At 46.2% G+C, this 144179-nt stretch overlaps 5 protein-coding genes and 8 non-coding genes across 14 annotated transcripts in view; 8 read left to right on the top strand and 5 right to left on the bottom strand.

The window, feature by feature from the left end:
* Nucleotides 1-2834, top strand: part of LOC119163339 (high-affinity choline transporter 1-like) — a 7685-nt gene extending 4851 nt beyond the window's left edge. Inside the window, exons 3-4 of the mRNA XM_075887771.1 lie at nt 1-166; nt 1924-2834. The exon at nt 1-166 is cut by the window's left edge and continues 33 nt beyond it. Of these exons, the coding sequence (XP_075743886.1) occupies nt 1-166; nt 1924-2624 (867 nt within the window). The 3' untranslated portion in view covers nt 2625-2834. The remainder of the gene's footprint in view (nt 167-1923) is intronic.
* Nucleotides 2835-41383: 38549 nt separating this feature from the next.
* On the bottom strand, nt 41384-67835 carry LOC142803644 (uncharacterized). Its single transcript, XM_075889108.1, has 5 exons — nt 67676-67835; nt 61046-61212; nt 57951-58158; nt 45617-45836; nt 41384-42671 (listed from the first exon to the last, which is right to left on the bottom strand). Exons 1-5 carry the CDS (start codon nt 67729-67731, stop codon nt 42576-42578), a joined length of 747 nt encoding a protein of 248 aa, XP_075745223.1. The 5' UTR covers nt 67732-67835; the 3' UTR covers nt 41384-42575.
* A 4913-nt stretch (nt 67836-72748) lies between these two features.
* Nucleotides 72749-72820, top strand: TRNAE-UUC (transfer RNA glutamic acid (anticodon UUC)). The gene has a single exon. It is a non-coding gene; the product is annotated as a tRNA-Glu (tRNA).
* Nucleotides 72821-72827: 7 nt separating this feature from the next.
* On the top strand, nt 72828-72899 carry TRNAQ-UUG (transfer RNA glutamine (anticodon UUG)). The gene has a single exon. It is a non-coding gene; the product is annotated as a tRNA-Gln (tRNA).
* A 1347-nt stretch (nt 72900-74246) lies between these two features.
* On the bottom strand, nt 74247-74318 carry TRNAQ-UUG (transfer RNA glutamine (anticodon UUG)). Its single transcript has one exon. It is a non-coding gene; the product is annotated as a tRNA-Gln (tRNA).
* A 7-nt stretch (nt 74319-74325) lies between these two features.
* On the bottom strand, nt 74326-74397 carry TRNAE-UUC (transfer RNA glutamic acid (anticodon UUC)). Its single transcript has one exon. It is a non-coding gene; the product is annotated as a tRNA-Glu (tRNA).
* Nucleotides 74398-77823: 3426 nt separating this feature from the next.
* On the top strand, nt 77824-77895 carry TRNAE-UUC (transfer RNA glutamic acid (anticodon UUC)). The gene has a single exon. It is a non-coding gene; the product is annotated as a tRNA-Glu (tRNA).
* A 7-nt stretch (nt 77896-77902) lies between these two features.
* Nucleotides 77903-77974, top strand: TRNAQ-UUG (transfer RNA glutamine (anticodon UUG)). Its single transcript has one exon. It is a non-coding gene; the product is annotated as a tRNA-Gln (tRNA).
* Nucleotides 77975-78570: 596 nt separating this feature from the next.
* TRNAQ-UUG (transfer RNA glutamine (anticodon UUG)) lies at nt 78571-78642 on the bottom strand. The gene has a single exon. It is a non-coding gene; the product is annotated as a tRNA-Gln (tRNA).
* Nucleotides 78643-78649: 7 nt separating this feature from the next.
* On the bottom strand, nt 78650-78721 carry TRNAE-UUC (transfer RNA glutamic acid (anticodon UUC)). Its single transcript has one exon. It is a non-coding gene; the product is annotated as a tRNA-Glu (tRNA).
* A 1921-nt stretch (nt 78722-80642) lies between these two features.
* On the top strand, nt 80643-105140 carry LOC142802766 (high-affinity choline transporter 1-like). The gene is made up of 8 exons (XM_075887797.1): nt 80643-80751; nt 82636-82865; nt 85155-85304; nt 86659-86788; nt 97758-97969; nt 98818-99016; nt 101538-101821; nt 104793-105140. Exons 1-8 carry the CDS (start codon nt 80643-80645, stop codon nt 105138-105140), a joined length of 1662 nt encoding a protein of 553 aa, XP_075743912.1.
* A 7239-nt stretch (nt 105141-112379) lies between these two features.
* On the top strand, nt 112380-119380 carry LOC142802765 (high-affinity choline transporter 1-like). Its single transcript, XM_075887795.1, has 3 exons — nt 112380-112602; nt 116602-116709; nt 119211-119380. The coding sequence occupies exons 1-3, from the start codon at nt 112380-112382 to the stop codon at nt 119378-119380; spliced, it is 501 nt and encodes a 166-aa protein (XP_075743910.1).
* Nucleotides 119381-120186: 806 nt separating this feature from the next.
* LOC119160099 (high-affinity choline transporter 1-like) lies at nt 120187-142496 on the top strand. Of its 2 annotated transcripts, none has more exons than XM_075889106.1 (6): nt 120187-120323; nt 128230-128379; nt 135463-135592; nt 138407-138624; nt 140053-140251; nt 141569-142496. In XM_075889106.1, the coding sequence occupies exons 1-6, from the start codon at nt 120195-120197 to the stop codon at nt 142267-142269; spliced, it is 1527 nt and encodes a 508-aa protein (XP_075745221.1). In that variant the 5' UTR covers nt 120187-120194; the 3' UTR covers nt 142270-142496. The 2 variants fall into 2 exon arrangements, with proteins under 2 accessions (XP_075745221.1, XP_075745222.1); XM_075889107.1 differs by lacking the exon at nt 120187-120323 and adding an exon at nt 126788-127009.
* Nucleotides 142497-144179: the final 1683 nt, after the last annotated feature.

Raw genomic sequence — 144179 nt, 5'->3', positions numbered from 1 at the left:
ATCATGGTATTCGCCATCGGGTCTTGGGCCACCTATTTGGCGCTGTCCGTGGAGTCCGTGTTTGAGCTGTGGCTTCTCTGCTCGGACTTAATCTACGTGCTGCTCTTTCCGCAGCTCATATGCGTCCTCTACTTCGAAAAGAGCAACACGTACGGCTCATTGCTGGGTGAGTCAAGGTTCATATGACAAAAACCATCATCGTTGACAAAAGGTATCAGTAGCGAAGTATCGAATTTGGTAGCACTAAGCCTTCACGATGCGTTTTTCCCACCTCTCCAAAGTGGGCGAATGTCGACTATAATGCAATCGGAATAAAAAATCCGGCTGCGTCCCTCTCATTCTGAGAATAGACTAGTGACCTGTACGATTTTTTTTTGCTTCGAGTCAAGTGTCCCTAGTTGGACCGAGTTCTTTGTTTTGTGTAGTTGTGGGGGCATCGTTGGCAGGCCTGCATCGGCGACCGCATGCTGAAATCCTCGACTATTTGAGGGCATCATACAGCGCTCCCAATAATCACCCCCTCCAGTCATCCCTTTAGTTTCGACCATCGTCATCTTCGTTTATTTCATTTTGCTTATTTATTTATACCCCTGTCACACGTGCCACCTTAAGTGCACTTCGAGCGAGTACTGTCAGCCGCGAATGTTATTTGCGTGCTGTCACACGAGCAAGTTTAATTTCACTCGCTGCAAATTGTACTTGCCGGCAAGTGCGTTCCCCAACCTCACTTCACTGCATGCGACGGCTGCGATGAAGTGTGCAGCCTCGGTACCAGTGTCTTGTACAAAAAGACGCTGTTGCCGAAAGTGGCGCTCGTACTGTATCTGAACCATTGTTTTTGTTATGATGGATGCTGTTATGTATAAAAAGAGTCATAAAATACGACAATAACCTCGCTACTTCACCGTCGGGCTGTTTACGGCCACGTCCGCAATAGGGGAATGCGGCAGCACATGCACAGCAATGGCTGCGTCCGTCGCGTTGTTCACCTTAAGATGTAAAATTTAAGCACACTTTGTCCCTGAGACCATTTGAATGACTGCTATGTTGCCTTTTAGGGGCGAAGCTCCTTAGGGCGTGGGCTGTGCGTCCCCTGTATGTAGCCACCTCTAGTTTAGTTCTTGCAGTGTTCACTAGATGGCGGTACCGTCCCCTGTATGTAGCCACCTCTAGTTTAGTTCTTGTAGTGTTTACTAGATGGTGGTACTTGTAGCTGATGATGAAAAGATGCAAGATGTTATAAACTAGAAAGCGGTACTTGTAGTTGATGAAAGACGCGAGATCTTATAAAATAGGAATGATATCACATATGGCGCGTGTCATTGGTTGAAGGCAATCGTTCGATTTAGTGCGGCGACGTACGCTAGGGGGAGCGATGTAATAAAATCGAGTGGGCAAAATGTACAGAGGATTCATGGTTTACCAGGTTTACCTCCGGAGCTTCGCCCACTCATCATCATTCACTTCGTGGATATGGCGGCACTTTTTTGTTACTCTTTCATCATCGTCATTGCTGAGAGTGTAAGGCGGAGAGGCCACGGCGGCGCAACTGTTGCTATGTGCCAGTGTGTCATCACGTGATTGCCGAGAGAGTGAGAGGCCACAACTGGCACTGTTCCAGAACACGGACGAACGGACACGATCTTTCGAAGACGAAGCTTAAGAGTTTCGCAATTTTTTCTAGAAGCGCAGTATTCCGGATTACAGCTCCGAAGAATATTATACAGTGTTGAGCCGCAAACATTGCCGGAGGAGAAAAAAAAACCGTGTGCCTTCAGTAACCCGAACTTGTCGCAATTAATGATGTTCCCGGATGCCAAATGTTGCCCGCTACGGCATGCTTTCATGGCAATCAAGTTCCTTTTTTTTGTTTCTTTTACAAGAGCGTAATATTAATTCGCTCTCCATAAACATTTGATGCAGCGTTCTCCGTTGGCGTGGTTTTCCGCTGGATGTGCGGCGAGCCGATCATGAACGTGCCGGTGACGCTCAGGCTGCCGCTGTACGACGAAGAGCACGGCCAGGTGTTTCCCTTTCGGCTCACCTGCATGCTGATCGGCCTCATCACGCAACTTCTGGGCTCGTACTGCGCGTTCCTGGCTTTCCGCAGCGGCTGGATACCACAGCGGCTCGACGTCTTCCACTGCTTCGCCGCGGCCAAGTCCAAGCCGACCGACCAGAGCTGCACGCACGTGCCGCCGCACCACGAGTTGAGCGGCAGGAACGACACGAGCCCGAACGAGACCGCTCCCCGAGGCCACAAGACCAGCGCCGTCAACGCTTCGTCCAAGCCGAGGAAGACCAGCTCCAGCGACGCTTCGTCGAATGCCACGAGAACCAGCGCCGAGGCTAAGAAGTCCCGGAAGACCATCGGCGAGGGCGGTTCTTCGAAGCTCAGCCGGAAAGAAAGCACGCAATCTCAGAAAGACACCGAGACGGAAGACGCGACGCGACGAGCGCCCGAACCGACGACCGCCAAGTCGGACCTTCCGGCCAACACCAAGAAATCGGAGAGCAAACTGGAAGCGAGACGTTCGAGCGATTCGTCTAAGGCGTCTTTAAAGAAACAGAATCGTTCCATAAGCCGGGTCCAGATCGACTGGGGCGCCGAACGTCGTCTCTAAGAGCGACGGCGAACAGCCCAAAGAAAAGTGAACGTCATAAAGAAAAACTATAGGGCTGACGAGCCGAGAGTTAATGAGACTTGCTCTGACAAGTCTTTTTTCATAGATAGACACGCAATTCGTTTTTATCCTTCAAGGTGCTTCTGCAACATCCTGCAGCTCAATTGTGCGGACACCCTTCCTTCAGGGTGTAAATAAAAGACCCATAGATGGCGCCCTGTCTACACCCTTAATGTGTCATCTCTGCGAATAGCCCACTTACGCTGTTTTGAGGGTGAAAACAGGGGGCGTAGGCATGGGGTGGCACACAGAACACGTGCCTCCCCCCCCCCCCCCCCCATTTCCTTTTTGCTATGGAATATAGAGAAAGGCAATTTTAAGGGGGTCAGTATCCATATTGTCTATTATACTTATTCTACCTGTACGTACTCACATTTAGCAATGCACATTTCCATCAAATGAAGAATTTCAATTTAGATGTACTACATCGATCAGAATTGCTGCTTTGTTTACTACGAGTAAAAAAAAATATTACATAAGTACACCTTGTAGTGGTGCTGAGAATGCGAGAGCAAATAAATGCGCACCCTCATTTTTGTGCTTTTGGTTGAAATTGCAGTCAAAGGCGAAGACTAAGGACAAGGCTCAAAACATGTTTTATTGGCTTTTCAAGCAAATATGTGTGAACGTTGAGCTTACGGTCAAGAAAACGTCAACATCGGCAACTACAGTCAATGCAGTATTTGTTCATATCGTTACGACATCAAAGCAGTGGTCAACGCAAATATTGAGATAACACAAGCAGGTTGGTCTCTTTAATAGAAAGCGTAATCGAGTTCCTTGTCATTTCTATTGTCCTACATAGCATATGCATAATTGTAATGTCTTTCTTGGTTTCTTGCCGCAAACACGTGGCAATATTTAACCCTTTCAAACCTGAATTTTTTATTTTTGTCAGAGACACATTACGCATTTTCGTTGTATAGTTAGGCTCTCAGAAGACCACAACGAAATTCAGTCGGTGAAAGTATTCATGGATTTACAGACATGACATCAAATTAGTTTAACATGACCCTGTTGTCATGAAAAGACAATAATGGCTAATTTATTCTTGCTACACTTTAAAGAACACAAAATTTGAACGAACGTAGTAGTTGGCAATGTGGAGGCTCTTAAGACAACTTCAGGACTCGATCCTGAGAAGGCCGCCTTGTTGCCTTGCTTGCCCGCATCATTCCCGATGACCTCAGTCGAGGTGCTGCTGCTTTACGGCTCCGAGCTCCGCAAAAATCAAACGGTGATGTCGATCGCAGTGTGAAGAAATGCTTCTTCAAGAATGAACAGACTTGGTGTTTTGTTCTCGAGGTACAAGGTGAAATTCGGTGCACCAGGGCCGAAAGGGTTTGAATGCTGCATGACTTCCATGGTTTATTTGAGACAATGAACGTAATTCACAAAGCCTCGGGGGAGCAACAGTCGATGTACAAGCAGCCGACAATAGCTACACTGCGTAAAGATGCACGCTGTCCCGCTTCGACAAAACATGCAGATTTATGCCAGACAGGTCGTAGCACTTTTGATGGAAATAAATTTTGTAAGATTCAATGGTGCGAAGACCTTACCTTTTGCATAGTTTAGGTATCGTGGTCGTGTTTGTAGCTCACGAGCAGTTTTGTAGCTCAGGCCGACCTCTTTGCCTTTCGGTAAACAAATTTCTCTATCTGTGTATAAAAAAAACTACACATTACGAGCAGGACGGTGCTTCAAAGTGGATGCTTGTGCACGCCGAAGTGCAATGGTTCAGGTTCCGAGCTTGGTGCGCTTACACCACGAAGCAATAAACTTTAATGAGAATGTCAAGAAGCGGCCTTTGTGTTCCTAGGCGAGGGTATAAACGCCCACACCTTTCTGATTTATGTTCGTTGTGCGCTCTTGTATGTTCGCGATGGGGTTCTCAGAAGAAGATGACACGAATGAAACATGCTCGAGGTTAACACCTTGCAAACACAAAACAAGCACTTCAAATAAACACATACGAAGTTTTTTTCTAGCACATATCCGTTGAATGGATGGCCCAATAACTCAAGATCAACCCACAGTTCAAAGTCAAATAAGAGTTTCAACCATGTCCAATTCGGATGTCAACTGAAAGTAGCGATCACTCTGGGGTCTGGGCGTCATGCTGCAACGATGAATGGCAAACTGTGGGTTCTTCACGAAAAGAGTCATCACAATTTGCCGCTTAAAACGCCAACTGGTGTGCGGACGCAATCGTTGTGTGAGAAAATAGAAAATCTTATTTGCAGGAAGGAAAGTTTTGGAGCAATTTCTGTGGGTGAGGAAACAGCCACACGGCAATAAAATTGAGCCAGAGCCAAATATATGCTTCGAACGTTCCCACGCAATTATATTTTTACAAGAAATTGGTGCAGTGGTGACCTCGAGATCGACTATTCAGAGATCAAACCTCGGGACAAAGCCAGATGAGCATATAGCAATGAGACACGATGAATTCTGTGAAAATATGAGTTCAATGAATTCGAAGCCCGGGTTCTAACCTCTGGACGAAGCCAAACAGGCTTCTACCGATTCGACATGATGAATCCCGAACAAATAAGTGTAATGAATGAAAGGCCCGGGTTCTGACCTCGTAACAAAAACAAATAGGCTTCTACCAATTCGATACGGTAAATTTCTTACAAATGAGCGCAATGAAAGAGTCCTGGGTTCCAACCTCGAGACAAAGCCAAACGAGCTTCTACCGATTTGATACGATTAATTCAGTACAAATAGGTGCGATAAATGAAAAGCCCGCGTTCTAACCTGGAGACGAAGCCAAACAGGCTTTTACCAATTAGACACTATTAGTCCCATACATGTTAGTGCGAGAAACTAAGTCCTGATTTGAACTTCGGGACAAACTCAAATAGGTTTCCACCAGTTCGACACGATGAATCCCGTACAAATGAGTGCATTGAATTAAAGGCCCGGGTTCTGACCACGAAGTCAACCACCGTCAACCAATTCAACAAGATGAATTCCATGCAAATAAGTGCAATGAATGAAGGCCCCAGGTTATGCCAAACGAGCTTCTATTGATGAGGCAGTACGAATTCTGTGCAAATCGGCTCATGGATTGGAATTTCTCACGTTAGAATTTCGTACACAGGCCAGATAGGTTTCAGCTCATATTAACTGAATTTTCAACAAATCTGTTCAATGAATGAAAGCACCTAGATTCCAGCCTTAAAAAACAGGTTCTTCAACAGTTCCCAAAACTTATGTCCATGGACCAGAGCAAACAGTTATTTTAGCGTCCTACTCCGAAATAATGATAAAATAAAGACAGGGAGGTCAACCAAGGCGTAGTCCTGTATAGGCTACTTTCACCTGACGAGAGACTTCAGATTTCAAGAGTATTGGCGAGCTCATCTGCACCTGATAAACTGACGTACGAAAATGAGCAAGTGCTCGGCATGATCAGCATCCTATAGTCAGTGCTATTCGTTTGGTGCTGAGCGAGATGCAGACGACGATAGCTCGGAGCGTGTTTCATCTTCTGGACACCATCATTCCCCTCCTGGCAAAGCTTACAGAAGTCTATTGCTTGAGAACACCAGAAGAACCACCACGGATTCACCGTCGACATGATTTTGTAAGTACGGGACTGCGCATACAAGTCGCGTAAATCAACGAATGTGCTGCTGTGATTTCAGCCGCCGGACTGACCTCACCGTCTGTGATGTCAGGTGTAGCATTGACGGCTACAGTGATTTTTTTCTCCACCGACATAAACGATTTTGTAGTTCCCCAAGGTTCTCCGCAATTTACCCCAGAACCACAAACGGGTTATGGTCGTTGGCAGGCGTACTACGTATGAAAACCATAGTGTGGAATGAACTGCAGTAAAAAGTAAGTTCTATTGGTTCAGAATCCAAATATAAGTCCAGAAATTACCTGCAAACTTGGGCGTTGTGAGCGAATGAAAGTGCGCGCGAACAGGCAAGCAGTCCCATATGTTAACTCTACAAAACAGACAATGTAAAAAGGTCCCTATCTTTACCCCCTAAACATTTATCGGTAATATTTTTTGTACTCCTCGGTTTCTCATTTCAACAGCTAGATGCGCCATCCGTTGAGGTAAACAATTTGTTCAATATAGGGCAACTTGCTTCGTTAGACTATTTACACTCTTCCTTACTTAAGTTTGAAAAAAAAATAGCGAACAACATTCGGTAGATGGGCGAGGGAAGGTGACTGAAGTCTTTATGGAGAACACCCCCACGCAGCGAAGACGATGCACGACACCAAACAAAGCACAGGAAACATACGAATACTCGACAAGCCCAGAGTCATCGGCAGAGCTACTATACGCCGGACGTCATCGCTCTTAGGGCGATGCCAAAGAGTGGGCTGCATAGATCTCCTGCAACGGGTCACAGGCGAGAACACACGTTGAGACCCTGAAACGACACGCGAGATGCCTGTTAGTATAATTCTAGCTATGTGCACGCAGGTGAGCTTTACCATTTCAGTGTACACTGTCAATTTTTATGAAAGAACACACGTAGTCTTTGCGCTCCGCGTCGGCTGCTTTCCGTACGTTCTAGCGGGAACTACAACAACCACATCCTCTCTTCACATCATCTATAGTTGCTGTACGGTTCATGTACAGGCGTGAGCGCAAGTGTGCAGACCACGAGATCGCTTGGCCAAAGGCATCGACGGCCATCTAGTGACGAGACACCAGCTGCGGTGCGCATCCCGTTGTATCAGTTGGCCCCTCATATCGCTCTCTCCAACGTGCCACTCGTAGCCAAAACGACAACTGGGTTTCGCTGTCTTTGCTCCATCAAGTTTGTGCCATTTTTTTCTCTTTTTTTTTACGTAGTGGTTGCGATGACTCCGGTTTCAGCGTCCGGCTCGCATCGTTATTTATATCGGTTTGTTATCTGATGCATTTAAACTGATTGAAGGCGATTACGTAAGACACCAGCCCATACGTGAGCTATATACCGTGAGCTTGTAGTTCACTAATGGCAAGCTTGTCTATCGAGTTTTGTGTTGACATATGTAGGGAGCACTCACGTCTCCGGTGGAATATATATATATATATATATATATATATATATATATATATATATATATATATATATATATATATATATATATATATATATATATATATATATATACTCGGTGTGTCGAGTGTAGTTGCGACACCCCGAGAAACGTTCAAGATATTCTAATGACCGCTACCGGGCGTTTAGAATAAATATCTATAAAAGTAGATTATCTGCGCCATTGAATTATGCGTCAGTTGCTACGTGTGGATTTCAAATCATGACCGAGGGTGAAACGACGCGCCTTGAGTGTCAAGGGTGGAGCTAAGATAACTAAAAATTTCCTCACCTATAGCTTTTGGAGATGTAGGTGCAGTGCGCCGTCTGCCAAGATCGCGCCGTCAGCGAAGCAATTAGAAGGGACCAAAAGGTTCGGCCATTCGACGACTGATGCCCCAGGTAATCTCGGGAACTGATAGCTTCGGAAAAAGTCCGCAGGAGCTAGTTCCATGTGCTTATCACGGGTAGGAATGAAATTCAGAGGCACGAAAGCTGCAATAACGAATGGCAGAAATTTTAGGCATATATGCCTAAAATTTCTATTACATATATATATGTAAACACCGTCGCTTTGAGAGTCGTATGAATTTGGCAATTGCCAACAGAGTTTCAGAGATAGCAGCAATGTGCCGTCTGCCAGAATTTCTCCGTCAGCGAAGAAGTTCAAAGGCACCAAAAGGTTCGCCCATATGACGACTGATGCCCCAGGTGATCTCAGGAACGAATAGCTTTGGAAGAAGTCCACAGAAGCCAACCCCATGTCCTTATCTCGGGAGGCAATGAAAGCCAGAGGCACGAAAGCTGCAATGACAAACGACGGATAGACAAGCACATGTAGTCACAACCGCTATACGAATTCTGCGTACATGATATTTAGCAAGAAATGGGCAAAGAGCTTATCGAAGCCTTTCCTGCTGACAGACTTACCATCGATTGATTGAATACGCTGCCGACAGGGCAATACGGAGTAATACCCAATCCATTTTCTCGTGGTCTGAGGCTGGACAGTCTTCGATGCACAGCTCGTTCGGAAATTGGACATCTGCAGGCCTTGGTGTATCTGAATGGATCCGAAAGCCTTTTGTTCAGAAACGAAAATGAAAAGAAAAACTTCGCAACTCACCCTCTCTGGAGAAGTGTACTGCGATCCTTACATGGATGCATGGACTATCAACGAGACTTGAAGAGGCCTGCAGGGAAGTAGATCTCGAAAGAACACAGTAAGCATGACACCGTGAAGGAAAGATATCAAGAACACCGCAACCAGTAATAGCAATAATGACCGCAATGAAATCACGCTGTACATGGATAAGAAGTTTTCTTGTACGATTACATCAAACGCTAACTGTAGGCAATTCCGAATGCCGTTTGTTTCCGCGAAACCATATTTCGCTCGAGCGCACTATCACACGCGGGCTACTCGACACAATATGGTGGTCGCTTCACAAAGTCATTCGGAACGTGTTCAATATCCGTGATGAAATCTCAAGAGGACACCTGTCATACACCAAAGCTACGTGCTGCTCACCCCCGACCGCGTCCTCTTCGATTCTGTCACAGACAAGACCCGGTGAGGCTGCAACAGCCAGCCACCAAAACTGGGGGCCCTGATTAGACACAACTGCAACCCCGATCGCCAGCCAGGTGTACCACTGTCATCCCACTTGCAATCCACCACGACACATTAACGTAATGGTGCTCGGATGATTGCCGTAGTCTGACGTCGACTTATGGCAGCCCGCAGCGACAAGCCATCTGAAACATCGAAGAAGCACTGTTTAGAAATGCGAAAGTCGGGGAAAGTGGTGTACTCACCGTGACAAGGTTCGCGCGCCTGCGCGGACCGTGTTCCGAAAAGTCAACCAAAGCGGACGCCGCGTCAAACGAAGCGAGACGCGCACCACGGCAAATGGGCAAACAAACTAGTCACACACGCTCATCAAGTGCAAAAGAAAAGATTGACCACCACTTACATTGGCTGCAGACGGAAGCGCTGATCTGCAACCCGAAGTTCTGCCGCATTGAAAAAGCTATCGAGCTAACGAGGTCATTCCGAATGCCGTTTGCTTCCTCAAAACCACATTTCGCATAACAGAAGATCACGCGTCACTGTAACTGGTACGGCGAGCGAATTGTACCTTATTACGAAATAGTGGTCGAGGTCGCAACGCCATTCGAAGCGGGCAAATGTCCCTGACGAAATTCAAAGAGGACGGCTATCAAACTACCTTATAGTGTCACCCGTCTAACGGCGAGCAGAAGCTATATGCGCCACGACATCAGCGACACCTGTCCTCTCAAATTCCGTCACGGCGAACACCTGTTACGTCGCCGCAGCCTGCCCAGAAATGTTTCGGGCTTAATTTTACGATGCAGCTAACCTCATGTAACTTTTTGCGCCCGCAACGAAGACGCCTGCAGCGTACCGATTCGACATAAGCTGCGTGCCACCCTCGCAAGCTCGGAGACTCCCTATCTTACTTGTTGGCCGATGACCAAGCACTCCGTGAAGGGTGGCCCCACTGGTCCTCGGATAGACGTCCGCCATGAATTGACAGTTCTTTGTACAGGCGATGCCGACCGTTGGTAAACACGCACAACGAAAAATGAGTCCACGGCCGGCATGACTTGCGTCTTCTAACTTCGCTTACTAACGTTAGACCTACGGCAACTTCGTGGACGAGACCATGGTACGGCGTACTCTCCGAGCGTCGCATATATTTCAGAAGCTTGTGTGGAGGGCGAGAATTGTCGTGCAGGAGTAATTTGAAGGTCGAGATAAACTTTACACATGGTAGAGCAGCGAGCAGTCTTTGGTAGCAACCGGAGCACATCTGCAGCATTGTCCGAAGGCTTGCCAGGCATGAAGTTTTTCCAAACATTGCTCACCCTTTCAATGTCTCGGAGGTTAAAACCAGTTCTTGTATATTCCGTATCGAAGACGCAAAGTAACACAGACAGCACATCGTCAAGTACAGCCACTGTCAGTGCGTGAATGACGACAGCGACGCGACTCAGAGATCAGCAGTGCAGCCACAGCTATACCACCATCGTCGAAAGATTAAAGCAAAATAGCGGTCTAAACCTCGGAAGGACGCTCCCCAATCACAATCCCATGATGCTTGCTCCATGCGTCGATATGCCTGGAAAATGTTCGTTATTCGCGCATTGGTCAATCTTGTATTTACGTCACAGTCGCATGCTGCCACGGCGCCGTTGTTATCACAGCGATCAGCGCGACTGGCGATGCAGAAAAGAAAATATCAAGAAAATAAGTCACGTCCGCATGCTGCGGCCGAGCATGGAATGTTCTAGAAGCTTTTTTTCTCGTTATTCAACAGCAACTGTGCTACACTGTCGCCTATGTTTTATAGATATAAAAAGCAGAAATTCACGAAAGTGCTACATTCGCACGTTATTTTAAAAGTGCAATCTGGACTCGTCATTTATTTACAGTACTTGCGCGCAGAAAGTCTCTATCTGGTTTTCGGGAAAACGAACAGATTGTCGAACGTGTCGCTGGAATATCACCTTCAGGTTGGCGAAGGCTCACTAATCACGAGCGTTGCCACACGTTGCGAGTTGATGGAATCATGAGCTATTTTACGCGCCACAATTCACTTACGAGGCACGCAGAGTGTGGCAGCGCTAGAATGAATTTCGTGGGCGTAAACTGAAGTACAGTCAACCAAACATTTAAAGCGTGCGCGAGGGCCAGTTTTTTTTAAGGGCGAATCTCTTGAAGCCACAGGTCTGTCTCTTCTAGCTCGTACGTGACCGCCTAGTTCGAAGACTCACTCAGCAGGTGTGGACAGACAGACGGACGGACAAAAAGACGATTCACGGTTTACCGATAAAACCCTCCAAAGCTTCGCCCCACTCATCATTATTCACTCCGTGGATATGCTGTGACTGTCTTTAGTGTGTGTGTACATACTTTATACCTTCACCATACGAAATGATTAAGTTTCTAAATATAAGTTTGGTCAAGCGCATGCCCGCAAAACAATTTTCTGCGGCTTCGTTCCGTCATATGGCGCTGACACAAAGGAATGTCGCTGCTGCACACGCTAGCTTAGCTTTGGCCGGCTGTGATCTATAGCGTAACCGAAGAGCGCTGTAGTAACCAAGACGAGACGAAGGCAGGAATACGTGTACAAGGTGTTGACTAATAACCAAGCTTCGTTGTGCTTTTCACGTGAATAGTTACAAGAGTGAAAAACCCGCCATGGTGGTCCAGTGGTTAAAGTTGTCAGCTGCTGACCCTCAGTGACGTTGTGAAATCCAATCACAGCCACGGCAGCTGCACTTTCAATTGAAGCAAAAATGCTTTAGGCTCGTTTAAGTGCACGTTAAATAACGCCAGGTACTAAAAATTTCCGAGCCTTCCACTACAGCATCTTCTTTAGTAATCATATAGTGCTTTCGGGACGTTAAACTCCAACTATTATTAATATTAGTTATACCATTAAAATAATGAGGTACGGCTTGTAGCATATAGAATATGCACTCTGGATATACGTCATTAATGATGATGATGATGACGGTGGTGGTGGCGGCGGTAGTGGTGGTGGCCTTTAGATCATTGGCACCTACCCACTCTAGGGGATCGGCCATGAGTCAAGCGGATCATATATACTGGATTAATGATTATTATTTAGTAAGAGCCAAAATAATTTTGAGATAACTTGTTTATTGTAACGTTAATTATAAAAAATTGTAATTTTAAATTGCACTATTCTGTGTAATCTCCCAAAGACTGAAGATCTTTTGAATAGGAAGGCTGAATAAAAAAATTCTTAGTAGTTCATAAACCTACCAAACCTATTCGAGTCGCATATAAGCTTTTCGACAGCTTTGAAAATATTCCTGTCCGAGTGTCCCAGCGCAGATGTCCTAAACTATAACAGAACGGCCGACGTAACCGATAGGACCACATTGCCGCAATATAATTTCGATACTACGTTTACTGTGTAAAGAAAAACGTCGGCGGCTGCACGAGAAGTGTTCGATAGTTTCGAGTTCGTTGCAATAGGAGCGAAAAAAATGAAGTAATGGTAATCATCGTCATAATTAGCAGAGACGTCACGCGTCTCGCTATACCATCATCACGAACGCGTGATCTCGCGGCCGTTTTCGGCGGTCGCTTCGCTGCCAGCCTGGTGGTGGTGGTAGAAACATTTATTGCCACTGTGTAGCGTGGGGGCCGAGCCCCCTCATGGCACGTGGGTGCACCCTCGCAGTGAGGAGGCACCCTTACAAAGCAAAGGAAAGCCCTTGAAGTGCGATCCTCTTCATGGCGCACGAGATGATCCGGCGCTGATCGAACGCAGAAGTGCTGGTCATGATGGTCTCCCAGTATGACACTGCCACAGCCGGAGGTGTGGGATGTGGGAAGGTGGGACATGTGAGGAGGATGTGGAGGAAGTCTCCTGGTTTGTCGCAAAGTTTGCATGAAGAGGGGAAATGGTCTGGGTAACGGGCGTTTAGTAATACGGGATATGGAGCAGTTCGAGTTTGTAGGCGTCGCCAATGTGTGGCCTGCGCTATGTTTAGGGATGGGGCTGGGGGTGCGTATATTCTTCGTTGTTCCCGGTAATACGATAGAATATCACGAAAAGAGAGCAAGCGCTCCTCGACCTGTGGAGGGGGCTCCATTTCTCCTGCCCGGAATGTGAGACCTCGGGCTAGAGAATGAGCCTCCTCGTTGCCAAGGAGGCCGGCATGTGCTGGCGTCCAGATCAGGGTTGTGGAGCACTGAGGCTGCCAGAAGCGTAGCAAGCGAGCAGCGCTACATGATATCAGGCCATTGGCGTAGTTAAGAATAGCTGATTTCGAGTCGCTAATGATAGTGGTGGCAGGTGTGGAGATGAGAGCAAGCGCGATGGCTGCCTCTTCTGCCTCTGTGGAGGAATTTGTGACAATTGAGCAAGAAGTTAGGAGATTTGCCTGATTGTCAGCCACCGCAAGGGCCATGCGGGATCCTGACGCATATTCCGCTGCGTCAACGTAGACTACATTCTGGTCCTCGCCATATTGTTCGGGCGAGCCAGCCTGGCTCGCCCGAACATTTCGCCCTGTTCCACTCCTGCAGAATCGACATGGGAACAAGAAGCAGCAGAGAGCCCCGTCGCATGTCCATCTCTGGTGAGCCCAGTCGCAAAGCTGAATGAGTCGCGAGACGGAATGCGTTGTTGTGTACAAAGATCGAATCCGCCATCTTGCCCGCTCAAACTGAAATCAGAGGGCTGCCACGGCATTCCCTTTAGGCTGAAACCACCGCCATTAAGATATTCATCATAATGGAGAATTTGATGGTGCCCAGCACCACGAAACAAACCGCGTTGAGAGAGACAGTTTGAATAAAACTATTTTTTTGCATATTAGTAAATATCACACAATAATAAAGTAACTAACCGCGCGAAAATGCGCAAAAATAAAGTGCAACTGTGGAGGGGGAGTTCAGTTCACGTTGAACTTTCGTCACCAATCGCCATGACGTTGTAGGTCTTAACTACGTCTTTAAGCGCCTACGTTGTTCTTCATAGGTAAATATAGAGTAGGATGCATGTCCTTATCAGGGGGCCTCAGATTTCAACAACAGCCTCTTAAAAAAAAGCGTTTTTTTTTTTCGGCATTCCCCGTTCTCGCAGCACAATCAGTGACGTCAGCAGTTTGTTCACATGACGTCCAGATGAAACAAGGTCTTGACGCGTCAATATGGGAGAGATATATATTGTGAATTGTTTCGTACTCTGCTTTACCACGCAGTCGCGTACACGTTCCGCCCTGTGTTGCATGACTATCATGAACGATAAACTGATTTCACTTCGTATTCTGCGTTTGAGACTGCGCATGGGGCGATAGCAGCGGTCAGCCGAAAAGCGCGAAATCAAAAGTGGCTCAAAGCTAATAGTGCTGACATTACACGCGCTTGAAACGAGTGGCGAGAAAGAGACAGCGCTTGCAAAAGTGTAGTGGAGGTGAGAAAGAAACCGCTGTCTTGCCTTTGAACGCAGGATGGTTAAGCGGCCCTTAAACACACTTACTTTCAAGAGACTTTGTTGGTCTGATGTCACCCAAGTGCGAACAATGCACAATAAAATCAACGACGTCTCGCGCAGATATTTCGGCGCGAAATTGAAAAGTGCGTTTTTGAAATTTGATAATTTTTTTGTCCTATTGAAACCACGGGCGAAAATTAAAGTCGGAACTCGACTAGCTGCGCAAGATGAAAGAGAACTAAAAGAGAGACAGGATAGAGCACAGTTGCGCTCTTTCCCGTCTCTCTTCTCGTTTTCCTTCATCTTGCGCAGCAAGTCAAGCTTTCAAGTATGAACCGACTAGTCTGCAAAGAAGTATTGCTTCGTGAAATTAACGACGTTAGCTTTCAGAGTAACATTTTCCAGTCTAAACCAGTTCAGTGTTTCACTTTCGTGTGCCTTAATGAAATCTTTTTCTGATCTTTCCAGAGATCTGGCGCGTCAATTTCTATCGTATATGTGCGACCCGATTTAGAAGATTTACTTGCTGTAAATTTGGTTTCATCCCTCCTGCTGACGCTTGTTTATCGTCATGCTAAAGGATTGGGGGCCCTTAAGCTTCACCTTTAATAGTTGAACGCGATAGCGAAATCTAGCCCCTTGTGCGTCTTCCGCTAAGTGCATACTTATTATTATGTTTTGTTAAACACACACGCGCACACACGCGCACGCGCACACACACACACGAGCGCGCACATACACAATAGATCGTACCAGCACGTGTGCGCGAATGGTACATATAGGTTTTCGATCTAAAGCAATGCTCTCATGGCCTCCAAGATACACGCCGCGCGCTAGCCATCTCGGAGGCCATAGATAGTCTCACAATGCCTGCCAGATAGCAGCACATTATCTAGCGTTTGCTGTTTGCTTGATCAATGCCTCTGGAAAGGCATGACATGTTTTCCGCTAGATGGACGTAGTTGTCCATTTTTAGAGGCGTTTGAAAGTACTTGTGGTTTTTTAGCGGCGATGGCTGCACTATCCCGGCCTTTTTCGACGTAGTTTGAGGCTTGCCAAATGCGCCTACAAATCGCTGAATGGGCTCGTTTTCATCATGACACCTGTCGAGCAAAACGCGTCAAAAGGTCCCTGAAACACTTTTCCAAGTAACCATGTAATGAATTTATTAAAAGAGCTTGTTGCCTCACGAATTCAACGCCGCAAAAATTTTAAGAATCTGTCCAGTGCGAGTGGAGTTACAAAGTTTTGTCGCATGCTGCAATTGCACCATCTCTTCTCTCGTCCCAACAAAAACGCTGGAAGCTAAGCCAACACCACCTTCTAGGTGGTGTTGGCTAAGCAGGGGGGTGTGGCAGGGGCAAAGAAACTACCGTGCCTCGTGACCTTGAGCACTTTTTTGCTTCGAATACGCGGCTTTCTCAGTGTGATCGGGTGTGCACGCTTGGACAAGTAGCGGCCTCCCGCGGCGATCTCTGTAACTTGCTTTTTTCGCTCACAACCAACGGGGTCGACGGCTGGATTTCTACGACACGAGCTCTCTTACGCTATCACGTTAAAAGCACTAATTAACACATTTTATTGGTCCTTCCTAGGCACTTTTCTTAAGCGTCAAGGGTGATTTCAACTATAATACCTCTTTACTGCGACACGGTGAGCAGGTGCGTAGCCAGAATTTTTTTTCGGGGGGGGGGGGGGGACGTGTTCGGTGTGCCACCCCCTGGCTACGCCCCTGAAAATGAGCCTTTTGTCAATGCAACTAGGATTGTTCCGATGATGATAATTGGAGGCGCAGCCACAGTGTCAGATAAAAATAGACTGTTGAGCATGTTTACGCCCACCAAAGTAGCACTCAAAATGCAATGACCGCGGCGAACATCCGATCTTTCAGCAAAAAAACGTCGCACCTTCAATTACTTTTATGCAGGCGAAGTGCTATAGAGGCAGAGACCCGTGTTCTTGGACTCAGATGGACGGTGAAGAACTCCAAGAGGTCGAAATTTCAGATCTCTCCACTAAAGCGCGCCTTATAATCATGTCGTGATCTTATTGCTGGCGGAAGTTACAGGTACATGCTATTAGGTTCAGGCATGGGCATCGACAGTATTTCGGCTTGAATTATGCAAACTCGTTATGCACTGCGGCTGTAGGAGGAGGAGCGCTAGTGTAGCCTTAGAAGACCAGCACCCCTTTTGCGCCTCTTGCCAACGCCCATGAGAGCAGGAGCCATAGACTCGTCCCCTTCCCGGGTACAATTGTCAGTGGCTCCAACGAATCATCTTTAGCGTAAGAACCTCCCCTACCTGAAAACGGGGCGTTTGCCTAATAAATTGTCGTCATGTGCCACCATTGTATCTGTAGATCTGGCAAAGCGATGGAGCTCGGGCAAGGCAGAAAAGAAGCAGCGCAAAACATTGGGCCTGCTCAACTACCTGATGCCGTTCTACCTCTGTCCTGTGCTCTACCCTGGCACTAAGGTTCGTAACAAAGTGCGTGGTATTCGAAGCTGCTATGTAAGTGGGATGACCGAAAGCGATAACTATATATTCCACCCAAACCTCAATACAACGAACCCGGATGTAACGAAATATCGGTTAAACTGAAGTAAAGAAGAATAATATTGCAATAGTGTAAGGAATATACCTTGATAAATAAATTTCTTACATAACGAACTTATTTTCGTGTAAGATGCAACTTTGTTGTAATGAGGTTTTAGTGTACTGCATGCACTTTGCGGAGTGTATACTAGTTTAAAGCGGGTCATTCTTACAGCGAAGCTGTCTTTACAGACCTGTCCGCTGCAATTCGCTAAAATAGGTCGCCTGACCAGTGCAATGTGAGAGGAGACTAGGTGCAACTGAAAGGGTGTGAATAAATATTATGAGTAACACAAAACAAGTTTCCTTGCCGAGGCGGACTTTAGAAGTCAGGCCTACACAGAAACTTGGACCATCTCTCGCTAGAAGGAACCATAGATGCGAAGCAGCGGGCGCTAACGCTTACACTGGCGGCGACATTGAAGCTGGTGCTCGTGAAACGAAAGTCAAGTAAAGACACCTTTGACTGCATTCCGAAAGCACGATCCAGTGTTTACATATCCGGGGTGGCCAGAGAACGGTTGTGCAGCGCGAGCAGTCGGTTTTTTACAAGCAGATGCTGCCTGCGTTGGCCTTGCGAGGCGAGAGGGAGGGAGGGGAGTGACAGTTTTGCGGGTGTCTTCCTGGGCCAGCACGAGACGCCAGCACGCGCAGTGGGAGTGCACGGAGGGACAGCGTTACACAGGCTAGTCAAAGATCTGCTTCACATCTAAAACGCCTGGGCTGTGGAGGAAGGAGTGCGGTATGTGAATGGCGAAAGGTGGAGCCTCGAGAAATGGAAAAGGGAGTGACGTCTCGTGATCGACAGCGGAGAGGGGATGTGACTAAAGGGGCTATGAGAGCTGTGACCGACCATGATATAAAGGACTGACCACACGTACCCGCTGCAGCGCGTCAGCGCAGGGCTTTCTGACGTGGCGCCACGTCAAAGTTCCACGCGCTGACGCTCAGCAACGCGTACGTGTGATCAGGCCTTAACACTACAGAGCTGTTTCGTGTCTGTAAACAGTGGTAGGTGCCGTCGACATACTGAGGCGCTTGTAGCGACGTCGCGGCGTGTAAGCTAAACCACGGCCACTGGATGAAAAACCTTTTTCATGCAGTGGCCGTGGCTAAGCTCAGCCCAAAGCTTGCCACCGCCCTCCATGATCACGAGACGACTTGTGCAACAGCTGCAAAGCTGCCTCCTAGCACAGCGCGTCGGGGAGAAGCGGAAAACTTCCCGACGCGTGTTTACGCGACGATCTTCTCCCCCTCCCCTCTCCCCCTGGTGGAGTCTGAAAGAAAACAGGCTTCGCAGATGAAGCAAAAGTCAAAGTGAGTGGTGACAGGCTGCTCACAGCGATAAGCGTTTTGTCCCTGGTTTTCCGGTAGTGAAGGTGGGAATAGTTCTTAGAATGCAACATAAGGAATCCATTATTGTCAAAAGCCTGCGTCCGACTGAGGTCCGACTGAGTAAAAATATGACGCGGACTTGGTGCCCCTTTAGTTGATTAAAAGGGTAGGAAGGTGCGTCGACCCTCTGCCTCCTCCCTCTCTTCTCGCACGCCAATGGTGCTGTATGATGGAATTGTGTGAATATTTTAACAACGCAGGAAAGCAAGTGCTTCTATTGTGTCTTGCTGATGATGTCCTGGTGGCAACTGCACGCCATGCCCAAGCCAGTCCTGGCCTTTCTGCCAGCCATCGCGTTGCCCCTTTTCGGCATCATGGGTCACGAACAAGTGGCCGCCAACTATTTGTCGGTGGGTCAATTGAGAGCTTGTGTGCTTCACTTGTTAAACGTCTGCTAATGAAAACGTTGCAAAAATTGCATTGCTTCGGCGTGTAGCAATTTGAGGTAACCCAAGTACAAATGCTATCGCACGTCTTACTTGCTTAGAAAGAAGAACACAAACACGTGTTTCTGTAGAAGTAGCAGGAGCACATGCCGGAAACGTCATCAGATTAAAAAAATAACAAGGGCCAAAGTTTGCGGCTTATATTTCTTCCCTCAACATTCCGAGTTCCTCTCTGCGTGCAGGGACGCGGCGTTACGTCGGCAGTGCCATTATCGGCCAATACACGTCTCGCGTCGTTCCGCATGCAACGTATGCGTAAACATAGGCGGACTGTGCGTACTGCAACGTGCTCGAGCCTCTATCACGATTGTATGCCCACGACGGCCTACAGATGGCAGCAATTTTGCATAAGGCCTAATGTCGTGGAGTGAGAAACCATGGGTTCGACTCCCGTTGACGAAAGTTTTTTGTCTTGTGACCCTGCGTATTTTTTGACGTCATTTCCGTGGTGGAAATGCGTGCCTGAAGTCTTGGTGGACCGTGGCAGAAAACACCTTCGTGAACATGTTAAAGTGTCGTAAAAGAGAAATTGTCATAAGCACCGAAGCAACGCGACCAATGTGCCCCGCCGCGGTGGTCTAGTGGCTAAGGCACTCGGCTGCTGGCCCGCAGGTCGCGGGTTCGATTTTCGGCTGCGGCGGCTGCATTTCCGATGGAGGCGGAAATGTTGTAGGCCCGTGTACTCAGATTTGGGTGCACGTTAAAGAACCCCAGGTGGTCAAAATTTCCGGAGCCCTCCACTACGGCGTTTCTCATAATCAAATGGTGGTTTTGGGACGTTAAACCCCACAAATCAATCAATCAAATCAACGCGACCAATGACAAGTCACAGTTACGAAAGCAAATCCCATGGATTTAGAGCCCGCATGGTTAAATCCACAAACTGCTTTGTTCGGAACCGGCACTTCTCATGTGATGTTCGCTTTCGATCGGCCTATGTCCACCTTTTAGCACCGGCTGAAATTTATTTAATCGCAGGAATTATAGTGACAAAACGCTTAGTGAACACTGGTTCTGGTGTGAAAGTTTGGATGTGTCGTTCAGAAGATTCAATGGATCAGAAATACCGTGGCACCGCGAATATCGAAGGTCATGCTCGTTCTCACACGCTTTGCTTCTCGCAGATGGACGTTCTGACGGCCCTGCTCCTGCTCTGGCTGGTGGTAGTGAGCGACGAGATGCCGACCGTCGGCCGGCTCAGCTACGCGCTCGTGAGTCGCTTCGGCAGCCGCGCAGGACCGGTGCTCGTGCTGCTGACGGCCCTGACGTTCGGGGCGTCGCTGGTGCTGCCGCAGAGCCTGGTGGCCGTGTTCGTCATGTGCCTCGTGGAACGGCTCTGCAACTTCGTGCGCGAGGAAGGCCTACAGGACGCACAGCGCTGCTTGGACCGCGCCGTCGCCGACGACACCGTGGGACACCCGTGCGATGCACGTGCATGTTTGGTTACCCTGTAGCGAAAAGCATGTAGCATGTTTGGTTACCCTGTAGCATGTTTGGTTACCCTGTAGCATGTTTGGTTACCCTGTTACCCTGTTTGGTTACCCTTAGATACCGTCACGTCGTCGCGAAATTTGTCGTCACATAATCAGCAATAACACGAGCCTTGTGACTCCATCACAACGTCACATAACGTACTGTCACATGACGTAGTTACTTGACATCGTCTATTTGTCAAAGGCGTAATAAAGGTAAGGTAAGTAGGTGCACAAATGTCGTTCACTTGTGTTTTCGTGAGTTTCGTGTGTTTTTTTTTTTTGCATTGATCGTGCCTAGTTTGTTTCGACTAGCCCAATTTGCTACTTTACTTCGATTCGCATGCCAGTGAAAGGCGAAGCGAAAAAAAGAAAGGTTGACAACGGCACGCCGGAAGGCATCTGAGGTCTACCTGAAGTACCTGTTAATCGCACTAAGAAAAGCGCAGCGTCTATCTATCTATCTATCTATCTATCTATCTATCTATCTATCTATCTATCTATCTATCTATCTATCTATCTATCTATCTATCTATCTATCTATCTATCTATCTATCTATCTATCTATCTATCTATCTATCTATCTATCTATCTATCTATCTATCTATCTATCTATCTATCTATCTATCTATCTATCTATCTATCTATCTATCTGTCTGTCTGTCTGTCTGTCTGTCTGTCTGTCTGTCTGTCTGTCTGTCTGTCTGTCTGTCTGTCTGTCTGTCTGTCTGTCTATCTATCTATCTATCTATCTATCTATCTATCTATCTATCTATCTATCTATCTATCTATCTATCTATCTATCTATCTATCTATCTATCTATTCATCTATCTATCTATCTGGCTTGTTTATAAATTCTCTGGCCTGTTGAAAACTTCAGACACTGCACGTTGCTTTCATGCCCATTCCTTTAATCGCTTTACATATTAATGGAGATGTTTCTTTATCTTTTTGCTTGTATTTCCTTATTTATTGACGTATTTTTTCTGCCTTCTTATCGTGTATTTTGATCATGCAACATCACATATAATAGCACAATACTGAAAGGACAGTGGAAGACTCCAACAAGTGGTTGGAAGACACACAGTGATATAGTGAAGCCAGGGGAGTGTATAGCGGACGCTACTCCTTTAACTGGGTCGTGGTAATCATGATATAAACGTAAATAAACTAAAGCGTATAAAAAGACAACTTGCCTCCTGCAGGACCAAACCTGCCGATTCCACATAATGCACCCGATGCTCTGCTGATTGAGTTACGGCGGCAGTCCTCATCGCGTCCACTTTGTCGGGTATTTCTGTGCATGCCAACCTGGGAAAGTTAGTTAGTCGGCGCCGCTCGCAGTCGTCAGTTAACCTGCTTACTGATTATTGTAATTATTGTCGAACAAAGTGTTACTCAGCCTATATATGGAGTCTGGTGTAATCAGTGCAAGCACAACGAGGTGGCGATTTTACTGATTTTACAATCGGTGAAATAAATGTGCTGCTGGCCTCGCTGGTCAGTCAGCACTCGTACCGAGCCTTGTGGTCACGTGATATTTCGGCCAACATTACAAAGAACTGTCCCCTTAATTCTTTTCTGTCGTTCCCGTGATCGCCTAGTGATATACTTGACCAGCGCAGGTGGACACCCTGATGCTGTACGAGGAGTTGGCCGTCGCCCTATGGAAACGTCACAAGGCGGGCCTCGACGACCATGACTCAGTCGAGTGCTGGAACATAGACAGACGCGGCAACGGAACACCCGAGCCGAAGGTATACTTACGAAGCATCCGTGGACTCATGAGATAAAGCACGTAGACCGATTTCCGCCCATACATCTCGGAAGCCACGGTTATGCACATATGCGGCACCGCAATAGTATACTTCGGGATATCGCATTATTGCTGACGCTCGAATATGTCCACAGGCACGCAGCGTGACAAATCAATTGAACGCGAAGTGTTCACGAAATCGAACATTTTTCGTACGATTCGTTTGAAGCCCGAAGCTCCGAATAAGGTCCACAGGAATTTCTTGCGATAAAATGTTTTCCGATTTACAATGAAATATTGTCGCGCTATGGGGATTCGAACCCGGAACCGACGCCTTCGCGACGTGGCTTTAGCGACTACAAATCATGGTCTGCTCAAACGGCAGAACGATCGTCTCTAGAAAAGACACGAAATTCTGAACCATATGGAGAAACGTTTCGCGCGCTGGGAAGAGATAAAAAAAAACTGTTGATACACGGGGGGCCTCTGGAGCCAACTTTCGGCAAGAGGTATTGTCCTCATCGAGGCTGTAACTTGGAATAGAAGACAAGACCGCTTGTCAAAACATTGCCTCCTGCGACACCCCGTTTCAAAAAGTTTTCAGGTCTTCAAGCTTCCATCTTCCCCTAAATCAACGCCTTAACTTGGATAGCCAGCTTTCTTTCTAATATGCGAACGTTCTAAACACATTCTGAAATTCAACCACGGGAGCAATATATACTTTAAAATGAACGACTCTAGCTGTGTTACTATAGCATGCACTATTGTAAATATAACCGTGTCGTTATGATAAAGGTGCAGAGAACTGGGGGGCTGAAGCAGCGCAAGATCTCCATCCTCAAGTCTTCCAAGTCAGCAGCCACCCAAGAAGGTGCTGAAGCATGCACGCCCAGGTATGATACACTGCATTCCTTTGCATGTAGCGTAACCTCTTCGTTGAATATAGAGCGCATCCTGACTTCTTAAATATATTTCACTGTACATACAGACAGCCCCCAGCAGCATGTTTCTGGTGCACTACATGTCACTTCGCACAATCTATCGAACAATATAAGCTGTATTGTGTGTATTTTTCACGCTATCATAACGATATTTTGGAAACTGTACAGAAAAATGTACCACCTGCTGCACCACCTAGCTTTTTTTTAAATGATATGTGTGACTTCCGTACAAAAAAAAAAAACAGTCACTCGGGATTTCAGCTTGTGTACTTGAATACAAGGTCGCAGGCAGTGTTTTATTTAACGAAGAAGGGGGTGCGGCCAACTTTTGTCCGTGCGTGCATTCGATCGAGTGACAGACGACAAGAGCTTGAAACTATGGCTGGGGGCCCACGCCCGTGAACTAATATTTAAGGGGCCACCCAACTGACTCACACAAGCTTCCTGTATAAATAGTCTAGAACCCTCCTACCACTACTGCCCCGCCGCGGTGGTCTATAGTGGCTAAGGTACACGGCTGCTGACCCGCAGATCACGGGATCGAATCCCGGCTGCGGCGGCTGCATTTCCGATGGAGGCGGAAATGTTGTAGGCCCGTGTACTCAGATTTGGGTGCACGTTAAAGAACCCCAGGTGGTCTAAATTTACGGAGCCCTCCACTACGGCGTCTCTCATAATCATATAGTGGTTTTGGGACGTTAAACCCCACATATCATCATCATCACCTCCTACCACTCCTCTTTTTGATCAAAAGAAGTTTTCAAAACGAACATGTTATTCTCTCCCGGTGTTCCCCGTCGTGTCGCGCCATGCCCAAAGAATCTCCGGATATCCCATGTTGTTCACTTACTCAAGTCTTACTGTAGCGGAGTAGCATTCATCGCGGGATTTAGAGCCACACCACGACCTGCACATTTTTAAATAACCCGTTATCGTTATTTTTCGGTCTTCGTGAAGCGGGACCCGGTTCGCCGATGTGCCGCCGATCAAGGTATCTGCGCCTGCGGACGAGGCGAAGCCTTTGGAAGGCAAGCTCATCCGAGCCAAGCGCAGGCGGCAGTCGTTCGCCGATAAGGCGCGCGTGTTCGAGTACAATGACGACCGTCGCGTGACGCAAGACATGCCACCGCGAGTGGCCTCGCTGCAGGAGGAGCCCAACTCGAGCCGCACGTCTAATGCCAGGTACGTCGGCGTCAGCCCCATATATACACTTTCGGAGTGCTATTAATCCGGGCTGACGTTCTGATCATTGGCTAACTCCCCCAATGCTGTGCAATCCAGCCATTGGTGAATTGTTATTGGCCCCAAGGGCAGATACTGTCTTTCTTACTGGTTCAAAATGCCACCATTACGAAATATTCCAGCATGGTGAAATCCTGCAGTGTCCAGAACAGTACATCTGGAGACTGTTTAATTCCGCAACACTGTCAAGTTTCGTAAGGGGGGGGGGGGGCATCTTAAGCCAATGAGGAAGGCCGTAGCAGACCTCTGGGTCAATGACACTTGACCAGTAATTGCGGCATTTGACAATGTCCAGAATGCCATCGCTGTACCGCCATTTCGGGCCAAGTTGGAATTAAGGCTGAGTACATCAAGGAGGATAGGGTACCTCAGACTGGCTGACTGACGCATCGATAGATGGACGTATCTTCTGCCGAAGGTGGCCTTTAACATCCTTGGTGTTAGTTCTGAGTGCGTAATAATAATAATAATAATAATAATAATAATAATAATAATAATAATAATAATAATAATAATAATAATAATAATAATAATAATAATAATAATAATAATAATAATCCGAGGCTCACAGTAGTGGAGGGCTCCGGAACTTTAAACCATCACGGACAATGACTTGCATGACGCAGTGGGCCATTTCGCCTTTTGCCTTCGTCGAAATGGAACCAACGCGGTGGGGATAAACCCGCGACTTTTCGGGCTATCAGCCGAGCCCTGTGACCACTGCTACGATTTGGCGCTGTGTCCGTGGACAGTTGATCGACGTTACAAGGAAATGCTGTTTTCAGTGACTATCTGCAAAGGGACAAACTGTAAAGGCAGAAAAGAAAAAAATACTTAGGGACGTTTCAATCCGTGAACGAGGAAAATCCGCAAGCAAACTTGAGCCCTTGTGCTTTGGCAAAATAACGTCTCTCGACGTTAATTAGGATGGCTTTGACATACTTCACGGTGGTTATCTCAGAAACTTGCGTGTAAAAGGAGTTGACCCGATGGACTGCGCCTTATTATATACAGATACCTAACATCGTGTTTGCTCATGCAACAAGGTGCCATGGTAATTAATGTAATTAGTACGCGATCATTGTGGTGGTAAAGACGTGCTCATAAACCAGTAACCAGTTACCGCTTTTTTTTTCAGCCCAAGGTTCACGCCATCGCAACATTCGGCGGGCTCCCATCGCGCCTCGTTCGCGAAAACTCCGTCCCTGACCACGGCCGAAGCCTCCGGTGGAGCCGCACCGGGATCCAAGTGCTTCGGCTGCAGGCCCACGGTGTCGCTGGCTAGCACACCGAACATCAGCGGTGTCGCCTTTGCCAAAACCACCTCAACGCCCGAATCGGTGACGCAGGTGCGCAAGAAAGCATCTCGCGTGGCGTAAATATTGTCCCTCGTCTCAGAAAGAAACCTTCACAGTTGGAACGCTCTATTTCCGAGGAATTTTCGTGCTGTTCTTCCATGCACAGCCCATGTCAGAGGCGTGCGTGCGCGTGGGGGTGGGGGCAGAGGGGGGGGGGACGCATATCCAGCCCCATACATCGACATGATAGGGAGGAGGATGCTGCGGCAAACCTTCACCCCACCCCTCTCGCTGAAGAACCTTGCGCACGCTTATAGCCCATGTGCTACACACGGTTTTATGTCACAATGTGTGGATGCATGGATAGATGGATGGATGCTATAAGTGCCCCCTTTTTAACAGGACAATGGCCTGTGCGCCACCAAGCTGGATTTTTTAATGGACCAAATGCATCGTCTGCTTCCTTTAAATCGTTCTTTTCATAGAAAAAAAAGAAAGCTTAAATTCACAGCTTATGTTTCTACCACTCATACCAGGATAACTGTAGTTTTCCCACCATCTGTTCTTGTCCTTTGTGTACCCTATTTTCTCGCCACCAATCCTCCGTCTCTCATATGTGTCTGCCGCGAACCTGTTTAGCTTTGTATTTCTGTCCCTAAAACTCCTCTCATCAACATCCCTCCATTTATTGGGTTTCCACAGATATAATTTGTCAAGTTACAGCTCTATAAAAAAAGAATCGCGAGTCCAATTAAGCAATAGTAATACCTAATTAAGCAGTCGTAGACCAGGACCAATTTTTGCCGAACCAAGAAGCTGCCTTCCTGAGAAATCCGCGTGTATTTCCTTGCGTTCCTTCATGATATTCAAACGTGTGAATAAAAAAAGTTCATGATTATGATACTACATAACGTGAATTCTGAGCGCATCTTTGTCTTGGATTAAGGCCTAATGCATTGTTATTTATATCGTTATATTGTTGTTTTCATGGAATATCAAAACGTAAGTTCACATTTATCCGTATGTATTTCCTTTGCATATACCTTCATGCTGTACATGCAAGATATGTATACATGCAAGGTAAAGCGAGGTACCTGCTACACAACTGTAAAGTATTACGTAGCATTATACTTCTTTCTGCGGATGTGTGCGGTAAAACCGTATGCCAGCCACACATCTGTAAGGTATGTGCACCTTGTTGATGCGAGTGGCCGATGATGAAGAATTATGCCTGAGCACTTTGAAGGGCATGCTACGATTTAAACCATGTGTGCGCAATCGTTGCAAAATTAACATTGTGTACATTGTGCGATGACTGGTTGTTAATATAGTCTTCTGTCACTGTATATGAACGCGGTTTCTTGCCATGGCAATACGCTTCTATAGAGTTTTTTTTTTTTTTTTGCGAATGGGTTTCGAGCACCTGTGTTACTGTGTGGTCGAATACTCGAGTGACACGCGGATGTCCCGTGTTCAAACCCCATTCAATCCCGTTTTTAGGGGCGAAGCTCCTTAAGGCGTGGGCTGTGCGTCCCCTGTATGTAGCCACCTCTCGTTTAGTTCTTGAAGTGTCCACTAGATGGCGGTACCGTCTCCCGTATGTCGCCTCCTCTCGTTGAGTCCTTGCAGTGTTCACTAGATAGCGGCACCGTCTCCTGCATGTAGCCACCTCTCGTTTAGTTCTTTCAGTGCTCACTAGATGGCGGGACCTGTAGCTGATGATGAAAAGATGCAAGATGTTATAAACTAGACGGTGGTACTTGTAGTTGATGATGAAAGATGCGAGATGTTATAAAATAGGAATGATGTCTCATATGGCACGTGTCATTGGTGGAAGGCAATCGTTCGATTTAGTGCGGCGACGTACGCTAGGGGGAGCACTGTAATAAAATCGAGTAGGCAAAATGTACGGAAGATTCATGGTTTACCAGGTTTTCCTCCAGAGCTTCGCCCACTCATCATCATTCACTTCGTGGATATGGCGGCACTTTTTTTCTTATTCTATATTTTTGGGTTTATCGGTTGCGACGGCGACGGCGACGCCAGTCAGCACAAGAAAAAGAACCTAACAGCAGCCCTCTCAAATTGTTCCCGGATCATTGACGTTCTCTTGCCGATTATTGCGCTGCCTTCTTCGTGCAGGGATTCCGGCCGGCCACGCCGACGCAGCGACGCGTGTCAATGGCGGCCGCAGTGGGACCGCACCGCGAAGAGTCAGCATTTCCGGGTGCCGGCGGCCGTTTGCAAGCGCGCCGCATCTCCATCCGCTACCCGCACCAGGCGTTGCTCGCGGGTCACAGGAGCTTCATGAGGTTCCGCTCGGACGACCGATCCACCGCCTCCAACGCGAGTGAGCGCGCGTTCCATTCGCTGACCCAATTATAAGGAAAGCTGCAATATACATCTTTGCAGACTATAGTTGGCTCATGCTGAAAACTCGACTTGCTGCGCAAGCAGAAGGGAAGAAGGAAGGAAGACTGCCGAGCTGGTAGTCTGCTTCTTGTTTTCTTTCATCTTTGTACCTCTGCTTGCGCAGCAAGTCCAGTTTCCAAGGAAGGCTATTTGCTGCCTAACAGCAGAGCTGTTAAGCTCGAGTTTCACCGCGTGTCGTGGACAGAAAGTTATCGCCACCGTAGAGTGGCACGTGCTCCATGACCGCACAAGCGTCTTACAGAGATGGTAAAAAAGAAAAGCTGAAACGTGGTGGAATTTCCACAATTTCTGTGGCACAATGTGCTATAAACTTTAGGTACCGCATGGCTGTTACGGTCGTGGTTTGCCGTGTGTCGTAGATAGAAAAGTGTCGTCATCATGAACCGGCCCGCGTTCAATAACCACCTGATGACTGATCACCACCTGTTCAGAGCCTTTACAGGCAGTCAACAAGAGAAGCTGAAACGTGCCCATCTCCTGTGCTGTGGTATAGAGTGCAACCTGCGCTAACGTTTTTATCATCGTCGTCAGCCCGACTAAGCCCACTGCAGGACAAGGCCTCTTCCACGTTCCGCCACTCAACTCGGACCTGTGCTTGGTGCTGCCACTTTATACCCGACAACTTCCGAATCTCCCGTGTCCACCTAACTTTCTGCCCACCTAATTTATTTATAGACACTGTTCAAAAAGTTGTGCGACATTTTTTCAGGCGAAGCTTTTACGAGTTATATTGATCTCGATGGCAGTATACGGATTTGCGGGTGCACACACAATAGGCCCTCGAAAGTGCGCCGGTCACGTGCGTACTTAGATGTGCGTTTTCCTAATAAGTGATGCTCTCTGGATCATGGGCTTGCCTGCAGTGTGGTCGAAGTGACGCGCCATTTGACGTTGCCACAATTCATTGTTGCCTGAAGCAATCGAAGTGTTGCGCTGCTTACCACGTGAACGTCCAGTTTCCGGCTTGCGGGACGAAAACGGTGAAGATCCCTCCTGTTTTCTTGCTCTATGCGCAATAAGAAAGAAATGAATAAAAAGAAAGAAAGAAAGATGCATTCTCGCTATGTCAGGAACATAGTCTCCAAATAAATGTGTACCAGCCAGTAGTTGGTATTGCAACCTTAACGGTCACCTATTACCAGCTATAGATCAAAAGCATTATGCACTGATAAAGCATAAATTCTCATTTGTAGTAGACCCAACATCCCATAAACTTTTTTTACTGTTCGGTGTATTGTGCCGAGTCAGTACCACGTGTGCCTGATTCGCAGAGCATTTCCGGTATTCACTTTTTTTTTGAGCACTCCAAATGTTTGAGAAAGTTGGTAGTTATCATTTATTTTTTGTTTTCTCTATTTCAGTGTCGTCACTTAACGGCCCAGATAAAGAAGAGGAGGAGGATCCCGATGAGCAACGGTAATTCAGACGTTTAAACGGCTTCCTACTCAAAGGCCACTACAACTCCAGGTGCTTTTACAATTGATATAGTCACATACGACATTACAAACGCAATCCATCGCTAATCAACATCTGCCCCGCCACGGTGGTCTAGTGGCTAAGGTGCTCGGCTGCTGACCCACAGGTCGCGGGATCGAATCCCGGCTGTGGCGGCTGCATTTCCGATGGAGGCGGAAATGTTGTAGGCCCGTGTACTCAGATTTGGGTGCACGTTAAAGAACCCCAGGTGGTCAAAATTTCCGGAGCCCTCCACTACAGCGTCTCTCATAATCATATGGTGGTTTTGGGACGTTAAACCCCACAAATCAATCAATCAATCTAATCAACATCTAAAAAAAGCTTCGTGTAGCTTACTGAAAAGTTCGAAACCTCGTATACCAGCTTCGAATACCTGCTGACCACGTATATATCAAACTTCACCTCTCGATGCTAAGTGGACACGATGATTCCGTTTTGGCTGCAGGCTCCGGCGCAACCAAGAGGTGCTGGCAGCCCTGTGCGTCTGCGGAAGCATGACAAGCGTGGCCGCAAGCATCGCCAGCTATTGGTTCACGCCAGCCGCCGAAGCTATCGCTGCCAACTTGGACAGGTAAAAACAAAAACAAAAAATACTGCGCTCTTTGGATCGCGCATATACTACAATACATCGTATGTGAACTACTGCCTAAGTAAAACATCGTTGATGCATTCCCAAATAATACTATTTTCCGCTACCAACGCACTCAAACTGGAACCTAACACAGTTGAATGACCTAATACAGTTGATTTTCTTTATTTTTTTATTACGTTCCCAGAAAAAAATTCGAATATACCATACAAACTATACTATCGTGAACGTCTTCCGGTTGCTAGATTTCACGCGCTAAAGAAGACGTGAAGCCCACTCGATTGAGAGCAGTGGCCGCCTGTCACGGCAGCTTTCCCGCAGTAGTCACCCACCCGTGTCACGAGGAGATCCTAGCATACTCTCTTCCACCACTGAAAGATCACCGCGCTGGCAGTTACACACACAACATTCACCACTGGCTACAGTTAGATAGCAATATTTTGACAACGCGCGTTTAGTATAGTGCGGTTGGAAGCATACTGTACACTCATTGACAATAATTGAAACGTACCAGCGTTTCTTTCACTTTAAGTGAATATGACTGTACGGTGCATAGCCTAAAGAAATGAAAACAACCGACATACATTGGTTATGGGGCCAGTCAGTCTCTCCCCTCTCTCAGTCACCCTCTCTCTCGCGCGCCCGCCTTCTCTCTCAGTCTCCCGTCGAGAGCGGGTCGTGAGGGGGAGTAAAGTTAAAATCCGTTGGCATTCGCCAGTGAGTTGACGTAAACTCCCCCGTGTGATCAAATTGCGATTCCCAGGAACCATTACACCATAAAGGCACCATAGTGTGATTAATAAATATAATAGTGCGAATTAATAAATACCCCTCATAGCATCACCCCGTGTATTCGCACTTAACCATGTTCACCCTCGGGGAAATGCTTGGGAGTTTTTTTTTTTTCCTTCATATATCTCAGCCTTGAATCATTGCACTAGCTCAGGTTGCACGTAAACGTATACGTTTATGTCACCGAGTGACAAAGCAGCTCTATTCCTCGCAGCTCCTCGCTGTCGTTCTGGAGTTGGACTCTGATCACGCTACCGGTGTCAGTGGCAGCGTCGGCTTTGTCGTCCGTTTGCGTCTACTACGGCACCCTGCACGCCCAGTGAGTCGAGTCGAGGGACGCGCGAAACTGCCTAGGTTGTCGAACAACAGCAGGAACTACCAAGGGAAGCATGCCACTGCGTTGCCCCACGCGCAGAAAGTGACATGTTTCCCACATTTCTGCCCTAGGGAGGTGCGGGGGGGGGGGGGGGGAGGTTTGAATCCCTTTTTTTGGCTACGCTAGTGATCTAGTGATCCGGCGCAGGGATTTCACCCCCCCCCCCCCCCCTCCTGATGTACACGCGCAAATACGAACGGAAGTACGAGCATACATAAAGCATGTCTAACGCCCCAAACCCGAAAAAAATAATTCCGGCTACAGTACTGGTTGCTATCTTAAAGGCTTCATACGATCCATTGCTCTTTTGTAGGTTGCAAGAAAGTTATAAACTTCTATTGAGACCAGCTGCATCCTTTCTGTCTGTCTTTCAGTGAGAACCAGCTCAGCGAAGATGCGGAAGACCTGATCCGCTGCTACGCCAAGCTGAAACTTTGCAGACTGGAAAGATGCGCGTACGTACAACCCTTGCATTTGTTTCATAGAAAATATACAGCCCGAAATCTTTATGGATATCAGCGAGTACTCTTCAATTTGTCAATTGACAGCGCATCCAAGTATCATCGATGACTTTTTTTTTTACGTACGCAGATTCTTCGAGCGTCTAATTATGATGTTTTGGATTGGCTACTCTGGAATCACGGTCTGGTTTCGAATCATACACAGGCAGTAAGTTGAACGTTTTGCAATGTTCTGCTTGTACTGCAAGTTTGCTTCTTTGCAACGTAATAAAGCTTGTTGTAAAGCACGCTTTACAAAAAACGCGGGGCAACTTTGGGATGACGATAGTTATAGCGCGAGAACAAAACGACGACACAGAGACAAGAAGGACACGAAAGGATTGGGAAAATAACGGTTATGATTAGAACACAGCTGGCGCGGAGTGATAGCGTTAGGGTGCTTTTATTGTATTACGAAAGATTAGGTTCAGTTGCTTGCTTAACAAGCTCTTCGGCAGAAGCAGAATGGCCACCTTTAACATGGCTGGTGTATGGTGTATTGACAGTGTATTCACTCTGGTAGACCATCAAACGCTCTTATGACGGGTTACTGCGTATCCTCTGGAAAATTCGTTGTGTAGGTCACTTCGATACCAAATTTGGCGCGAATTAATACTGTCAATATAGCCTGGCTATAAAGAAACCCTTCACTATACATCAGATCATTTTGTTGTAAGGGACCTCGAGTATTGTGGATGCGTTCGACTATACCCGTGTTCGTGCGAACCCGAAGGGTCGATAATCATTGCGGTTTTTGTAGGATTTCAACTACTGAGGCTAGGCAGGAGGAGGGTTAGTTGGTTTTTGTTATAGATACGTAACCAGATGCAGGCGAACGATCAGTGTTAATCATTCCCATATATTGGGCGGCCTGGTGTTCTATAAGTAACGTAACATGACATTGGTGAACAGGACACGAACGAGTACACACACACCACCAAGAACCTCGCGTTATATCGTCTCTCTGCCGTTCAGTGTCAGTGACTTACGACTTACGGCACCGTCTCGCAGAGACCTAAACGCGAGCATTTTGGGCGTCATCGTGCTGCTGGCATCGACGGCGCTCAGTTGGCGGCCCGGCGCTCGTCCGAGCAGGGTGAGCCCGAGGGAGTTCCAGACCAACGTCGACGTGGACGGCGACGACACGCCCGACTTTCGGGGCTCCGGTTCCGACCGCGGCCTCTGCTCGCTCACCAGTCGCCTGCCGTGGGGCGTTATAGTCATCTACGGAGCAGCGTCAGTCATCACGCTAGTCGCACAGGTCCGATTCATCAGAAAAAATCGCTATATTTTGTTGAAAAAAATTCCGCCATATCCACGAAGTGAATGATGATGAGTGGGCGAAGCTCCGGAGGTAAACCTGGTAAACCATGAATCCTCTGTACATTTTGCCCACTCGATTTTATTACATCGCTCCCCCTAGCGTACGTCGCCGCGCTAAATCGAACGATTGCCTTCAACCAATGACACGCGCCATATGTGACATCATTCCTATTTTATAAGATCTCGCGTATTTCATCAACTACAAGTACCGCTTTCTAGTTTATAACATCTTGAATCTTTTTATCATCAGCTACAAGTACCACCATCTAGTAAACACTACAAGAACTAAACGAGAGGTGGCTACATACAGGAGACGGTACCGCCATCTAGTGAACACTGCAAGAACTAAACTAGAGGTGGCTACATACAGGCTACAGGGGACGCACAGCCCACGCCCTAAGGAGCTTCGCCCCTAAAAAAAAAAAAAAGCGAGCTTCACCCTCGGCCATCGTTGTCAATCACGCGTAAAGTTTGGATAAATGTTTCGTCCAATAACACCTACTTATTTTTGCTTCGTCAAGCAGCTCATGAGCGTTCCCGATCCGAGTAAACCCCACAACAAGGGAGACGACGGACGGGGAGAAAATGAGCATACCCCACCACTTTCTAGCCCGCCGTGCGCGAAACGTCTCGCGAGACTCGGACGCGGCGCCACCGCCGAGATACGGCTCCGGGTACTCTGAATGAGGGAGGCTAACGTCAACCCCTCTTGCGTAGCACCGTAGGATCTCGGAGGAGGGGAGAGACATGATTAGACATGTGGGCGGAAGAAATAAGCGAAAAACCCGCGCAATGGCGACGGGAAGCCTTAGTCCCGCGTAGTAACAAGTATAATTACATCAAAGACTACTCACTCTTTGTAGAGACGCATTGCCAAAGTTGCGCGCTCAAGATACTGCACAATTAACTTGTGACACAGCTGCGATTTGGGGCTTGTCTGAATATAACAGCCTAAAATGAAGTCTGCGTTAACTTGACCTGCGAAGATCAACCAGATTTTTACTGCATTACATCTCTGTTTTATTTTCGCAGCATATACGTCACAAAAATTGTGATAGCAACAAGTTGTAAGGCAATACGAAAGCTACTAGCTCTCTTGGATCCGATCTCGCGTAACTTTACAAAACGTTGCTATAAGGGAATACGGCCGTCTCCACAATATAAGCGTTTTTCGTGCAGACTGTCTTCTCAACGCAGAACACGTAGAAAGGTTTACGAGCCGTCTGCTGATATCTGACGAGGCTCGGGTCCATGCCCTTATGCTCAAAATTCGTAGTTGTTGCTCGAGCGACGCAGCCCCTCCATGGCGTCTTTCCACGCCTTTGAGCCCGACAAAAGACGGGCGGGGCCTCTTATCCCTGCTTGAGAACCAATCAACGGCAGGCCTAGCATTCGGACGATGTTATCGCATGCGCCCTCTGTGCGACGGAGATTGCCGGCTCTTTTTTTTTTTTTTTCTGCTTGAGCCACGTTCGTCAGCGCTCGAGCGCTTTCACGAGCGGGAAGAACATACGAATCGCGAGGCGATGTTATCAATTTGGACATTATATAGAACATGACGGCGACGGCAAAGCCCGTCAAGTGTCCGTATCATTGCTATCGCAATAAGAGAAATGAACAAACTCTATTAATCCATTATTGTGACTACACAGACGGCGGGCGTGGCCAAGGTGGCGTTCGACACCAGCTTCTGGAGCCAGCAGTCAGACCTGGTCAAGCAGGTGGTGCTTACCATAGCGTCGTCACTCATGGCCGAGTTCATGAACGCGACCACGCTTTGCGACACCATCCTACCCATGGTTGTCAGCCTGGTGAGTGCCCTGAACAGCCGTCAACTCCTATAGCATCTGTTCTCGACAGTAATGTAGGCTGCCTTAGACACTACATACTTGACGCTCATTTGTTGAAGGCACCGCTTTGAGTGGCCCAGTTAACACTGTAGGGACGGTTTTGATATGCGAGTGTGATATGCGAGTTCAATGTGACAAGCTTCAAATATGCACGTGCTCACATATAAAGCTGATTTCACACTCAAAAGTGGACAGCGCAAGTCCTTTGGCCACATGGGGACAAGTTACAGGATTATGTATACATAGCCCCATCCATGATTCGTCGGTTGCGCTAGTCCCGTCATTGTTCAGAATAACGGGGTTGGGTATCTAGTCCTGTTATTTTAAAAAAGCACCGACTTTTCAACTGCTAGTTTATTGGTAGGCTTGTGCAATGCAGAAATGATGTTCAAGATAAATATTTACAGATGCATGCATCCTCAATTCAAGAAATTCAATTAACTGTGGGAAACAGTCAGTGATCAGTCACTGAATAAATTTTTGCCATATGTATTAAGTGCGAATGCACTTCATAAGCGACCCTGAATCCGCCGTCCGCGGTGCTCCTCCTCCTCTCTCCTAGCAACGGCGCGAGGAGCGGAGAGGAGCGTTTGTAGCAACGGCGCAGCGACGTCACACACCACGTGATTGCGCGCGCTCCGCCCTCCGCTCCGTGGCTGCGCGCGCCCGCTCAGCCACGACTTGCTCGAGATCGGCAAGTCGTCATAGGTATGGATCCATTGCAGGCATCAACCTCGACTGCGATACCTCCAACAATGAGTACAACGCAATCGAATGCGAGCACCGCACGCGTCGTTGAAGATGTCGCGCCGGTTGAAGACTTGGCAGCGCGGCGAAGGGACCGTGATGCCGAGCGCAAGCGGGCGATGCGGGCCGCGGACATAAACATCATTATAGTGCGAACTTACTCTCACATATACGCGTAAACTCACCAAGATTTCCCGAGAGGGTCTAATGGTTCCTGGGAATCGCAATGTGATCACGCGGGGGAGTTTACGCTAACTCACTGGCGAATGCCAACAGATTTTAACTTTACTCCCCCTCATGGTATCACCCCGTGCATTCGCACTGAACCATGTTCAGCCTCGGGGAAATGCTTGCGAGTTTTATTTTATGTAAGCTTTCACGTTAATTTTTCTAAATTGCAGCTCTCAATTGTTATATGCATAGGCGTGCGTAAATTGAGAGGGGGGCTGGGGGCGGCAGCGTCTCTTAGTAACCTAAGGGGGAGGGGGGCAGAAAGTCTGCCCTTACACTCACATAAAAGGGAGAGGGGGCACTGCAAAGAACTTTCATACCCCCTTCCCCTCCTTTGAAGGGGAAGCCTGTTCACTGTTATGGTCATATGGGAGTCAGCACATGCATTTCATCATTCAGCCTGTTTCTTCTCGCATTGTTCACGCTCAATGTGAAAAACCAAGCAAAAATCCTTCAACCAAGAGATGAAAAATCCTTCAACACAGGGGCGTCAAGGACACTCCCTGATAAACAGACTTGTGCTATATACTAGGTGTTTGGCTGAGCTACCTCATACTAAAGTTTCATAAGTGAACTCGCGCTGAAAACGCATAAGGATGACAGGCGATATACTACATGCAATCGTTCGCAGTCGACGGACACTCAGCATGACGCCCTGTACTTCGGCTTGCCAGTGGCAGTGGGTGCCTCAATGAACACGATCATGCCGGTCTCGCTGCCACTGGTCATGCTCCACGACATGGCTCCGGTCACGCGGAAGCAGCTGGTAAGCCAATCCACACGTTTGGCAAGTTGCATTTAATCTCAAAACCAATTTTTTAAAATGTGGTTGTGAGTTGGCTCCGAATACTATTTTTTATGCTACGTTTCGAACATTGAGAGTCACGCAAACAAAATACAGTAAAAGTTTATTAATCCGAACTGAAGTCTTCGAGGTGGCACAGCCCTCTGTTTCTATGGAAAAAAACTTCCGATAATGTGAATGCGTCTGTATCCACAACGGTTATTTCGAACGGGGAGCCCGTGAGTTTCATCGCTGCTTGCAGAAGCAGCCCTCTGTTTCTATGGAAAAAAACATCCGATAATATGAATGCGTCTGTATCCACAACGGTTATTTCGAACAGGGAGCCCGTGAGTTTCATCGCTGCTTGCAGAAGTCAGCCTTGAGAGATCACAATATCTTGCAAAACCAAACCAAACCAAATTTGCTAGAGATGCAAAACAACAAAACGGCAGCATTTCAGCACATGAGAATTCGAACGCTGTGCTGGAGCTCCTTCGGCAAGCTACAATTGATGCTCATGAGGTCGTGACAGAACCGCAAGCAAATAAGAATTATATCGATTACGTACTTCTCAATTTGATTGTATTGCCTTTGACACTTAAATAAACGTGTTTCAGAGCATAAATAGTGCCACGTGCATTTATTGTAATACACTTCAACATTAAAGTTCCTCTGCTCACATGAGTGCATGTCGCTGCTCTTTTCTGGCGTATCAACATAGGCGTGGGGCGGGAGGGGGCAGTGGGGCACAAAATCAGCTCTACACATTAACATACTTATAGAGAGGGGCGGCACTATGACTAGGGGGTTCTGCAGTGAACCTTCACCCCCCCCCCCCTTGAAGGGGGACTCTGCACGAGCCTAAGCGTATCACTGATTGATCGATCAATTTGTGTTTGCTTTTAGAGGTCCATGAGTGTAATTTATGAAATGACCTGCCACAAAGTCACGATAATGAGTCACGAGGTGGTTAAATTTGGTACTGCCTGTGCAGTGTGACACAGTGTCCATTCATTCTAGTGCCTACCTGCCAATTCAAACTCCGCTTCATTCGGTAAATTTTATAATCCCCCTTGGAGTTCGAACTAATGAGCATTTACTGTATTGCTTTCTTACAACCAGTATTGCGCTGGTTCTAGCAATTTCGGCTTTGTTATGAACAGAGTACTTGCATATAATTCGTATTTTGCTATAGCCAATAATTCGCTATGTTAGTGTTCATTACAACGAGGTTCAACTGTATTTGCACCAACGTGAGACAATGTCATTGCAGATCCTGACCGGAGCCTTTGTGAAGACTGTGGTGGTGGCCAGCATTCTCGTCTCAATGAACACCACAGGCGAATACGTTTTAAACAGCAGCAGGCAGATGAACAACACCGAGAGTCTATAGACTCTCACATTGCGCTAAACCAATAGAGAAAAACCGCGCATGAGCTGCAACATATTATTGTGGCAACAAAGTGCGGACAGACTTTGCGGAATAAAGCACGTTATAGACAGCTATATTATATGCTAAAAGATGAACCAATGTGCTTGTGGCTGGGGATGTACAGATATACTGTGGGAAAGCAGTTTCACTCAAGCTATCAGTATAGAATCGAGGTTTTGTCAGCAAAAAGCTACGTTTCATTTTCATATTGCGATTCATTCGTAATAACACGCTGGCTTAAAAAAAAAAAATTTTGATGCATAATTTTTGCTGCACATCATTGCTGCGGTTTTAAATGTAATGTCAAACTATAGTGCTAGTGCATTTGCACCACATTGTCTACATTATCAGGATTGATAATTAAAAACTTTGTTGATATATCAAAAGAAGGTTGAACGCAGCCCCTGTAGTAATGTGAAAAACGGTCTATCATTCGTGTCCTGTCGTTAAAATTTTTCCAAATAAAAAAAAGTTTGCGATATCTGACTTATATGTCACTGGGTACTTACTGTAATGGCTTGCTATTGTGTTCGATGCTATTTCTATTGTGTTTAATGCACATGGGTTACCAAATATTGCAAGGTTGAGAGGTCCAAATGTTGGACGAAAGAATTCACTGCTATATTGTTTCAAGTTCATTTTATTTGTTCAAGGTTTATTACACACATCAATGCCCAAAGTTTTATGCAGCTTGTGCGCACTGTTAGGGACTTTATACAATGACTTTTCTGCCACATACCCAGCTTTAATTTCTCACAACAACAATCGTTGCAGCTGCTGGCCAGTACAATGTCCAATGTTTAAAAACATGGAAGAGAGCACAAAAAAGAAACAGCAGGAAAGAGCGCCTTGATAAAATACACAAGGAAAAATATTAGTGGGAGTGCCCAATCGCAATGACTCTGGGTTAGTCTTATGCTAGTACTACATTTACTGCATCAGTAGAAAGTTACGATGCATGCCTAGTCGTATACACTCCAATGATATTGTCAATGCAACACCAAGTACCTGTTCAGGCAGTAAGGCCTTTTATGTGGTTAAGAAAAAGCTGTAATAGTACATAAACCTTTCACAAACCAAGACACACGCTGCGCGCTTTCCCAGAATACAATGAAAGTGAAGCCTTTCAACTAGCAAGTGAAATCTGACAAATTTATGGGCAGCCCCCTAATTTTTTTTCCTTTTCAATCATGCTTTCCCTAGACATTATACTGTACAGGCTCGATGGTTTCTGGTAGAAAATCAATGAGCACACAAAAGACTACCTTTTTCTGCCCACATTGATTGTTCACACATAACACAGCAATTAAAGCCATGCCAACAGTCTCCATGATTAAACTTCTCATATAGCTCAACTGTTTACAAGTCTACAGGCATCTCTGTCACATGCAGTGGCTGCAGAAAGAAAACTTAGACAAATATACAAAACAGTCAAACTGCATTCAGAGCAACATAGTTTCCAAATAATGTAGTTTTCAAATAAATGTCAAGAAAGTGTGTAAAGACATTTTATTGGAGAAAAAAATATGAATGCGAGAATTTTTAAAACATTTAGATCCTACTAATTGCTTGCTTTAGGTTTGCTATAATTATACATGCTATATCATGTTTTAAAGTAGATACTTGCACCCTTCAAATGTTAAGATATATCTGGGCAAGACTTCAGTCTGATCTGGCTATCAGAATCACCAAAAACATGAAGTTTAAACTCAAAAAGTTGCTCAAAAATGGATCTTGAGGAAAATGCATTTTAAACATACAAATCAAAGGTCATCTATACTGTCAATATACATTTGTTTTTATGATTTATTCCATCATAAGAGCTTAGTGATCATTGTTATTTTAAGCTTGTGGCTTTAGTGCACTCTTCATGCAAAATGTAGTGGCAAGCAGCCAGGTTACAACTTCCAGGGGACTTTCTTTACACAATGAGCTCTTTTTAGTTTTTATTAGCTACCTTGTACTCTAAAAGCGACCTTAACCTACTCACGTTTATTGTTCTCAGTTTTCTTTTTTGTCATGACAGTAGAGAAACAAAATGTGTGAAAACAAATAAAAACAAAAACATGCAATTTCAAAAATAAACTTAATTTTTTTTTTTCGACTCTCATCTCTCCTGAAAAGCACTCTGAAGGGGCCTCCACTGGACCCTGCCCTGAATGAGCGCATATCACAAGTGCACTCTGTGTTTCATACGTATGCTGCAAACATAGGAACACCAGCAGCTTTATTGCTATCACAAAGCTTTACTTATAGAGCACTGAGCTGGCAACAGAAGTAACTTTCAGCAAACATAGCAATAGCCCCTGCAGCCCAATGTCCACGTAGTGCCCCAGTATTGCCTCGCAACGGTGGTAAAAAATTTTCACGTTGAAACTGCGGGTGAACATACCTTTACTGAAATATGTATACACATTGCTCTGTGGACATTAGGTCATGTAAAGGGAAGCAAATTGTCGCAACAATGATTTCTTCACATTAAGGTGCGTTACAGCTAGGTCTAACTGCACCTTTAACACTAAAAGCAATACATCTTTTTTTTTAATGAACAAGATTAGCCAGCAACAAAGGGTTAACAACTTCCCAAAATCACAGCATGGTGCACTTGCACAAGTTGATTTTTAACACGATAAAAAACAAAGACGCAGTAAAAGAGCTTGAACAAAGTGCTTGATTGGGCTGGTTGGTGCTGCATGGTAGACGAAGAAAGTGCTTAACAGTGCAAACTACAGGAGGGGATAGAAGAGACGAGAACAGCGCTCTGTTCTCGTCTCTTCTATCCCCTCCTGTCATTTGCGCTGCTAAGCACTTTCTTCGTAAAAGAGTTAATCTTGCATAAATATAGTTCAATGTCGCACATGCACTGTACAACTAGTTTTTTTGGAAGGAAGAGTGAAAAACTGCTGTGTTGAGCACCTCGTGTGTTTACATGGAAGAGCTAGGTGTCAACACTGAGTCGCACATCTCGTAGACCCTGGAGTCTGTGTCCAAAACCTGAGCAAAAGACTCAATCTATAGCCCCTTCACTGAGGCTAAATATTCATTAAAATACATCACATTGGCGTTTCACTTATCTGTAGCTGCCTCGATGCCAGGCCTCAATGCCTGAACGAGCATCTTAAAGCATAACATATTGTAATATTGTGCGTATCGGCTTATTGATGAGCTCGAAACATAAAGCGCACTGTAAACCGGCAGTGCATTAATATGACACATTTGCATTGCATCACAGCCCAGGATGTTATGCTGAGTTCAACACTCCACTGGTGCTTTTTTTAGGGCTGCACCATTTTGCCTCCTCAACTGTTTGTATCTGCATATTCATTCTTCTACCTTGTGTTATCTGCAATTGTTAGATAGCACTTCGAAAATATTGCATCTTTCACATCTGTTTGAAAAAGCTGGAAGGGAAAAGGAACACATCAAGTAACCAGAGAAAAATGACAAGTCAACGTCTATCAGTCACATCTTTCATGCACTTTGCTCTCTCGCTGTCCCTAAAACTTTTTTTTCCTCTCGTGAACACTGTTTTAAAGATATTTGGAGGCCTGAGAGCAGGCGCGTAGCCAGAAATTTTTTTCGTGGGTGGGGGTGGGGGCGGCACGACCTTGATTTTGGGAGGGGCACGACCTTGATTTTGGGAGGGGCACGACCTTGATTTTGGGAGGGGCACTTCCAGAAAATGGCCATTTTTCTCTCTCTATGCTATGGGAAAAAAATTTCGGGGAGGGGGGCACATGCCCAGTGTGCCACCCCCTGGCTACACCCCTGCCTGAGAGCTCTGCACAAGAAGTTTCTTGGCATGCGTGCGGCAGTGTCTTCGCAATGGTTGCTTCCATTCTGACTCGACGCAACAAGCGGGGCTCCACAGCGAGCCCAATAAAGGCTCGACGCTGTATTTCATTACCTTTATCTACAATGCACATGAAACGATTAAAAAGAAAAGACAAAAAATGCGGAGCATTGCTAGCATTCCAGGAAACGGAAAACTGAATGCATGCAGTAGACTGCTTTTTTTGGCTGACGGCCGGGACAAGGAGGAACATGTCGGTAACGTTCAGCAACAATACGGCTTGTGCAAGCGAAACAACGAAACTAGCAACGTTTGAGCCACATCGGCAAGAGGAGGGGCGTGTGAAACACTCATATGACGTCCCTCTTGGATGTGATGAAGTGCAGGGAGCTCGAGACGACCTCAGAAGTGCCGTCGGTGTCCTCCTGCTTGCTGGCGAGGTCTTTCTGTGAACGTTGAAACAGGCAAACCACGTGTAATGTGAATTCGATTTAACCTCATTCACTGTGCTTCTCAATGCAGTACGAATTAGACTGGGCTACAGAATGATTGAAGCACTTTCTTATGTGCGTCTGGCAAGGACAAATCAAGATGCACAGAACTTGTGCAAGACAATAGTACAAGCTATGAGACTTACCTACACCATTCCGACTGTTAGTGCAGTTAGACCTGCTTATAAGAGACGTGAACTGAAGATCACTTCTTGACCTTATGAGGTTTGTCTTATAAGCAGGGTACCTTGTTCTGATTTTCCGACCGACCACTATTTTTATGCAGGCACACTGCTGACTTTTATATCCGTTTGTCTCTTACATCGATGTCTCTTATAAAGGGCTTCTGCTCCCTCTGACGACCTCCCAGAACAAGCCACTAACTGGAAAACATATTCTTCCCTTTGCTTATTATTTTTTTTTTCTATGACTTCCACTACAATACTCAGCTTTGCCAGTAAGCTGATAATTAGGCTGGAAACACATTTCTCGGACAGGAAAGAGATTTACCAGGAAATGAGGATCCCATGCATTCAGAGGTGGTCAAAGAAGAACTGTCAAAGGCTCCAGCGAATGTTTTGACAATGGGACTTGTTTTTGTCAAGGCAACAGTGGTGTCACTCTCATTGCCCTCAGAAACAAATGAAACCCAAACAAAAACAACGCTTAAAGGGGGGACACGGGTCTTAAAATGTCTCTGTATAGTGTCCCCAATTAAGCCATGGACATCCTATTGTTGTCCGAACTACATAAAGAGTTCAATATATTCTATTTCTTTTTAAACCATAAGAAGCTATGGAAGGCATAGTAGTATTTGTTTACTTCAAATGAAATTTATGAATAACAAAGAAAGGATAAATAAACATGTGGAAACAAAAGACAAAATGCTGCTACTTATAGGTGAGCTTGAATCCCTATTTCAGGAGCGATGCCCTACTAGTACTTCCCTACAATGGCAGGCATCATTGCATGCACTTTTTCTGGTACAGACGGCATCACGTTCTTGGATCCTGCATATGCTTCCAGTGCCATTAATTCACAAAAGCACACTGCCATTAATTCACAAAAGCACACTGCCAGTGGTGGAAGCTACATTTTGCTTTTTGGAGCAGACTTTGGAGTAGGAAAAATGGTGCTTGGGAGCAGGCTTAAGAGTCTTCGGAGCAGAAAAAAAAATGCTATAGTTTAGGGTTGCTATTGGCGTTTTCAGAGCGCATGCATGTTCCCAACGACTCCTGCAATTCCCCTGAAATTTAGCTTGAGCAGGTGACATAATTGAGCTAACAGTTAAGTATAGCACAATCAATATTTTAAAAGGCTCCTTATCTGTTGCAGCATACCTGTGTTAAATGCCCTTGAGCTGTGTGAACTATGGAAATCGCAAAAAGGTAAAAAAAAGAGAGACTGGATAGAACAATTCAATCGCTTGAGCTCGGACCCTGTGCTTGTTTTTTACAATTTTATTGAAAGCATTATTTCTCTATAAATAAAAATAAAACTCATAATAAAAATATGAATTGGCCACCATGGCCTGGTATGTGTGCCCCCTTGCAATTTTTCAGGATTTATGCCACTGAGTTGCATACTATGATGATAGTGTCTATACAGCTTGGTTTTGGTTTCACTTAGGCTTACGGGATGGTCCCATGGTCTAACTTCATTCTTTTTAGTTTGCAAACACTGTTTTGGAGCAGGTTTGGAGCAGTTACTAGCAAATATTGCACTTTGTACAGCATGGAGCAGCATTTCTCTTTTGGAGCAGTTTGGAACAATTGGAGCAGCTCTTCCATCACTGCAGTGCATATATTGACAAAAGCACGACATTTGGAGATTGGCTTCCATTGTCCCGACAAAGCCATCACTGGGGAGTTGCTATGTGGACAACATCTATTTGCGTATACATTACTAACACAAGAAGTATATTATCCAGGCCAACTGTACCAGTGCTCAAAATGCACACATAGAAGGGGCTAAATCTGTAAAAGGGGCCCTGTGATACCTTTGCAAGTGACCATCAAATGGCTTCATTGAAAGAGTTTACTGACTCTCAAATTGACCGCCACAAGAATGTTTAGAGCCCATCAAGTACGAGCTGAACTGGAGATAGGCCGCACGCTTGTTTTGCCTTCTATCTTCCGTTGTCCCGACAAATGCGCTGGAAGCTAAGCCGGAGGGATGGCATAGGGGAAAGAAGATATGTCACACGCGAGTCATAACCTTTAGCACTTTTGCTTTTTTTTTTATTCTTCAAGCGCGTTGCTTACATTTAATGGGATCATGAGCATGTGCGCGCGCGGACAAGTGGTGGGTTTTCGCAGTGACCACAATAACTATGCAGACGATGATGCTCTAACCAGCCAATCATCGTGGCTTCAAATATATGATGCAATCATTCGGGTACATGGCATCATTGTCAAAATAAGGGGCAACGATTTCTAGCCGACTTTGAAAAACAATTGTAAATTCGAGACCACACGCTGTGCAAGAATGTTTGGCTCGACTACTAATTGGTAGCGTTCGCTGTCCCTACTCATAAGGTGTTGCAGCACCCTTTTAAGCTTACATATCTTCACTTGTTCTTTTGAATTAAACAGAGATTTCAGGGTTTTAAATGCAATACCTGGATTTGATAGCACCATAGGTGAATAATCCAGATTAATTTCTATCACATGGTGTTCTCTACCGTGCTCCTACATTTGAGTATAAAAGGCTTTTTCGCATTCACCCCCCCCCCCCCCCCATTTAAATGTGGCTGTCACAGCGAAAAGTCGCACCCACGTCGCTGGGCATAAAAGCGAAACATCCGAGTCCCCAAGCTCTTCCAGAGGTCTTATCTGATGCAACTATAGATCTTTCTTCATCACTACAAAGGCCTCCTACAAAGGCTTTGGCAAGCTCACCTGGATGCCGCCAAAGAGGATCAGCTCCCCACGTCCCAGCACCAGAGAGTACAGAATCACTTCTTCGACCGCGGAAGAAGAGCTGGTTGCAGCTGCCTGCGGCAGCAGTGGCAACCATGATGCCTTGCCTGCCTGGGCCACCTGACTGACATCTAGTACGTAGAGCCGCATGGGGCACACGGGCAAGGACGGCCGCCTCCGCACGGGTGCAGACGATGCCCTGTGCAAATGCAACCTAGTCCTGTTGAATTTGCAAAGGGGTGTACCCTAACGGAAACGCTGCTATTCTTACTGAGCTACAAAAGCTAAGTGCCGGCCAGGCCCAGCTGATTGCCGAAGTTCAGAGTTTGAAATCTCAACTAAGCACAACGGATAAAAGAATAACAGACTTAAACAAACGAATGGGCGATCTCGAAACACATTACCAAACTCTTCTTCCCCTCAGAAATGATATCGAAAAAACACAGACTAACGTAATCAACATGACTAAAAAAATTCAAGAGCTAGAAACTTCCCTGGATGACGCTGAAAACAGGTCGCGCCGGAATAACCTTCTATTCTACGGCATCCCTGACCCCACTAGGAATGAAACGTGGGCTGAATCTGAAAAAATGATAATCGATATCTGCAACAATAACCTTGGACTAACAGTGCAGCCTAACGACATAGAACGCGCACATCGTCTCGGTATTCATTCACTAAACCGAAATCGTCCCATAATTGTGAAATTTTTATCATACAAAACCAGAGATGCACTTTTATCAAACGGCAGGAAACTGAAGAACACTAACTACAGCATCGGGGAGGACTTTTCCCGCCCCGTTCAATATGCGCGCAAGCAATTACTTGCATTTGCAAAAGCACGTTCGGACAAGTTCTCCTTGCGGTTCAAAACGCTGCACGTCGGGTCGAAGCGCTATATATTTGACGCATCATCACACATGGTTAAGGAAATTGCATAGCGGTTACCCCGCCAACAAAGAGCAATAAAACGCCAAACGGCTTCCCCATGTCATGTTCTCTCGTTTTCCGTAATATTCACTAACATACGTAGCCTTCTTCCAAAACGTGAACTCATATCCAACATTATCTCGTCATCAAAAAGCAACATACTCGTATTAACAGAAACGTGGCTTACCAGCGATATAACGGATCCGGAAATATTAACTGACTTACAGGACTTCCACGTGTACCGAAATGACCGAAATGGCTCACGGGGGGGCGGAGTACTTATCGCAGTTCATCGGGGCATATCTTGCTCCGTTGTTAACGTCGATTCCGATACCGAATCCCTGTGGCTAATTTGTCGTACTAACACCGTAACTGTCCTACTTGGCGTCTGCTACAGGCCCCCGCAAACGGATCCAAATTTTCCATGTCATCTGAACAATTCCATTCAAAAACTTACTTCCGCTTACCCAAAGGCTCGCATTCTTCTGTTCGGTGATTTTAACTACCCTAATATTGACTGGCAAAACATAGTTACTTCTACATTATCATGTCACGCAGAGGCGAAAAACTTCCTCGATGTATGTCTCAACTTTAACCTTACACAATTAGTCGCCCAACCAACCCGTGTCACACGAGGATCAGCAAATATTCTCGACCTGATATTAACCAATAGCCCCGAGAACCTATTATCTATTACTTACCTTCCTGAGATCAGCGACCACAAGGTCATACATGCTTTATTTTCATTTACCTCGACCAAAAAACAGACGACTAATAAAACAATTGTTCTTTATGATAAGGGTAACTATAGTGCAATATCTGAAGATCTCAGTAACTCTTTTAATCAGTATGAATCTACATTTCACACGCGCTCAGTTCATGACAACTGGTTGATCTTTAAGGACAAAGTAAATCACCTCTCTGATATGTTTATCCCGAAGATTACTTTTCAAACTAACCGCAATAAACCATGGTTTTCTCGGCATTTAAAAAAACTTGAAAACAAAAAGAAACGACTTTTTCGTACCGCCAAACGCAACGGCAAGCCTACTGCATGGCAAAAATACATCGAAGCTGAAAAATCATATTTGCTATCTGTTCGGAAAGCCAAATACTCGTTTTACCATATAGACTTACCTAATCTCTTAATCAGGAACCCCAAGCAATTCTGGCAAGTTCTAAACCCCACACATCCTTCCGATATTAAACTAACGAATGATTCACACGAGACAGTGACTGACCATGATTGCGCAGAAATATTCAACGAAGCATTTGCATCTGTCTTCACTACTGAACTTGACATGCCCTCACAGTCGCCATCATTTAGCGTAGAAACTTTCATGCCTGCTGTCACCTTCTTCGAAGAAGGCATTTCATCTATAATCCACAAATTAAAACTTTCTTCATCAGCTGGTATGGATTCCATCAACTCGAAACTCCTCAAGAATGTGAAATCGACTTGCGCAGCATACTTATGTCTTATCTTCTCACAGTCACTCACCTCAGGAATCATGCCGGATGATTGGAAAACGGGCAAGGTCGTTCCAGTCTACAAATCAGGTAACAGAAACTCACCCTTGAACTACCGCCCCATTTCATTAACCAGCGTGCCTTGTAAGATCATGGAACACGTCATCTACTCACAAATCTTCAATTTTTTGGACTCCAACGAATTTTTTCATCCTTCACAGCACGGATTTCGAAAGGGCCTTTCTTGCGAAACCCAATTAGCACAATTCGTTCATGACCTACAGACTAATCTCGACTGTAATATCCAAACCGACTCAATATTCCTTGATTTTGCAAAAGCTTTCGACAAGGTTCCTCACCAGCGTCTGTTACTGAAACTTTCAAAACTAAACTTGCATCCTAACATTTTCAGGTGGCTTGAGGAGTTTCTAACTAACCGCTCGCAATCTGTCTATCTTAACGGCCACCTGTCTAAACCACTCCCAGTCACCTCAGGCGTCCCACAAGGGTCTGTTCTCGGTCCTCTCCTATTCCTAATATATATTAATGACTTACCATTGCATGTTTCCTGTAACATTCGCATGTTCGCTGACGATTGCGTAATCTATCATACTATTACTAATTGTCATGACCATCACATCCTTCAGAGCAACCTTAACAATATAATAAACTGGTGTAATATTTGGCTAATGACTCTCAACCCCACTAAATGCAAACTCTTGTCCTTCTCTCGTCGTCACAATCCCTCTCGCTTTCAGTATTCTATTTCTAAATCATGTATCGAATTAGTAGAATCGTATAAATATCTAGGAGTCACCCTTTGTTCTAATTTATCATGGCGCGCCCATATTACAAACATCATTTCAGCATCGAACAAAACACTGGGTTTTCTTAAACGCCACCTTCGCCTTTCCCCACCACATGTTAGATTACTCGCGTATAAATCGCTTATAAGACCAAAATTAGAATACGCATCTGCCATCTGGAGCCCCCATCAAGCATACCTAATCACTGCCTTGGAAGGTGTTCAAAATCGGGCCACCCGTTTCATCCATTCCTCATATTCATATGACATCAGCATTTCACCATTGAAACATGAATCTGGCCTATCACTCCTTTCTTATCGTCGCCGCATTGCTAGCCTAACCCTTTATCATAAGTTTTTTTATTCTTCACTCAATCAAGCTCCTTATATAACAGCCGCCTCACGCATTTCCCACCGCACCAGTCATTCACTTCAAGTTGCCCGCCCGCCATCACGCACCACTACGTTTGCTGCTTCGTTTTTCCTCAGAGCAGCTTCAGACTGGAACGGCCTGCCCTACGACATTGTCACAATTGCCTCATCATCTACCTTCCTGGAACGCCTCACCGATCATCTGCCATGTTAATTCAATTTTAACTGTTTGTTTGCAATGTTAATTGAATCTCCGCTGTTTTGAATTGTAATCCCACCCCTTATGTAACACCCCCTGAATGGGGGCCTTTAAGGAAATAAAACTGAACTGAACTGAATACCCTGCTTTAGAAGCATATATTTCTTTATTTTTAACAGGTTATTGTAAAACATTAACAGCTTATGAATGCACATGTGCTGATATTCAATATGCATTTTTTTTTTGTGATAAAGCATGCAGTTTTAAAATACCAATAATTTCATGAGCCTCAATAAAAGAGAGACTTTCCAGAACTATAAGAGTTACAAAGCAAGTCAGCATATTACGGTAATCAGGCTTGAAAACTGGATGCAGTAAAACAAGAACGGATACTCAAAACCAATTTGAACAAAAGTAACAGTATGTTGAGCTCTGATGAGTTAAATTCCAGCTTGACATCAGACTTACTTCCATAATGTACAACATACAACTTTTGTTCAAATGCACTCATGACGTCCATTCTTGTTTCACTGCATACGGTTATCATTCCAAGTTATTGTGACAAGTTGATTTGCTTTTAAACTCTCACAGCTGAGAAAGAGTCTTGCTCCAAACAATACAAAATGCACTTGATATCTTCAAACTGCATGTTGTATTAAAAAAACGATCACATACTTTGAATCAAAACATAAAAGTACACAAGTTAAGAAAGTTTCATGCAAATCTGCACAAAAACAAAAGATGCATGTTGTATTAAAAAAACGATCACATACTTTGAATCAAAACATAAAAGTACACAAGTTAAGAAAGTTTCATGCGAATCTGCACAAAAACAAAAGACCGTGTTCTTAAAGCAGGGTACCCTTTTAAAATGATCACAGAGGTACAAAAGGAAGACGGCCAGTCAGTTAGTGCCATTAAGAAGGCCCATCTGTCGGATTTAGAAGGGAAAAAGCATGCAGAAATATGGGTAATCACTGAAACAGAGTCATTAAAAGCATTTACAACAGGAAAGGGAAGAACAAGTGATGCAGAGAAAATGAGGTAAAAAAAATAGAGCATATTTAAAGAAATAAAAGTTAAAATGCTGGAGAAAGCGGGAGTGAGACATCTGTCGGTGTCACATCTGTCTGCATGGCAATTAATGTTAAGTACATGGTTCACAAACTTGCACAACATTAGTCTGCAACAGAGTAAAAGTTTTATACAATGATCAAAGAGAAAATAAAAAGGTTAAGATCTGTATAGCAGTTGGAAGTTCGAGAATCACTAACCTAGTTGCTGCTCAATGAAGCTAATTGGCAGCAAGAAGACTAAGAACTTCAATGTTACTCTTTTGCCTACACTTTGGTTAACAGTATTTTTGTTGTAAACGAGGACACTACTTACTTTATTTACACGTGTAATGATTGCCCTTTCTTTTATCAGAAAACTGACTGAGATTTGGTGTGTGTGTGATCCTTATGCAGAAAACATTTTCATACGAGTCAATTTGTACGCTGAAATACTTAGGGTAACTGCCATGAGCATAATTAAAGAATCACGCTTAAGAATGCCTCCCTTAGTTTTGAAGGCACATGCTCTCTTTAATTTGCCCCAGTTTTTGCAGCACTATTCTCATTACAGCAATCTTTTCCAACTTGAAATGCGCAGATATGCCTTCGTTTGTACTGATCAGAACAGTGACACTGCCTTCAGTTGACGTACGAAGAGTATGATCAGACGCTCATGAGTGACAGCATGGCCATTGTCATCTGTCAGCCTAACGGCCGACATGTTGTAGAAGTACAAAGAGCATCTCGTCACTTTCATGATTAGCTTTGGCAACATATTGCAGGAGCTAATCACGGAGGCCGTAAGTGCCTGGATATGCGAGGCAGTCAAAAGGAATGCCAGCTGTCAAGTACTCACGGGGCATGTAGCTTTCAACATGAAAAATTTACCGCCATCTGGTCTAAGGTATCTTAACCTAGACCCTGTTGTTTTGGAGTTGATGGCGGACATTTTGGCAGTGGCGGTCGTGGCAGCAGGAAGTCGAGTCCACTGAGCAACGTTCTTCCTTTGCGCAGGTGCTGACTGGTGCATATCGTGACAGTTGTCTGGTTCGGCTCTTCGGGCTATCGGGATATTTCTCTGGATTTCTCGACCCGTCAACTTGGAATATCTGGTCAAGCAACGTCACTACCCTGTCGCTACAGCCACAAAGAACGAACTTTCTGCGCAAGCACGGACTGCGAGGACACCTACCGGAGACACTACTTAGGCTCAACACTGTGCTCGTGTAGCCACATTTTGGCAGTGGCGGTCGTGGCAGCAGGAAGTCGAGTCCACTGAGCAACGTTCTTCCTTTGCGCAGGTGCTGACTGGTGCATATCGTGACAGTTGTCTGGTTCGGCTCTTCGGGCTATCGGGATATTTCTCTGGATTTCTCGACCCGTCTACTTGGAATATCTGGTCAAGCAATGTCACTACCCTGTCGCTACAGCCACAAAGAACGAACTTTCTGCGCAAGCACGGACTGCGAGGACACCTACCAGAGACACTACTTAGGCTCAACACTGTGCTCGTGTAGCCACATTTTGGCAGTGGCGGTCGTGGCAGCAGGAAGTCTAGTCCACTGAGCAACGTTCTTCCTTTGCGCAGGTTGGTTGTTCATTAATTGCACCGCTGATTTTTGCTTCTACTCTTGTTGTCGCGACTGCTGCTGCCAGTGGTTATTGTGCTGTAGTCACTGTTACGTTTATATGATGCCGTCAAATGCTGAGCTGTCACGCGAAGTGCAACAGCTTCGAGCCGAAATTGAACAGCTTCGTGAAAGTGTCTCTGCCATCAGCACTTTTTATGAAGAAATGAAAAAGAAGCATGAGCTTACCTCAGCCGAAAACAAGTCTCTTCAAAAATCAAATGATGAACTGGCTGCTAAACTGGCTGACATGGAACAGCGTTCGCGACTTAACAACGTTGAGATAAAGGGTGTGCCATTAAAAAAGGGGGAGGATTGCGCCACCATTCTTCAGAAAATGGGTGATGTAATTGACTGTCCCATAAAAAAGGATGATATCGACGCTGTGCATCGCGTGCCAGCAAAAAAGGACACGAACATAATCGCGAGGTTTTGTTCTCGGGTCAAGAAGGATGAATTTTTGCGTAAAGCACGCAGGGCACGTCTAACAACCGAGTCACTCGGTTTTGCTCAGTCACAAGGTGCCAATGTGTACGTTAATGACCACCTCACACCCAACAACAAAAGACTGTTTGCACAAGCGCTCTCACTAAAGAGAGAAAAGCAATGGAAGTTTCTGTGGGTGGACAATGGTCGCATCAAGGTGCAAAAAACTGAGGACAGCCGAGTTCACGTCATCGCCAGCGTGCAGGACCTCTCAGTAATGAGAGAATAGCCACTGTTAATGACCAAAGCGACTGTTACTTAAAGAGAAAGATGGCAGACAAAGATTACGTGACACTCGAAAAATTAGGCGCATTACTTTTCACGAAAAAAAAATGGCTTGTCCTTCCTTCATCTCAACGCACAATCTGCGCGAAATAAAGAAGACCAAATAACCGCCCTTATTTCAACTATACGCTCTGAACCTCATGTTCTTATGATGACGGAAACATGGTACAGGGATGAATCTGAGGTTCTAAGATCACCCGGCTATGAAACCTTCTTTTTGAATCGCCCAACAAAAATAGGAGGTGGTGTTTTGATGATGGCTAAAAACTCAGTAAAATGTAGGCTGGTTCACGAGTTTTCGCATGTCACTAATGATTATGAAATATTGACTGTACAAAGTGACGGTTTTGTTTATGGTGTTTTATACCGCCCTCCTAGTGGTAACAAGTCGAACTTCTTAGTATTCTTAGATACATACTTGCGTTGGGTTGGAGACACTGGTAGTACACTAGTTCTTGCAGGTGATCTCAATATCGATGTTGCAAAGCCGTCAGAAAGTCAGTTAGAACTTTGTCAAGTTATTGAATCCAATGGGTTTTCTAATGTTATCACCATCCCAACCCGCATTGACAAAAACACTGCGACATTAATAGATATGTTCATTACTAACATAGAAGCTTCGAAATGCTTGTCCGGCGTACTAAGCGCACCCATCAGTGACCACCTTCCTATATTTATGCTGATAAACGAAACCGTAAACTGTGCGCCAGCCCAACTCAGAGAACCGATAGTTATTCAAGATATTAATGAATATACACTGGCTGCATTTCGCAAGGAGATATCGTTAACCGATTGGTCGGGCGTGTATTGCGAGCAAGAACCTGAAGCCGCCTATGATATTTTCCATGACAAACTGATAAGGGTGTACAAGAAATGCTTTCCGTACAAACAGCTCAAGCATACGCGCAAAGCCAAAAAACCGTGGCTGACTAAAAGTTGTCTTAATGAAATAAAACGTAAAAATAAATTGTTCGAAAACTTCCTGAAAAACAAGAACGAAGAAACGCTTAAACGTTTCAAAGCCCAGCGAAATAAAGTAAACAGCCTGTTGCGTTACAAAAAGAGAACGTACTTAAACAGCATCTTCAACAAAGATGTAATGAATAAACAAGACTTGGCTTGGTCTAGACTAAACGAATTTCTTGGCCGTAACGGTGATGACTTCAGGCCTACTGAGCTTGTGATAGACGGTGACGTTATTTGTAAGGATGATTTAGCAAACTTATTCAATGACTATTTTGTATCGCTAGCGAAGGAACAGTACAATTCAGCTTGTACCACATATTTGTCTGACAGTATATCTGAGAGCACGTTTTTGGCGCCAACAACAGCTGGTGAACTTTCACATGCTTTTTCGTCTGTGAAAAACAGCACGTGTTGTGGCGCATATGACATACAGATTAAGCCCATCAAACACGTATTAGATATCATTGCTGAATTATTAGAGCATATCTTTAATCTTGCTTTTTCCACCGGAATTTTCCCACAAAAGTTACAAGTTGCAAAAGTGGTTGTGCTGTACAAAGGAGGAGATAAAAATGCACTAAACAATTACCGACCGATATCTATACTTCCAGTAATTTCAAAAGGTCTGGAAAAACTAATTCAAAAGCGTATGGTTTCTTTCCTAGATAAGCACCACATCATCACTCCTTCGCAGTTTGGTTTTATCAAAGGCTGTACGACTGAACATGCTCTTTTAGAACAGAAAGAATTTATACTAAATGCTTTTGAACGCGAACTACACACTTTAGGCATCTTCGTAGACTATTCAAAGGCGTTCGACACAATAAATCACATTACGCTGCTAAAGAAATGTGCACACTATGGATTTCGAGGTGTTTTCTTACAACTCATTGAATCATACCTAATGTACCGGCAGCAGGAAGTAGTCGTCGGCAATTGTACCTCCAATTTACTAAAAATTTCAGCGGGTGTACCACAAGGTAGCATATTAGGGCCTCTGCTTTTTTGTATATACATAAATGATATTGTAAAAATTGACACGTCTGTAAAATGTATTATATATGCTGATGATACAACCTTGCTTCTTACTGCTGAAAATTATACAAACTTAATTAATGACGCAAATGAGGTACTGGCGAAGTTGGCCACGTGGACATGCGTTAACTGTTTAAAACTTAACACATCAAAAACAAAAGCTGTATATTTCAGGCCGAAAAATAAACAAACCCCTTGTCGTGTCCCATTAAAACTTGGCAGTTCAGAACTTGAGATAGTACAGCGTATTAAGTGTCTGGGAATAATTTTCGATCAACACATGTCTTGGAACGCACACACTGAAAAACTATGTGGCACTATATCAAGGATTTCGGGCATATTATCCCGGGTGCGTTTCTCGCTACCTAAGGCAGTTAAACTCCTCATCTATAAATCCCTGTTTTTATCTCACGTCAACTACTGTCATCTGGTTTGGGGTACGACAACTCTAACAAATATCCGCAAACTGCACGTCATACAGAAAAGGGCTGTTCGTGCCATTGCAAATGCTCCATATCGCAGTCACACCACTCCCATATTTCACGACATGAAGCTGCTATCTCTACCTGAATACTACCGCGCAATGCTTGTGAAACGCTACCATGCAGGATTAAAAGGCGACAACCTTTTAGGAACCATTGCCAACCTAAACCACCGCAAAGTTCTTTATAACACGCGTTTCAATCACACATGGCTTATCTTGCGCACGCACACTAACTACGGCAAAGAAATGCTGCGCTTCCTCCTGCCGTTTCACTTGAATGCCATATCGTCTTCCATTTGAGTGACTGTTCTGATTGTAAGTGTAGTAAGCGTATGGGCACATGCCCCATATTTTTTTTTTATTTTTTTTCTTTTTTTTTTTACTTTGGTGCTAATCTTGCGATCTTCTTTTCTTGCATCGTTACACTCTCTTATTGATATCGTTTGTGTAAGGAAATAATTACGGTCATTTTTTGAGTTTATTACTTTTCAATCTTCATGCTTTATTATGCTTATGCTTTATTATGCTTATGCTTATTATACTTTATGCTTTATGCTTGCTCAAATTTTTGTACATTGTCACTGCAATAAAAGTGTTGCCTATGCTGCCCATTTGTAAGGGGTCGTGGTCCCAGTCAAGCCCATTAGAGGCTTTTTGACCACGGCCCTCAGCATCCCGAATGTTGAAATAAATAAAGTTCAAAGTTCAAAGCGCGAAGAAGGTGCAATAGCTCTCACTTCTTCGTTTTTTTCCCCCTTGGTGACCTAAGTTCTATCTTCAATAATTTTGTTTATTTAGTGTGTATGATCTCAAGAGGTGGCAAACAACATGTTACATAATTCTGAAGTGTGTTTTTGTTGCAATGTCCCCCGCTTCTGTTGCATACGGAGAATTCACAACTTCCTCAAAAGTATGCATTAAAGTTGCATTTTAGATAATTTAACAGCGGCATTATTTAAAGGTTGCTATTTAAAGCTGTAACATAAAAATTTATATTTTGCTCGGAAGTTTCATAATTCAGGCATTAAAAGGTTAATCAACAGTTTATGACAAAGGCTATCGGCCTCACTATTGTTTCACAGCAATGCTGGTGGACACCTTTGTACAGTATTGGAGGCTTTTAAGATAGAAAAATGCAGCTCATAAAATAGCCAAGTGCTTTTGGGACTAACCACTGCAGCAGCAAACGCTATAAATAGCGAGATTTCTGTTACACCAAAAAAAAATTGGGCCCTTTGATCTTTTGTTACATGGTCATAAATGTAAATGCACACTAAAATTGAATGAATCCACAGTTTTATACCAGCGTAAGAATGCACAAAAATGAAATGTGTCTAACAGTTAATACTTGACATAGCAATATTATTGGTAATGCATGCATACCTTAACTATTCTAATCTAACGCGCACCTTTTTTCCGGTTAAGCGAGTTCATAAATTGCATGCGCATTTGAATCGAGTACCAAAAAAAAAGAACTGAATATGGTCATTCTATTGCCATTGGCATATCCAAAATGGCCGCCCCCTACGTGCGTCGGCATGGCGTGTCGGCCATTTCTGCCTATATGTTTCCCATGTGCGGCACTTCGTACGTGTGCTGAGGAGTTCGTCATCTTGTAGTGCATTAGCGTCGATGACGTGGAAGGACCGACTCCAAAAACTTGACTGCACCTTGATGCCGCTTTTAAGAGAAAAGTCATCGCGTGTGTAGAAACGGACGGAAATGGGCCGCATCGCGGTCTTTAGAGTTTCCGAAACGTGTGTGCGGGACTGGCGGAAACAAAATCAGAAAATTGTCGACAGCAAAGCTTCACGCAAAGGCTTCAGTGGACCACAGTAGGGTCGGTTTCCGCAAATTGAAGAGCTGCTCAGCGAGTATGTGCTTGAGCAGCGAGCGGCACAGCGGCCCGTGACGACAGAACTGCTCCAAGTGTGGGCTATGCAGTTAGCCTTAGAATAGAAAAAGTGCTAATGCGGAGCCAGTTTAAAGCGAGCAGGTGCTGGCTAACTAACTTTATGAAGAGGAAAAGCTTTTCCCTCCAAAGGCGAACGGGCCTATGCGAAAAGTTTCGAGAGGAGTACGATGAAAAGCTTCACAGTTTTCAGAGGTTTGTCCTAAACTTGTGGCACAACAACGGCTATCTGCTTGGGAAAATCGGGAATGCCGATCAGATGCCTCTTTACTTGGACATGCCTAGCACCACAACCGTCGAGAAGAAGGGGGCGAAGCAAGTTCGCGTGCTGACATCGGTCCACGGTAAAACTGCAGTGACGGCAATGCTCTGTTACACGTCAGGTGCGCACAAGCTTCCCCCATACCTCATATTTAAATGGAAGACGCTCCCGAAAGGAGTCGTTTTTACGAGTGGTGTGATCGTGCGGGCCAACGAGAAAAATGAGTACGCGTTGCAATCGTTGTCTTACTTTTTTTTTCGCCGTCGAAACCGGGTGCGCGTTACAATCGAGGGCGCCGTAGAATCGAGTAAATACGGTACGTGAGCGTTTGATCACCTTGCATAATGAACGAATATAAAATACTTATATCAAGGCTCGATGCGTCGCTAAATGTTAACTTGCACTGAGCGCTAAGTGAACTCACCCTCCAGCTCTGAGGGCCTTGAGCCTCTGCTCCATTCGGTCAAGTGACTCCAGCTGCCTCTGTCGATTGTGCCGTGCGTTGGGGCGTACTGATGGGCGAGCGCTGCCAACTGTGCACATGGCCGTCTTCTTTGAGGACATCTTCCGCACCACGTCATCACTCGTTTCGTCTTCTTCATCGCAGCTTGAACTGCTGGCTGTAGATGAGCCTAGGTGAATAATAGTCACAAGTGCCTTTACATTCACAAATGGGACATGTACACAGTGGAACTTCGATTATACGTCCCCCGGTTTCACGACGACCCACATTTTACGACGAATTGGTTAGGTCCTGGCAAAATCCCCATAGGAATAATTTATTAAAAACCTCGGTTATACGTCGCAGCTTTACACCGACCCCGCATCTTACGACGACATTCAGATTTCGTCCAAAAGAAAAAAAAAAACGCCTTTACTCGAATCAAGCGTAGAACAAATATTCACGAGTGCAAAATATAAACTTGCGCTCCCCTAGGTTGACGATTAGAAAAGTAGAGAGCGAGACAGATGTCTTCTTAGAATGGAAAATTTATTCTACTACAAGTTCATGCGCTTCTACACACGCCGCAATCGCGTGTGCACGTATATGTATATGGGGTTGTTACATAGCCAAGCTCTATCCACACAAAGTAGCTCTAGCCGGCCGAAAAGCTGATACTTTTATGTTTTCAGTGCATGGAAACATTTTCTGGTCGACATACAGCCGATCTCCTGCCTTGGTCGCACTCGCAGTCACAGGCTTGCGGACGCATAAGGGCGCGACACAGCTGTTTTCACTGTGAAAGATTACTTTCACTTGACGTCGACGTTCATACTAACAGCTGGACATCACTAGTTGCGATACACAAGGCCACAAATTACAACGTGCATAGCTCAGTCGCACAAGATGGCATTCTATGCACACTCGTGGTCGGTCGTCGTTATGTGATAGCAATGACACTGTGTCTGACTCTTCTTACGGGAGGCTATTGGCAACATGGTTTCGTTTTCACACGCAGATAATTTTCGGTCTCTATTTATCTGTAGAAAGATGCGCGTTAGATTCAATTTTTCTTAAACTTGAGAATAGAGATTCGCTCGCACCTCTTTCAACTAAGTCACGCTGCCATTAGCTGTCGCTAGCAAGAATAAAATAATCTACCTTCCTGGCAGAGGCACAAGGTCGAGCAGTCGGCTTATTCTGGTGGTCTATACCCATTTTTTGGGGCAAGGCTGAGTGTCATTGCTGTATTTTTAGTTTTCCGATTATACGACAGTTTTGTGGAATCCCCTGAAAGTTGTATAAGTGGGGTTCCAGTGTATTTATGTTGCAAAACCTATTAAGGAAGTGAAATAAATCAATGATTTAGAAAAACAAACATACCGGTAATGACTGTTTCAGGAGCTTTAGACTTCAGTTGCAACTAATACAATGTATTTTGCTTGAAGTGTCTAGAGATAGTAGCCGGTAGCATTGCTTGTTAGCAGGCACCTTACAAGAAGGTCTTTGAATCTACACACACACACACGCTCAGTACTGCTGCACACAAAGAACTGTGCCCTAACTTCAGAGTCTAACATATTCTTCCACTATCTTAAAGAAACACTAAAGGCAAATAACAATTTATGTCAGAGTAAAAGCTCAATGTATGACATCTGAAACAACAATATTATCAACAGCACTGCCCTACTTACCGAGAAATTAAGGTAAATGCACGAGAACACTTACACCAAGTAGGACATTCACAAACCTGATGAAGTCAGAGTTACAGCCTGTGATAATCACTAATAATTGAACTAGCTGCAATAAAAAAAGAACGTTCAATGCATCAAGAAACATAATGAAATGCTCCTTGTCCATTTGTTCAATTTATAGAAAGAAGAACCGGCAAATGTTACTATGGGAAATGGCGTGAGTGGTTCAACAGTTCAATTTGTGATTGGTTAAACTGGGCTCAGTTAAACCAAGCACATCTGCCATCTCGAAGGCCATGGCAGAAATTGTTATATGGCTATTGTTGCTGCTGTGGCTCCCACTACTTTCGTTCTGCTGCTACTAGTGTTGGCAGCCGTGCAGTAAAGTTTAGCAACGTTTTGCATGGCAACAGTGACGTGAAACATTCTGCTTGAGGCGGGTAATTTGAAGTGCGCTAACCCGATGCAGACCACTAAAACGCGAGTTTATTTGAAAATAAGCATTTCCTTGGCACAAAAGTACCACTATGAGGTTTCTAGACCGCTATTTCAACAATCAACGTCGATTTAATAGTTGCCTTTAGTGTCCCTTGAAGTCACCACTAACAATGGTAATGTGCAGCTAAAATCTTGAAAAGCTAGTTGCCGTCAGCAACACGGTAACATCACTACAAAAGACAAAAACAAATCACAAACACAAGGAATGAACATGACAGATGTCAGGCAATTACAGTCTTTCTGGAACATCTTCTGGAAATAAAAAAATTAATGCCTAATACAATGCCAACACACTAGCAACACACTACTGTTGCTAAAATCTACACAATTTGATTATAGGCATTACAAAGTAATGTGACTAAACGTAGCAAGGAGAGATGAAACACAACGTGAAATGCTCAGGACGGGTGCTGAACATCAAAAACTGCAACCACATTTCATCGTAAAATAGGTCAGGAAATACCAGCTCTTGCTCATGATAGACACCAGCTCAAAAAATCATACGTTCACAGATACACATACTGCTTCCAATCACAACTTCATCTCTCGAGCGTATAAGATAGTCAAGCACCATATTGAAATTGCCTTTCACATTTTCGCTAGTGCGCCATAGAGTGGAGCCCCTTCATAAGAGACATGCACTGGAGAGAAATTTGTCTTTTCTATGAAGTGTCTTTTAAAACCAGGGTACTACGGCTGCATTTTCTTCTCAACCCCTGTTTCAGTGTAGGCACATTGGCACAATGGTGCCTTTCCCATTTGTTTCAGTGTCTCTTGAAAAGGGGTTCAAATGCACAGAAATTCAACCCATCCGCTATCGTTTTTAGCTGTCTAAATAGTTTGGTAGGTGAGCCCATTGACAGGAAACATTGAACAGGCACCGACCAGGAAGAGCAAAATCTGGCGGGCTCTGCTGCGATGTGGAGGGTTGGCCAAGTGTAGTTGAGGTAGACGTGGAGGAAGATGTTGAAGGCGGCGACTCGAGAGGCCTCTTCAGAACACCTCTGGTTCCGTTGACACATGCATCCCGCTGATTATCACATGGTGGAAGCCTGGAAGCATAAAAACACATACGAGATACGTTATTTCCTTTCAACTTACATGCCGGTCCCACGAGCACACGAAATGCCTTTTACATGAGTGATCTTTTACAAAATTTAATGAATTTTTAAATAAGTGGCATTGTATCACATACAAATGGCACTGCCTACCTCGTTTTAGCATTTTGACCAAACAAGCCACCGAAAAATATGGCACCAGCTTTTGATACACAACCAGTCAAAATAAAATTATTGATTGATTGACATGTGGGGTTTAACGTCCCAAACCCACCATATGAAAATGAGAGGCGCCGTAGTGGAGGGCTCCGGAAATTTAGTTCACTTGGGTTTCTTTAACGTGCGCCCAAATCTGAGCACATGGACCTACAACATTTCCGCCTCCATCGGAAATGCAGCCGCCGCAGCCGGGATTCGATCCCGCGACCTGCAGGTCAGCAGCTGAGTACCTTAGCAACTAGACCACCGCGGCAGGCAATAAAACTATTTGTATCGATATATCAAATTCAAGTGCCTCTCACCAACCACTGTAGCCGGTGCCTTTTGCATGCAACCAAGGCTGTTTAGTCGCCAGTACTGGCTGTGTATGTCACGATTAGTGGTGTGTGATTATTCAAAATTTCGAATATTTTTCAAATAGTGCTCACTATTCGATTCGATTCGCACTGAAATTTGACTAATCAAATTATTCGAATTTCTCCAAGACAAATACAGTCATTATTCAATTCCCAATGGCCCCTTTGGAATTTTATTATGCTTTACCCAGCCACATTCTTGCTTTGTGGCAAAGCTGCCTTTCAGTCTTTGCTAAGATCACAAGTCTATTGACTCGATGGAATGCAGAAGTGAACGACGTTGAGCCTGCTGGTACTGCATAACGAAACAAAAAACCAGCTGAGGTCAAGAACGATGTCTGTCATTCTTGTCCTTGTCTCTTAAAGGGACCCAGCAACGGTTTTGACGATTTTGTACAACCACACTGGGCCAGTATACCAAGTCCTTAGGGTCATTTACAGACCAATTTCAGCTCTCTTGCTTTAAAGCTGCGAATCGCTGCTTATAGCTATAACTCAACCAAATGTGTTTTCAACTGCACGTTCACAGAATGACAAGCTCTGGTAAAGCGATGTTGCCCTGGCTGCTGATCTGATTGGCCCCGGAATGCGAAAGTAAGATGGGCTGGTAGAGTGGCGGCACCTGTTGGGACAGGTATCAACTACTCCGCAATCTTCATCTCTGTTGCCAGGCACAGAATGACAAGCTCTGGTAAAGCGATGTTGCCCTGACTGCTGATCTGATTGGCCCCAGAATGCGAAATTAAGATAGGCTGGTAGGGTGGAGGCACCTGTCGGGACAGGTATCAACTACTCCGCAATCTTCATCTCTGTTGCCAGGCAGCATGCGTGCTACCGGCCGCACTGTGTAATGACCTCCGAGATTGCGAGCAACCTGTCGGCTTGCAATCTCACCGGTCAAAACTGCCTGAAGCTCAAATCGTCAAGTGCGCTCATGAGAGCTCCGTGATTTCCAGCGATGGCAGCATATCATAGGTTGAGGAAATAAGCCAGAGGTGAGATGGGGGGCATCATACAATTGTCTTTAAGGCCTTGGTACACATTGTCGCTAAATTTGTGGTGCGAATAATTTGATAATGCTATAGCCTAAACGCTAAAAAAACTTCATAAGGTTGTTTCAGAGTCCCTTTAAGTGCTCATTTTTTTCCTTTCGTTAGAAAAGCGCAAATTCCAACATAAAATGGCTTTTTCAAATTTTCAATATGCTTCACTCAATCACACTCTAGTATTAGGGCAAACCTACCTTTCAAGTTCTGCTACGGTCGCAAATGGGTTGACTCGAGAAAACGCTAGTTCTAAATATAAATGATATATGTGGCAGAAGTGGGAACTCAATCAATGCTGTCTCGGTCCTGAAATTCGGACAGGAAGTGCAAAAAATAGGACCCTAAAGATTTTTAGCATTTAGAACTTTGGATCTTCTTATATATTGAAGTCTATGAGGCAGATTTCGAACGGCAGACTCGAAAAGAGCACACCTTTGTTAACCACATCAGTTCGACTTCCACAGAAGTTGAAAGAGGAGGAGACGCTGAGGAAAAAGAGCCCCCACCTCTTACGTTGTCGTGTGTTATTGACAAGTGTTGCCGGCAACACTATGGTTGCACCAAAGCACTCACATAAATACTAAGCTTATGCGAATGTTCAAATGCTTCCAACAATGGAATGAATATGACAGTATTTAAATTCAGTTTGAATCGAATTTAAATTATTGAGAGTGTTTTTACTGTCTTGAAATGAATGAATAAATTCATATTAGTCCACATGTGACACCCTGTAAAAGTGGTTTCACTGCAGTGAAGTAGTGCTAAGTCATGAGAGCACTTATTCAAGCGTATAATATTTGCATTTAACCTTCCAATAAAAGTAGTTCCACTGCAGTGAAGTAGTGCTAAGCCATGAAAGCACATATCCATAAAAAGCCGTACTGCGGCGAAACCCCATTTCAAGGTTAAAAGAGGATATTACCTTCACATCAATTCGTTTTTGAGTTTACAAACTTGTTTTACCCCCGTACATGCTCTAAGTATAGCAAATTTTTATTTATTGATTGATATGTGAAGTTTAACATCCCAAAACCACCATATGATTATGAAAGACACTGCAGTAGAGGGCTCCGAAAATTTCAACCATTTGAGGTTCTCTAACGTGCACCCAAATCTCAGCACACGAGCCTACAGCATTTCCGCCTTCATCGAAAATGCAGCCGCCGCAGCCAGAATTCGATCGGGGGCGCTGCGGGTCGGTCAGCAGCCGAGTAAAGTATAGAACATTTGAAAAAGTAACATATTTTACAGGCTGTCACTTGCATTCTACCGAAAGTCAAATCCGGCTACTATTCAAAGTTGTTTCTGCTTTCTTCGATACAAAAAATGGCACTTTCACAGGCCTTGTTTCAATTTTTTAAAAATTAATGTGCAGATTAGTTTAGGTTCTGACAAATATACCCACTTTTCTTTATGATATGCGATATATATATATACTATTCGAATTAGGTTCAAAATTACTCAACGAAAATCACTATTTCTTGTGAACCTAAAATTCACACAAGCCTAATAAATACAAATCAGCCACTGCATTGCCCAATTCTTCATAAGACAACTACAAAACGAAACTACCAACACTTCATGAAGTTAGCCACAAGAAGCATATTCACGTTGCTATCTCATAAGAATATGCTAAGGAATCCTTTTGAGCTTTTTTTTTTCTCCTGCAGTTTGACTTCGAAGTACCACGGCCGCTGGATCAAAGCGCACAGGGTGCGGCCTGCTGCGTGGAGCCGCCGCGCATTGGCGAGGGAGGACGAGCGTTGTTGACAGTTGCGGCCGCAAGTTTCGCGGGGGGCGCTAGTAGTAGGGGACACACCGAAGAGACGCGCGGGCGCGCTACGGCGAACGCGACATTTTCGCGCCAATTTCTCGCCGCGGAATGAGGTTACATGCTCCAAACAAATATAGTCGTGTTCAGCTTGATGTGATCTGCCTCACAGTCCAGCTAGGTAGTTAGAGTGGCCAGTTAGTATGCCAAAAAACTGCTGCGTTCCACTGTGCGCGTCGAACGCAAAGAAAAATCCCGGTTTGAGCTACCATGAATTTCCATCGAGCGCTGAACGACGACAAGCATGGCTCACCAACAACTTCCGGCAGGGATCTGGCGGAAAAGAAACGAAGTGGGTACCCAGTGACCGCTCTTCGGTTTGTTCCCTTCACTTCACCGAAAATGACTATAAGAAAGGCACCAAACTGCGAATGCTCCGGCCAACTGCTATCCCGACGGTGTTCCCCCAATTACCCGTCCTATATGCAAAAGCCAAGGGCTCCAAGGATAAGAAATAGGCCTCGAAGAGAAGTACCAGATGGTGGTTCATCAGCTTGCGCGAAAAAGAGTGCACGAAATGGCCCAGATGAAAGCAGGCATGAAGATGTCGAGCCTGATCTCTTCGAAGATCAAGAACATGTTGCACCAAGCGGGTCTTCGGACGGAACGTGGGACTGTTCATTGCCTGCTGATAGTATGTGCCAAACCAGTTCATGTACAGATAAAATGTCTCAAACAGACCTTGACTTTAAGCGGATGATAGAGGATGCGAAGAAAACGACGAACCGCCTCCAGCGGAAAATTTCCCGCCTCAATAAGTCACTGGAGACGCTCCAAAGCCAGCACGATACGGTTCGTGAACGGCTTCAAGCTTTCGAAAGCAACAAAGAAATCACCTGTTTTGTGAGTGTACTAAGAGCCGCAGACGAAGGCCATAAAACCGCCGAATTTATCAAGAATCAAGTGTCGAATTTCGCTTCCAAGAAGCCAGCGTACACTGAATCCATTCTGAGGGAGTGCGTCCTCTGGAAAGCGTGCTCCAGCAAAGGTTACGAGTATGTGAGAACAAGAGGCCTTGTTCAATTTGCCTTGTCGTGCCACACTACAGAAGTACATCGGGCACTCAACAGGCGAAATAGGCGTCACATCACTCATAACAGAACGCCTCCGCGCAGAGTTTCAAGCGCTACAAGTCGAACAAGAAATCTTCTGCTCCCTAATCATCGATGAAATGGCGATACAGCAGAAAGTTATGTACGATCACCAACTTGATAAGGTTTTCGGTCTCGAATCGAAGTAAGAAAAGGAGCCTACATACTTGTTGCATAGTACTTTTGATGAAAATTTTACTTGGCTTGATTTTATTACTTGCAGTTGTCCTGTGAATCATGCAAGGTTCTCCTGCAAGAGACGAAACCGTGTGGCAGCATCTACGATTTAGTGAAGAAAATCGATAACAGACAACTTCGGTATCCCAACATGGAGATCGTGAAAATTTGCAAACTCGCATGTGACTTTGTCAGTGAAGTGATGAAAGACACTGAAGTTCGAAGAAGTGGAAATCTGTGTAACTTCTTCACTCAGCCCTCCTTCCACATTTGGTTACCTGCCCAGCACTACGGTGTGGTTCGGGCAGCCTTCAGTACACGAACCAGATCTGTGATGTTTTTTTTTAAAAAGCTGCTTCGACCACTCCTAGCTAACAGGGCAGGGAATATGAGTGCCACTGTGCAACGTCTTGTAAGGCTGGCACACAAGCCCCTCTCCAGAAAAGTTCTGCGCCTTTGAGGACCATGGCACCTCCATTTGTTTTACCTTCTAATGCAGGCAAAATCGTTCTACTGTATTAGAAAATATACTGATCTTTTAGAGATTGTAGAGCTCCAGTTAATAAACGCACGTTTCATTGTAAGCACAATACCCGGCATTTTCATTATTTCCACATGCACAGCAAAGAAGACACTTTCACATTCAACAGTCTTCGAACGGGAAATATGCAGACGGATGCTAATTTAGAGTTATTATAGCTCCTGAAATACTCTGGAATGAATTGAAGGTTATGTAATCCACCGTCGCGCCAGCGGACAAAGGCAAACATAAAATCATGGCCTTTATTCAAAAGTGATTTTAACGAGAAGCTAAAACGTTGTGCTATAGTTAAATGCCGTAAAAGGGGTCTGAAAGTGCTTTCAAGTCCTTTTGTAAAATAATATGAAATACGTGTATTAATCCTGTGGCCTGAGGACGGGGCAAACTTGTCAGAAGCATGAATTTAAAGCTGACTGTCGCAGGGGCGGGATGGCTTAGTCGAGGTCACTCCGTCTCCCTTAGTAGCGATAAACCATTTGTCACAAGGGAATGGGTCCCGTAGTAGGGTGGAACAAAGCACTGAGAGGATATCAAATTCAAAGTGTCCGCTTGCAGCACGAAGAGTCGCGAGTTAAAACATCCCGGGAATTCGCGCGCGCACCACTACTCCGCCGCTTTTCGTTGTCCTTGACTGGTGGCGCCGCGGCGGCAGGCGAATGAACTCGGCCTCTCCCGCTGTTTCGGGCGCACGCAGCAGGCCGCACCCTGTGCGCTTTGCGCTTTCATCCAGCGGCCGTGGAAGTACTTGAAAAATATTCCAATATTTTAATCCACTTCACATCCAAAATTCTGCTATTCACACAGCTCTAATTTACACCACTAACCCAGGTGTACTGTATACTGCATTCAACACTGTGCTATCAACATAATGTACTTTTAACTCGGGCAGATACAGTGCCTTACTATTTCAAGAAAACTGCATTCTTAAAATTCATATTTTAAATAAAATTAAGTACAAAGCAATTGTTCTTTTAGTCTTTTTCTCCTTCCTAAAATGCTGTGATTCAGTAACTCCATAATAAGCATAGCAGTGCAAACTATCGTTACACTGACAGAAAAAGAAACTTCTCTGCAAGCATACCATAATAATAATAATAATAATAATAATAATAATAATAATAATAATAATAATAATAATAATAATAATAATAATAATAATAATAATATAGATGAAATCAGCTATCAGGTTACACCACCTGTTTGGTTGTTCAATCGGAGGCACCCACACTCGCTGAGTTTGGCGTACTCTCATCAATCCAGCTGGATGCAACCCAGAGGGTGAGGCATATGCTCGCTGCGATTTGCTCAGCACAACTACCCGGTCACCGACCTGCAAAGAAGGAAGTCACAATTGGCAAGAGCAATACTTAAACGAGTCTTAGACCATCCTTTAACATTGTAAACAAACCTGAATAAAAGGTGAGACATACTGATATGTTCTTCAGTCACGCTTACTCTACTCACACCTCAATATAACAAACACGGATTTAACAAAATATTGGTTGTAACGAAGTGAATGAAAAATAGTCTTGCAATAGATGCAGTGTTAGGAATAACCTTTATAACAAATTTTTGGATATATAATGAACTTAACTTCTTGTAAAATGCAACTTATTTACAATGAGGTTTGAGTGTATACTTAGTTACAACCTAAGAAAAAAGTGTCAGCTCTACCACCAGCTATTACTGTCCCTTCTACAGAGAATTTGCATGAATCCTACATGCAATAAAGCTTAACAACTCCTTTTCATGACTTCAAGCACTTCTCGAGAGATTCAGCTCATTTCCCTATAATGATGCACGTTGGTGTCGCTGGTTTGAGGCCAGAAACGTGAACATGTTGGTAAATTTAGCTGGAGATTCTGACATCGTTGAATAGCCAAATGTATTGCTTCAGGTAGTAACAACAAATCTACGTATTGCTTACATTAGCTGAGAAAAAGTACTACTGGTTCAAGAGGGAACCAGCTAGACCACTGCCTTCAAACTGGTTTGCTGTCAGGTTTTTCCAGCCATGATGCACCCCTACTGTCTGCCGGCTTGGTTTCAAGAATATCAGAGAAAGTTTGAAACGAAGAGAAATGACATGTTATGAAGTGAAGATAACAGGTAGGGATGGAAAGTAGACGCATTTATACTGTTGGAGAGGCAAACGTGAGCACCCATGAGCCCCTGGTGAGCCCCTCCCGTCTCTTAAAAAAAAAAAAGAAGAAACCCGCAAGATTGCGGTAGACGGCAGAATGACCCCCATACCTTCATATCCTTCATATTTGGCCCGATATGTCTTGGCTTGCAATACTTCCGTCCTGACCTTAATCAGTAGAGAACTACCCCGAGTATTATCATAGATCCTTTCCTTGGCAATTTCCTGCTTAAAAGTTCGATAGATATCTAGTGCGGGTTTCTTAATCATGCCCATTCTCTTCATATCAGTCTCAGCTTCTTTCACATTCTTCTTAACCAATAATTCTTTTTGGTTTGCCCCGTGCTGTTTTCTAAGTATTTACCAGTTAGTGGTTCGCTTCCTCCATTTTGTATCGACATTCTTCATGTACAAGTAGCTGAATACCTTCCTAGTCCAATGCTCCTCCCCCATTTCTCTCAATCACTTCTCAAATTTCACCTTGCTGGTAGCTTCCCTGGCCTCAAATGATGTCCATCCCATATCACCTTGTACTCCCTGATTTGGTGTATTCCCGTGAGCTCCTATAAGGCAAGCCTACCTATTCCACGTTGCTTAATTTCTAATCTTGCTTGAATTTCTGATCTCATGCACAAGACCGCATTGCCGAACGTCAGTCCAGGAACCATGACCCCTTTCCACATTCCTCTCACAACATCATACCTATTGTAATTCCACAGTGCCCCGTTTTTCATCACCGCTACATTCCTGTTACCTTTAGTCGTCACGTATATTTCGTGTTGCCTTAGGTACTCGGCCCCATTGCTTATCCATACGCCTAGATATCTGTATTTATCTGTTATCTCTAGCGTGACCTCCAGTATTCTAAGCTCACTACCTTCATTGTCATTAAAAATCAAGACTGCTGATTTTTCCTTACTGAATCTGAAATCTCACCTATTTCCCTCCGCAGATGTCCATCAATCTCTGCAAATCTTCCTTGTTGTTGGCCATTAGCACTATATCATCTGCGTACATTAATGCTGGTAGTGCCTGATCAATAAGTTTTCCTTGTTTAACGAAGAGAGGTTGAAGCTCAGTCCACTTTCCTCTAATTTGGCCTCGAATCCTTGACGGTACATTACGAATAATAAGGGTGACAAGGGACATTCCTGCCTAAGCCCCACTTTTACCTCTGCAGGCTTGGATACCTGTTTTTCCCACTTTATAATTACCTTGTTACCTTTATAGGTATCCCTTAAAAGATTAGTGACTACATCTTCCACGCCTAGTGTGTCCAGTATTCCCCACAATTCCTCTTGAACCACGCTATCGTACGCTCTCTTGATATCCAAAAATGGTAGCCACAATGGCCTGTGTTCCTTTTCTGCTATTTCGATGCACTGCGTCAGTGAGAACAGATTGTCGTCCATCCTCCTGTGTTTCCGAAACCCATTCTCCAGTTCCCCCAGCACCCCCTCATCCTCTATCCATGCCTGCAGTCTTTCCTTTATGATCTGCATCGCCAGCCTGTAGACCACTGATGTCACTGTTATAGGACGGTACTTGCATTGCAAACACCCGCACTACCTCCTAGCGGAGAAAGCAGAAAACACTTCGCGATTTCCGGTGTCCAGCCGCCGCAGCGGCCTTAGAAGCGGGGTTCTCTGCCTGCAGCGAGTCAATCCACGAGTGCTGCTTCTTTTGAGTGCTTTTTTTTTCTTTTTAGAAAAGCTGGGCGATGCCTAGCTGTAGTGCATACTCGGTGCGAATCGCGTGCACCACCGGATGTACCTGGTGGCACGTACTTTTCACGTATGTTCGCTTCACTGTTGATGGCAAATTTGCATGCGGAGCTCTCAGCTGTACGCTCCGTTGGTTCTTACTGAGAACACGTGCGAACTTTCGTTTTTACTGTTGTAGGCATCGTGTCGCGTTTTTAGAAGTTGTGTGGGTCATACGGAAGGACAATAAACTTGTCTTGTTACCAGACTAAGTGTTTATGCATTGCACGGTGTGCGCTCGCTGCGTGTTAGTTGTGTGCGCACTGGAAATACACACTTTACATGCACGATCACGTATACAATACAGCTGTGCCTTCTTACCGACGTGAAGTGCGTCATGTACTAGGCTGGCGTTGCACGGAATAGCTACGAAGCAAGCTCTCAAAATCGTGCATTGCCACACTGACACTATATACGAGCAAAGAACTGCTAATCGGCCCGTGGATCGGGAAATGTGGCTAAGAGAGAGAGAGAGAGAGAAAAAAAGGTTTTGCGGTGAGCAGAACGCGCAAGTCACTGCCGGGTGAGTGCAAATACGATGATGCAGGGGCTGAGTGATTTTCACTCCGACACGTACCGGTGATTTCTGTGCCGTTGCACAAAAAACACTCCACGAAGTATATGTCGAATAATTACCGAAAGTATTATTTGTGTTACTATTCGTCGTTCACCCATCGAACACACAGTTTCACGTTGGGCTGTACCCAGCAATGGTTTCACCGTTCGTGCATATTTCGCTTTTATTTTTACGAATGCGTGCCCCATCGATACCTAACCAATACCTAAATGACTAATGTAATACCTAAATACCTAATACACAGACGTGTAATGTGACACCAACATATATAATGACGCTATAGTTTCGTCTGACTGGGGTTCTTTTACTGTTTATTTTTCCTGCTTTACCATTGTTCTAATGTGCAGCCACGTGGGTTGGTGGCGGCTATCTCAACGGAACTGCCGAGGCTGTCTACACGCACGGCGTTATCTACTGCCACGTCCCAATCGGCTATGCCATCAGCCTTATTCTAGGTGAGTGGACACCGCTGCACCGAGATTCCTAACACTAAAGTGAAACAATTAAATTGGTTCAGACCGATAAATTACACTATGAAAACTCTGATGTCGTCAATTCAACCACCATAGGTCTATTAACGGATGAGAACAGACGTGAAAAGTTTCACTTTGAAATTTTCCGCTGCAGCCTTCCGATGACGACATCATCGATTTCGAAGTGCTTTTCATATTTTGCCTGTGTTGGCTCAACAAAATTTTCTGAAACATGATACGTTACGTCTCTCGCTCCCTCGAACGACAATGCACGTCATTTCCTGCGATTAGGAACTCCGCAAGCCCTAGCAGACGCCGTCAAAACATGTGACGTCATGGCGTTTGGTGCGGGAATTTCGAGGTGGGGTCACCGCCCACATCTTTTTGTGCGGGCGCTCGCTTGCCATGCGTTTTCTCGCAAAAGACGTGGTGTTTTTTTGGTATGGTGAAAAAATAAACTACCTATGCAAAAAAAAAATGTTCTTAAATCTTCCTAACTTGGGTCATGTAGTTACCATTTGGTATGTGCGTGTTCGTGGTTCATGCGTCAGAATAGTGACCAGGCTGATTCTCTTTGACATAAAGTTCTATGACAACGTAGTCACTAAAGGCTTCGCAATATGACACAGAGCTAAACAGCATCAAGGTTCGCGATCTCGCGTGCAACTTGTACCATGGTTGACTCGTAATTCCGTTGCAGCATTCGTTTCTTTCGGGTTTCGATATAGCGAAATCGGCACTCTCGCTTGCGCTTAATGGGGCATAATCGACTGGAAAGAATCGATATGCCCGTAGCTACGTATTACACCAGCACTAGTGAACGGGAGTGTGTCATTGTAGATGCCGCCATCTTGTCGAATCTGATTGGCCCGGAGTGCCTCTATGGCCTTTCTGACTGGCTCGCAATGCCGTACGTCAGTACAAAATATGACGTCATTCTGTCTGGCAAATCAAGCACACCCTCGCGACAGTAAAGGCGGCTGACAGCCGACAGAGCTAAAAAAAAAAAAAAAAAACAGGACAGGGGAAACCAACGCGAAGGCTGACAGGTTTATTATACAATCAACTAGTGCGATCCATCAGTATGGATCACTTAAAGTAAGGTGGGTTAAGACTTAATTTCGCAAAATATTTTAATTTTGAGATTTTGAAGTCATCTGGAGGATTTTTTTCTCTTTCAGAAATTATATCCTACTTCGTCCAGAGCCTAACTATCACGCTCACAAATGCTAGCATGCGCGCTCATATTACGCGAAAGAACCAGCGATAACTGTGACGTATATTACTGCTTGTTTGTATTGAGCGCTCGTCCTGCCGGCGTGGTCTAGTGGCTAGGGTATCTGGCTTTCACCCAGAAGGCCCGGGTTCGATTCCCGGCGTCGGAAGCGTTTCGGTCTCATGGTGTAATGGTTAGCACTCTGGACTTTGAATCCAGCGATCCGAGTTCAAATCTCGGTCAGACCTGACATTAAAATTTTTTTTTGATTGCTAGTTCACAGAAAACTCCGAATTTTTGTTTCTAGTCAATGCTAGGCGTACAAGATGCAACATTTTATTAAGTTCAGCTTTCGTTCTTCTTTAACTAATTACAGACACTTCAGAAGTCACTTTGCCTTCAGAGACCCCATATAGCAAATGGTTGCAGACGCAAAAAAATTCCACTTGTAGCTTTATTATTGAAAAGTAAATTTTCCAGCATGGAAAGGCTCTTGAATGGACAATTCATTCCAAGGTATATAAATATAAAGCAAAAACTATGTCAGTTCCAGCTAGAATTCGGCCATACTCCAGTAGCACTAGTAATAACGTTGACATGCGCGATGTAAGAAAAAGAAAGAAAAGTTGTACGTCACTGTTTGACTGGTCACATCACTACCCTCCCCCCCCCCCCCCCCTCCAGAAAAAAATAAACTGCAGGCAGCGGGAAGAAATAAATGGTGTGAAAACTCGCCCGGTAGCCTTACGCATAGACAGGTTATAAAATGACACCGTTAAATATTGAAGAAAAAAATGTGCCAACATGAAGTGAAACGACGGGCTAAATAGCACTACTAAAGGGCATGAAAACAACCCGTGTAGTTATGATGAACACAGTATATCCTAATGAATAATACAGCTTTATGCGAAGGAATTTCAATTTCGTATATGGTGATAGGACAGAAAAGAAGTGTTTTTAGTCCTTAATTTGTGCCAGATACACGTACCTATTTTCTGTCTCGAGGGCTGGATTAGGCCGGATTAGGAGCTCCGCGAGTGCGTATTTCTGATAACGGTCTCGGTAAAATGCCCATGAGTTTGATCGAAATCTGACAAGTCGTTTCCTTCACAAAAGCACACATACACACCCTCATCTTGTATTAAAGGTTCACGAACTAGAACAAAAAAAAAAGAGAAAAGAAGCCACTCCTTCGCTATTCCAAAATTGCCTCGTTTATCGCGAGACGAGGCTTGGTTAGCGAGAAAATTCGGGTGGTGACCTAACCTCAAGTTGTGACGTCATAAATTTTGATGACGACTGATAAATCTTACATCGTTTCTAACTAGTAAAAATGAAGTACATTGTCCACTCAGGGGCCATACACTTAACATACCAAGTTTCAGAAAAAAAAATTTTTCAGCTAGTATAACCAATATAAGCGTATACATACATAAGCATGGACGTGGACAAATTAACGACGTTAGAGTTTTCACGGCGCAATGTGTAATCCTAAACCAAGTTATTGTTAGATTTTAGTATCCACTTAAACAGGATCAGGCGGAGTTATCAATGAACCAAGCTTCAAAAAAATGCTCAATAAAAAAAAAAACGTGAGGTCTCACCGAGATTTGAACTCGGATCGCTGGATTCAAAGTCCAGAGTGCTAACCATTACACCATGAGACCGAAACACTTCCGACGCCGGGAGTCGAACCCGGGCCTTCTGGGTGAAAGCCAGATATCCTAGCCACTAGACCACGCCGGAACGACGAGCGCCTACAATACGAGCGAGCAGTGATGTATACCTCGCCGTAATCGCTATAGCGTCACGTGTACCGATTTCCTTGACGTAACCGGAGCGTACATTTGTGCGAGTCTTTTTTCCGGCTGTTGCGACTGCACGAAGTGCTGCAGGAAGGGAGACACTTATAAGCAGCGTCACCGCCGTGGCATTTGCAGAATATAGCGCATCGACACGGTCGAACCTTGCGCGTGGTCAGTAAATAGGTGTATATATGTGTATATATACCTTTATATACGAAAATTCTCGAGTACTTGCTCTATATCGGCAAAACGGCTGAAGCAAAGCTTGGCGTGAGCTTGAGTGAGCTTGCCTGACTATTGCCTTTCTTTCTTTCTTTCTTTCTTTCTTTCTTTCTTTCTTTCTTTCTTTCTTTCTTTCTTTCTTTCTTTCTTTCTTTCTTTCTGTCTTTCTTTCTTTCTTTCTTTCTTTCCCTCTTCTTCGTCTTCCTTCTCCAGTTGTTCCTTCCCTCTTTTCTTTCCCTTTTTCTTTTACCTTTCTTTCCTCTTTCTTTCCATTTTGCAATGCTTCTTCCTCTGTTACCTTACTCCATGACGGCGATTGCATATCTCCATCCCCGTGCTTGGCAGCACAACACTTCGGTTGCTGCGGGTAACAACGGTCATGCATTCGTATTTAGACAGGAATAAAATGGGGCAGCGTGAAATCACAAGTCACCTCCATAACCCAAAGAAAAAGTACAATGGAACAAAATTGGATTAAACAACCCCGGGAGGTCGAAATTTTGGAGCCCTCCACTACGGCGTCTCTCATAATCGCATGGTGGTTTTGGGACGTTAAACCCCACATATCAATCAATCAAAATTGGATTGCTGTATTTGCAACGGCTGATAGCCGTCCAGCCTACGATCGAGAGAGCGTCAGTGGTTCGAAGACGGCTCATTCAGAAATGCGCCCCCGACCAGAGCACCTTCGAGTACCGCACTCGTGCACGCACTCTATAGTAGCGCCCAGCTTGTCTGCTTTAACGCCCGCTCGGGCGTCTGTGACGCGGTTGCGCTTCTCTATTAATAGCAGCTTGGAGACCACAGTGACGATCGAATTCTCATTCATTTCATTGCGGAACGCAACACCAGCGACTGCACAACAAATAATTACACGTAGCTTTAGCGCAGGTTATAAATGAGCGCGAAAGAACAAGACAGGCAGAAACAGGCGCTTGTTCTTTTGTGTTTGTTCAGTTTGCGCTCAATCAACGCATAGTGACAGAGTAAGTCCAACGAGTTCAGCACAATAACTACGCGTGTTGTGCACCATCATATTGCAATCCTTGCGACGAATTAGGTCTTCAGCACCTCGTAATCATAAAAAATTCGATGTGTTCATCAACGCCTCATCATAACTCCCCCTTTAAACGGCCAATTCGAGCACTCAGCTTTGGTGGCTAGCGTTGGTATCGTATCTTCTAACAATCCGTTTAATTTTCTGTCACACACACCATTGTGGTCTAGTAGCTAGCTACATGACCGCTGTATACCGCGCTGTAGAAAACACGGTCGATAAGTATAGACAAGGAGAAGCGCAGACTATCAACTGAAGTCCGCGCTTTTCCTTGTCTTTCATCTGTCTTTCATCTACCGCGCAGTATTTATCGATCATAAATCACCAACTGGCCCAATTGTCGACTTTCACATGTAGTTATGGTGTGTGAGTGCTGACCCGGAGGTCAGGAGATCAAATCCCGGCCGTGATAGCCGCATCTCATTGGAGGCAAAGTGCTTGGAGGCCCACGTGCTTAGGTACAGGTGCACGTTCGAGAACCCCAGGTCGAAAGTTTCGGTACCCTCCACTACTCATGTTACCGTGGTTTTTTTAATGTAAAACTCACAGCAATTATGATTACTTCCTGTTAAAGCTTGGTGGCTTGGCTTGACCACTGCACAACCGGCCGACGGCACCGTTATTGATTAGGATCAACCTCGTGAATGCAGGGGTCACAAGATAACAAAACAAAGTGACGTGTTATGTCGCAAAGCACGAGGGGAGGCGGTGGAAGGGCTCGACACTGTTCAGTACGTTTGCTAACGTTCAAGCCTTTTTTTTTATCGGACTCTCTATATCGCAACCCTACATAGTTGCTTGCAATCTTATAACGCGTGGAGCCTAGCAGTAGATACCAGCGACAATAGTGATACGGTGACCCATTTTTGCAGAGTCGCAGCCAATGACGACCAAGAACTTAAAAAAAAAAAAGCAAGAAAAAGGTTAATCCACTACGAGCTGAATTATGTCGCTACAGCGGAATTATAAAACCGGAAGTCTTTTCAGCTGGAAAGATTGGCGGTCCAATAATCTAGCTGGCAGTGTAATGCTTTTTTTTTTTCATGAGTCATTGAACGTAGGACCGAGTCTTACCTGCGCCCCGCCGCGGTAGTATTTCCCATCGAGGCGGAAATGCTGTAGGCCCATGTGCTCAGCTTTGGATGCACGTTAAAGAACCCCAGGTGGTCGAAATTTCCGGAGCCGTCCACTACGACGTCTCTCATAATGATATATGGTGGAACGTTAAACCCCACATCTCAATTAATCGAATCATACCTGTGTAGTGCTGTCAAAGTTTCCGTTGCTAATGCTTTTCTCATTAAGAGAGATAGATAAATAGATAGAAGAATCTGCGATCAGTTCTCTGCTAAGCTCGATTTCCTTCATTTTCTTTTATCTTTTTTTTACGTTATGTCTTTCTTGCTTCCTTTTCAGTTTATCTCGATTACTGCTCTCGCATTCAACACTCAAAGAAAAGATCGAGTAAGAAGGGCGCCTTTATGTCCCACAACAATAACCGTCATACATATTGCATTCGTTTCGTTTCCTCATCACCGTGCACCCGGCACTTCCAGTTCACGAATGACATGTGCGTTATCAGTGCGTCATAGCATTCTCGAGATAAGAAAGTGGCCAGCCAGAGAACACCTACCCCGTTGGGCCAGCGCCAAGTTTCTTCAAAGGAAGCGCAAGTAAGCTCGACGATTGCTGTTGTGGGACGAAAAGACACCTTTCTTTTAAGAATGATTATTTATTTATTTATTTATTTATTTATTTATTTATTTATTTATTTATTTATTTATTTATTTATTTATTATATATATATAATTCAGTACGCACTCATTAAAAGAATGCAGCTAACGTTCTGTCCTCGACTGTCAACGAGAAATCGGGCTGCCGTCGCGTGAAACCTTCCCGCAGCAGCAGCAGCGCCTTTCCTCCTTTCCCACGACTGACGCAGTTCCGCCAGCTGGAAAGGACTTATCGAGTGCGGGCGCTCGGATACACATGTTGCGTGACGTCAGACTCCCTACGTGCGCACGCGTTTTGCTAGGTCGTAAATTCCGTCGAGGTAGCGTAGGCAATACGCGCTCACCGGCTTGTCGTTCCGGCGTGGTCTAGTGGCTAGGATATCTGGCTTTCACCCAGAAGGCCCGGGTTCGATTCCCGGCGTCGGAAGTGTTTCGGTCTCATGGTGTAATGGTTAGCACTCTGGACTTTGAATCCAGCGATCCGAGTTCAAATCTCGGTGAGACCTCGAAATATTTTTTTCATATATTTTCTAACCTTATTTCAGTGGCAATGCCGATCATATATTATAACACCAGTTAAGCGTACACGAACTTTTTTTTCGCTGTGTGTTTTACTCTCACGATAGCAATTACACCCCCCCCCCTTTTTTTTTTTACTTCATTACGTCCCTAAATGCGAGTGGCTACGCCACCTTCCAAATCCAGCACCAAACATCGTGACGTCAGCTACTAAGTACTACGTAGTTTCCAACTAGTACAAATGCAGTACATTACCCCCTGAGGGACCATAAGCTTAACATGCCAAGTTTGAGAAAATTTTGTTGGGTCAATGTAGCCAAAATACGTGAAATACGCATTGAACTCCGCAACTTCATATGAGGCTATTTAGGCGCGAAACTTAAAAATGGTACTCTCACCTTAATTTTCTCCTCCACTAACAAACCATTTATGATGTTGAAAATCACGACGTTTGAGTTCTCACAGCACAAGTTATAAAACTAAATTGATTCGTTATTTTCCTTTAGTATCCCTTTAGTCAGTTTTATACGTGCTTGTCTTAAAATCAAACTTCAGAAAATTTTAAGAAGAAAAAAAAAGTCTGAGGTCTCACCGAGATTTGAACTCGGATCGCTGGATTCAAAGTCCAGAGTGCTAACCATTACACCATGAGACCGAAACGCTTCCGACGCCGGGAATCGAACCCGGGCCTTCTGGGTGAAAGCCAGATATCCTAGCCACTAGACCACGCCGGAACGACGAGTGGGACAGCGCGTATTGCCGACGCTCTCACGACGGAATTCACGATCTATCATGTGCGTACGTAGTGCGTTTGACGTCACGCTACATATGTCTGGGCCCCTGCTCATTAACTGGACTAATTGATGGCGTCATTGAAGCTAGAGTAAAACTAACTATTGAAACTGACTGCATTCGCTCTATGGTTTCACTTCAGCGGCTTCGTCGGAAATCATACACCATGCTCTATTTTTTTTTTTTTCAATGAGGCAGTTACTATCTTCAACGTTGGCGAAGCGATATATCAAGTGAACTAGTAGTGCCATTCAATACCATTCAATTAAACAAAAATTAATTTTCATACTTTCAAGCTCTTTTTTTTCCCTATCAACGCACCATTATCAGCAGCAGCGATCTTTTTACAATTTACTATGAGCATCATCCTAGAATATCTACGTTGCAAGACGGAAGTTATCAGCCAGCGACGTCACAAGTACCGCTGTCTAGAGCAAACTGAAGAGCCTTGTCAGAAATTTTTACTAGCTGGGGTAAGGTGGGGTTATATTTCTAGTTGTCTGACACCCCCTCCCTCTCGTCTATCTGGCTATACGCCAACGGCTACCTTATTCTATCCTGTACAGTGGGCCAAAACTTTAGCTAGTGTGCGCAGCGGCCACTTTTTTCTTTGTCGTCGCCATATTATAGAACAAGGTTACACAAAATTGCTTCGTGGATATGTGCTTTATGGGTATACACTTGTCCTTAATTCAACTGAAATTTAATTCAGTCGTATGGCAAACATACACAGAAAATACTGCCACTCATGCACGATAGCTAAAGATTTAACCGACTGCACCTCCCATTTCATCACACCTCCATAACTCTTTTCCCATCCCTGAGCACGTATTTATTGTGTCACCATAACAGACCACCGCTTTTCTGCACTGCGCATTGGTGGCATTAAAAGCTCTATATGTTATCTATATGCTCAGGCAAAAAAAAAAGCGATTGCTACTTTATCAAAAAATCTGCCCTTTGAAAGCACTAAAGGCGAAAGTCTTTCGCGATAAGATAAATGGTGAGCGAGAAAAAGCGCGAAAGAAAAAAAAAAGGGGGGGGGGGGCATGCAGTGGCGAGTTCACCTTGAGGTTTCCGCCAAGCCATCATCGTCTTCGCGTCGTACGTAATTTTCTTTTTTAACCGCTGAAAGTGAATTACCTCGCGTTTTAAGGAATACAGATACACAACATGTCAATATTCAGATTTTACCAAGGCAATGCGGCTGAAATAATAATGAATAAAAAAGTACTTGTAATGCATGACGTCACAGTGACATTCGGTTGCTGCGATTTCGGCGTGAAGTTTGTAGACCAAACTTTGGCCCTTCTCTCTTCCAATAATATAACTATGTTTTCGAAATCAACGAGAATTGACTTTTTAAAGAAATTTATTGCTGTAAATTAGTACTTCACTTCAGTGTGTACAATATTGGCTACCGATGTGTACACAAGCTGCTAGTCTTTCTTTTAAGTGCTACGCCCAGCACGTTTTGCCCCACCATTTTTTCGTAAACCTCGCGTTATCGTTGAGTCATACGGCTCGTTATACGAACGTCTCGTTGTGCATTTCGTGTTTTCATCTACGTATATAGACTGTTTCGTGAATGGGTTTCAGTGGCGCCATACTGGCAGTTGACACTTGTGTTTTGCACATTTAAAGAGACTAAATGAACAATGAGACGCATTTGCATGAAAATGGTTGGGTTGGTGCATAGGATGTTCGACGGCCTTGTTAATACCCAATGCGATATACAAAAACAAGAACGCATCGGCTCAACAGCTGGAAATGGTGGCGCCCACGTACGAGAAATAGCCTGCCTTTTCGTTCGCAGGCGGCTGCTTCTTCGCGCAAAAGATTCGCATGACGAACGCGGTCACCATGCTGGACCCGTTCCAGGAGCAGTACGGCCGCTGGATGGGGCTCCTCCTCTGCCTGCCCGCCGTGTGTGGCGAGATATTCTGGACGGCCGCCATGTTGTCCGCACTGGGTGAGAGACTATATACGGAGGGGCTCGGTCGTGTTAGAATGTTTTAGGTGGTCTCTCCATATCGTCAGCACCGATTTTCATTGTGAAGCTTGAGCTACTGTCTGTGTATGAAATTACGCCGAAAATAACGTGAAAAAAAAAATGAAATTCAGGCATGAAGACAATAATAGTGAGTGCGCGGAAGTTCCGTTCCCTTAATGGTCGGCATGCCGCTCTTTATTAGTCACTAAAATCATTTAGTCCTGTACTCGCACGCGTGGTCCACTCGTGCAGCTTGGCCGTTTTCAAATTGACGGTACATTTAACATGAAACCGTTGGCGTGCACGTAAAGAGGGGTACGCCAGCCTTCTATCGTGGTCGTGTAAGGGAAGAGGGGTGAGGAAATGCAAAGTGTTCCCTATACCTTTACTCAAGTGTCACCACGTAGGTTTCTGACAATAATGGCAGCCGAAGGCCCGTGACGTTGCACTCAAAGAACTGTTTACTGGAGTAAATATGGTACATGTTTACTTCAGCGAAACCAACTAGGGACCCAAATCATCGCTTCATTTGCGTTTTTAGATGCAAACCTTCTTATGTTCCAGCTCGACTCTATGTGCGGAGTGACCATCGACTGCGCATGCGCGCTCCTTCCTCTCTCTCCTCTAAGCATCCCTTCCATGCGGCGCTAACGTCCCCATTAAACACCCTCCCCCTTTTTTCTCTTCTCCTACAATCCCCCCTTTGGGCTCGCAACGACGACGCAGGCAGCGTCTGCTATAGCGAGAGAGAAAAACGTCTTTATTCACAAAAGCATGGAGAAGGAGGGAGTTGGCTTCTCGCTAGCAGAACTCCATGGTGGCTACTTTTCGCCAAATTGGCAAATTTGAGAAGCCCGTGGCGACATGGCGCATTTCTGGCGATTTTCAGCTTAGGTCTCGATTGAGATGTGCATTCTATACTTCGTGTCTTCACAACGAATGGGCAAGCTTTTTTTTTTCTATTTTTCTTAGTTTTACACCCACCAGTAGAAGGCGCACTTAACACGCAATTCAGTGCGTGTGTCCTCTTTCTCGTGTATATCCCTTAATTAACCTTTACAACCTGGAGTCACTGATGCACTGATGCGTCCACCAGCAGCCTCCCAGCAATTTAGGTCAGTGGACTGCTTTGCGTGCCGCGAGGCGGTCGTGTTATGCTACGTTTTTAGGTGTTTTTTTTTAGAGCTTTGAGTGGTTTCAAAGTTTCGCTTCTGAAGTGGCTAAGTGAGGGTTAGGCCACATGTTCCGACCGCATCTCCAACTGTCGTGAATAGCTTGTCGACTTCTTCATTGCTGTAGCACCCTCTAATTTGGTATGATGAATTTAAATTTGTTATTAACATACTTTTCGGCACGCCTGCCGAAGAAGTCGGGCTTCTATGGACAACCTTCTGAAACTACAGTGAGGTGAATGTATACAGCGTATGCATGGCCACACAGAAATTGTGCTGCGGGCGTTGCGATGGTTATGCATTACTTTCGAATTTATTTCCGGGCTTTATAATTAATTTCTTCGATTATCTGACTAACGATACCACTGCAGCGAAACTCTCTGGAATCTGCAGGAAGGCTGCGCACGGTGTGCCTCTCTTGTAGCGACATCTTGTATCCGCTACAACTGAAACGACCGCAAACATTCGTCGTGAGGTGCTAGCATCTAGGGAGGCTGCCCGTGCATGCACGCCCTTTCACAGTGCTCCCATGGTGAAGTGAATGATGTGACTGCCATTGAAAAACGTCCAAAAAAACTTAGTTTGTGAATTCTACCGCGCTTCACGGGGCTTTACAGAATTTGGAATTTTTATCATTAGGCAAGCCACACATGTGTATATTGGCAACCTTTTTTTTTGGCGACCTTTGTAGAAAAATGGCGACTTTTGACTATGTTTCACTCGTCGTTTGGCGAGTTTCACTCGAAAGTCAGTGGCAACCCTGGTTTTCTAGGAGACACGGCGGGAGCGATGATGGATGTGGACTCGAAGCTCTTCATCGTCATCGCCGCCACGACCATATTCTTCTATACGGCTCTCGGAGGCCAGTACTCGGTCGCCTACACTGACGTCTTCCAGTTATGCATCACGATCGTATTCATGGTGAGGATACGGCTGTTGTTTGATGCGTTAGCGCTACATAACCTTTTTTTATTTATTTAATGTATTTCACAAGGATACCATTGCAGGGAGGGCATATATATAATATAAAACAGAACAGAAGCACCATGCAATCGTTTTGTAGCACGCAAAACAATAGGTAATCAATACATCAACAGTATAGCAACAATACGAACGGTGAGACTACAAATCATGGCAAAAAAAGAAGTGCTATAGTTACAGCAATTATGATGACGTGGCATGCATGACGCCTATAGGTTATATCAAATGCTAAGTCCGGATACGTGTTACAAAAAGACGACAACAACAAAAAAACACTAGTGTTCATAGAAATTGCTCGGCATGTACGTACACTGTCAGTTTTCATGAAAAGCAACACGCCAGTGCGTGGCCGGTGCTCTGCGGAGGTAGAGTAACTATATATGCTACCTTTAGGTAGCATATATAGGTACTCTATATGCTACCTAAAGGTAGCATATAGAGTAACTCTATGCGGAGGCTGCATACAGCCCCACCAACCAACGGCTGCATAAAGTGCGTCCCCTTTTGCACGGTCCGTTATTAGAACGGATCGGCAATGCAATCTAGCAGCGCTTGTACTACGGCAATTAACGACTCGTTATTTTGTTTGCATACAGACGACGCCAGAATCTGACGTGCTTTTTTTGGCTATTGGTTGGTGGTGCTAGCACGTATACGCAGCAGCCGCAGAGCGCATGCCATGCGTGTTCTTTTTCATGAAAATTCACAGTGTAAATCAACTTCTACCACTCCTTCTGAGAGCATATTTAAAGATGAATCGTTAGTAATGGGACTCAGTTCCATTCTCTTATGGTTTGCTGGAAATATGAATATTTAAAGTAATTTGACAAGGCGTACATGCTTGCACAGTGTTGTATGCTTCATAGGATGCATGTAACGCTGCGCAAGATTCTACACGCAGTGAGTTCGGTAAGCAATAGTCACATGGTCCCTCTTTAAGTTCTCTAAGACGGCGAAATAGACCTTCTTTTTCTTCTCCGTTGATTCAGTTGATCCCACACTGTAAGTCTGTAAGGCTTTCCTCAACCAACGCGGTTGGGCATTGCCTCCGGCATCAGAGGAATTCGAAGCTCAGGCTGGTCTTGCAGTGCCTACGTGATCGGCGCGGCATTTGACCGAGCGACGATGCCGTGCGACGACGTCATCGTGACGTCACGATGACTTCACAGGTGTCGGCAACATGTCGCGTGATGATTTTCTTCATCGCTCATGTTGCGTGAGTTTGTCTGAAGCCTACGTGACTCGTAATATTGGCGAAAGGCAAAGTATTCTAACAAGTGAGGGGTTGTTGCTGGCTATCAAGGTAATCAAATTCAGAAATATGTTTTCAGTGAAATAAGTCGGAGTTCAACAAATGGCCTTGCTGATGCTAACTGTTTCTGCCTATAACATGAGCGTGCGAACGGGAGGGGAGCAGAGGGGTGGCTGTGCGCGCCCTAGTCGCCTAAGTGGGGGAAAAGAGGGCGCTGTCTGCCCCATACATTGACTTAATAGGGAGGGGGATGCTGAAATGACCCCCCCCCCCCCCCTAAAAAGAAACCTTACTCAGGTCTATGTGGCTTAATGTTGGCCGTCGACGTCAAGAAGGTATCTGGAGGTTACCAAACAGTCCCAGTCCGAGTCCTTTGGACAAGTCATCGCAAATTTTGCTTTCTTGGTTGGCTGTTTCTGCAAAATGCGTAGTTGGCCATCTCGAAGTTCAACCATTTGGCTAATCAGTGCGCAGGCTTTGAGAAAGCGCATTGGAAATTATGAAGACGATTGCCATCAGAAGCTGTATACAAGATTTCACGTTTGTGATATTTGCTAGAAACAATAAACATTATGTTGACGCTAAATAGTCATGACTATTTATTAACTAGTGCATAAACATATCATCCCTATCTTCGAAGCGTCGTACGCATGCGTATGTAGACGTGTATCTTGTTTTTCTTGCTTATGTATTGTTTTGTTCCGGTAGCTTGTGTTTTTCTTCCTGCATTAAGTTCGCAAAATAATTGTCACAAAATGTTTGTACTCATTCCTGCCTCTTCGTCACATCTTCTCTGAGCTCTGCTAGGGGTATTTTTCAGAAACTCAGAGTCCCTTACGCAATCGGCAGAGGCGATCTTGAAGGCGACAGCCAACCTTTTTTTTTAATGAGACATCTGAGCCTTTCGCCTGCAAAAATAATAAGCGTTCTTGCGATTGCTGTCGTGGTTTGACGTTACTGAAATGTCTCGCGTGCAGTGGATTTGCGTACCGTACGTCATGAAAGGGCGCGCCGTGGGAACCGTGAGAGGCCCCGAGACCGACTGGGTCGGCAAGGTCTCGCTCTCAAAGGCGGGCCAGCTGCTCGACGACTTTCTCATGACCGCCCTCGGAGGCATACCGTGGCAGGTGGGTACTACATACGAAGGCACGCCAAATTTGACAAGGTGATATTGATTGATTGATTGATTGATTGATATGTAGGGTTGAACGTCCCAAAACCACCATATGATTATGAGAGACGCCTTGGTGGACCTGGGGTTCTTTAACGTGCACCCAATACGGAGCACACGGGCCTACAACATTCCCGCCTCCAACGGAAATGCAGCAGCCACAGCCGGGATTCGATCCCGCGACCTACGGGTCAGCAGCCGATTACCTTAGCCACTAGACCACCGCGGCGGGACTGATTGATTGATTGATTGATTGATTGATATGTGGGTTTGAACGTCCCACAACCACAGCAAACCCACCACCGTAGTGGAGGGCTCCGGAAATTTCGACCACCTAGAGGGTTCTTTAACGTGCACCCAAATCTTGACAATACGCTGTAATTAAGGGTTACATATTGTACAGAATTAATTACGATATCTTGTCATATGGTCAGGAACGCAGAAGAGCCGACTCTACAAGCACGATCGTATATAGTCACGGAACCGATTCAACCAGTCAAGTTCGGTTCATATTATCTTATGACTCTAAAGGCAAAGAACATTTAATGTCAGCCTTCAAAGGCCAGTGTTTCAGATCGTTTAAAACGTCAGTATTATAAACAATAATGCTGCATTTCCGATGGAGGCGGAAATGTTGTAGGCCCGTGTGCTCAGATTTGGGTGCACGTTAAAGATCCCCAGATGGTCAAAATTTCCGGAGCCTTCCACTACGGCGTCTCTCATAATCATATGGTGGTTTTGGGACGTTAAACCCCACATATCAATCAATAAACAATAATGCTCCGCAGATTAAAAAAAATGCCCCCTGTAGGAAACACTAGCCGCGGTGGTTTATGGTTACGTATTCTGAACTGCTTAACCGAAGGTAACGGGGTCGTATCGCGGCCGACTTTCGATGAAGGCGAAGTGCTACACACCCGTGTACTTATAGATTTAAAAGGACGCTAAAAAAAAAAAACGACGTGGTCCATATTTCCAGTGTCCTACACTACGCACCATTCCTTATAATCATATCGGGGCTTCTGGACGTAACACCTGAAGTTAATTTCCCGACAGAGGCGTTACATGGTGGGCGGATTTAAAATATAACGCGTGATTTATTTTATACCCAAGCTAATATAAAATGGATTATTCACGTGATGTTCAAGCAAAGACATGCGTGTAATGGCGGCAATGTATACCAGTTTAACAGAGTCACCTTTTTAAGCGAACCATCCTACAGACACATCCTACAACCCCACATATCAATCAACCGTCTTTAGCCTATATCAAATAGCTGTTTCACGGTGTTTTGTGTTGCTCCATTGCAGGTATATTTTCAGTGCGTACTGGGTTCCAACAGCGACTTCGCCGCTGAGATGCTATCTTACGTGGCTGCTTTAGGCTGCGTCTTTATGGCCGTTCCACCGATGGTCATCGGAGCAACGGCTAAGACCACTAGTACGTATCGATGAGAATGGATCGGAAGCACTGCTCACCATTTGTGGGCGTTTTACGTATTCTATACGTTTAACAAGCTTGTGCGAGTTGGTTATCATTCGTGTCGCTGACGCGTAAGGTTGTACTGAGCAGTTCACTGTTAAAGGGAACACCTGAGCACGTGGCGTATACCCGGCGCCATCTAGCGGCTGCGACGTGTTTCACACAGGCGCAGTGAGCGTTGTTGGTTGTGCTCTTTCGTCGTGCGCTAGTCTTGGCTGTAGCGCTTCGAATCGTCTCACAGCAAGCCGTTCATGCGACAAAAAGATTTCGTGACACATCCACTCGTTTTTCCGCGCAATTGTCCGCACGGACTGTACTGTACGTCTACAGAGTAACATATTCATGAGAACGTAACGAGTTGAACGAATTCCAGAGTTAAATACACTATTGCCACACACCACTTGTTCCTTTCTATTTTTATATTACCGCCCCATACAGATGTAACTGATGTCATACGCAAGGAGCACTCGCATGACTGGCAACCATACAGGTATCGCTTAACTCGGGTGCAACTTTGGATCCAATGCAAACGCCTGTTTGCTGACGAAAAGTTTTATCTTGCCAACCACTGACGGTATACAGATAAAATTTTGCGTCAGAAAGCAGGCGTTTGCATGTGATCCAAAGTTGTACCCGTGTTAAGCGATATCTATTTGAGCCGCGTTAACAGGAAGATTAGGAGCCACCTTGGTGAACGTATCCGCTATGTTTGTAGGTATATATGTTGATGATTACCTGGTGATTTTTGATAACGACCACAATCAAAGCCAGCTGAGCGACAGGATTACAAGATGTTTCCAGGATTGTGGTTTTGGTATTCGGTTCACCTCCGAATTAATGGAGCAGCAGCTGCTGCAGTTTCTTGATTTACGCCTGCTGTTCGTATGCTGCAAGCACTAACCCAGATCGAAAAAAACCGCTGTTACATGCTAACTCGGCGCACTCAAAACTCGTAAAAAATGGCATCATTTTTTCTTAGTGCGCTCTTCATTCACAAAGTCGTGCCAACATCAGGTTCTAGACAGCTTCAACAGCCAACTTGTTAAGCTGAAGACGGCCGCTTATGGTAACGCTGCGATCAGGACGGCATGCAATTAGCTCATAAAGTGGGTCAATGCCAAAAACGCGGGATCCTGTAATGAGCGCATAACTAGCGCCAGCAATTTTGTTGTTGTACCTGCATCGATTTTCCCATGGTCTCAAGAATGTTTCCAATCGGCACAAAGTTAATTTGGTGTCCCCCCCCCCCCCCCCCACAGAAGATTGGAAGGAATTGCCCACTTATCATAAACAAAAGCACGTTCATCAGTAAATGTTGGATGCACAACTAACCGTGTCCACAGCTTCATAACTTGCATGATAGGTATTGTGTATATGATACATTTTGTCATGCGGTAAAGTTTACGGGGGACAAAGTGGGAGGTGCATCAATATAAGACTGCAAGAACACCTACACTCGCTCTCCTCTGCTAATCCTACTAGTTATCATCTAGCCAACCGCAGCCACTCGTGTGGATGTAATCCACATTTTAATGACACCGTCATTCTGTCACGCCATTATGATAAAAAGACAAGTGAAATAATGCAAGCTACGCTAGTGCACAAAACCGAAATCCGTTCAGCCTTTTAGGGTGCCGTTAAATGTTAATGTTGACTCTCATAGTAGAGTACTAAGCACTCTAAATCGTTAACCACTTTTTCTAAACACACAGCTTTTCACATCAACCAATTAAAAAAGAAGCGCATTAGTCAAGGGTCTATAGACCTTTAATCTAAAGAATTAGATTATCTCCGGCAAACTCGCATAGCACAGTGCCACTTCGTATTGCTTCTATCTGCTGTACACTTTTATGTTGCTCATGTTTTCCACGAGGCTGTTTTCGAGCTGATAGTGCCCCGACTTTAGTGACAATGACTTGGGTGATGCTTGGTATATAGGTGGCGTTTTAGATGCGGAGCATCTTATACTCGCGCCTTGTAGTGCGCCGTCCGCGCCGTCCGCGCCGTCCGCACCGCTTCTCGAACATTCGACAGCTGACGCGCGCGCATGCGCCGTCGCGCCGTCGCCCACTCTTCCACCATCTGTGCATCCCTTCCTCCTCTACACACCGCGCGCGCTTCACTCCTCCACCATCTGTGCACCCTTCCTCCTCTACACACCGCGTTCGACATCTACAATTCTCCTGATTCTCCAGTGGACGCGCATGTGGCGTCGCGCTTCGAGAACATTCAACAGCTGGCAGTGCATGCGCCGTCGTGCTGTATATATACTCAAGGTCGGCGCTCGCTCGCTCAGTTGCCGCTCGTCGGTTGGTTTGTACGGCGCGTCGACGTCCAAGGTCGCGGTGAAATGAATTCCAACGAATCCACAAACACAATGATCGACGTCCCTTCGACCAGCGCCGCCCTTTCGCATACGTGTGTACGTGTTCACTCATTTAACACCCCCTCCTACAACCACGTTAACCAATTTAGCCATCGACCCAAGTAAGTCGCAATTTAACACCCCATTTCACAACCACGTTAACCAATTTAGCCATCGACCCAAGTAAGTCGCACTTTAACACCCCGTTAACCAATTATATGGTCCGCATCCTCCTCAGTGTTCCCCCGAGGGAAGCTGCGGGCAATTTTTTTTCGATAAATTTTTGTTGTGAGTGCAGCGCTTGCCCCGTCTTGTCTCGTTCATCTATTTGTTCTAACGCTCCCCCATTCAATTCATCGTGAACCTTAAACCAACTAGCTCACCTTTCCGTTATTCTGCAACACCCACTGCGCATGCTCGGCTCGTGCCTCGTCTCGTCTCCCTGGTACGCGGATGGTGTGTATTATATGCGGCAGAGCGCGCGTCCGGAATTCAGTCAAGGGTGTTTCGTCTATTCGTCAAATACAACGACGGCACCTATGTAATAAAGACACGTCTCCACTTGCGTGTACGTTATTGCAATAAAGTTCGCTGCTTGTATACGTTGTTAACGTCAGGATAGTTCAGAATACGGATGCAACGCCACCGTGTATTGTTTCATCAAGTAAAAGTGCGGAAGAAGGTTGCGCCACTGTTGTGGCTGAAGAGAGACATTATCGTGAAGAGCATTAATCTCTACTGCGGTTTTAAACACTTAGTACAGGTGGTACAATTAAGGCCCACGGGACGGCTCTATGCTCTTCCATAGTAGAGCACCAAGTACTCAAAATTGTTAACCACTTTTTCTAAACACACAATCGAAACACGTTTGGTGGGAAGGCTTCATGCTCTCTCATAGTAGAGTATTAAGTACTCTAAATGGTTAACAGCTTTTCCCTAAATACGTGAAATTGACAATGAGGCCCACGGGACGGCGTTATGCTCACCTATATTTAGTATAGTGCCTATAGTACTGCAGATACCTAGTACAGCAAATACGAGTGACCGATGACTTCGATCACACCCCTTATTGTAAGCGCTTCTGGCAAATCAGTCCAATTATCTAACTTGAGAGCAAAATCTTCCAAGCTGGATTTCTAGGTGGGGGGGGGGGAGGGGGGATCGCACACTCTCCGCGAAGTGATTCATGACAAGTGGGCGAAGCATGGGGGAGTTAAATCACCCGACCAGTCGCAAATGTAAATCAGTGACAACGCTTGTGTGCAATATATATATATATATATATATATATATATATATATATATATATATATATATATATATATATATATATATATATATATATATATATAATGTTTTATTGGTCATGTCCTAACTCGTTTGTTCAGTTGAGTTGTGCATTTCGTTTTGCCGTCATTATTACTGCTTTGTGGTCCGTGAAATGTAGACTCAATGTTTCTCCATTGGCATCTAGCCTAGAGCTGGCAAAGATGAGGTCTATGCACGTTATCTTTATATTTAGGTATACGTAGAGGGATGCATCTTCCCGATACTTCAACCACGCCTAAATGTTTCGTTTCTTGACTATTGGTCGGAGTTTTATGAGGGCTTGCTTATCAGATTTCGCTTCTTGTGAACGTCGATGGCTGCGTTGTTGGGTATGGGAAGGCATAAATTGTACTGTTTTCTGAAGGTCTTTTGGGACGTTGACCACTTGATATTTGATTCGGTACGGCCCGTAGCCAGGCGTTAAATTTCTGATGCTTGTGAACGTGAGCCGCGGAGCGATTCATCGCTGCTTCCCGAGCTCTCACCTCCGGGGTAGCTTGCTGTCTGCGTAGACGTTGAGCCACCGCATGGCGCGCTCTCGACTGCGAAGTAGCAGCTTGTTGTCGGTTAATTGATAATTAGCTACCCAATATATATTGAATTATTCAAATAGATCAGTTTACTCTTAGACAAGGCATACAGTCATTTTTTTCTTTTCTTTTTGTCGAGCCCGTTGGTGGTGGTGGTGAAAACATTTAGTAACCATTAAATGGTTACAGAGAGGTGATTGGGTTGGGGCATTATTGGCCTCCTACCCTCACAGCACTAGGCGGAACCCCTATTCCGGGGCTCCATTGGCAAGCAACGCCGCCCGCGCCCGTTGAACCAGAGCCTTTTGGGCCTTCAGGTCTTGACAGCCGAGCAGGGCCGCCTCCCAGTCCTCTCTCGTGGGATTGGGGTTGGGGGGGATAGATGGATTAGACTGGCACGCCCAGACGATGTGAAAGGTGTCAGCCACCTCACCGCAAAACTGGCACGTGCCATCAAAGGATGAATTGAAATGTTTTAGCACCGCCGGGCACAGTACAACAGTATTGGTAAACAGTTTTAAAAGGAGGCGCTCGTCAGCGCGATGCAGTCCCTTACAAGGGTCTGGATAGCGCCGGTGCTCCTCCTTGTAGTAATTGGTAATATCTTTGAATGAAAGGGCCGAATTGTCTGATTGCGAGTAGGCTTCCAAAGACAGAGAGATAGCCCGGGAAGAGAGTGCGCGGACGGCCTGATCGGCCTGTTCGTTACCCCTGAGTCCTTGGTGACCGGGTGCCCAAACCAGATTTCGCGAAGTTGGATTAACGTATCGGCAGCTAGGTTCCAGTATGCGCTGAGCAAGCGGTGAAGCCCACCCTAGCTGATAGTTCCGACAGGCCCCTCGTGAGTCAGTGATGATATGTTTAGAAGAGGGATAGGTGAAAGCCAGAGCGATGGCAATCTCCTCCGCGTGTGTTGCGCTGTAGGCTTTGAAAGTGAGCCCGTTTACGGTGTTTGCGTTGAGTATGACTGCGGCAGTATACCACCCCCCATGGTGCGGGCCGGCAACGTCCACGTAGCACAAGTGTTCCTCTTGACCAAAGTGTCGCTGCAACGCTTCCGCGCGCGCCTGGCGGCGACCACTGTGGTTTTCTTTGGACATGTTTCGGGGAAGGGGTCGGACCCGGAGGGCGCGTCTCCAAGGTTCTGGCACTCTCACCCTTTCCTCAATATAGTAATCGTGTTTGATGTGTATTCGGTCCAAGAGGCGGCGACCGGAATGGGTCTGTGCAAGGCGCGTGTATTGGTTAACGAGGTGGGCTTCTCGAAGTTCCCGGTAGGTATTCACCACGCCTAGGGCCAGAAGTCTCTGGTTGGACGTGGTGATAGGGAAGTCGAGAGCCCACTTGATAACTTTACGGTGGATGACCTCGAGTTGATCATCCTCGTGTTTGCGTAGGTGCAAGTAGGGAGTCGAGTAGAGTATTCTACTCGTTACGAAAGCATGGGCAAGCCGCATTGCATCCCTGCTTCGTAATCCGCCCCGCTTGTTAGAGACCCGGCGGACCATACGGCCCACCTGGTCTCCCACCGTGCGAAGTTTGGCTATTGTGGTGTCGGCCTTGCGTTGGTGGTGTATGAAGAGGCCGAGGACGCGGATCTCCTTGGCCTCACGGATCGGTCCCGAGGGAAGACTGATATGGAGCTGAGTTGTGTCCTGAGGGGAGGGACGTACGTGCACAAATTCTGACTTAGCCGGGGCACACTGGAGTCCGCAGTAGGTTGCGTAGTCATCGACTACAGTCACTGCTGCTTGCAGGCATGTCTCCATGTGACCCAGGTTACCTTGCGTGGCCCAGATCGTGATATCATCCGCGTAAAGAGCGTGATGTATCCCTGGTAGAGAAGCCAATTTGGGGGGAAGATTAAGCATGGCTATATTAAATAGGAGGGGAGAGAGGACCGCGCCTTGAGGAGTTCCCCTCGAGCCGATGACGTAAGGCCCATGTTCCTCATCTTGTATGCGTATGTAGGCTTGACGGTCTGTAAGAAACTGTCTAACATAATTGAATGTTTTATAACCACAGTTGGTCTGACTGAGGTGGTCAAGGATTACCTCATGCTTCACGTTGTCGAATGCCCCTTTAAGATCCAAGGCCAGGACTACCTTGTCATTGTGGGGGCATTCAACAGGATCTAATACGTCATGGTGGAGCTGTAGAAGTATATCCTGTGCTGACTTCTGAGGGCGGAATCCAAACATGGTGTCCGCAAAAGTGTGCTGTGTTTCTAGAAACTCGGAGAGTCTGTCGCGCACCATCGTTTCCATCAGCTTGCCGACACAAGAAGTGAGGGAGATGGGGCGAAGGTTCTCCACGTCAATAGGTTTACCTGCCTTCGGGATGAAGGTCACGAGAGCTGATTTCCATTCAAGAGGGAGAGGAGTTTCTCCGTCCCAAATGCTATTGATGTATTTGAGGAGCGTGGCGTAGGCTGCGTCGGGAAGATTGGCCAACAGTTTGACCGTAACCTGGTCACGCCCTGGTGCAGTGCCACGCTTCATCTTGCGTAAGGCCGCCTGGAGGTCGTGGAGCTAGAACGGAGTGTCCAACTCCGTGTTATTTTTGCCTGCGTAGGAGTATGCGGCCGTCCGGGTGTCCTTGGTGGTGCACAGGTATCGGTCCCTGAGCGTGTTTGCCAGCTGTGTTGTCGTTCCTGTAAAGTTGTGCATGACCTTATGTAAGTGACGTTGAGTTTCCGTGCATGTTTGTGTTGGATCGATGAGAGCGCGAAACAGGCGCCACGTGTTGCGACCAGACATCTGGCGTGCAGCCATGTTGCACCTGTCCACCCAGTTAGTGTCGGCTAGCTGAGCAGCATATTCCGCCGCTTGCTCCGTGAGTTCTAGGATGCGTTTCTTGAGGCGTCTGTTATGTTTCTGTTTTTTTCCATCGTTTGGTGAGGCTGCGGCGGGCCTGTCAAAGAGGGAGGAGGTGGTTGTCCACGTCCGGTTGAGTTTCCGTGAGCTGTATCAGTCGTTCGTGTTGTTTCAGTGTAGACGTCAGCGATTTAGACCAGGTGTCGTATCCCGACTGGAGAGGATCTACAATAGGTAGAGTGGTGCGGAAAGTTGTCCAGTCTGGGATATGAGCTTGTGCAAGTGGGCGTTTTAAGGGACGCATGTACACGGTTGTGTTTAATACACAATGATCACTACCGAGAGTGTCCTGTGTGTTCAGCCAGTCGGCATGGCGTATGTTGCGTGTAATTGTGAGGTCCGGGCAAGTATCTCGTTGAACAGAGTTGCCTACACGTGTTGGGCTGGCGGGATCAGTGTGGAGGGTGAGTCCAAGTGTAGAAAGAAGTTCCGCAAGCTTCCCTCCACGCGTGTCCTCTCGTGGGTAACCCCAAAACCTGCTTGGGGCATTGAAGTCGCCGACGATCAGGAGGGGGTCCCTTCCTGTCACCTGCATAGCTTGTGTGAAAGTTGTGCTGAACGTGACGTTCTTAAGCTTTGGGGGACAGTAAATGTTTAAAATATGAACAGGTGGGTCAGATCGCCTTATAGGCAGCACCGACACCATCGTGTATGGGAAAGGCGGTGTTGTGGGGAGTGTGACTTCCTGGGCGGTATATTGCTTGTGAACAAGTATACATGTCTCCGGGTTGTGTTGAAATGTAGTGTAATTTGTGAGTTTGACGTCCGTGCCGGGTTCCTGAAGGGCAGCCACGGCAACGAGGAACTCAAAGGTCTCAAGATAGAGGCGGAAATGAGCCCGCTTCTTGTGGTTCTTGAGACCTCTGCAGTTCCACTGTGTTAGTAACAACGGCTGAGTTGCTCTGGCTCGCGACCTAGGGTTGGAGGCCATGTTCGGAGATGGAGGGGGGGGGGGGTTGTGTTGTTAAGATTACTCAGTTCACTAGCACCCTGTGCTGACGTGCTGGAGTCTTCAGAAAAGTCAGACTCATCTGGAGTCACTCTGTTAAATTTTGAGGGGCGATTAACGTCCCTAATGGGCCCTACGCGCTTAAGGACGCGTGGATTGTCTTGTATCCACTTTTCGATAATGTGAGTTACTGTTTGTGTCACCTGTGCGATGACAGTCTCCATATGACACGCGATGGTGTCGTGGATAATTTTGGGGAGGTCGGCCAATTGTGTTTCTATTGCATTCACCTGGGTCTCCAGGGCCGCAACGCGACTCTCTACAGTAGTAGGAATCTCCCTGTCTGTTATATTTTCCTCTTCGTCGCTCAACGAGGGCTGAGTAGTAAGATTGGATCTGAGCGAGTCAAGTTCGCTGGCTAGTTTTTCATTCTGAGATCGGAAAAGGGCGAGCTCATGCCTGAGTTTTTGTGTTTCGGTAGTGCTTGTGGAAAAGAAGGTGGAGAGGAGAGAGAGGAGGGAGAGGAGGCGACATTCACCCAACTGCCTACCTAAGCTACCTTGGGTTGGTTGCGTGCAGCGTTGCCAGATGGAGCGCCGAAAGCCATGGAGATTCCGCCGCGGTAGGTGGTAGCGTTGCCGTTGCTGCTTTGCCAGGAATTGGCGCTTTGCCAGTTGACCGGTGCTTTGGTTTTGTTGGGGTCCCCGATGTCCTGGACCCTGGTTGCTGAAGCCTGATGAATTTTTCAGTGCATTCGCGGGAGCTGGTGAGGTGCGGACCGCCGCAAACTATGCACGTTGGGTTGCATTCGTGGGGGGGCCATCCCCTCAGGACCAGTGCCCACGTTTTTGCCACAAAGGCTGCATCTTTCGGTGACCAGGTTGGGACAGATATTCGCCCGGTGCCCCAGTGCACCACAGCGGTAGCACGCTGGCACTGTCTTTTTGTACTCCCTGACGGGAGTCAGTTCTGCGTTATAGTGGACGAAACGCGGAACGTTCCTTCCCGCGAAAGTCAACACAGCTACGTTGGAGTTCCCCAGCTTGCGCGCATAGACTAGTTCACCGCCACGCCACTGCACACTATGTTTTAGGGACGCACTGGTTTCGAGGTTGTGCACAGAAATCACGCCATGACACACATCACCGGTGAGTTTGAGGTGACCGCGAAGCGGCAGCGGTCCTTTGCTGGTGTTGATTTGAAAGTCCGACAGCAGTTTCTGAACCACCTCGTTATTCCGCGTGCCACAGATGATGATGTTTTGCTCCCAATTGGGAGAAATGGCGATGTCATTCATGTGCTGCCTTCCGATGAGTTGGGAAATGGCAGCGCCGAGCTCACCTTGTTGAAACGCTGCCTTGAGGGCTACTGTGATGCGTGGCTTGAGCACGATCACGTAGTCGCCAGGATTCATCCTGACCGTTGGTTTCGGCGTCCACTTGGAGACTGGTGAAGTCTTTTGTGGAGCTTTAGGAGATGGAGCGCGAGCGTCTCCAGTGGCTGGATTGTTGAGAGGAGTTTTCAGTGCAGACGCTCCTTCCGCGTTTCTTCGGCGGCGACGCCGACCCTCGACGAGTTGAAAAATGTCAGCTTGCTCCGCCGAAATGGTGGATGGGCCGTCGTCTGATAGATTTGTCGGGATATACGACCACGACAGAGTCGTAGGGTCGTAGCCACGTTGTTCAGGCAGCGCCATGTTGAGGAGTTGACCGAGCGGCGTCTCCGCATCCAGCAGCGGTGGAGCCGCAGCCGTGAGGCTTAGCTCGTTCGCTACGTTGTGATGCAAAGTTGCTCGAAGTGGCCGAAAATTGGGCGTACCTGGGTAAGATCGGTGTCTCCAGAATCTTGCTGACTTTGCAGATGCAGTCGCACAAGTTTTAGAGCAGCCACATTGAAAAGAGCACGGTTCCAGCCGAAAATCGGCGGAGCCGATGAGCGTCGCGTCCGATCACTTCGCGAAGCGCCCGCGTCTCCCCGAGCCCGTTGGCGCACATGTCATCCACTCCGTAATAAAGTGGATGCTGATAGCATACATCCAGATGCTGGTAGAAAAAAGGTAGTGACTCAGAGAGGGTCAAGCAGAGGAGGTCAGAGGCGAAGCTACGCGGTAGAGCGGAGCAGGTGGTGCGGAGAGAAGGGAGGAGCATCAATGGATGTGCTTGTGAAAAGAGTCGACCTATACATAGGTGGTGGTGGTGAGAGAGAGGAGAGCGGTGGTGAAAGCAGATGAAAGGTAAGCTGATGTTGCCGGCTCCACTGAATAATCAGCCAACGAAGGGTCATATGACATGGTATCGCAAAAGTTTGTGTTTTTCAGCAAAACACTACAGGTAGAGGGTCTATTATGCCTATAAAAGTCCGAAAAGTGGGCTGTAAAAGAAAATATTTCGGGGCAAAACTAGCCCTATAAACCCCGCCCAGCGTCGGCGATTGCCATTTTGCTGGGAGCATGTGACGTCATGAGCTGGAAGGAGCGGAGCTGTCGCTCTCCACCGAAAGTTCAGCCCTTGCGAATCGTTCAGTTTTGGTATCAAGCTGAAGGAAGCTAAAGTATCTCGATTTGACGCGCAGCTTGCCATGGAACAATACCATTGAATGCAGGTGCGGACTCGCGGTTGACACATCACGATTCGCGAGTGCACCAGTGCAGCACTGAATTTCAAATTGAGTGCTCGACCAAATGCGCTGAAATTTAGCCAGATTTGATAATTCGAAAATATTAACCAACATAACGCATCTTATGATAGAAAATTTGGTGTCATAAGCCAGCTGAGGCTAGGCATCCTCTTTTTTTTTTCTTGGCACGCTCTAATGTCTTACTAAGCCGTGGGTCTTGAAAAGTTTGAACTTGTTGACCTTGATGATGTCGATGGCGCAGATTTCACGGCTGCGGGCTACCCGGGCCCTTGGCAGCTCACCAATCGGGCTACCGTGTTGCCGCAGACCATACGCTTCGTGACGCCGGCCTTGATCTCCATCCTGGGCATGTTGGCGATCATCTCCGCGGTCATGTCATCCGCCGACTCGTCCATGTTCAGCGCTTCCACCATGCTCACCAAGAACGTCTACCACGAGCTGCTACGGCCGAACGTGCGTTCCTTCGTTACGAATTACGACGCTCATATCTTCGAGTTTCACGCGACCATGTGCAAGAAATAGACCAGTGACTCAGACCAGTTGTAGTCCTTGACGTTTTTTTTTCCTGGGTCAATTTATTTCGGTGGTGGTGGTGAAACAAAATACTGAACTTCCGTGCCTAACAGTTTGTTTCGTATCTTCCCTTCGAAGAACCGATCGATCAGTCAGTTATTAAACAAATCAGTCTTATGTCGTCGATAGACAGCTACACTATAAAAAAGAGCGAGTAAAAAGGGTGTCTTCTTTTTTTGTCTAAGAACAATATTGCGTTCCATCCTTGCGCTATGGCCCCGCGCCCGGTACATTCCGGTCACGATCGACATGCCCATTATCAGGGTTGCATTGCATTCTCGATAGGAAAGTGGCCAGCGCCGAGTTTTCAAGAAAGGAAGCCCATGCAAGCCTGATGACAATTATTGTTGTGGGACAAAAAGACACCTTTTTTACTCGATATTTTTTTAGAGTGTACGATGTGTCCGAGCCAGAAGGCGAGCAGCCAGCCAATAACAACTGTGCATTTGTGTAAAACTTAAGCGATGTTATCCAAGACAGGGAGGGGGGGGGGCAGTGTTGCGGTGAACATACACCTTGTAAACTGTAGGATTGAGCGTGTTGGTACACAATTACTCGTGCATATCAGCGCAAATAACGAGACGGGACAAATCAGGGGACACAGGGCGCTGACTTTTTGACTAGGTGTTAAGCGAAAACTGGGCAGGGAGTGGCCACACTGTCAGCACCCCTGCTAGTCCAAGCCCTTCTAACCTCTGTGGGACGTGTCTTCTCTACATGTGCCGTAGGCGTCCGAGGGGGAGGTGGCCATAACGCTGCGCGTCGTGGTGTGCCTGTTCGGCGCCGCGGCCACCTACCTGGCGCTGTCGGTGGAATCGGTGTTCGGACTGTGGACGCTGTGTTCGGACGTGGTGTACGTGCTGCTCTTCCCACAGCTCGTGGGTGTCTTCTACATCAAGGACACCAACACCTACGGCTCCATCATAGGTGATTAACATGCTGCGCGGCTTCCTCTGTGCATGGAAAGAATAACGCGTGTGCATGGCCTCCGAGAATAGGGGAGGACGTGCAATGTTTTTGGGAAGTCAAGGACATGCGACATGTTTTGTATGACATAGTCGTGCGCATATAGATGAAAGTGGTGCCCCCTAGTCATCTGAGAAGGGCGCCAAGTCTTCCCTCATGATATTCAGTTGTGTACCTGACCCTACATTGGTTGAGGAGCAAGGCTGTAGCCATTCGTGCATTGAGGTTTTAACGACAACAGAGTGCGTGGACAATTGGTGCTGCACTTGAAAAGCTGCTAACTTTCCACCTTTCATCCTCAAACCCCATTCCTCTCCCAGGGAAAAAAAAAAAAGGAGACCAATAGCAGGCTGCTTTGAGAAGTACTTGATCGCTTAATTTTTTTTTTATTTTGGCAACAAATATGCAGCTTCTTTAGGATAAGTTTGGGAATAGATATTGACCGCTTATCAGGGAGAAGGGTTGCTGCAGTTAACTTGAGTCCCCCTCCCCGATTTAACTCAACTCGGTGCACGCCTGTGCTGCATGCCGCCAATGCCACGAGTGGCATAGCGGTATTATATAAGGAACCACAGTGGTATACCATGGGAAAACTTTCGTAGGTATACCCGCAGAAAAATTATCCGCAGAAATCTCGAGACCAAGCTCATCGTATCGTAAAAATTATATGTCACGATGTTCAAACCAGGGACGCCTTTGGAGCGCTCACATTGCAGAGGCGCTGCGCAGAGCTGGTGGAAGCTCGCGTTTGACTTGACAGGGCATCATAGCTCCAGATAAATAGGAGCTGTTTTGGAATATTGATACAAAAAGATACGGGAAATGATGAGGCCGCTGTCGTCTTAAGCGTTGATACACTAGCATTACCACGATGAATGCGTAAATGAATCGATAGACTTGGACGTTGAGACATGTATAATGTCACGTGGTCGTAACGTGAATGAAGGCAGCATGCTGTCGGCAAGTTTAAGACGAAACTCTTTATTCGGGCGAATACTTGTGCGCATGAAAATACTGTACAATAATACGGGTCAATAATACTGTACATACTGTACAATAATACGGGTCATGGAGCGTCGACTGTTTGTGACCTGATCAGCAGTAAAGCACCAATGGCATCGAAGATTCCAACGTTATCATTGGTGGCCGGGTTATTTCTAGGGAAAACTCTTATTGTTCGCATGTGGTGTGCAGTCGTATCGGAAAATTTTAAAACAATAAGAAAGGTTTCCTGACATTCGGGCGTAGTCAGCAGAAGATTGTGGTTATGCGTGTAGCAGATCGTTTATTGATTTGTAGGGTTTAACGAGACGCCGTAGTGGAGGGCTCCGGAAATTTTGACCACCTGGGGTTCTTTAACGTGCACCCAAATCTGAGCACACGGGCTTACAACATTTCCGCCTCCATCGGAAATGCAGCCGCCGCAGCCGGGATACGAACCCGCGACCTGTGGGTCAGCAGCCGAGTACCTTAGCCACTAGACCACCGCGGCGGGGAGCGGATCGTTTACATAAACACGTAAAACGTGGGCGTAGCAATATTCAAAACGCTATATCTCACTATATGTAAAGTATATATAGGGTGGGCTAGTTACTAGTCAAATTGAACATAATTTTATCAGCGTAAGGACACCAAAAACATGGACGATTAACGCCATCATTTTCCGTCTCCTGAGTTTCTTCTCGTGTTCCGCCCTAACAGGTTTCACCATATTTCACAGTTTCACCATGACAACGTGCTTTGTAAACTATGTGATAATTGGAGGTCAGGCGTAAAGAAAACAACAAAAGACCATTGCACGGTATTAGCCATACGTTAGGCCTAACAAGTGATCGTTTTATCCTGCACAAAGATAAAATGTTCAGAGCTGCAACGGTGATTTCGCAGCATAAAATTCTTGCGTGAAAACAACTCGACCAAGTGTGCTTTGATTAAACCTACGATTAACCAAGAGTTCTCGGTTGACAAGCTGAATCACATTTTGATTCAAATTCCTTCGTGATAACGTGTCGATTCAAGTTCCTGATGGCGAGAGCGAAGTGAAATTTCACAGATAGTTTGCTAGCCGAGGCTAACTGCACCGTGGCCGGCTCACAGACTCGTATCACGGCTGTTCAGTTGACCGCCCAGACGTTGTCGTTCTTCTGCAGCATCCCAATACAGTCTTTAAAACTCTGATTTGATTGATTGATTTGTGGGGTTTAACGTCCCAAAACCACCATATGATAATGAGAGACGCCGTAGTGGAGGGATCCGGAAATTCCGACCACCTGGGGTTCTTTAACGTGCGCCAAAATCTGAGCACACGGGCCTACAACATTTCCGCCTCCATCGGAAATGCGGCCGTTGCAGCCGGGATACGAACCCGCGACCTGTGGGTCAGCAGCCGAGTCTTTAAAACTCTGAGAGGTGGCCTCTGAGATAGTGTAACGCACTCAAATCTCGAAGGCCATGGTTCAATGTAGAACTCGGTCTGTTCCAGCGTTCGTGCTGGGCGCCTTCGTGCGCTGGCTGTGCGGCGAGCCTTCGTTGAACCTGTCGGCGTCGCTGCACCTGTCATTGACCGGTCGTGAGAGAGAAGAGTGGTTTCCTTTCCGGCTGGCATGCATGGCGATATGCTTCCTGGCACTGATCGGAGGATCCATGGCAGCTGATCTGGCATTCGAGAACAAGTGGCTTCCGCCTCATTACGACATATTCGGCTGCTACCGCGAATCTCAACCCGGAGACACCACCACCCGACGCAACGAATCACTCTGGATCAGAGTACGCAGCCATTACCAAACATTTTCTTTTTATTTGAAGGGTTACCGACACAACATTTTTCTGTTGTCGTTTGTTATTGTTATTTGTGCCTCAAATTAAATACGAAGCCCGCAATACCCAACAAAACATACTGGTAATTGTGAATGCCCTTTGAAAAAGTTGTTGCAGTATATGTTCTTGAAAGCTTCTTTTCGGATACTGTGCCCTGCTGTCGCAACGTTGTATAATGTCGCAACAAGGTGACGAAGACGCAACACATTTGTCCAGTTTTGCCAGCGGCATAACGAGTTCGTCGTCGCTCCGATCGTATCTATCTATCTATCTATCTATCTATCTATCTATCTATCTATCTATCTATCTATCTATCTATCTATCTATCTATCTATCTATCTATCTATCTATCTATCTATCTATCTATCTATCTATCTATCTATCTATCTATCTATCTATCTATCTATCTATCTATCTATCTATCTATCTATCTATCTATCTATCTATCTATCTATCTATCTATCTATCTATCTATCTATCTATCTATCTATCTATCTATCTATCTATCTATCTACTAACTCCATTTCATGCAGCGCTGAGTTATGATTCGCGAAAGATTGCGCCTCATTTAAACTGTGGAGGGGTCTCCGTGGCTAGGAATTAAAATTAGTATGGGAGGTTGAGATGGTATGACACATATGACTACTCCCTGATCATGACCTGAGTAATGTCACAATCCCGTCACGTACGTTGTCAAACCGCATAACCACGGGCGGGTATGTGCCACAGGTGATTGACAGTTTATATTGATACGTGTATGGATATTGATACAATATATACCTGCAGGGACGGCGAGAAGATAATGGGTAATTTTGACACGTGAGTGTTAAGATAAAATCTAACATCGGCAGCGTTGGCTCGATCAATGCAAAAAAAAAAAAAATGTCAGGGTCCCAGCTGAAATCGAACACCAGCATTCCATGTGGCATTCAAGTATTCTACCACAGATCCATTTACCAGGTCTCGGAAATACTTTTCAAATAAACCCTAATGTTCTTGAAACGTCAGTTGTGATTGCAGTGCAGGCTATCCAATTTTATGAACATTACATATTTAATCCTCGTCGAGATAACGTTCATTGTAATTAGGCGTTATCAGCTGAAGTTCATTTATCTATCAGTGTCCAGCGCTACCACTTCACTCTCTTCCTTCTGGGGTTACCATCCTCGCGAGCACCAGCGATTCGCATCAGTTTACCGCTTCTGGTGCTGCTGATATCCATGTTACTTAGCATCGTTATGCAACTGTAAACAACTGATTATATAAAACGTAGGCGGCTGGTTAACGTATGTTTGTAGGGGCCCTTGTACATACCTTCAGCGCGACTTCATGATGTTTTCCTTAACAAAATGATTGAAACACAGTCAGCTTCCATCCGTAGGCTACGAATAACATCGATTCGCAAGGAACGTAGGATTGGCCAAATTTATTTCTTTAGCTCTTTCTAGATCTTTTTTTTTATCTTTTTTCTTACTTTATATATCGCCTTCTTTCTTTTCTTTATTATAACCCTCACATCACCCCTCCATAGTTTCACTTCATTCCCACCCCTTGCGAAGGTTAGGGTTACGCTAAGGTACACCATTTAACCCCTCTATTACATTCTCTTCATCTTAACATAAGTCCTCCTCATAGTCCCTGCATCGCACACCTGGAGTACTTTTCCTCTCTTGCACCCGTTACAATATTACATTGGGCTATGTCATGTTTACCTGTTTTCTGCTGCTTTTTTTTTCGCTCTCACTTCACTTACCGACCCCATGCTTTACTATGGTATACGCATGCCTCATTATTATTTTCCTTTCATACCCCATTGCTGCGATGTATCAACGTACTTTAGAAAGGGTTTGTAGCATAGTGGCTATGCTACGTTTTAACGTCTGTTTCTTCACAACCTCACTTCCCTTCCTCACCCCTGCTATACTATATCTGTATATGACTATGCTATACTCTCTCTCTCTCTTTCTATTTCCCTCCTATTTCTCTATATTTTTCTCGTTCTCTGTCTCACTCTCCCATTGCAGAAGAGCCTTGATAGCCGAGTGGTTACGGCTTTTTCGATCCATGAACGCCCAGGTTTGAATCCCACCCCGCCAAGAAATGCTATTACGTTCCTTTCATGACTAAGAAATCTTAGCGCCACAGAACGGAAACAAAAGAAAGAAACGTAGACAACACGAGCGCTATGTTGTCTACGTTTCTACGTGTTGTCCACCGAGGTAAGCATGCGCAGTTGGTGTTACATTTTTCGTTTGTAGGGTTTTTCGGGGGGCTGTTAAGTTTTTCTAAGTTTTCTTGGTTCCATTTACACATGCGCGTTTACCTGTTTATTTCCTGATATTACATTTTTTGTTTTTGTATGACGTTGTATAACAATATATGTGTAAAAAAGTAGGCGTGAGATTTCTGTGATTTGAGTTCGTATATATTCATGTGTGTTTCCTAATAAACTTGGTTTGAAGTTAGCGCTCGTGTTGTCTACGTTTCTTTCTTTTGTTTCCGTTCTGTGGCGCTAAGATTTCTTAGTCATGCATCGTTACCAACCTGCCCAACTCGCCGCACTCATCAGTCTTATTACGTTCCTTTATTTCATTTTTTACTCCCTCTCTACTACACTTTTTTACTTTTTTTTTCTTTCCTTCAAATAGGCAACGAGTGATGATGACGTCACTCGAAAACTGACGCAACACCCCCCCCCCCCCCCCCGAGATTGGGCCAACGCCATAAGCGTACGTAGAGTTTTCAGGGGTAGCGGGTTGCGAAGGTTCGTCGCGGCGTCCCCGCTTCCTTATTACGTCAATCTACAGGGCTAACTTCGCAACCCCTTCCCCCCCTTCCACTCCTCGTGCGTGCGCCTATGGCCAACGCCACTTGGAGTTTTGCCAGGTTTAAAGCGCTCCGCTGTTTTCAAACAACGCAGGAGCACTGCGCCGAGGACGAGCGCGGCGGGAAGACTTGCACGGATTCCGCCAAGTCGGAGCTGAGCAGCCGGAGTGAGCGGACTCGGCCGCCTTCGGGGAGATCACTCGCGGCGAGCATGAACGTGACCGAGATGACGACAAGGATCGATCGCGGCAGGTCGAACCCTCGCCGGAAGCGACGCAACCCAAACGCCGCCGCGGCGGCGGCGCCCGCCAAGACGACGCTCGAGACGGCCGACAACAAGGACGCCCGCGGCAAGCAGAAGCGGCGGAGTGCGAAGCAGGGCAGCGACGAGACGATGAGGGTTACCGAGATGGCGGCCCCCTCACGACCCGGGACGAAATAGCCGCCGACGTAGTGACCGCGGGCGAGCTTGACCGAAAGGGCGGCTGCTTGGTTCCTTCCTGGACCTGCTCGCTGCGTGTCACGTCAGGGTGGTGTCAGCAGCGCCCATGGAGGAAGCCCTCGCTCACGGTCGAGCTCCACCGTCGGCTGATTAATGCGTTCTAGAGTGTCGGGAAGCAGGGTATATGTGTGTGCGTATTTGGGAAAGGGGAATAGTAAATAATGAACGTGTTCAAATCGAAGACGTTAGTGATCCTGCGGCCCTGATTGTCTGCAGAGTATACTGATGGTTCCACAAACTACCGTAAACGTGTGGTAAAAAGACGCAGTTCTGCGGGAATTGTGAGAGGTAAACAGCGCGAAAAACGGAGACAGAGAAAAGGAACAGCGTTGGTCTTGTGTTGTGTCCTTCTTTTTCTGTCTCCGTCTTTCGCGTTATTTGCTTCTCACAACGAATCGTGACCAGCTTGCCCAGTTTTCAATTCTACTCTGTGGGGGAATTACCGCAGGCATTTGTGACGACTACAGCCTGTCACCACGTCCTTTTCCAGTGGATGCGGTGCGTAAACGGGACCTACAAGATCGCCGCTAGCAAACCTCGGAGGCTAAACAATATGCAAGAAAAGATTTGCCCGCTTCGACAGATATTCCCTCAATCGCTGCTCTTACGAATGAGCCAGCTCATTGTAAGACGGGAAGTCCCTCCGCGTAGGTGAATCACCTGTCAAATCTGCCAGCGCGAATTTGCGGGTTATCGCGCCAGAAAGAGAGCCAACTTCCGTGCATGTTTGTTACATGCGCACAGCTGTTGATTTCTGTTCTCTTGAAATGAATTCCTGAACGGTAATGTTGAATCTTCGATTCACAACCTAACCACCACTACATTTCGGTATCCCCCCCCCCCCAAAACACTTCAACAAAATACGAGGACGCAAAAGAAGACACTGACGAAACAACGCTTTTTTTGCGTCCTCGAGTTTCTTTGCGGTGAAGTATAAAGTATGCAGTGCCAATCATAAATCACCAGTCAGTTTTATACATTCGGTCTGTTAGAACACCCCTATCATCGCCTTAAATGTGTGTACCTGGGTGGCTGCACTATAGGCGACCCCGATTGCTTTTCGCCCCATGGCCCTTCGCTGAGCCAATATTGGAGGTAGTTATTTTTTTATATTGGGAAAGCTAATAATAAACATTGCAACACAGGCATATTTTGCATCACACCAAAACCGCAACACGAAAATGCTGTTCCTAAGAAAAGTGTGGCAGAGGAGGATTACATATCTTTTACGCCTAACACCGTGTGAACTTTTGAAGCGAGGGAATCATACTTCTGCTAACTTCGCCGTCTTCGCTGTCGGGCCATACACGTATCTCAAGTAGTAGATGTGAGATGTGACTACGAGCCCTGTAGTATGCTACGAGCATACTTGGGACAATACACACTGAACTTTTACAAGAGTACTTTTTAAACAATATAGTTTAGAACAGGGAACAGAACATCATTTTCATTGTTACGCTACCAGTTATTTTCATGTGTTCCTTAAAGGCTGCAACCCCCTCGCAGTAATATTCATAATAAACCACCATATAATTATGAGAGACGCTGTAGTGGAGGGCTCCGGAAATTTAGGCCATCTGGTGTTTTTTAACCTGCACTGACATCGCAAAGTACACGGGCCTTTACCATTCAGCCTCCATCAAAATGCGACCACCGCGGCCGGGATCGAAACTGCGACCTTTGGGTCAGAAGCTGAGCACCGTATAGTCACTTTCCCGCCGTGGCGGACTACCCTCTCGGTATCCATTCTTCAACGGGCTAGAATAAAACGTTTGGTGTCAACGTTGGAGTTCAACTGCGAACTATCCAGAGAGCCGACGATGCGTTGATCATGGCTTAGTCCGACTGTCCCAATGGTCCACTACGCGTTAAATCGTGCACCTCAGGACTAACAATGAAGTCTCGCATCCATTCATTCATTGCGGGCTGCCTGTAGGTCTAGTGGCTAAGGCACTCGGCTGCTGACCCGCCGGTCGCAGGATCGAATCCCGGCTGCGGCGGCTGCATTTCCGATGGAGGCGGAAATGTTGTAGGCCCGTGTGCTCAGGTTTGGGTGCACGTTAAAGAACCCCGAGTAGTCGTAATTTCCGGAGCCGTCCACTACGGCGTCTCTCATGATCATATGGTGGTTTTGGGACGTTAAACCCCACGTATCAATCAAAACACCCGCGCGTTGCTAAATTGACATGTTCAATGAAATCTCGTAGCTTGTAGAACGCGTGCTTACCACCCAGGTCACCAGTAAACTCCCACTAGAGGTAGTAATCGTGGAGCCAAACTATGACAGTGAAATAGCTATAAGGATTGGATCGGGTCCATTCGGCAAGCATTCTCAGATCATGAATGGTAGTCTAACACTATCCCTCATGAGGAACATGGACCAGCTGCACCATCGCTACTGTTGCGAAGCCACCTCCGAAATCCCGCCGCTGACCTCCACTGTTGCGAACGACGGACCGATCCCGCCGAAGTCACCACTGTTGCGAAAGACGGCGACGCCAACACGGTCCCGATGGCGCCACTGCTTCCAACTCCGCCGGGAAGGTCACCAGCCGTTTGGTAGCGTATGTTTATCAGCTCGCGACTGCTTCTGCGCAGAGCTGATAAGACGAGCGGACGAGACGACGGTGAGTTAAACAAGGTTTATGTACAGCATATATACAGAGGCGTTACAATTTCGGCACTGGGGCCGACAGAGACTCGAAGAGCCGAGCTCTTCTCTCTAACACATAGATCAGCCTTTCGCCTAAGACCGCTGACTCACACACATGTCGGCTCTCCGACATGGGGACTCCTCTCTCGTAGGACCTCCGATCGCGACGCGCCGCAGGGCTTCTTTTATTTGCACCGGGTCCAACCAAAAAGTCCAATCAGAAGCGCCGCTGGTCGTCAGGGCAGGTTCCGCCAATGGGGCCGCCGCGCCATGCGTCAGACCACCAGGCACGAGAACGCCGGCTCGCTGTCACGTGCGCCGCTGACTCAATGCACGTGGGCGAGAGAGGCGCCGCGCGTGTTCACGCCGTTGAGATGTTCGCGTCGGGCGGACTGCGGGCTGGCCTTGACCCAGATTGCTTTTTTCCGAGGCACGGACGTTTGACGGGGACTCGCTGGCATAACAGCATCTTATAACAGTGTGCTTACATACGGAGCTGAAATCTGGAGGCTTACAAAGTGTATCTTAAACTGAGGACAACGCAGTGAGCGATGGAAAATAAGATAATGGGTGCAGCTTTAAGAAATAGGGAAAGAGCACAGTGCGTCAGGAAAAAAAATGGGCAGTAAGGATATCGTAGTTAAAATCGAGAAGAAATGGGCATGGGCGATGCACGTAAGCAGGTTAACCACTGGTAATCAAGAGTAACTGACTAGATTCAAAAATGCATGAGAAGAAGACACAGAATTAGGTGGACACAGGACCGAGTTTAATGGCAGAACATGGGAGAGGCCTTTGCCCTGCAGTGGACGTAGTCAAGCTGATCATGATCATGATGACCATAGGATGATGAAATATTGATGATGACCATTCCTATGGTCATCATCAATATTTCGCCTTTGCCATCTCGTCCACCACAAGAACAGGCGAGCTGCCTCAGCCAAATTATATAACAAATGTTTGTGAAGACGCCTTCCTTGTGGATGCCGCTGGACCCTTGCACAACCTCGTCACGGCAGCCGTACTTGGCAAACAGGGGACAGGTCGTGGACTGCACCTAGGCTACTGAAATACACATCGCAGCCATATCCAAAAAGTCACATTTAACCTCATGGACTCCCTGCCAGCGCGGTCTTGCCAGATCTCAAGTCGGCCGCTTAGCGCATTCCATACTGCAACAAGCTGCGGCTACAACTCAAGAGGGTCAGTGGACACGACTGACATGGGCACGAGGCACTTAGGAGTTCGAGGCAATGAGCTCGCCCATGCTTCTACTCGTGATATCTTCCACCAGGCCTCTGCTACTTCATCCACAGTGCAACTTTTTGGTTACAAGGACGACCCCCAGCCCCTGCATTCCTATATCGATATCCTGCAACACATTGTGCTCAGAGACGTACTCTACCCCTGCCTGATCCTAAAGTAGATAAGGCAACGCAGGTTGCCAGGCGACAATCGCAATCACCATCCTTTCCCAATTTTTATGTATTGCCCAAGATAGATGCTTCGGTGTGCAATCCGCAGAGTAAATTCCGTACAGCCCCAGTATATCGGACAACTATAATCCTACAATAGTGTGGGAGGCGACCCTGTCGAGCTCTGACCCAGCGCAGCAACAAGATCTTCCTTACCAAGCCCGAGGAGAGAGAGAGAGAGAAATAAACTTTATTTTCGACCAGGAGTGCGTTCTCTTCGCCCAGAGGAGGGTGACTCCAGGTAACCATGGCTTGCCGCCGACGCCCGAGCCCTTTCCACTAGCCAGAGCTGGTCCTCAGGGTTTACCGACGTCAGCAACGCCTACCACTGGTTTTCCGGATTTTTTTTTGTACGCTGTCGAAACAACCCGAGTATCCCGCCCATTGACGAACACACACACACGGAGAGAGAGAGAGAGAGAGAGAGGAAAGGCAGGGACGGCGGCAAGAGCCAATGTTCTTCCGAACTAGGAGGTTCACTTCACTCACTAGCGACTTATTTGCTAGCAATAAATGTTTTATTATCTCTTTTTCACTCGGAACCGGTAATTTTAGGGACGAAGCTTCTTATGGTCGAGGCTTGTCCGTAGGCGTTGTCGTTGTGCGCCGTAGCCTTAGCTAGTGACGACGACGCTGACGACGATGAAGAACAAGCGCGCTCTACGCCACACATTTTCTTTCTGCCATCAAGACACAGCACATGCAAAGTAGCCACTATATACTGCGTGACGATTATGACAATGATGATCATGGACAATGGCCGGCTTGTGTAATAGATGACGCCTCAATATGATCCATGATGCACTTGGTATCATTGGAAACAACCACCAACCACCAGGTGAACATTCCCAGACGTCGTCTTCGCCAACTTGCAGCTATAGATCCCATACCACAAACCAGTAATAATGAACGCAAAACAAAATTCACAACTAAACACAACATGTAGCGTATATGAGCCATAAACATTGTATGTAACCGTACACCACTTTGCCAATCATTTACATGCCTAAGTAGTCAGCGTCACGGGTGATTTACGGAAGCACTGAACAATATACCACTGCTTCGCCCACTTATCACCATTCGCTTCGCGGATAGGCCGTGAATTTTTATTGCTTATTTTTATTTACACCTTCGGTTTTTTGAACACCGACACAATTATGTTTTGCTCACAACCAATTACTCTAACGCTGGAATTTCTGCGAAACGAGCTCTTTAACGCTATCGCATTAAAACTGGGACTGAACGTTTCGGCTTCGTTGGTTCACCATTTGTTTAGGAAGTGCTTGGGTTGCGGCTTCATTAAGATGCACGGAAGCCTTGCACAAAACTCACCCTCGGCGTTGGTGGCACCAGCACGGGTGCAGAGAGGTAAACTCAAATTAATTTTTGGCAGATTGCGGGGCTGAGATCTCACCTAAAGGAGCTAACGGAGAGACCGTGTCTCCCGGCCGCTTCCTTTGCCGGGTGACGCAAAAAGAAATGATATATTGTTGGTGCCACCTTATGAAGTCATCATCACGTCAATGATAAACAAAACACGTAAGGTCGTGCGCATGACGACGTCATCACATGACGTTCTCACTTGGTCAAACTGCATATAGGTTCCTAAAATAACTAGAGCGGACTCATGACGCTGTGAATGTTCAGTGACCATGGGACGAGTGATGGGCAGTACGGAAATTGGCCTAGTCATCGTACTCGTGGATTTCGAATGCACTTGTGCATCTGCTTATTGTTGTGTTCTGGTTTTGTTTCGAATAATAAAACAGACCTTTTAACTGGTGAGCCTAAAAGGTTAAGGTGGCCGTGAGCTTCAACTGCTGAACATTTGATGATTATCGTTTCATGACAAAGCGGCTTCAGGTCTTGCTATAAGCCAAATGAAGTCGAAAGCATGAAGATTGACAAATCCATGTACTACCAATAATTCTCATGCTCAATGAAGCGCCGTTCGTTGCAGATCCCATAGACACTAGCATAGTTCCCTCTAGTGAATTTACAGGAAACTGTAGTGCACTTATATGACCCAGGCTCGGTAGAAAAGTTTCCTATGCCTCCAGTCTCAGATGCAGTGCAATACCAAGTTAGATTGTGGATCACTCCAATCGAATAAGAAGAAAAAGAAGACGATAGTTTTCACCATAGAGCCGTTTTAGGCGAATACATAAAGGAGCCTGTGAATTTTTTTATTTACCGCAAGCATTACCATGGTGTCATCATCATCTCTTGCAGAAATTTCAATGGGTAAACTCTAATCCAACCAGGTTTGCATCAAACAACAACTTTTTACTTCCACATACATGCACTAACTATACGGTAAACATACTACCATATTTATATTTCCTGATATTCAATGTTGGAACTCAATACCACTATGCACTAAACCATTGCCATTAAACACTTTTAAAAAAAGAAGTTAATCATCTCAATTTGCAATCATAACTAATTTGTATATCTATATTGGTGTTGTCTTACATCTAGCGCTATTACTGTACGAGTTGTTTTTATATTTATTACTCATTTAGATTTGAGTTGTCTGTTTAGCTACGTATCACTATTTAAAGTCACTTTTGTTCAAGATTCTACTGCCATTTTTTGTGTGTTCGAGTTTTTTCATAGCCGTGTATAATTACTGAACGTTCTTTTGTAGCCAATTTTACTGAAACTCATATTGCAAGTTTGCGTTGTTTTTATTTCTATCAAAATTACTTGCTGCTCTTAGTGGCCATTTCGTTGTACTTATCAACATGTATACTTCTGACAGTAGGTCGTCTTTCAGCCTTGTGCTATGGGACCTCCTTCTGTATATACTAACCCAAACGTGTTTATATATTTTGCAACAAATAAAGCTTTTTTGATTGATTGATTGATTGATTGATTGATCGTCACCGCTTCGACGTCACAAGTTGTCGCGCGCCGTTACACGAGTGCGAAGCGCGCGATCTCAGCGCAGAAGAAGAAGAAGAAGAAACCGCACGAGCGTAGGCTGAGCGCGCTTCGCTTCTTATGCGATCGCTGCTGAGCCCTCTGTTATACTCAGCCTGGAAGAAGATGGCCGTGAACGTGGTGGCCGTGATGCTGGTGATCATCTACTACTGCGCCGTGGTCACGCTGGGCGTGTGGTCGAGCCGCAGGTTGGGCTCGGACAGTAGCGCGCAGATGTCGCGGCTCAGCGTCGAGTCACGCCGGAAGCAGGACGCGGCCCACTTCCTCATGAAGCTGTTCATAGCCAACCGCCACCTGCCACTCGTGCTGGGCGTCGGCTCCATGACCGGTGAGTGCGCGCCGCGTCGTATAGCTATCGCCTGTGGGATGAGGTGATAGGGAGTCGTACCAATCAAAGAGCCAACCTTAGCGAGGAGGAGGAGGAAACAAGAGCACATTCGCATAAACACTGCTGTTCACACCTCATCTCGGAGGTATTATTCACGTCCTACTGATCATTCTTGCGTAAAGCAAATAGGACTAAAAACGGTATATCTTGCAGCGCATTGCTGGCAAAGGTGGAACTATGGTTTGACCCTGGTCTGTCTCCCAAAGGGTGTGTCTATTTTCCCGGAAACCTGGATAATTGATCAAAAAAAATTTCTCCCGGCAGTCGCCTCCCATTGGCTGTCATAAGTCACGTGACTAACTGCCGGGATAAATTTTTTGTATGATTCACCCGGCAACCGGTAGAACTTAGGCTATTCAACATAACCTAACGTAACCTTACCTAACCCAACGCACGCTGGACCACGTCCGCCCAGTCTGTCTCGCAGCCTAACCTAATCTAACGCACGCTAGGCTGCGTATGCCCAGTCTGTCCCGCAGCAGCCAGTTTGTTCTCTTTTCCCCACGGCAGTTAGTCACCTGACATGTGAGAGCCAATGGGAGGCGACCACCGGGAGAAATATTTTTGAACAATTATCCCGGTTGCCGGGAGAATTATCCCGGCTGCCTCGGTATCTTTCCGAATGGTGCCTGCTTATAAAGTCCGAATGGTGCCTGCTTATAAAGAGGTTTTACTATTTTAATGTAAACGCTCGATTACTTACACAGTAAGAAATCGTTGTTCCCAACAATAGTAGCTTAGAGTAGTGAGTATCGATGCCTTGTCATCCAATACAACTTGTCTAGACTTCGAGTATTGATGTCTTGACATCCAATATAACTTGTCTAGACTTCGAGGCTTTTTAAAGAGACACTAAGGGCAAATAACAATTTATGTCAAAGTGACAGTTCAATGCATGCATGACATTGTCTCAAGTGGCAATATTATCAACGGCAAATGCCTCCTTATAGACTAATCAGGCGAAATGTACCACATGGTGTGCGACACAAGTGGGACATTACCGAAATGATCACGATGACGTGAGTGTCCGACTATAAGGCTGATAAAATTGACCATTTTCATCAGCCTGACTACTACTACTGCAAGGCAAAGGCCTCTCCCATGATCGGTCAATCCACCTGGTCTTATTCATTCGGTTGCCTTCTGTGGGAATCCAGTGAGTTACCTTTAATGACCGGTGGTTATCCTTCCACGCTACGTGCACGGTCTATGTCCATTTCTTCTTGATTTCACCTATGATATCCTAAGCCTGGTTTGTTCCCTGACCCACTCTGCTCTCTTCTTGTCACTAAAGGTTACACCAATAAGTTTCCTTTCCATCGCTCACTGCTTCGTCCTCAATTTAAACAGAACCCCCTTTGTAAGCCTCCAGATTTCCGCTCCGTATACGTAAGTGCCGGCAAGACGCAGCTGTTATATATTTCCCTCTCTAGGGTTAGTGGTATATTACCATTCATGATTTGCGAATGCTTGGCGAATGTGGTTCAAGCCCCATTCTTATTCTCCTAATTATTTCACTCGAATGGCTCGGCTCCGCGTTTTTCTATGTAAACGTGTTTTTTTACAACTTCCAGCATCTCTCCATTTAACGCAAAGCGCTGCTTTCTGCCGAGACTGATGCACATTATTTATTCTTATGCATATCATTTTCAGATCTACCCTTCTGCTTTTGGTGTCCAGTTCAGTAATCATGAGCTGTAATTCGTCCCCTGAGTCAAGGCAATGTCATCAGCGAATCACAGGTTACAAAGATACTCTTCCTTAACTCTTAACCATTACTCTTCCCAATCCCACCCCTTGTTCTCTTGTGTCCAGTATTCCACGGTAGAATCGGACGTGCCCGTTCTTCAGCACTGTGTAAGCTTTACGTATCCTATCCCATTTAACAACCTCTAATGCTTTGAATAGCACAGCTAGGCTTGACTCACTGGATAGGGTTCTAGAGTTAAACGTAGCCAAGTTCAAATTGCAATGGCGGACTGTCCGGACCAAGAGAATCTTAGCACCCTCCGCTGCGTCGCAGGTTTGACTGCTGCCTTGGACAGTTACTTCGCAGCCACTGGGAATTGAGGGTCAAAGTTTAATTTGTGGGTTCATGATGAAAACAGTGCTCAAGTACTGCACCAGGGTGGCCGATCCTGCTCTGGTGAGGGAGTGCATTACCGGCAGGTGGTCGCCAGTGAGGCCGCACCCCAGACCTTTCCTCATCGTTTTTTTAACGGTTCTTTCAACCTGTGTTTCAAGTAAATATACGATTGGGAAGGGTCCGGCATCGGCATTCCAACCTAATTTTGTCATCGTATGCTAGGACAATGCACTATCTCTTGTAGGGCGTCTTGTTACACTTTCTTAGCACTGTACAATACCACTTGTCCACATATCAGTTCTCAACCTCACATTACTCGTAGCTCGTCTGGTCTTCTCTTAACTCTTTGAAACTCCATATTTGTTTTGAAAAAAAAACGGCGTGGCTTCGAACTTGCGACCTTGCGAGCTTAGCCTGTGGATGACCCTCCTCCTCACGCGTTTATACTCTCCTAACTTCTTCCTGTCTCGCTCAATTTTGATATTGTTCCCTCAGAATGCCCGCACTGTCGAAGTTTTGCTGATTTCGAGGGTTTTTCGAACTAATCGGCTACTTCTTTGTAATTTTTTACAGGTAGTTAGAGTGCATGAAAAGTAAACGCGAAAAGTTTCAAACCTTTAAAGAATAGACTGGCGCTGCACTCAGCGTGATATCGCATTTCGTTGGTGTGTTGGAGTAGTAATTAAAACTCTGAAAAATATATATAGTAGTAGACAGCGATCATCAGTCGGGAGCCAGATATACGTATTAGTAGTTACATGTAAGGCTAGCCTGATGACGTAGAACAGTAGATGAACACGTAAGGAAAAAAGTGCCGCCACATCCACGAAGTGAATGATGATGAGTGGGCGAAGCTCCGGAGGTAAACCTGGTAAACCATGAATCCTCCGTACATTTTGCCCACTCGATTTTATTGCAACGCTCCCCCTAGCGTACGTCGCCGCACTATATCGAACGATGACACGCGCCATATGTGGCATCATTCCTATTTTATAACACCTCGCATCTTTCATAATCAACTACACGTACCGCCGTCTAGTTTATAACATCTTGCATCTTTTGGATGGATGGATGGATGGATGGACGGACGGACGGACGGACGGACGGACGGACGGACGGACGGATGGATGGATGGATGGATGGATGGACGGATGGACGGACGGACGGATGGACGGATGGACGGATGGACGGATGGATATGGCTGTACCCTTTAGATCGGGTGGTGGCTAGCGTAATACTTAATGCCGTCAGCTACAAGTACCGCCATCTAGTGAACACTGCAAGAACTTAACGAGAGGTGGCTACATACAGGGGACGCACAGCCCACGCCTTAAGGAGCTTCGCTCCTAAAATTTATTTCTTGTTCTAGAGAGCGGTGAGAGGCCAAAAAAAAAAAAAAACTTCGTACGAAAGTAATGACGTGTTTTGAAATCTGGTGTTTAACGTCCCAAAACCACCATATGAATATGAGAGACGCCGTAGTGGAGGGCTCAAGAAATTTCGACCACCTGGGGTTCTTTAACGTGCACCCAAATCTGAGTACACGGGCCTAGAACATTTCCGCCTCCATCGGAAATGCAGCCGCCGCAGCCGGGATTTGATCCCGTGACCTGCGGGTCAGCAGCCGAGAACCTTAGCCACTGTAATTGAACGTGTTTGCTCACCGCATAGCATCAATTTCTTGGGCCTGGGTAAGGCCTGAAATATTTGTAAATAAAAACAAATAGAAACTACTACTACTACTACTACTAGTACTACTACTACTAATACTAATACTAACGTTATGGCGTTAAAAAGGTGCTTTCACAGAAATCAATTGTGAGTGAAAGTTCGGCGTTCCTTCTTGTTTTCAGCGACCTGGGTTGGTGGTGGCTACCTGAACGGCACAGCGGAGGCTGTCTACAAGAACGGACTTCTGCATTGTCACGCCCCTCTGGGCTACGCAGTCAGTCTAGTTTTAGGTGAGCAGCAGTTTTGTACCCACTTCAAAGCTGTTTCTACCACGTCCAAGGTGTGCTTTTCCCTCTAATCTTACCTTCTCTCAATTTCAAAAGGAGAAATCAGCCAGAACCGGCTATGGTTATGAATTTATCATCTACGAGTGTGATTACAACTGAATCACTGTACTGACTTTCAAGAAATGTTACAGTTTTATAGGAGGTATTCACATGATATCTATTGCGGCAGTTCCCATACTTATGCTCTCGCGCGCGAATGTTACTGTCGGGCCAAAACCAGGCTTCTCGCAGCACATGTTATGTTGATATTTTTCTAAGAAAGCTGGTTAGTGAGGTGCAGCGCCGCCAAACATCAGGCTGTCATTTTCCGGATCGCTGACGGACCACGGCTACAGGGCGTGGAGTTACTGTGCATGCCAACTTCATGCTCCCGTGTACGGAGCGTTTATACGGTAACTCTATATAGTGGTGCACACACTGGTGCCGCGCTGCGCAAAGAGCTTAGTGAATACCTCCTACAGACCTGTGGGCGGCCGAGACTAGCTCATGTTTGCGAATACTTGTCACCACTAGTGAACTTGTGATAACACTAGCCGAAATGCAAAAATTAGGGAGCCAATATAAGCCAGCGCTAAGCTCATCTGATTGTGTGATTTCTTAAAGCTAACTATTGTTGAATACAACATAGAAATTTTCTCCTCAAAGGCAGATACACATAATGTGCACAATTAGGTGCTCACTCTAGGCTGACGTCATAAGCCAAACGGCCGCATCATGGTGGCATTCCCAAGTCAACGCCTCCTCTATGTTATCAAGGTCAGCCAGGCGCAACCGATCCAGCCGTTCGCCAGCCTATCCTCTAGCCTTTTACTGCCTTCGCCCATTGCCTAGCCTTCACGTGTGCTTTGCAGTCATGGAGGAGAAAACTCCACATGCAGTGTCCTACGACGGAAATCATTAGTATTAATTTTTCGTTCAGTTGTGTACAGATCCGTGGGGCGGCGTCTTGCATTCCCCATGTTCACAATATTGGCGGTCACGATGGCTCTGTAAAATATATGGTGTAGTGAGATAGCGTGTCGCGGTTCATGGCACTATATACGGCATGCTATGCGCTGTGATGCGGCAGTGGCATTGCTTCGAGCCACAAAGAAGGAGCAAGAACGAACAAGTCTGACAGACGTATGACATTTTAGTCGGAAACACGTCTATTGCATCTCCGGGGGAAAGCGCTTGGAAGAATGTGTGACGCAAGCAGCGCTACCTATCTTGTAGCGTCGTGTCTCGACCACTCATTGAACTAAAGCGGACTGATAGCTCCCGTTGAGAAGCGTGCGTTTGCATTGGCATTGACAGAAACAAACGAGGCGTTGGTCGAGTGCATAGCGTAGGACTACTACTTTAGTCACGGAGGCGATTGGCTGTCGTGCTTTGATCGCCTAAAAGGAGCCTCTCAGGACTTCTTGAGAGCATTGCCGCACAGCCATGACCTTGACAGCTGGCTCAACAGGTGACGTTTTCGTGAAAGGTCATGCAAGAAATGAGATTTGCCGACACTTTCTGGTTCGTTGCTAGGGTCCAGTACTTCTGAACATGGAGGAAGGAAAAAAAATAGGGCACGTCACGTGGTTCCGATAGCTTAACAAGCAAGCCTCCTCTGACGTAACCCTTCTCAACCATTGCGTGCGCTGCCTTTGAGTGCACGATTAAGTCCCCACATCGATCGTTCTCAGAAAATGCGACCAAAGTGGGTCGACCAATAGCATTGCTTGCCAGCCACGTACGTGTCCTGGCTTAAATCGTACTTGCGGGCTAGTTCGTAAGTCATTGCGGCGTATGGTAGCGCACACCAGGTTACGCAACGAACTCGCACACAAAGAAACGCATTTCCGAGCTTGTGTTGTCCTTTTAGGTGCGTGTTTGTTGTGCACCCTAGCGTGAGCTGCCAAATAGCTTAATCGAGGTCTATTTCTCCGTTGATTATTTTATGATTAGGCTTCAAGATTGTCACGCGACGCTTTTTTTTTATCCGAGTGCGTCTGTTGGGCCAGCTCACACAGCAGGTTCGAAAACAAAAGCAAGACCAATAAAACGTACGACGCGCCCTGACGTTTTCGTCCCGTGTTTGGCCGACACAATAGGTTTCTATCACGTCACGCAATGCTGGTTCCTTCATCCACAGTTTCTTCACGTATACATATGCAGATTCTCTCGTGCATGCGACGGCGTCATAATAAGGATCTGTTCTTCGGACAATTTCTGCTGGTGCGGCATATATAGATAGTTGGCTGAAGTTGACGCACGACCGCCCATGTTGTAGCTGCTCCAGTTAAGGCTTGACGACACGACCGCATTGCAGCGCGTCGACGCGTGCCGTGTTAGTCCCTGCCGAGAGGGCACGGCGCCGAGTTCCCATGTATGTCACGCGCTGGCGCTCTGTAACGCGTACGTGTGGCCAGGTCTTTGCGATTTTCGATGACTTTGGCACACATCGCTTATCGCAGGCGGCACTTTCTTCGCGAGCAAGATGCGCGCGACCAGGCCGATAACGATGCTGGACCCGTTCCAGACGCGCTACGGCCGGTGGATGGCGTTGCTGCTCTGCTTCCCCGCAGTTGTCGGGGAAGTCTTCTGGACTGCCGCCGTCTTGGCAGCACTCGGTGCGTGTCGCTAGCCCCTTTAATTTCGTGTGCTATGCTCTACATAACCCTCTCTGGCCCTTGAAAATCCAAGTAAGACAACACGTACAGTGCTAACGGAGTGAAATGCTATGTCATCAGTTTCAGTGTAACGACTAGTATACGCAGTTGATAGTCAAGTACTGCGGTTCCTTCAGATAAAAGTAGCATTGTGTTACCCTAAACATAGGAGGTCGAATAAGGTCTTGGTTTGGACGACCTTTGTTTAGCCCGAGAACCCGGCAGCCAACAATGCGGTGAGTCCACAATGATAACGCACATGCATGACAACGAAACATAACCAACGCAATGTGATATAATGCACAGATGAAGAGTATGGGTGTAATGAACTCCCACAGTATATCAGGTTTAACGTGACCGCCGCGTCATCCAGTGGCGCGGGAAATGTGCAAAACATTTTCGTTTTCTTGATGACGCAGCAGTTTGTGAGAGCATGTGTTTGTGGCGTCACTAGAGGTTGGTCGTGCGACTGGGGATAACAATTGTGACTTTATTCGGTCGAACTGCGCAGTACATGTTGGTAGTGCGCCTTAGAATAGCCTAGGATATCTAAATTCAAGGCAGCCTGCCGAAGCACTGAGGAGTCTGCTTTTGTGTGTGTTCAGCGGTTTCCAAAGTCGACGCTGACTGCATATCGTTTGTTATACACTCAAAAGTTTTGATTCGCGCGCATGATAATTTCTCGTGACTGCGCGCAGTCTGTAGAATTTGATCTATACAGCATTCTGTGTAATTTTGACTTGGCGAGACGCAATTTTCCTTCCTCCAGGTGACACCGCCCACGCAATCATGGAGGTGGACGTTCGTTTCTTCGTCGTCGCCTCAGCGCTGGTCGTGTTCTTCTACACATCCCTCGGCGGTGTCTACGTGGTCACACACACCGATGTCCTCCAGATTGCCAGTACGGCCATCTGTCTCGTAAGTATACATGGATCGAGTGCGTAAGTGTGCGGGCATAGAGTTTCCCAATCTACACTAGAGGGAACTCTGGCGCTAGTGTCTATGGGAGCTGCAACGCACGACGCTTCAGTGAGCATGGGAATGATGGGTAGTACAAACATTGATCTAATCTTCGTACTTTTGGCCTGCTTTGGCTCCATGTGTGTTCGTGTGGCTTTGAGCTGTTCCCTCACGAAACAAAAATCAGCAAATGTTCAGCGGTTGTGCTTCACCAATTTATTATTTTAGGCTTACCTTTCCAAATCGGGTCACGAAGTTCAAAAGGGTGGAATTTTTTAAAACGAAACCGAAACACAGCAATAAACGAAGCCACAAGTACGATTCGTCGCCCGCAAGTATGAATACTAGGCAAATCTGTGTACTACCCATCATTCCCATGGTCGCTGAACGATCACAGCGACAGAGTCCCCTCTAGTTAATTTTAGGAAACTATATGGGTGCCGCGGGTACATACAGAACCTATATACAGCGGGGCGGACCTGCGCTTATCAGCGTCTGGCTCACCGTAACAGCGTTCCTGTCATCTTTAGTTGAGCTGCGAGTTTTTAAAGTGGCAATCCTTAGACCTCCTGAAACTAGTAAACTGGCCGCCGCTGGCGCCAGCGTCACGCGGAGTCGGCGTCAGCACAAGTAATGCAAAAACAAAAATATCGCGTCTCGGCATCATTTATGATGTCACGTGACCTGACGTCACAGGACGTCATACATGGTGACCGGACACGAGGACAATGTGAAATTGGTTCAAGCGAAGAAAGCCTGCAATCACTGCGATCCCGGAGGCAACGCAAGAACACGTAAAGTTCATGAAGCTTTCGGAGAGGGCGCGCGCGAAGAGGATAAGCTAGGGAGCCTACATGAACGGCCGTTCATGTAGGCTCCCTAGGATAAGCATATTTACTGAGAAGAAAAGGAGAGGGCTTTTTACCTTCAAGTTCTCTTGAACGAATGCATGAGAGACCCTGTGAGCCTTTTTTATGGAAAACTGATCATACTTTAACGCACCGTGGAAGGACACCCGCGCAAAGCTTATCAGTGATCACTGACCATAATAAATTTAAGTTTTTTTTTTCAATTATTTAATCACACTTTGCCGTAAGGTCTTCCGTTCGTTCGGTGAAGGGGATATTAACGACAGCATAGCACAATTATCAATATATACAACACACGTATACCTGAAAGAACACCATTAGCACCATTAACTCCATTAGGATAATAAACTTCACTATCAATTTAATTGACGATATTGTCGGGGAGACGGTTCTAAAACGAACCGCTATAACTGTGTATTTTCTATGCTTAATATGGTCTTAAATTCAACTCGTCAATTTGAGGCGTACATCAGGGCTAACTTGGAGATATGCATGGTGTATTATGCTAGGGAATTCCGCCTTAAGTATTGGTAGTTTAAAATGTCACGTTAGACAACGTTGCTTCAGTCGATGTCAACTTGTTATTCAAGACCAACGCGTCGCGTATACTGTGTTCAGTCTGGCATTGTTCAAGGGAGACAGTGAGCAAAGGTTCAAGCAAAGCTTCATAAAGGTGCTCTGCGACACTTTTTCAACATGACCAGAAAATGCTGCCCAAGGGTAGTGGGGAGACAGGCAAAATACAACGCAGAACGTGGCCAGCAGTTTACAATTAATTACACAAGCTCCATGGCCATTGGCTGATTAATGCATCGCGAGCAGCATACTTACCACGGTCGCCGCGGCATGGCGCGACGTGCCTACATGCTCACTCGCGATAACATGGAAAGCAAGCCGCGCATAGGGGGAGAAGGAGGAGGAAAGAACTTTATTCAGAGTCCGGCGAGTAGATGGAATGGGCGAATGGCCCCGCCTAGATTACGACCAGGGGTCCTTGAATACTGGCGGCTTCCTCGGCCCGCTGGACGGCCCACATTTGGTCTTCGAGGACGGAGCTGAGCATTGCGGCTTCCCAGCGCGCGCGAAGGCTGTCACCAGAGGTCGCTTACTCGTTATGAGCACTAATCCTTCTACATTACCTTGACATACGCTCCAGAGTGGCTCTGGAGTCACAACGCTTGCACCTTACCGTTTTGTATATATCAGGATATATAATGTGCGAGAGTGCAGGATTCGGATACGTCCTAGTTTGTAACTGCCGCCATTCGACAGACTGTCTTTTTGTTAATTTTGGGTGAGGGGGCGGGAATATGCCCCTCTGTAATCTATAATGTTTTGTAATGTTATTGTATCTGGTCATTCTGTCTTCCCACTCCCACTCGTCTGCCGCGCCGTAATCACCAGAGGAGGCTGGGGCGGCACTTGAGTGGGCAGCTCGGTCGGTGAGCCCTCGAGCTGCGTCATGTACAGCCCCGCTGTTGCTGTCCCCCGCGATGGCGTGACCAGGTGTGTCCATATACTGTATGTATTTCTGGGGCTTGTTCGACACTCTCCTTGTAGAATACGTAGTGCCTCCGGGGAGATGCGGCCGTTGGCAAAGTTTCTCACTGCCGTTTGAGAGTCACTGACTATCACGGTTGCGTTTTTCTGAGCTACTGCGAGCGCTATGGCTACCTCTTCCGCTGTGTCGGTACTTGTGGTGCGTATCGTCGCGCATATCATACAGCGTTTGTTGCTATCTATTACGGCTGCGGTAAACCCCCGTCTGCGCTTCTATCGAGCAGCGTCTACGAAAACGGTGTCCTTGTCATTACCGAAGTTTATTTTTTTGTATTTGATTTGCTCTTGTCTCTCATCTGGCCTTATTGTGTTCGGGGTGCATGTTTTTTGGCAAGGGGGGTATCATCATTGTTTCCCTAGTCTCTCTTGGGATGTCGACCTTGACGCCGTGTTGTACGTGATACGTTATGCCTAGTCGCTCTGGGATATGTCTTCCTGCTCGTGTCTTAGAGAGACGTTCATATTGCGCCGTACGCTGCGCCTCAATGAGCTCATCGATGGTATTGTGCATGGCTAGCTGTAGCAGTTTGTCGGCGCTTGTGCTAATCGGTAGCCCTATGGCTAGTTCGAATATTTTTCGAATGAGGCAGTCTTTTCTGCGACTTGCCATTTTAAGTACTGCGCTGCGTATACTATTCTGGTTATCACGAATGTCTGTATCAACCTTATCGTGTTTTCCTCCCTCATGCCACTGTGCTTAGTTGCTATACTTTTTATGACGATAGTTATAGCGCGAGAACAAAACGACGACACAGAGACAAGAAGGACACGAAAGACACGAGCGCTAACTTCCAACTGAGTTTACTGCGCAGAGCACGAAAATATATAGAGGAGACAGTAACCATGTGATAAAAACCATATGGCACAAAGAGCAGAACATGAGTAAGAAAAACAAAAACAACCAACACAAAAACAAAAGCACTGAAAAACAGCAAAGAAAAAACCTAGAAGAAAACGAAACAGAAAGGTAAAGATAAAATAACTACCTGCCCGCACCGAAACCTTCGAGGAACCTGCGTTCCTTCTCGGACAAAGCCACGGAGGGCTTGCTAATACAAGGCACCTGTTCGCGTGCCATCTGTGCGACCTCGACAATGACCCGGGTGCTTTCATCTCTGTGTTTGTACAGCGTCGCTGTGTCCTTGAAGAGGGGAACACAATTGCACTCAGTGCAGTGCTGAGCAAGAAAACCATCTTTCCCGTTTCTAACATTGTTCGCGTGTTTTCTCAGCCGATCGTTCAGACACCTTCCGGTCGTTCCGACATAACAAGCACCACATGAAAGGGGGGTCCTATAGACAACTTCCCGGGAGCAGGCCGCATACCTGTTTCGATGTTGAACTCTGCATTCCGTTGATGATTGCGTTTTCAGGGGGTTGGTAGATTTGGTGAGGCTGATTAATTTGAACGGTGCCGAGAACAGGACACGAACTCCAACACGTTTTCCGATTTTTTTGAGCCTGTGTGATATCTGGTGTATGTATGGAATCACGGCTATCCTTTCACGTTCTGTATCCGCGTTGCTCAGATTCTGTCGCTTCCTCTGCTCTGCCTTATTAGTCCGCAGGATCGTCTCAGCAACAGACGCGATAAACGCCTCGGGGAAACCTGAAGCCTTAAGGCGGGAAACCTGAGCTTTGAAGCTCGCAGAGATATTGTGGGCGCACGACCTAGTTAAAACATTCTCAAGGCAGGTTCGTGCTATGCCTCGCTTAACTATCTTACTGTGAGCAGAAGAAAAGGGAAGTAGAGGTTTCTGCGCACGTGGTTCATAACACCAACAGATGTGCTGTGAGCTAAAAACCAGATTTAAATCCAAAAAGCGTAATTTGTCATTATCGGGCATTTTATGTGTCAACACAAGAGGCTTTAAACAATCTTCGAACACACCTATAGTTTGAGTCGCAAACGAGGGAAACATAGAAGAATTACAATTTAGAAGAACCAAGAAATCATCCACGTATCTGAATATTTTGACGACATGCGAGCCTTCTAACTTTTCCTGCAGTTTTTTGCCCATTTTGCCAATAGAAGATCACTGAGTAGGGGTGCTATGCATGAACCAATTGAAACACCCTTTTTCTGCAGATAAATGCAATCATTCCATTGAACGAAAGTAGACGTAAGGTACAGCAAAACCAGGTCAAGAAAATCTCGCGAACTAATGCCAGTTTTTAATTGGAAGTTCAATTCCCCGAAAATTTCTATGTTATCCCTTATACATTCTAGTACCTCATCGTGAGGCAGAGAGTAGTATAGGTCCTTTATGTCAATTGAAAAACCGAAAAGATTAGATTGATTTGACTGTTTGAAAAATTCTATCAGAGCCTGCGAGTTTTTGATCACAAATAGGTCATCAATTTTTAGACACTTTAGATGGGTCTGAATAAACAAGCCGACTTGCTTTTGCCACGTACCGCTTTCTGTCACAATGACACGGAAGGGCATGTCAACCTTATGTGTTTCGGCAGAAAAAAACATGCTGAACTCATTTTTGTCACTTTTGCTAATGTGCTGCGCTAACTGTTTTAACGCTAACTGTTTAACTAAGAATGTATAAGGGATAACATAGAAATTTTCGGGGACTTGAACTTCCAACTAAAACTGGCATTAGTTCGCGAGATTTTCTTGACCTGGTTTTGCTGTACCTTACGTCTACTTTCGTTCAATGGAATGATTGCATTTATCTGCAGAAAAAGGGTGTTTCAATTGGTTCATGCATAGCACCTCTACTCAGTGATCTTCTATTGGCAAAAATGGGCAAAAAACTGCAGGAAAAGTTAGAAGGCTCGCATGTCGTCAAAATATTCAGATACGTGGATGATTTCTTGGTTCTTCTAAATTGTAATTCTTCTATGTTTCACTCGTTTGCGACTCAAACTATAGGTGTGTTCGAAGATTGTTTAAAGCCTCTTGTGTTGACACATAAAATGCCCGATAATGACAAATTACGCTTTTTGGATTTAAATCTGGTTTTTAGCTCACAGCACATCTGTTGGTGTTATGAACCACGTGCGCAGAAACCTCTACTTCCCTTTTCTTCTGCTCACAGTAAGATAGTTAAGCGAGGCATAGCACGAACCTGCCTTGAGAATGTTTTAACTAGGTCGTGCGCCCACAATATCTCTGCGAGCTTCAAAGCTCAGGTTTCCCGCCTTAAGGCTTCAGGTTTCCCCGAGGCGTTTATCGCGTCTGTTGCTGAGACGATCCTGCGGACTAATAAGGCAGAGCAGAGGAAGCGACAGAATCTGAGCAACGCGGATACAGAACGTGAAAGGATAGCCGTGATTCCATACATACACCAGATATCACACAGGCTCAAAAAAATCGGAAAACGTGTTGGAGTTCGTGTCCTGTTCTCGGCACCGTTCAAATTAATCAGCCTCACCAAATCTACCAACCCCCTGAAAACGCAATCATCAACGGAATGCAGAGTTCAACATCGAAACAGGTATGCGGCCTGCTCCCGGGAAGTTGTCTATAGGACCCCCCTTTCATGTGGTGCTTGTTATGTCGGAACGACCGGAAGGTGTCTGAACGATCGGCTGAGAGAACACGCGAACAATGTTAGAAACGGGAAAGATGGTTTTCTTGCTCAGCACTGCACTGAGTGCAATTGTGTTCCCATCTTCAAGGACACAGCGACGCTGTACAAACACAGAGATGAAAGCACCCGGGTCATTGTCGAGGTCGCACAGATGGCACGCGAACAGGTGCCTTGTATTAGCAAGCCCTCCGTGGCTTTGTCCGAGAAGGAACGCAGGTTCCTCGAAGGTTTCGGTGCGGGCAGGTAGTTATTTTATCTTTACCTTTCTGTTTCGTTTTCTTCTAGGTTTTTTCTTTGCTGTTTTTCAGTGCTTTTGTTTTTGTGTTGGTTGTTTTTGTTTTTCTTACTCATGTTCTGCTCTTTGTGCCATATGGTTTTTATCACATGGTTACTGTCTCCTCTATATATTTTCGTGCTCTGCGCAATAAACACAGTTGGAAGTTAGCGCTCGTGTCTTTCGTGTCCTTCTTGTCTCTGTGTCGTCGTTTTGTTCTCGCGCTATAACTATCGTCATGCCATACCAACTAGCCCAAGCTGCCACACTTCTAAGTTACTTTTTATGAGTCTCATTATTTGGGCTACAGTTGCATCCAGTCGTCTGAAGATTTCTCCGTCGTTGCCCTTGGCTTCGATGAGCAGACCTAGTACCCTGATCCTCTCGGCTATGGGTATGGTTTTTCCGTCGGCAGTTCTTAACTGTATTTCTTCTCTATATGAGCGAGATCTTGCAGGCAGCTGCCTGGTTTGCGACCTCTACGAGTAGGTCTGTACAGCAACAGCTCCGATTTTTTCGCAGAGCAGGCTAGCCCAGTACCTTCCAGATACCGCTCGACCGTTTCGACTGCTGTATGAAGCGTTTCCTCTATTTCACCATCACTCCCACTTCTCACCCATAGGGTGATATCATCTGCATATATTGCATGATTCAGTCCTTCGATTGCTCGGAGTTTGGTTGGCAGTCCAATTAGAGCCAGATTGAATAATATAGGCGATAATACCGAGCCTTGTGGCGTACCTGCACTGCCCATCTCAATATCCTCCGAAACTAGGCCCCCTATCATAATTTTTGCCTTCCTTCCCGTCAGGAAATTACGCACGTAATTGTACGTCCGTTGTCCCAGACCTAGATCGTTTGCCCTTTTTGGCACCGTTGCATGGAAGAAAGAAAAAAGTGCTCAAGATCATCACACCCCTGGCTAACAGACTTAGCCGTTTGTCCCCTTGTCACCCCCCCTCTTCCCATTTGCGTATCTTTCAGCGCACCTGCTCCATGGTACTATAGTACAATGGTACAAAAGGAGAAAGAAAGCGTTTGAAGCGTGCAACAGATCCATGTAAAGGTCCAACCGCTGGCACGCAATTTTCGAGCGATAGCGACGAGAGACAAGATGTATGCGTGCATGCGTGCATGCATGTATGCATATATGCAAGTATGCAAGTATGCAAGTTTGTATGTATGCATGTATGCAAGTTTGTATGTATGTATGTATGTATGTATGTATGTATGTATGTATGTATGTATGTATGTATGTATGTGTGTATGTATGTATGTATGTATGTATGTATGTATGTATGTATGTATGTATGTATGTATGTATGTATGTATGTATGTATGTATGTATGTATGTATGTATGTATGCGTCACCTCCTTAACTTGTTTCGCTCCCGAGGTTCTCCTCCTTCCTCCCTGGTCCCGTGAACTGTTTAAACGAACGTCAACGACACAGAGTCTGCAAAATAAACTTCGGTATTTAAAGAATCGCACGTAATTTGGTAAATCCTTAACCGAACATGGAGACTCCAGTGCACGCGAAAGGGAATCAAAACTGAGCGCTCCGACAGTACGTTCGTATACACGCGAGTGAATGACGGCTGTCTTCTCGCGCAGTGGATCTGCGTGCCATTCTGCCTGCACCACCATGCCGTCGGCTTGATCGGTCCTCCGCACGACGACTGGGTCGGCACGATCGCGAAAGGCGAAGCGAGCCAGCTCTTTGACGCCTTCCTCATGACCGCGCTGGGTGGCATCCCGTGGCAGGTATATCTATCTATCTATCTATCTATCTATCTATCTATCTATCTATCTATCTATCTATCTATCTATCTATCTATCTATCTATCTATCTATCTATCTATCTATCTATCTATCTATCTATCTATCTATCTATCTATCTATCTATCTATCTATCTATGTATCTATCTATCTATCTATCTATCTATCTATCTATCTATCTATCTATCTATCTGTCTGTCTGTCTGTCTGTCTGTCTGTCTGTCTGTCTGTCTGTCTGTCTGTCTGTCTGTCTGTCTGTCTGTCTGTCTGTCTGTCTGTCTGTCTGTCTGTCTAGCCACCTACGAAGTTTAGCTGGCCATTACGATAATGGTATCTATACCAAAACTGGTATGGCATAACATGAGTGTATAACGAGCATAAGTGACTAGTCATAACATGAAAATCATCACACGCATGCCATGAATATCATGATTTACATTTCATGGCCTTGCTGCTCTTGCGGGGGTTTCATTCATATGACATATTGCAAAACTGGTATGGTATATGGCATGACTCCATCGCGAACATGAAAATCATTACATGCGTGTCATGTAAGAACATGATATATGCGACGCTCATGATGCGCTCGCGGCCGTTTGGTATTGCGTGACGTAGTATCTGGTATTGCGTGACGTGTATAGATGACTAAGGTGAATGACACGTCCCAATATGATAATCACGGCACGCGTGTCATGTAAAACATGACTACATGCTACGTTCATGGTGCGGTCGCGGCCATTTCGCTAGCTTCACATATACCACATTTGGTGTTACGTGACGTGAATGGATGAAGAAGGTAAATGACACGTTCAATCACGATAATCATGACATGGAAGTCATGTAAAACATGAGTAGACGCTACGCTCATAGCACGCTCATGGCCGTTTCGCTATATAGTTCCACATATGCCAAATTCGGTATCACGTGGCGTGAATAGACTACGATGGGAAATGGCGCGTCCAAACATGATAATCATGACATGCGTCTCATCTAAAACATGACTACAAGCTACGCTCATAGCGTGCTCGCGGCCGTTTTGTTAGCTTCACGTATACCAAATTTGGTATTACGTGACGTGAATGGACGACGAACACAAACGCCAGGCTAAAACATGATAATCATGACATGGAAGTCATGTACGGCATCATTTACGTCCGCCTCGTAATGTTGTGCTGCTTTTAAAGTGATATATCAACCTTCCTCATTCGTGCTTCGCGTATCATCGATTTGCACAGTACGTGGGTTCTGTATTTTTTTTTTTTTGAACTTGAAGTTGTGCAGGGTCCCTTTGAGTGTCCTCACTACGTATATAAATGAAAGCTCGCAAAACATGATGCCAGGGGAAGTATATAGGGAATGTTATTGGAAGTAATTGTATATTGTAAACGTGAAGAAAGAAAAGTGGACGAAAATATGACTTGCCACAGGTAGGATCCGAACCTGCGACCTTCGAATAACGCGTACTATAAGCTCTACCACTGATCTTGTCAAAATGGTCGATTGGGCGAGTTGATTCATGACGGTTTGACCGGGTAATCAGACCCCCCCCCCCCCCAATCCATATTATAGGGTATACATGTGCATTTAAAGTTCAAAGCGTCACAGACATCTGTTGTCATTACGGCGAGTGTTCACATTTACACTACAATTACTTCTGTAGTGAAGAAGATGAGTGCTACTCAGAAAGGCAGGGGGTATGACTCAGTCGGTGAAGAAGACGACGTTTGGTTGGCTGGGGACTCAGGCTAGTTCCGCCATTACCGCTTGACGTGTCGTGACCGCTCTCCTGTTTTATAAAGAAGTGCCACTCTAAAACGCCTCATTATAATTGGTGGAGAGTGCTGGGTAACGCATAATCCTGGAATAGCGAAACCGTACGTTGCCTCCAGTTGCTACGATGTCCACGAACGACGATCAGCAGGCGGCCGCCTCGGCTCCAACTACTGCAGCTCCTGTCTGTCTCGGCTCCTTTCGGCAACGCGATCCGCCTACCTTCAGTGGAACCGATGACAAAGACGTGGAAGACTGGCTCGACGAATACGACCGGGTGAGCAAGCACAACAAGTGGGACGATGCACACAAGCTTACTGTCGTCCAATTTTATTTGACCGACGTCGCCAGTCTGTGGTACCGTAATCACGAGAGACCTCCCCACCTGGTCGGCCTTCCGAACGGCGTTTGCGGACTTGTTTGGCCGTCCAGCGCTTCGCAAACTACGGGCCGAACAGCGCTTGCGTACTAGGGCTCAGCAGAATAGTGAGAATTACACCAGTTATATCGAAGATGTGGTCGACCTTTGCCGGCGTGTCAACTCGGCCATGACAGAAGCCGAGAAGATCAAACACATCTTGAAAGGCGTGACTGACGACGCATTTCCGATGCTTGTCGCCAAAAGCTCGCAAACGGTAGCGGAAGTGATCCAACTTTGTCAGAGCTATGATGAGCTCTGGAAACAGCGTGACACCACTCGTGCCAGCGCGCCACGTGCAACAATCTCCGCTTTAACGTCGGCTGGCACTGCTATAGACCACACCACTTTGCTTCTCGAGATCAAGCAATTTGTACGAGAGGAGGTCGCACGCCAGTTGTCCCTCGTGCCTTATACCTCCGAAGGTGCCCCATCTACTTTAGCGCCACCAATACAGCGAGTAGTCCAGGAGCAAGAGTCCGAGGCGCTACCAACACCTCACGCACCACCGGTGGCTTCTTCATTAATCTATGCCGAAGCACTGAACGGAACCCGACGTCCGCCTGTCACGAACGGCCACGTTTCTTTGTCGCGAACGCCTACGTCCACGCACTTCTTTGTCATACTGACTGAGCCTATGTACCAGGCTGCCCGTCCTTTCTCCCGACAACCATGCACCTCCACGCTTTCAGAACCCTTGGCGCACTCAAGACAACCGCCCCATATGCTTCGCCTGTGGAATTGCTGGTCACGTGGCACGATTTTGTCGACGGCGCGAGTTTTTCCTGTGTGGCGACGTCAGGCCCAACAATTACGATTCCCCAGCACGATCGGAGCCTGCTGTATATGGCGACACTGCCACCATGGACACATTTTCACCTCGCTGGAACTTCAACAGACACCGGTCGCCTTCACCCCGACGCCGTTCCCTTTCCCCTATGCTACGTCGACTTCGCCCTGTCCCTGAGGAAAACTAGGAGCCGCAGTTCCGGTGGCAAGAACTGCGGATCTTTCGAACTCCGCAAGACCTTGTTTTTCGCCGTCCAACGTCGTTGCTGACTCCGTTGAAGGTATACCTGTTTTTGCATTGGTCGATACTGGCGCCGCAGTGTCTGTAATGACTGAAAAACTTTGCCGTCGACTAAAAAAAGTCACAATGCCTTTTCACGACCTTGTTTTGAGCACTGCGAGCGAGCAACGAATTCGCCCTTTTGCTGCATGCACAGCACGTGTCGTTATTGCTCACAATATTTTTGTCGTCGAGTTTGTTGTGCTCCCGCAGTGTTCCCATGACATTATATTGGGCTGGGACTTTCTCTGCACTCATCATGCCGTCATCGACTGTGCTCGCGCCGAAGTGGAGTTCGCGCCGTTATGCGACGCTGCTTCACTCGACTCGTCCCTTTCACCTGCAAAAGTTTTCGTTGCCGCCGACACTTCGATACCCCCGTTCTCGTCCGCCCTAGTTCCGCTTTCCTGTGACATCTCTAGTGGCTCAACGGTTCTTTTTACGCCTTCTGAAACCGCTGTTCGCCGCAAGTGCTTCCTGATTCCTTTCGCCGTTCTGAATGTTCACGATGGATCAAGTGCAATTTATGTTTCAAATCTGTTTCCCTCGCCTTCCAAGTTACTGCGCGGAGAGTGCCTGGGCTTTGCCGATGACATTGATCCCTCGAGTGCACGTGTAGTTCCTGACCACTCGACTATGCTACCTATTGACGCTGTTGATTGTTGTGCGGCATCCTCTTCCCCATCATTCACCGACGCAATTTCGCGCTGCATCGACACCAACCTTACGGCTCAGCAGCGCACCGACATCATCACCCTCCTCAAGCGCTTCCGCGCCAGCTTCGACCACCAGCAATTGACTTTGGGGCGTGCTTCCACAGTATCTCACGAAATCGACACTGGCCTTCACGCTCCTTTACGTCAGCATCCGTATCGGCTATCGGCATCGCATAATCACGGAACAGGTGGACGACATGTTGAAGCGAGGTGTTATTGAGCTTTCTAACAGCCCGTGGGCCTCCCCAGTTGTTCTAGTCAAAAAAAAGGATGGCTCAATAAGATTCTGCGTCGACTACCACCGGTTGAATAAGATCACGCGCAAAGATGTTTACCCGCTACCTCGCATAGACGATGCCCTTGACTGCTTACAAGGCGCGGAGTTTTTCTCGTCACTAGATCTGCGTTCAGAATATTGGCAGGTTCCCATGGCTGAGGCTGATCGCCCCAAGACGGCTTTTGTTACACCTGATGGCTTATACGAATTATACGTCATGCCATTCGGGCTCTGCAATGCGCCTGCCACTTTCGAGTGCATGATCTACAACATCCTCCGTGGCCTGAAATGTCAGACATGTCTGTGTTATTTATACGATGTCGTGATATTTTCAAGCGACTTTTCAACGCATCTTCAGCGGCTCGAGACAGTGCTTACTTGCCTCGCCGCCGCCGGTCTACAGCTCAACTTGAAGAAGTGCTGCTTCGGCGCTCGAAAACTAATTTTGGGCCATGTTGTATCTAGAGATGGCATTCTTCCGTATCCGACGAAACTCCGTGCCGTTGCCGAATTTCCTAAGCCGAAGACCTTAATAGAACTTCGCAGCTTCCTCCGTTTATGTTCTTATATTCGTCGTTTTATTCGCAACTTCGCTTCCATCATATCGCCCTTGACTGGCCTTCTTGCCGGCAACAACGACCTTTCTAAGAGTGGGTCGTGAGCTTGTGATGATGCGTTTGCCACACTCCGCCACCTTCTTACGTCACCTCCTATACTGCGACATTTTGATCCTCTTGCCCCGACGGAAATACACACGGATGCAAGCGGAGTTGGCCTCGGTGCTGTGCTCGCCCAGCGTAAACCTGGATTTGATGAGTTCGTCGTCTCTTACGCCAGCCGTGCACTCACAAAAGCAGAAGCCAACTATTCAGTCACCGAAAAAGAGTGTCCAGCCATCATATGGGCCATAGGCAAGTTTCGACCCTATCTTTACGGGCGCCCATTCAGCGTGGTTACAGATCATCATGCATTATGTTGGCTCTCCTCATTAAAAGATCCCACCAGCCGGCTCGCCCGTTGGGCGCTTCGGCTACAAGAGTACGACATCCACGTCGTTTACCGATTTGGCCGAAAACATTCCGACGCAGACGCTTTGTCCCGATCACCTCTACGATGTAGTGACAAGTCGCCGTCTTCGCCTGCCCCCGACGTGTCTGCACTTAGTGTCAGCGACATGCTACAGGAGCAATGAAAAGATCCCTGGATGGCTTCACTTATTAACTTTTTGAGTCAAACTCCCTCGCAAAATATCACTAGAGGTATGCGCCGTCAAATACAGCACTTCGTTATCAGAGATGGTTTGCTATACAGACAGAATTATCTCTTCGAAGGACGCCAATGGCTCCTAGTCATTCCCAGACGTCTCCGCTCAGACATATGCGCCTCCTTTCACGCCGACCCACAATGCGCCCATGCTGGAGCGTTAAAAACCTACACCCGCCTGTCCCACCGCTACTACTGGCGTGGAATGTATCGCTTCGTTCGTCGCTACGTACGTTCCTGTCTCGCTTGTCAACGCCGGAAGAATCCCACTCCAAGTTCTCCAGCTCCACTACAACCCTTACTTTGTCCTGCTCGACCGTTTGACCGTGTTGGTATTGATCTGTATGGACCTCTTCCGATTACACCGGCTGGAAATCGCTGGGTAATCGTCGCTATCGATCACCTTACGCGCTACGCAGAAACTTCACCACTCTCTTCTGCGTCAGCCAATGATGTCGGTCGTTTCATACTGCATCAGATCATTTTACGTCACGGTGCACCACGTGAACTCTTGAGTGACCGAGGGCGTGTGTTTTTGTCGGACGCTGTCGAATCGCTTCTCAAAGAATGCCAAGTCATTCATCGCACCACCACCGCGTATCATCCTCAAACTGATGGCATTACAGAACGATTCAACCGTACATTAGGAGATATGCTGTCAATGTACGTCGCAACCAATCACACCAATTGGGACAGTATTCTCCCTTTTGTAACCTACGCGCATAATACTGCTGTCCAGACAACCACTGGTTTCTCTCCATATTTCCTCCTTTATGGTCGCGAGCCCTCTTGCACGCTAGACACCATCCTTCCTTACCACCCGGATGTTGCTGAGTCGACGACGATGTCACAGGCTGATAAATACGCGGAAGAGTGTCGTCAGCTTGCCCGTTCCTTCACACGTGCTGAAAAGCAACGCCAGAAACACCACCGCGATAGCCCGACGCCTCCGGCTTCTTATGCATCAGACTCAGTGACCTTGTCTGGCTTCGCATCCCTTCAACCAGCCCTGGTCTCTCAACGAAACTGATGTACAAGTATGACGGACCTTACCGTGTGGTTAAACAAACTTCACCCGTCAATTACATCGTGGAGCCGCTTGAGCAGCCCCATGATCAACGACGCCGTGGACGTGAGACCGTCCACATAGACCACCTAAAACAGTATTACGATCCCTCTATTGTCTCCTGCCAATGAGTCGCCAGGATGGCTCTTTTCCGGAGGGGAGGAAAATGTAGTGAAGAAGATGAGTGCTACTCAGAAAGGCAGGGGGTATGACTCAGTCGGTGAAGAAGACGACGTTTGGTTGGCTGGGGACTCAGGCTAGTTCCGCCATTACCGCTTGACGTGTCGTGACCGCTCTCCTGTTTTATAAAGGAGTGCCACTCTAAAACGCCTCATTATACTTCTAATAACATTGCCTATACTTTCTCTGGCATTGTTGTCTGTTAGTTCGCATTAATATTGTGACCGACAAAGAAAACAAGCCCGTACTAGTACTTTCACCGAATACGTACACGTACTATATACGTACAGCCGCGCCCTTTTGCCGCAGGTGTACTTCCAGCGCGTGCTGAGCTGCGAAAGCGACTTCGACGCCCGGATGCTGTCGTATCTGTCCGCCGTGGGATGCATCATGCTCGCCATTCCGCCCGCCGTCATCGGCGCAGCGGCCAAGAGTGCGAGTACGTGCCCGCTTGTTCATCCAATTGAAGAGTGTATTAGTGCCCGGGACCATAGATTTTCCTAATATACACTAGAGGGAACTCTGGCGCTAGTGTCTATGGGAGCTGCAACGCACGGTGGTTCAGCGAGCATGGGAATCATAAATAGTACACACAGTTGTCTATTTTCGTACTTCTGGCCTGCTTCTGGCTCCGTGTGTGTTCGTTTGCGGCTTGGATCTGTTTTTTCACGAAAACATAAATTAGCGAATTTTCACCGTTTGCGCTTCGCAACCTCATTCTCTTAGGCTTACCATTTCGAATCAAGTCACCAAGTTCAAAGGGGGTTTGTTCTTTCTTTCAAAACAAAACTGAAACACAGCAATAAACGAAGCCGCAAGTACGATTCGCCACCCGCAAGTACGAAGACCAGGCAAATGTGTGTACTACCCATCATCTCCATGGTCGCTCAACGATCGCAGCGCCAGAGTGCCCTCTAGTTTAATTTTGGGGAACTCTATGCCCGGGACAACAAGAAGTGGCGTAGCCAGGGGGCGGCACACCTGACCCGTGCCGTGGGCACGTCCGTAATCAGCCGTTTCTGATACTGCATGCAATCGGATCTTTTATCGAGGTGGCTCGTCATTTTCGCGTCGCGGGTATGACGCGAAAATGGCGTCATTTTCGGGTCGCGGAGTTTCATTGTACCCTGGGTATGATCGCATGACCATCGCTGTAGCCTGTAGCAACTGCATTTTTGCATTTTTGCGCTGCTAAGCACGTCGGTGATGGCCCAATAACCGGCATAGAGGAGGGAACAACTGTTAGCTAAGAGCAGTGTGCTTGATTGGGCTGGATGGTGTATACATAGTGTGCACGTGCGTCACGAAACGCTGATTCGTCGCTTCCGAAATGCGCCACCTACATGCCTGGGTACCTATACTGACTCCATGGCCGACTGCTGCCGTGTTGTTTCCTCGTGCATGCGCCCGTTCAGTTTTGCCTAACGATGCAAGTTGGAGCAATCATCAGCTGCTGGTGAGGCAAGTCGGTATAACAGTCCGCGAAGTGCAAGCAGAGCGTCAGGGTGTTCTTTTTGCCGAAAGTTATTACCTAAAATTGAGAACGCACATTGCGATTTTCCGAAAAGCGCCGGCATGTTTGGCTGGCACAGATTAACAAAAACGACTTGAAGAACCGGTAATATTTGCGTTTCAGGTGTAACTTCATTACGGGTGAGTGCTATATCCAAGCACGTACCTGCAAACAAAACTTGGTCCGCGACCGCTGCGTGCCCAATCAGCGTGTCAGGGAGGCGGTTAAAATTGCGTAGGTGATCGCGGGAATTCGGGCATTGCATTCAAACTGTGAAAATGGATGTGAAACGCTATTCGTTCACTCGCGATTTGAAGTATAGCCGATCGGTTCGAGTTGGAGGGTCAGGTTTTTAAAAATTGGTTGATTGAATCCCTAAAATGGTCTCTATCATTTTCAAGGACTCTATACTGAACATTAGCTCACAACAACAAAAGTAATACACAAGGTAAAAATGTGTCAAAACATACGCGAAAAAAACAGTGACCAGCGTCACCGCGGCACGCACCACGCGAAGTCTCTACCTTGCATAATATATTCCTCGGCTGTTTCCACAAATTCCAATCGAAGACGCTAAACATCATCACTGTTTAAAAGACTCGGGGAGCCACACTGCTACTTTGGTGGTGTGGGCCGCAGCAATATATTAAAATTATTATTTATAATATATCTCCTGTAAACTTGACTAGCTCTGCACGATGACTCGTTTTCGGTAGGAGCTGTGCGCTTCGCTCATTCAGTTTTGAAATCGCGGCTCGAGAGACTTCGGGCTTTCACTTGTTCTTGGGCCACGCAATTTCTAGTGAAAGCGAGATAATGGGCCTTCGTAGGTCGTGGCGGGCAGCCGGCGTATATACACGCGGTGGCTGGTATACGTGTCGCACGTTTTGATTTTCTGGTCTTGTACCGAGTGAACAAGCGAGGCCTTCCTGACCCGATGAGCTTGTCAAAGCTTGACAACGAAAAACCGCACAGCTTCTCTTTAAACATCGCGCACAGCAACAGATGACGAGCCCTCAACAAACCGCGCTGCAGCACGCAAACAGCAGTAGGTACCCATGCGAGGTACTCGGCCATGGCGGAAGATGGCGACAACGGCGGAAGTGACATCACATGAACAATATTTATAGTGAACGAGTAAGGAAACAGTGCTTAAGACGAAGCAAAAATACAGACAGACTTATCGTGTCCGTGTATTTTCGATCCGTCTTTTAGTGCTGCTTAATATATATTTACAACTGATACATTATCCTCAATGATACATCTCTCAGAATTTATGCCCATTCTTTCCTTTTTATTATTGCTTTTCATGTTCATGGCACTTCATGACCATACATTTGAACTACTCTCTTTTTATCTTAGCACTGTTTTCATAAACTTTTTGTATTACTTTTTTGTGATGTTATACCTGTATGTTTATTTCATATTTGTTGTACATGATTGACTGCCATTCCTGCTGCTTTGTCAACTTGTGAACGGGGTCAGGACCTCGTCAAGCTCTTGAGCTTTTAGTCCTGTACTCCACCTTATCTAAAGGAAATAAAATGATTGATTGCTTGATTGATTGATTGATATATTTATTCTTCCTTGGTAGGGAGCATTACCCAATGCCGAAGAAAAAAAACAAAGAAAAAAATAAAGACGAAAACCTTCACCGGCCCCATTTTCCCAATAGGGGACGGCTTTATCCTGCATAGAAAATGCTCCGCCCACATCTTTCCAAAAGCTGTCTCCTTTCAGACTTCACGGCCGCCGGCTATCACGGGCCCTACTATCTGCGCAACAAGGACAGCAACCGGGTGCTGCCGAACTCGATCCGCTACCTGACGTCCGGCTTGGTCTCCATCATGGGCCTGATCGGAATCACGGCTGCGATCATGTCGTCGGCGGACTCTTCCATGCTCAGCGCCTCCTCCATGGTCACCAAGAACGTCTATCAGTCCTTCATTCGGCCCATGGTATGCGTGCACATTTCGCAAGCACTCTCAAATTATGACAGGTAGATTGCCACTATCCTTCAAGAGGAAGGTATATAACAGCTGTATCTTGCCGGTACTTAGCTACGGGGCAGAAACCTGGAGACTTACAAAGAGGGTTCAGCTTAAATTGAGGATGACGCAGCGAGCAATGGAAAGAAAAATGGTAGGTGTAACCTTAAGAGACAAGAAGAGAGCAGAGTGGATTAGGGAACAAACGGGGGTTAAGGATATCATAGCTGAAATCAAGAAGAGGAAATGGACTTGGGCCGGGCATGTAGCGCGTAGACAGGATAACCGCTGGTCGTTAAGGGTAACTAACTGGATTCCCAGAGAAGGCAAGCGGGTTAGGGGGAGACAGAAGGTTAGGTGGGCAAATGAGATTAAGAAGTTTGCGGGTATAAATTGGCAGCAGCAAGCACAGGACCAGATTAACTGGCGGAACATGGGAGAGGCCTTTGTTCTGCAGTGGACGTAGTCAGGCTGATGCTGCTGCTGCTGCTGATGATGATGATGATGATGATGCGTGCTGGGCAGAGCATGTGACGCGCGTAGAGGCAAGATTCTAAGTCAAGTCAAGCGCTAGAGGGGGAGGCAGAAGGTTAGGTGGTCAGATAAGATTAAGATGTTTGCGGGGATAACGCGGCCGCAGCAAGCACAGGACCGGGTTGATCGGCCAAGCGTGGGAGAGGCATTTGCCCTGCAGTGGGCACTGTCAGGATGATTATAATGATCATGATGCATACCGTATACAGAGAAGTTTGAAGCTCATTACGCCGTAAGCGCAGAACGTGCACAAAGAGCAAGGATTGTGGGTTATAACCTGCTGGGCATTTTAGACAAATAAATGCTGTAAAAATAGATAGCTCTTCATTCGGTAGCATTAGACTGCTTGCTTCGGGCTTCAGACACACGCACATGACAAGAGGACATTACGAGAAACATCAACTATCGCAAATGATCGACCTCTTTTTGTCTATTTTCTTGTGTATATCAGTGGTGTAGCCAAGGGGGTGGCACCAGGAGTGTAGCCAGCGGGTGGCACACCAGGCCCGTGCCCCCCCCCCCCCCCCCAAATGTTTTACGCCATGGCATAGAGAGCGAAAAATAACCATTCCAAGCGGGTGCCCTCCCAAAATCAACGAGGTGCCCCCCCCCCCCACCCCTATAATATATATCGCTAGGCCTCTGGTAGCACAACGGGCCCGTGCCCGCCCGCCCCGATTTTTTTTTTTTTGCCATGGCATATATAGACCAATCTGACACTCGACCACATCTGTCTGCCAGCCTCCTCCAATTCAGGGTGGTGCACCCTCAGAAAAGGGTTTCTGGCAACACCCTTGGTATGTGTGTTTATAATTGCGCTGTAGAAATTGTGGCAACCAACTAGCCCGCACAACCTCTTCGCAGGCTTCCGATGTCGAGGTGTCCCTGGTCTTGCGAATCATGGTATTCGCCATCGGGTCTTGGGCCACCTATTTGGCGCTGTCCGTGGAGTCCGTGTTTGAGCTGTGGCTTCTCTGCTCGGACTTAATCTACGTGCTGCTCTTTCCGCAGCTCATATGCGTCCTCTACTTCGAAAAGAGCAACACGTACGGCTCCTTGCTGGGTGAGTCCAGGTTCACATGACAAAAGCCATCATCGCTGACAAAAGGTATCAGTAGCGAAGTATCGGATTCGGTAGCGCTCAGCCTTCACGTTGCGTTTTTCCCACCTTCAAAGTGAGCGGAGGTCGACTATAACACCATCGTAATAAAAAATCCGGCTGCGTCCCTCTCATTCTGACAATAGACTAGTGACCTGTACGATTTTTTTTTTTTTGCTTCGAGTGAAGTGTCCCTAGTTGGACCGACTTCTTTGTTTTGTGTAGTTGTGGGGGCATCGTGAGCAGGCCTGCATCGGCGACCGCATGCTGAAATCCTCGACTATTTAAGGGCATCATACAGCGCTCCCGATAATCACCCCCTCCAGTCATCCCTTTAGTTTCGACCATCGTCATCTTCGTCATTTATTTTGCTTATTTATTTATACCCCTGTCACACGTGCCACCTTAAGTGCGCTTCGAGCGAGTACTGTTAGCCGCGAGTGTTATTTGCGTGCTGTCACACGAGCAAGCTTAGTGTCACTCGCTGCAAAGTGTACTTGCCGGCAAGTGCGTTCCCCAACCTCACTTCACTGCATGCGACGGCTGCGATGAAGTGTGCAGCCTCGGTACCAGTGACTTGTACAGAAAGACGCTGTTGCCGAAAGCGGCGCTCGTACTGTATCTGAACCATTGTTTTTGTTATGACGGATTCTGTTAAGTATAAAACAAGTCATAAAATACGACAATAACCTCGTCGGGCTGTTTACGGCCACGTCCACTAGGGGAATGCGGCAGCACATGCACAGCAATGGCTGCGTCCGTCGCGTTGTTCACCTTAAGATGTAAAATTTAAGCACACTTTGTCCCTGAGACCATTTGAATGACTGCTATGTTGTCTTTTTTTTTACTCTCTCATCAACAACGTCATTGCTGAGAGTGTAAGGCGGAGAGGCCACAACTGTGGCGGCGCAACTGTTGCTATGCGCCAGTGTGTCATCACGTGATTGCCGAGAAAGTGAGAGGCCACAGCTGGAACTGTTCCAGAGCACGGACGAACGGACACGATCTTTCGAAGACGAAGCTTAAGAGTTTCCCAATTTTTTCTAGAAGCGCAGTGTTCCGGATTACAGCTCCGAAGAATATTATACAGTGTTGTGCCGCAAACATTGCCGCAGGAAAAAAACCGTGTGCCTTCAGTAACCCGAACTTGTCGCAATTAATGATGTTCCCGGATGCCAAATGTTGCCCGCTACGGCATGCTTTCATGGCAATCACGTTCTTTTTTTGTTTATTTTACAAGAGCACAATATTAATTCACTTTTCCATAAACATTTGATGCAGCGTTCTCCGTCGGCGTGGTCTTCCGCTGGATGTGCGGCGAGCCGATCATGAACGTGCCGGTGACGCTCAGGCTGCCGCTGTACGACGAAGAGCACGGCCAGGTGTTCCCCTTTCGGCTCACCTGCATGCTGATCGGTCTCATCACGCAACTTCTGGGCTCGTACTGCGCGTTCCTGGCTTTCCGCAGCGGCTGGATACCACAGCGGCTCGACGTTTTCCACTGCTTCGCCGCGGCCAAGTCCAAGCCGACCGACCAGAGCTGCACGCACGTGCCGCCGCACCACGAGTGGAGCGGCAGGAACGACGCGAGCGCGATCGAGACCGCTCCCCGAGGCCACAAGACCGGCGCCGTCAACGCTTCGTCCAAGCCGAGGAAGACCAGCTCCAGCGACGCTTCGTCGAATGCCACGAGAACCAGCGCCGAGGCTAAGAAGTCCCGGAAGACCATCGGCGAGGGCGGTTCTTCGAAGCTCAGCCGGAAAGAAAGCACGCAATCTCAGAAAGACACCGAGACGGAAGACGCGACGCGACGAGCGCCCGAACCGACGACCGCCAAGTCGGACCTTCCGGCCAACACCAAGAAATCGGAGAGCAAACTGGAAGCGAGACGTTCGAGCGATTCGTCTAAGGCGTCTTTAAAGAAAGAGCATCGTTCCATGAGCCGGGTCCAGATCGACTGGGGCTCCGAACGTCGTCCCTAAGAGCGACGGCGAACAGCCCAAAGAAAAGTGAACGTCATAAAGAAAAACTATAGGGCTGACGAGCCGAGAGTTAATGAGACTTGCTCTGACAAGTCTTTTTTCATAGATAGACACGCAATTCGTTTTTATCCTTCAAGGTGCTTCTGCAACATCCTGCAGCTCAATTGTGCGGACACCCTTCTTTCAGGGTGTAAATAAAAGACCCATAGATGGCGCCCTGTCTACACCCTTAATGTGTCATCTCTGCGAATAGCCCACTTACGCTGTTTTGAGGGTGAAAACAGGGGGCGTAGCCATGGGGTGGCACACAGAACACGTGCCTCCCCCCCCCCCCCCATTTTCTTTTTGCTATGGAATATAGAGAAAGGCAATTTTAAGGGGGTCAGTATCCATATAGTCTATTATACTTATTCTACCTGTACGTACTCATATTTAGCAATGCACATTTCCATCAAATGTAGAATTTCAATTTAGATGTACTACATCAATCAGAATTGCTGCTTTGTTTACTACGAGTAAAAAAAAATATTACATAAGTACACCTTGTAGCGGTGCTGAGAATGCGAGAGCAAATAAATGCGCACCATCATTTTTGTGCTTTTGGTTGAAATTGCAGTCAAAGACGAAGACTAAGGACAAGGCTCAAAACATGTTTTATTGGCTTTTCAAGCAAACATGTGTGAACGTTGAGCTTACGGTCAAGAAAACGTCAACATCGGCAACTACAGTCAATGCAGTATTTGTTCATATCGTTACGACATCAAAGCAGTGGTCAACGCAAATATTGAGATAACACAAGCAGGTTGGTCTCTTTAATAGAAAGCGTAATGGAGTTCCTTGTCATTTCTATTGTCCTACATAGCATATGCATAATTGTAATGTCTTTCTTGGTTTCTTGCCGCAAACACGTGGCAATATTTAACCCTTTCAAACCTGAAATTTTTATTTTTGTCAGAGACATATTGCGCATTTTCGTTGTATAGTTAGGCTCTCAGAAGACCACAAACAAATTCAGTCGGTGAAAGTATTCATGGATTTACAGACATGACATCAAATTAGTTTAACATGACCCTGTTGTCATGAAAAGACAATAATGGCTAATTTATTCTTGCTACACTTTAAAGAACACAAAATTTGAAAGAACGTACTAGTTGGCAATGTGGAGGCTCTTAAGACAACTTCAGAACTCGATCCTGAGAAGGCCGCCTTGTTGCCTTGCTTGCCCGCATCATTCCCGATGACCTCAGTCGAGCTGCTGCTGCTTTACGGCTCCGAGCTCCGCAAAAATCAAACGGCGATGTCGATCGCAGTGTGAAGAAATGCTTCTTCAAGAATGAACAGACTTGGTGTTTCGTTCTCGGGGTTCAAAGTGAAATTCTGTGTACCAGGGCCGAAAGGGTTTGAATGCTGAACGACTTCCATGGTTTATTTGAGACAATGAACGTAATTCACAAAGCCTCGGGGAAGCAACAGTCGATGTACAAGCAGACGACAATAGTTACACTGCGCGAAGATGCACGCTGTCCCGCTTCGACAAAACATGCAGATTTATGCCAGACGGGTCGTAGCACTTTTGATGGGAATAAATTCTGTAAGATTCAATGGTGCGAAGACCTTACCTTTTGCATAGTTTATGTATTGTGGTCGTGTTTGTAGCTGACGAGCAGTTCTGTAGCTCAGGCCGACCTCTTTGCCTTTCGGTAAACAAGTTTCTCTATCTGTGTATATAAAAAAAAAAAACCACATCATGAGCAGGACGGTGCTTCAAAGTGGATGCTTGTGCACGCCGAAGTGCAATGGTTCAGGTTCCGGGCTTGGCGCGCTTACACCACGAAGCAATAGACTTTAGTGAGAATGTCAAGAAGCGGCCTTTGTGTTCGTAGGCGAGGGTATAAACGCCCACACCTTTC

This window comes from Rhipicephalus microplus, chromosome 3 (genome assembly GCF_043290135.1).
Source record: "Rhipicephalus microplus isolate Deutch F79 chromosome 3, USDA_Rmic, whole genome shotgun sequence".
NCBI lineage: Eukaryota > Metazoa > Arthropoda > Arachnida > Ixodida > Ixodidae > Rhipicephalus > Rhipicephalus microplus.
The sequence above is the reverse complement of the archived record's forward strand: the minus strand, read 5'-3'. Positions and strand labels throughout refer to the sequence as shown.

Excerpts from the sequence above, each read along its gene's own strand:
- LOC142802765 (XM_075887795.1), top strand. The coding sequence starts at position 112,380 with ATGGCCGTGAACGTGGTGGCCGTGATGCTGGTGATCATCTACTACTGC. Across the intron at positions 112,603-116,601 it reads GGGCGTCGGCTCCATGACCG|CGACCTGGGTTGGTGGTGGC; the intron begins GTGAGTGCGCGC and ends TCTTGTTTTCAG. Across the intron at positions 116,710-119,210 it reads CGCAGTCAGTCTAGTTTTAG|GCGGCACTTTCTTCGCGAGC; the intron begins GTGAGCAGCAGT and ends CGCTTATCGCAG.
- LOC142803644 (XM_075889108.1), bottom strand. The coding sequence starts at position 67,731 with ATGAGAGTACGCCAAACTCAGCGAGTGTGGGTGCCTCCGATTGAACAA. Across the intron at positions 61,213-67,675 it reads CCGATTGAACAACCAAACAG|GCTTCCACCATGTGATAATC; the intron begins GTGGTGTAACCT and ends TTATGCTTCCAG. Across the intron at positions 45,837-57,950 it reads AAGGCCCTCAGAGCTGGAGG|GGCATCGTCTGCACCCGTGC; the intron begins GTGAGTTCACTT and ends GCATTTGCACAG.
- LOC119160099 (XM_075889106.1), top strand. The coding sequence starts at position 120,195 with ATGGAGGTGGACGTTCGTTTCTTCGTCGTCGCCTCAGCGCTGGTCGTG. Across the intron at positions 120,324-128,229 it reads CCAGTACGGCCATCTGTCTC|TGGATCTGCGTGCCATTCTG; the intron begins GTAAGTATACAT and ends CTTCTCGCGCAG. Across the intron at positions 135,593-138,406 it reads CGCAGCGGCCAAGAGTGCGA|ACTTCACGGCCGCCGGCTAT; the intron begins GTACGTGCCCGC and ends GTCTCCTTTCAG.
- LOC142802766 (XM_075887797.1), top strand. The coding sequence starts at position 80,643 with ATGCTGGACCCGTTCCAGGAGCAGTACGGCCGCTGGATGGGGCTCCTC. Across the intron at positions 85,305-86,658 it reads TCGGAGGCATACCGTGGCAG|GTATATTTTCAGTGCGTACT; the intron begins GTGGGTACTACA and ends GCTCCATTGCAG. Across the intron at positions 99,017-101,537 it reads CACCTACGGCTCCATCATAG|CGTTCGTGCTGGGCGCCTTC; the intron begins GTGATTAACATG and ends GGTCTGTTCCAG.